General features: G+C 45.7%; 4 protein-coding genes across 7 annotated transcripts; 3 read left to right on the top strand and 1 right to left on the bottom strand.

The window, feature by feature from the left end:
- Positions 1 to 12144: 12144 nt before the first annotated feature.
- Positions 12145 to 117467, top strand: LOC310834974 (intercellular adhesion molecule 2-like). 2 transcript variants are annotated; one of them, XM_083719595.1, is made up of 7 exons: positions 12145 to 12460; positions 13578 to 13643; positions 17321 to 17578; positions 20390 to 20707; positions 23423 to 23743; positions 26230 to 26371; positions 117248 to 117467. In XM_083719595.1, exons 2-6 carry the CDS (start codon positions 13580 to 13582, stop codon positions 26337 to 26339), a joined length of 1071 nt encoding a protein of 356 aa, XP_083575721.1. In that variant the 5' UTR covers positions 12145 to 12460; positions 13578 to 13579; the 3' UTR covers positions 26340 to 26371; positions 117248 to 117467. The 2 variants fall into 2 exon arrangements, with proteins under 2 accessions (XP_083575721.1, XP_083575720.1); XM_083719594.1 differs by lacking the exon at positions 117248 to 117467 and having other exon boundaries at positions 12146 to 12460; positions 26230 to 26482.
- ICAM5 (intercellular adhesion molecule 5) lies at positions 40297 to 67082 on the top strand. The gene is made up of 13 exons (XM_083718733.1): positions 40297 to 40433; positions 40797 to 40892; positions 47500 to 47772; positions 49591 to 49908; positions 53999 to 54277; positions 55646 to 55888; positions 56870 to 57112; positions 57854 to 58096; positions 59013 to 59252; positions 60060 to 60302; positions 61404 to 61667; positions 65261 to 66648; positions 66823 to 67082. The coding sequence occupies exons 2-12, from the start codon at positions 40799 to 40801 to the stop codon at positions 65476 to 65478; spliced, it is 2658 nt and encodes an 885-aa protein (XP_083574859.1). The 5' UTR covers positions 40297 to 40433; positions 40797 to 40798; the 3' UTR covers positions 65479 to 66648; positions 66823 to 67082.
- LOC310835012 (olfactory receptor 1B1-like) lies at positions 69434 to 89207 on the top strand. Of its 3 annotated transcripts, none has more exons than XM_083719658.1 (2): positions 69434 to 69594; positions 87691 to 89207. In XM_083719658.1, exon 2 carries the CDS (start codon positions 87696 to 87698, stop codon positions 88638 to 88640), a length of 945 nt encoding a protein of 314 aa, XP_083575784.1. In that variant the 5' UTR covers positions 69434 to 69594; positions 87691 to 87695; the 3' UTR covers positions 88641 to 89207. The 3 variants fall into 3 exon arrangements, with proteins under 3 accessions (XP_083575784.1, XP_083575785.1, XP_083575786.1); XM_083719659.1 differs by lacking the exon at positions 69434 to 69594 and adding an exon at positions 82523 to 82611; XM_083719660.1 differs by lacking the exon at positions 69434 to 69594 and adding an exon at positions 87308 to 87483.
- On the bottom strand, positions 93164 to 94102 carry LOC310834500 (olfactory receptor 1K1-like; the record flags this gene model as incomplete). Its single annotated transcript, XM_083717977.1, has 1 exon — positions 93164 to 94102. The coding sequence occupies one exon, from the start codon at positions 94100 to 94102 to the stop codon at positions 93164 to 93166; it is 939 nt and encodes a 312-aa protein (XP_083574103.1).
- Positions 117468 to 130211: the final 12744 nt, after the last annotated feature.

Below are 130211 nucleotides of genomic sequence, written 5' to 3'. Positions count from 1 at the left end.
TGAGCAAAAGCAAAATAAGGACACAATTGCATAAACAAGCTCTCTCCTTTATCAGTCACGGCACGGGATGACCCTGACTCTTTAGGGGAACAAAGAAAACACATCAATACTTTATCTTATGTGCTCACCACAAAATACGTGGGGACCAAAAGCGTGTTCCCAGAGATCACAACCTCTTCCCAGATAAGAGTAGGAAGAGGAAGATCCTTTTATGGTCAGAAGTACAGGAAGGAAGATCCTTTTATGGTTGAGAGTACTGGAGCAGGAACATATGTGATGTCAACCTGCGTACATAGGCTGACGTGGTTCGGCTCCGAAGGGAGGAGGGAGAGGGTGCCTGGAGGATATATATACTGCATGAAACTTCTCATTTCTTTGTACTTGCTGTGGACTCACCATGCAAGTGCCTTCTGCTATCCGGAAAGCAGAATAAACTCTTTCTTTGAACCAACTCGGTGTCATTTGACTTCCTTCCTCCTGTCCCAGAGCAATGCAGACCCAATCGTTGAACTCCAGTAAGGCTACAGAAGGAAAACATTAAAATAAAAATTATGAATAACATTAAAAATAATCCTAATGAGAAGGCTGAACCTAGTGCACTGCTATCAATTTATTCATGTTTGGCTCTATTTCTGTCAGCAGCATTCTTAAATCACCACAATTAGCTATCCCCGAAGCCGGGGAAACCCCCTGCCTCCAGCACGACCTCCAGGTCCAGGGGAGGCATTGCTGCTGCCCTGCACCTGACCTGCCAGCCAGCGCCATTACACAACGCAAGCTTCCACCCATCCTGTGTAAGTGCAGACAGCCACTAAGAGATAATGGCATAAGCCACACCTGGGCAGTTCAGTGAAATCAATAACTAAGTCCTCCATGGGAGCTGTCCCTTGATGTTCAATTCCGGAAGGAGGTAAGAGTCCTGTTCTGGGATTGTTTTTCTGGCAGAGGACACGACATCTTGAGGCCTGAGAAGCTAACTGGTACACCTTCGATATATAGTAACAGCTCCCAAGATGTTTGGCCAGAGCATCGGGCCCCACGTGACAGGAGTCATGGTACCGACGCACAACTTGGGGGCCCAGGGACTCTGGCACCCATAGGCGGTTGTCAGGGGTAAGATACCATCCCTCATCAGTAGTTGCCAACTTCTCAGCTTCTGCCATTAATCGCTCCTGTGTTGTGTATGGTGGTTTAAGGCTAGTATCCACAATCTTCTCTGGTATCAGGGATCCCAGGAAGAAAGCAGGTGCCTGTTGTCTAGCTGCTTGTTTAGCTGTTTTATCAGCTAGGCGATTGCCCCTGGCCGTATCACTTAGTCCAGTTCGATGTCCATAACAATGTATCACAGCCACTTGGCTGGGAGCCCATACTGCAGCTAAAAGATCCATAAGGGCTTGGGGGTGCTGCACCTGGCTCCCCTTTGATGTGAGCATGCCACGTTCCTTCCAGAGTGCTCCGTGGGCATGCAGGGTAAGAAAAGCATATTTTGAGTCAGTATATATATTAATGTCTATGCCTTCAGCCAACGGGTTAGAGCAACAATTTCAGCAAGCTGAGCGGATGAAGAAGGGGGAAGTGGGGAGGCTTCAATGATTTCCCCTTCCAGGGCTACCACAGCGTACCCCGCTTTTCGCTGGCCTCCCTCCAGAAAGCTGCTACCATCCACAAACCAGGAAGGCCAGGCAGGATTTGGCACGTCCTTCAAATCAGGTCTACTAGAATAAACTTCATCCATCACCTGTAAACAATTGTGAGTTGGGGCCTTCCCTCACCCACAGGTAAAAGTGTAGCCGGGTTAAGTGCCTCAGTGACTCGAAACTGCAAACGTGGATGCATTAACAAAATTTGACATTTCATCATTTTGTCTGGCACAGCATGTGTGGTGACTCATACAGTGTTCTGGCCAAAAGTGAACTTGTCAGCCTTCGTAAGAATACAATCACCTCTTGGGCATCACCATCAGGGTCTATGGGGGTGTACTTGCGAAATGCCTATTTTAGTCTCTCCAAAAATGCTCCTGGAGGCTCATTGGACAGCTGAAAAATCTCAGATAATTTCGCCATATTTGTAGGCCTTTTTGCTGCCCGTCTGATGCCTTCTAAAACATTTTTGTGATAAGTCTCTAAGGCCGCCCTTCCCTCCGTAGTATTGTAATCCCAAGGGGGGGTCCGCCTGGGGTAAGAGACCTCAATTGCAGCGTCAGCATTATTTGCTGCCTTGAGCTGTTCCCTAGCACAGGCATTTTCCTTGCGGACCTCCTCAGTGGTCAGAATTGTGTCCAAAAGCTGACTTACATCATCATAAGTAGGCATATAGGTTTTGAACACACCTTCAAAAAGTCTAATTATTTTTGCAGGATTTTCCTCAAAAGAAGGATTTTGATTTTTCCAATTGCTAATATTGGAGCCTGTAAAAGGGACATGTTGAATGGTAAAGGTCCTTGGGGGTCTAACGCCCCGATCATTTGGCTGTTCCAAAGGATCATACACTTGCCGGAGAGGGGCCACTACAGTGGGTTTGGACAAAGCCTTAGATTTAAGTGTCTCTACATCTTTTGTTGCCCTGTCCCACGCTGTTCTCAAAACCTTTTGCTTTTTTCTCCAATTCTCATCCTGGCACTGGGCTGCTTCTAGAACCCAGGGGGCCACATCCAGTTCTGTTTTAAACGGTTCTACATACTGGAACACTCTGACGACTGCTTACTAGTCCATCTTATCTCTTTACCTAGACTTTTTCTGAAGTCTTCATCATCATCATCATGACCTTTCTCTTCACCTTCCTGGCTTGCATCACAAGGGGGTTGGGGAGGGGCAGAGGGGGGAATCTTCTCATTTGGGTCCTCAGTCTGGGCACTGGGCGGAGAAGCAGCCCTATTTGCTCCCAGATTTGGTTGCCTTGGCGCAGTTGCTGCATATGGCGGTGGGGGGGGGTAATTATCTCCTCTTCCAGGACTGGCAAAACTGGTGGCTTTTTAACTTGTAAATTGTACTGAACACAGTTTGACTTGGGCAGTCACAATTCTATTTTTCCGAAGCCATGAGGGATTTTGATCCACATTGGCTTTCCAGATAGAAATATAGGGAATCTGATCTGTGTGGGCCTTGAAAATTTTACTCCATAAAATGTTGACCAAGTTTGGATCAAAGGATCCTCCAGGAGGCCATTCTGGTAAATACGAAGGCCGGTCAACTTCACATAAATGTTGTAGTCTGCTTTTTTTGAGTTTACATCCCCACTCTTCTGCTTTCATGGCACTTTTCCAGTTTTCCAGAAAGCTCTGTAGTGGTGTCTCAAGAATTGTTTTACTGCTTTTATTTCCCATGACTCTGGGATCCTGGGGACACTGGGACACTCAGCCCTCCTAACGTTATTTTTTTCACTCAGTCACAGGCCAGACGTTGCTTTCAACGTCCCACACACTCAAAACATTCACTGGAGTGTCCCCACACACACATTCAGAAAAACCCATGCACCTCCCCCAATCCCCTTTTTTACCAAAAAACCAAAACCACAACTGGCAGTGCTTCACAACTTCGACTGGGGCCCAAGAGCACCTTTTTTACTGCTTCTTCTGGGCACAAAACAACCAACCAACCATAACCGGCAGCGCTTAGACTTCGACCGGGACCCAGCAGACCCTTTACTGCTTTTTCTGGGCGACACCAAAACCAGTGGCACTTCTTCTACCCTGCTGGCGGAGCTGATCAAACTCACCTTTTGCTCGCACCTATCCCTGTGGAGCTTGCTCCCACCTATACCCTGTGGAGCTTACCTTGTTCCTCGAGGTACCTTCTTTCTGTACGGCCGTTGCTCTTTCTCTCTGTCACTTTGTCGCGTGTCCACTCAGGAACGGGTGGCCAGTCCCTCCCACGAAGTTGGCAGGATGCGCGCTGGAACTGTTGACCCAGGATCCCGAGCTGCTCGCCTTGCAGTGACGCCCTGGACCTTTTTGTCCCTCGATCTCGGGGAACGTGCTTATTCCCGGGCAACGCACCAGAAATATGTAGCCTTTTTAATCCATGGGTAGGAATAATTGTTGCACCCGAGCAGAGACAAAAGGAGCCAAACAACACCAAGGGGTTAATCCAGAGAAAGAGCATTTTATTCTGCCATCCGGGGGGGCAGAGGCACCTGTGTGATTCAGTTCACAAAAAACAGGCCGCACCGAAAACATTTTACAAGCAGGTTTTATCCTTTTTTCAAACCTCTTTTTTCCTCTCCCCCTTCACGGATTCTTTGTGCTGGTCCCGGGGGTAAGGTACTGTGGGCGTAAGCAGAGTCCACACGAAGAAGGGCGAGGTCCGAGGCGGAGAGCCGGGGAACAGGAATGCTGGAACGGGAGACCGAGCAGGGAACAGGAGCACCGGATGGTCAGGAACAGGAGGCCGAGCAGGGATCAGGAACACAGGAAGGTCCGAAGCCAACAACGACGTTGCTCCCGCAACCTGGGACCGGGCTGACTAGGCTTTTATCCTCTTCTAAGGCCAGGGGTGGTCCCGGCCCCCAGGAGCCCCGCCTCCTCTGGCCTTAAGGCGAGCACTCCTCCTGGGAGCAACCAGTTCCCTTCACCTCTCTGCCCTAAGCCTCTGCAGATCAGGAGAGGCCGAAGGGTTACTGGGCCCTGGAGGAGGCTCACCTGACACCACTGAGTCCTCAAGCACCTCTGGGGCCAGAAGGGTTTCACCTGAGGCCAGCTCCTGGTGCTCTGCCACAGGTGCAGGCTCTTCAGCATCTAGGCCTTGCCCCAGTTCAGCCGGCCCTGGAGGTGGGGACTCCTGTGCAGGCTGGGATTCCTCTGGTTCATCCTCTGAATCGGAATCCCAGGCCATCACATTCTTACATAGAAATGTTGCTTTTCGTTCTCTGGCTCTGTTCCCAGAAGTATGTTGCAAATCAATGTACCAGGACAAGGTTATCTTGGATCTGGGAAGCGAAAAGCTTTACTGTTCTCAGCTATAATAATAATAATAATAATTTATTATTTATACCCCGCCCATCTGGCTGGGCCTCCCCAGCCACTCTGGGCGGCTTCCATAAAAACCAAAAATACAGTAAAATATCACATGTTAAAAACTTCCCTGAACAGGGCTGCCTTAAGATGTCTTCTGAATGTCAGGTAGTTGTTTATCGCTTTGACATCTGCTGGAAGGGCGTTCCACAGGGTGGGTGCCACTACCGAGAAGGCCCTCTGCCTGGTTCCCTGTAGCTTTGCTTCTCGCAATGAGGGAACCGCCAGAAGGCCCTCGGCGCTGAAGCTCAGCGTCCGGGTAGAATGATGGGGGTGGAGATGCTCCTTCAGGACCGAGGCCGTTTAGGGCTTTAAAGGTCAGCACCAACACTTTGAATTGTGCTCGGAAACGTACTGGGAGCCAATGTAGGTCTTTCAAGACCTGTGTTATATGGTCTCGGCGGCCGCTCCCAGTCACCAGTCTAGCTGCCGCATTCTGGATTAGTTGTAGTTTCCAAGTCACTTTCAAAGGTAGCCCCACGTAGAGTGCATTGCAGTAGTCCAAGCAGGAGATAACCAGAGCATGCACCACTCTGGCGAGACAGTCCGCAGGCAGATAGGGTCTCAGCCTGCGTACCAGATGGAGCTGGTAGACAGCTGCCCTGGACACAGATTTGACATGTGCTTCCATGGACAGCTGTGAGTCCAAAATGACTCCCAGGCTGCACACCTGGTCCTTCAGGGGCACAGTTACCCCATTCAGGACCAGGGAATCCTCCACACCTGCCCGCCTCCTGTCCCCCAAAAACAGTACTTCTGTCTTGTCAGGATTCAACCTCAATCTGTTAGCCGCCATCCATCCTCCAACCGCCTCCAGACACTCACACAGGACCTTCACCGCCCTCACTGGTTCTGATTTAAAAGAGAGGTAGAGCTGGGTATCATCCGCATACTGATGAACACCCAGCCCAAACCTCCTGATGATCTCTCCCAGCGGCTGCATGTAAATGTTGAAAAGCATGGGGGAGAGGACAGAACCCTGAGGCAGCCCACAAGTGAGAGCCCAGGGGTCTGAACACTCATCCCCCACCCCCACTTTCTGAACACGGCCCAGGAGGAAGGAGCGGAATCACTGTATGACAGTGCCCCCAGCTCCCAGCCCCTTAAGACGGTCCAGAAGGATGTTATGGTCGATGGTATCAAACGCCGCTGAGAGATCCAGCAGAACTAGGAAACAGCTCTCACCTTTGTCCCTAGCCTGCCGGAGATCATCAACCAGTGCGACCAAGGCAGTTTCAGTCCCATGATGAGGCCTGAATCCTGACTGGAAGGGATCCAAATAGTCCGCTTCTTCCAGGCGTGCCTGGAGTTGTTCAGCAACCGCTCGCTCAATCACCTTGCCCAAGAATGGAAGATTTGAGACTGGGCGATAGTTGGCCATCGTGGCCGCATCTAAAGATAGTTTTTTAAGAAGCGGTTTAATAACCGCCTCTTTCAGCGGGTCTGGGAAGGCTCTCTCACGGAGGGAAGCATTCACCACCCCACGAAGCCCATCGCCCAGTCCTTCCCGGCTAGCTTTTATAAGCCAGGATGGGCAAGGATCCAGGAGACAGGTGGTTGGCTTCACTCGTCCAAGCAGCCTGTCCATATCCTCGGAGGTAACAGATTGGAATTGATCCCACACAACTTGACTAGACAGGACTCTAGCACTCTCCCGCCCCGGCCCTGCTCCCACGGTGGAGTCTACTTCTTCCCGAATCTGAGCGATTTTATCTGCAAAAAACTTTGCAAAATCATTGCAGGAGAACATGTGGCCCGTACCGGGCCCTGATGTTGCAGGTGGTTCCGCTAAATTGTGAACCACCTGAAAAAGTCTCCTGCTGCTGTTTTCTGCAGATGCAATAGAGGCGGTGAAGAAATTCTTCTTCGCCATCGCTATCGCCACTTGGTAGGCTCGACGTTGAGCTCTAACCTGTGTCCGGTCAGATTCGGAATGAGTTATCCGCCACCGGCGCTCTAGCCGTCTCAACGATTGTTTCATTGCCCTCAGATGCGTGGAAAACCACGGGGCTCTCCAGGCTCCATGCAATCGGAGAGGGCGCTTCGGAGCCAAACAGTTAATAGCCCTGGTTAACTCCACATTCCAGCGGGCCACCAGAGAATCAGCTGAAAGGCCATCAACATGGGATAAAGCATCCCCTACCACTCTCTGGAAACCATTTGGATCCATTAAGTGGCGGGGGCGGACCATCCGAATTGGTCCCACCTCCCTGCAGAGGGGATGGGTCGCAATGAAGTCCAGTTGCACCAGGAAGTGATCTGACCATGGCACTTCTTTCGTTTCGCTTTTACTTAGTGTCAGATCACCAACATCCATAGAGGTAAACACCAGGTCCAAGGCATGTCCGCGGCTATGGGTTGGGCCAGACTTATTCAGGGCAGCCCCATGGAGGCCATGCTTTCCACGAAGTCCCGAGCGGTCCCTTGTAAGGTCGTGTCGGCATGGATGTTAAAATCCCCCAGGACAACCAAGCTAGGTGTCTCCAGGAGAACATCCGCCACAACCTGAAGCAGCTCGGGCAGGGAATCCTTGGTGCAGCGGGGAGGTCAGTACACCGAAAGGAATCCTGTACTGCCCCTATTGCCCAACTTCCAGAACATGCACTCAGAGAACTGGGTCTTCCCAATAGGACGCCTGGTGCACACTAATGACTTCCTAAAAATCACTGCAACTCCCCCTCCCCGCCCACATGACCTGGGTTGCTGTGCGTAAGAGAAACCTGGTAGACAAGCAGCGGCAAGGACAGGCCCATCAGCTTCATCCAACTAAGTCTCTGTTACACATGCCAGGTCAAGTCCTCCATCCATGATCAAGTCATGGATGGCAGTGGTCTTATGAATCATTGACCTGGCATTGCACAGCAGCACCTTCAGGTCATGTGGGTATCCCTTGCTGATTCTAGTATCCATCCGGTCAGGACCAGACCCGGAGGCAGGGATAGTCCTCAGACAACGACTAAACCTGCCCCCTCTGTAATGACATGGTCTAGTCTTAGCGTAACTCCTCCTCCTACTCGTGATCACTGAGGTCGGTTGTCCCAGTGCATTCCCCCCTGTGGAACATGCCCCAGCCATTTTGTTGGCTGGGACCTACTCCCCAGCAGCCCTGAACCCTCCCCCTAAGAACAAAATAACAACTTATACAAACAAACAAAACCAATAAAACAATACAAACAAAAAAATTAAAAATTACAAAAACATCAAAATAAAAAAATAATTCCCCGAGCCCAACCAAACATCCATCCCACCCCCCACATACAAAAAATCAAAAAGAAAAACATTTTAAAAATACTCTGTGCCCCTCCGGCAGTAACAACTGTCCTAGTGAGGCCTGTCAGGCCCCGTCCTGGGCCAGGTGGTAAGTGGCAAGAGCAGGGCCCTCAGGCACTCACTCAGGGGAGTCCTCCTGGGCAGCAGGCAGCAAGCAGCATGCAGTCCTTGTGAGGCTTCAGGCCAGATGGTAAGTGGGTTTGTTACAGCGTTTTTGTTACAGAGAGGACTGCTTAGCTCGTGCTTTTTGTCTTAGAGGAGTTTTTTAAAATGTGTACGCCGAGGCCTGGCTGGGGGGGGGGGGGAATTCACAAACAGTTTTTTAGGGCTTTCTGGGGTAACCCTAACTGTACCCCTTCACTCTGAATGGGTTTTTCAAAAATTTCTTCTCTTCTTCCATTATGCTTCCACTGCCCGTCCCCAGTTGCACCCCAGGCTACTCCTGCCCCCCCCCCCCCGGGAAACTCCTGGAAGCCAGTGCAAGGCCTCCCCCTGCTCCCCCTGGGAAGCTGATGGCACCCCCAGAATGGTGTGTAGCCCCAGCTGACAGAGGGGCTCCAGGGTCCCTCCAGAGAGCCCCCTCCCCTCCTTGAGGTCCCAAATCACAGTCACAAGGTTTGTGCCTTTCAGGTGTGCAGTAAAATCCTTGTCTGCCCCCCAGTAGTGGGCATGGCCGCCCCATTTATCTCCCCACACTACTTTTTTCTGCTCTTTCCCCTGCAAAGGATGTCACAATCTCGTTAAGAAGAGGCCGCATTCAGTCACAGTCAAGCCCTTGGGAGGCCCAAACTTCAAGCAGGGGCAGCTGGATCTCCTCTCCTTTGAAAACCGCCATCCTTCAGTCTGAGGATCTGTGAATGGGCGCCACCCGCTGGCGAGTGGCAAAGGGCGCCTCCCAAAGTGCATTCAGTGTCTTCTGCAGAGGCATTTTTAAGGCAATGCCTCTCGGCAGAACTGTCACCCACTGCCCCCCCCCCCCCGTGTCGCAAGGCGTCCTGAAGGGCCCTTTGCCCTGTGTGGAAACTGGAGGCCTCCTCTGGGAATCTCCTCTGACAGCCTTAGGATGTGGGGGGGCTGCACTCACGTAGCCACTGCCCCCCAGTCCTGTGGGGATTCACCTGGAAGATACCTGAGCCATTTGGTGTTCTGGATAACCTCAGGGATAATAAAGTTGTTTAAAAAATACACAATTTCTCCCAAGTATATCATGTATACAGATATTTCAATCTTTGGAGAGTTTTACAAATGTTTTGCTCTTTAAAAGGTGGGGCAGAAACAGCCTCGGGGAAGACACCACCCACTCTTTCTCCTTTGTATTCAAACACAATTGGAAATAAGCTGGCTTCCACCAGACCATTATTATTATTATCAGGGCTTTTTTCCAGCTGGAGCTCAGCTCTGGCCCCTCTCAGGCAGGCACCGTTGCCATTCTAAGAGAACAAGGGAGAGGTTCATAGAGAGCGCCAGCACTTCTTTTTCTTGGAAAAAAATGATTATTATTATTTACAATATTCCCCCCATTTATTGAAATCTTGACACGTTGATCTACCTAACAATGCAAACACTATTGTAGCAAAATAGAAACTTTTTCCACTGCCATATTTCCAACTGTTTATGCTGGCAAATTGACAGATGTGAGGCATGTCCATTTTGTGCATTGCCTTTTTTAAAAAAAGTAGGTGTATGTTGCTGTTTAAGAAACCACAATGGCTCCAGTGGAATTAATTTGCATAATGGGAGCAGATGTATAGGAAGTCCGAAGTGCAAATGAGGCTGGTGGTTGAGAGCCCTACCTTTGGTCTGCAGGATCTTCTGACTGCTTGTCAGGTTTTAAGGTGTGACATGAGTCTTCCTTGTGGTCCACTCCCCCCCTTGCCACTTTTAACATCTTACTGAACCTGCGAGACAATGTGCCCTACATTATGGTTACCAGACGTCCCTGTTTCCTGGAGACAGTCCCCGGATTTATAAATCTGTCCCCGGATTTCATTTAATGTCCCCAGATTTATATTTTAAGTGTTGTAAATTTATTAGTAGGGAATGATTGTTGCGTGATTGGTTCAACGGCACAAGACACATCATATGGGGACTTCCTTTGAGGCAAAATGGCGGGCGCTACGGCAGTGAGCAGCTCCTGAGACCAGCCAGAGCCAACTGCGCTACCAGGCTGGCTCTGGGCTGCTGAGACTGCTGCTGCCGCCGCCACTGCTGGGAGGGAACTAGGGACACCCAGCGCGTCAACTGGGGGAACCACTGACCCCCCTGCGACCCAAATCGAGCTGGGAGCAAGAGCACCAGCTGACTGCCCAGCGGCACTCTGGGGCCAAGAAAACCCTGGAGCTGACGCAGGGAGAAGGAGGAGAGGAGAAGGAGAAGGAAGAGAGAGAAAGAGGAAGGAGAAAAAAGAGGGGAGCCCCAACCTTGCCACGCTGCTGCCGCCACTGAGGAGGAGAGGTAGTAGAGCACTGGGAGGGCAAGGACACGTGGTCAAGCCCTGGCCCGACCCGAGCCTACTCCATGGCGGCTAGCACTCCAAGAGAGCAGGCTGGGGCCCAGAGGAAGGCCACGCGACAGAGGAGACCACAGAAGAGAAGATATTACTTCTTTTTTAAAAAATAATAACTTTTTAAAAATATTTTTTTTTCTCTTTTCAAAAAAAAAAGGATCCCCGGATTCTTTGAAAAAAATCTGGTAACCTTACCCTACATTGCAGGGGGTTGGCCAGTGCGACGGAGGGGTGAGAGTGTTGGCCTAGGACCTGGAAGGGACCAGCATTCCAGGATTCGAATCCCCATTCTCATGAAGCTCATTTGGTGTGACCTCAGCCCAGTCACTGCCTCTCAGCCTAACCTACCTCACAGGGTTATTGTGGGCATTCAGTGAGCAGTGTGAGAATCATGTACGCCACCTTGAGCTCATTGGAGGAAGAAAGGTGGGAAATAAATGCAATGAATGAATGACTATTGGGGCCCCTTCCAGTTCTACAATTCAGTGATTCTATACAAGGGGAGAAGGGGCAAGACAATCCTATGCCTGTTTATTCAGAAGTAAATCCCATTGTGCTCAACCAGAACTTCAGCACAGGCTGAACTCTTGTTAGGGATGGGGAGAAAAGTGATTTGATTTGGATTTTAATGCTAACCTAGCCAATTTACACTTTCTGGAAAAAGATGCGAACTGAAACATGGCTATCCTTAGAAAATTCACACTTCTCTGACTCTTGTGATGCAGTTCTAGCCAAATAATGTATGCAAATTGCATGTACTAGAGCAGAGGTTTTCAACTTTTATGAGTTAACAGTTCCCTTGACCAACTGCATTCTTTCTCCAGCTCCCCTGCAGGGAAACATGCTCCGAGTCTCAGGGGCTCAGTTATGTTGTTGTCCCTTGCCTGCTGAGCTGTCAGCCCCCGCCCCTCTTTTGGACACCCTCCCTTGTGGAGGGTTCCCTCAGCCTCCTCTCCTCGGAAACCCTCACTCGCATGCTTACATTCTCCAAGGCCAGGGCCGCTACAACAAACAGCTGCACAAATCTCTGGATTTGTGAGAGACATGAGAGGGCATCATAGGAGGGAGGGAGGGAAGGAGGGAGGAATGGAGGCCAGTGCTGCCCACTGCCCCCCTGACCAACATTCAAGGTGCCCCGGGTGCCACGGTGCACTGGTTGAAAAGCACTAGAGGAAAGTGAAAATATTAGTCAAATTTGCATACAAAAATGTATATATTACAAGAAATTTTCATTAAAATGCTCACAATTGTTAATAAGGAATCCTTTTTAAAAACATAATCACAAATGCAAAATGTGGATAACTGAACAGAAGGCCGGGAAAATGAGAAACTGAGATAAAGCAAAATTGATAGATTCAGCTCCTCCCCCAACTCTTTCTCTTACTAAAAGCAGTTGCTTTGGCTAGGCTGTGCCTAGCCTGCTCCTCCAGAATGTTCTTTCTAGGCACTCTTGAGTTTTGCTGACTTATCTTCCTCTAGCAGAAAGGATACAGCACCCTCAGCCCACCACCAGCAGAAGCCTTCTTATCTTTCCTGCATGTTGCTTGCTCTCCTTATATTCATATAGCTCATCCTGCAGTCTCACAGCAAGGAGAGAACACCAGCCTCACCGCCTGCCATTTGTCTTGCTTGGGTGCTCTTTACTCTTCCAGCCCCCTTTGTCACTATCCCGGCAGGTAAGTGAGCCAGCCCCCTCTGTGTCACTTCTTGGGGACTGGGAAAAGGGCACCAACCCTGGGATTTCCTCTTCTAGCTAGCCAGAGGTGGGGGGTGGATAATGGAAGCCAAACTGCTGCCTTTGACAGAAGCTGCTTGGGTGGTCTTGTTTGGCCCATCACTTGTTTGGCTGAAGCCTGGCCAACCTGACACGGCAGTTGTTGAGAATAAAATTTAATAACCTCATGTATATCTTTGAGTTTCATAGAGCAAGGGGAGGAGAGGACACGGTGAAGGAAAAGAAGTAAATCTATGGGATTTGTGTTGCTACTTAATAGAAAAGCAAAGTCAATTCAATTGTTTATCTGCTATGTATATATCCCTTACCTCATTGAAAAAGATTACAAAACTGATTAAACTGGTTAAACTGATTAAAACTGATTAAAAATTAAAATCAATTAAAAAGACAGCAAGAAGTCAAAATGAAACGAAAGAATTAAGTTAGAATAAGTATGGCTGCAATCACACAAGGGACTTACTTCTATGATTGAAGATGCCCACGCTTGCATTGCAAGTAAGTAAGTAATTAATGCCCTACTCTGCTACTCAAAGGGTATTCAGGGTAGCTTCACACCATGAAAATGCAGAGGGAAAAATAGGTGTCAAAGAGGCAAAATATCATATTTAAACTGCAGTAATCTAAAGGGAAACAGAAAGCAGCAGCAACAAAACTTTAAACATTACAAGACTGCTGCAAAAGAAAAAGAAATCAACTTGGAGTGTAAAAAAACCTAGATTGGGATCCTGACAGATCTCCACTGAGAGGATGTTTGAAAAGAGAATTGACAGTACTGGACACAATGGACCCAAAGCGGCTTCATATGCCCCGATGAGAAAATTGCTGAGAATTAAAAATTGCAAGAAATATATTTATATTTCTTGACATTATCTCATGTACATTCCTAAGCATTTGGGTTGGTGTTGATGACAACTTTACAAACTCATCAATGGGTCGTTGGGCAATGCTTCTAAACCAGAAGAAGTAAGCCAAGGGGAAAACCTTGGATTCCTTTTAAAGGTTGGTTGGAGAGAATTCTTTTGGAAGCTAAAACTCTGCTTTTCTCTCTTTCTTAATAGTAATGAGATCCTGGAAGCTCTGCATTGACTTTCTGTGGTGTGCTGTGACCCTCACGGCATTTCCAGGTCGGTGCTCTAAAACTGTACACTCAGCTCAATCCCATTTCAAAGGGCTCCTCCAGAGGAGCTATTTATTCAGCATTTGCAATGATTTGCTTGCACAAAGCTTCTTTAGCGGTTATTGATATTCATTCTGATTTGCTGGGAAGTCAAGTTGTACTGCAATGAGCATTTATTCTGATATGCCTGTGGGTTGTTTATAGGGGCCTGTCCACTTTGGGGCATCGTTAAGAGGCTGACCCCCCCCCCTCCGAGTCCACAGCCACACATACAGCGTATGAGGAGCAGCTTAGGTCTTTCCCATCCATAGCAGTAGGCATTCGCTTTTGTGTTTGTCCCTGCCTTCTAATTTGTTGGTTCTGCTATACTGTGAAATACAGATGGGGCAGACACACAGATGGCTGCATGGGCACCATGGTGGGTTAAAAAAACACACACAAAATTCCACACAGAAATACACAAAAGTGTACAGTCAGGTAATTTCTGGCACTCCATTTTTCATGTACTGTATTTTTCCATGTATAACACCCCCCCATGTATAACATGACCCCTATTTTGGGGGACTCCAGATAAAGAAATCCCCCATATGCACTATCCGTGTATAAACAACCCCCAATTTTAAACTTGAAAAAATATATACACGAAAAAATACAGTAATTTGTGCAAATAGCTGGTTTTGTGCAAATCTGAGGCGTCAAGAGGGAGAAAGCTTATAAGGCTATGCTCCATTCAGGAGCACACCAGAAATATTTATGAGCATGGCTGAAAATGAAAGCAATATGAAAGCAGCAGGCACTGAAAGGGGAGTAGCAGAAAGTGAAAATTGATTCACCCAAAACACCAAAACAAATCGTCTGTGACTCTCTGGTTTGGAGCCTCATTTCTGACGCGCAGCGTAAATTAACAATGCAGAGTTTTTAAGTGAAAGAATAAGAGCTTTATTGAGTTAAAATAAACTTCTACATAAACAACATGGTTCCAAACAGTTTGACTGAGCTTACATACAGTGGTGCCTTGCAAGACGAAATTAATCCGCTCCGTGAGGCTCTTCGTCTAGCGGTTTTTTCGTCTTGCGAAGCAAGCCCATTGACAGCTTAGCGGATTAGCGCTATTAGCGGTCTAGCGGCTTTTAGCGATCAGCTGATAAGCGGCTTAGCGGCTTAGGAAAAGGGGGGGAGGGAAAAAACCCGAAGGAACTTGCAAGACTTTTTCGTCTTGCGAAGCAAGCCCATAGGGAAATTCGTTTTGCGAAGCGCCTCCAAAACGGAAAACCCTTTCGTCTAGCGGGTTTTCCGTCTTGCGAGGCGTTCGTCTTGCGGGGCACCACAGTACTGACTCTGCTCACAACTGACTGCCTGAAATCTTACTGAGAACACAGAGAGAAAATGGCTGCTACTTATAAGGAGAATGTCCCATGTCAGAGTGACTCCCCAATTAGCAGTTAGGCCTGAATAACCTGACTAGGCCCAAATGACTGTGCCTGCTTGGCTGCTGCTGCTCTCAGGTGTCTTTGCAACGTGACAATTTCCCCTGATTTATAGGAAAGACCTGTATCTGGTGAACATGCACTTCCCAGGAAAAGGCATCGAGATGGTGTTGTCTGAGGGGAACATCGTGTGAACTCTGAAGACTGGATAGGAACACAAACTGCTTATATGTGTCTGTGTGTGAAGAGACAGTAGATTTGTTGTGCTAGAGCCACAGAGTGTTTTAATCCATATTAATTGCACAAACCTAGTTTCCAGTACAGTGGTACCTCAGCCTATGAACAGTCCTGTTAATGAACTATTCGGGCAATGAACTCCACAAAACCGGAAGTAGGTGTTCCGGCTAGCGAACTTTGCCTCGGAAGCCGAACAGAAGCCGAGCAGTGGAAGGGCACCAGCGGCGGGAGGCCTCAGTAGGAAAAGTGCGCCTTGGTTTAAGAACAATTCGGTTTAAGAATGGACTTCTGGAACAAATTAAGTTTGTAAACTGAGGTACCTCTGTATACACTTGATTTAGTGACCATCTGGAAGTATTTAAAGTGCTGCTGTTAATTTTTCTATATGGTTTGGGACCTTGATACTTATTGTAATTTATTTATAAATATATTTATATAGCAGTACATAATAAAAATATATCACAGTGGTTTACATATCAGGGGGCTGGACCTTGGGGTCCCTTCCAACTATACAATTCAATTAATCTATGAACAATATAAAAGCACAAAACCAAGCAATAAAATCACAAAAAGTTAAAAACAAATTAAACGTGAAAAGCAGTTAACAATAAGTTGGAAGCAAAAAGCAAATAAAAAGAAACATTAATAGACTATAGTGGGAGACGTACTCTTAGTTGCCTGGTGGAACAGAATTGCCACCGCAATTTAAGGGGCTGGTGCCACATGCCATGCACGAGTGATGTCAGCACATCATGCGCATGCCACAGGGTGTGTGAGAGTGGTGTGAGCACGCCAGCAGGCTGCACAATTAAAATCAGCATGTGCAGCGTGTGCACACAGCTGCTGAGGATCCCCCCATGTCTGGTACAGAGTTCCACAGGAGTGGGTGGATAAGATTAAAGGCTTGGTTTCTCATTGTTGTCATATGAGCCTCACCAGCGCAGGGAATGACTAGAGACACTCCTGCAGATGGTCCTGAGGTATCCTGAGCCCAAGTCGTTCAGGGCTTTGTAATCAATACAAGAACCTTGAACATGGCTTGGTATCAGATAGGCAGCCAGTGGCAGCAGTTTCAACAACGGTGTCACATGTTCTCAACCAGAAGCTCCCAACAGCCTTCTGGCCACGGTGTTCAGCACCAGCTGGAGCTTCTGAACTAGATCCAGGGCAACCCCACACAGAGTGCATGTCAGCAATCTAGCCTCAAGGTTACAAACATGTACTATAGTGAACAGACTTTCCCTGTCTAGGAATGGCTGTCCTTGGTGAACCAGGCAGCTGGTAAAAGGCACTCCTACCACAAAGGACAGTTGGGCCTCTAGTGTTCTCCTGGCCTGCTACACTCTCCCCAAGTTCGCCCATCCCTGGCAGACCTTTTTCTGTCTTTTGTCTGTTCCTCTCTTATGGGTTACAGTTTTCTGCTTGACCCATGCTTTCCAGGCACGGGTCTGAGCAGTTTTCCCTTTGCCCTGCTCCTTTCCCAGGGAAAACCTGTCCTTTCGTACTAAATTGGAACAAACGCCAATCTGGAGAAAACTTGAGTTGCCATTTGCTCTGACTGAGTGCTAAAGAGTGGTTTTCCCCAGGGGAAAGCAGTGGAGCAAGAGGAACTGTGGACAAGCCCTTACTACCTCCCACGTGCACTGCCTTGCCCCCGCAATTAAGGAGGCCCAGGGCCACGCAACGTCAGCACACCGTACGCACATTCCCTGTGGCAGGTATTCATGATGTCAGCACCCGCTGCAGCATGCTCGCAGCGTGCTGACATCATTCACCCACGCTATGGGTGTGCTGATGTCCTGCGGTTTGCGCATGTGATGCAAGCATGCCCCGTGGCATGCATGCACAGCTGCAAAGAACTTTGGGGTGTCCTGGCCCTTTAATCAGAAATATGGGGGCCTGGCCCCCCACTGCCCCCTACTCAGTGCCCCTGCTTCCCCCCAAAATTTCCTCAACATTTATATACCCTCCCTGCTATATTATTGCATTTTCATACAAGTTGTATCTGTTGTGTTTTCAGGGGCTCAGCAGGAGCAGGAGTTTCTGAGGATTTGGCCCATAAAGCCTGTGGTGGAATTTGGAGGCTCCATTGTATTAAACTGCAGTGCCAGTTGCAAGAACATTGCCCTGGAGACCAGCTTAAACAATGTTCCAGCAGGGGAGGGTCCTACTTGGAGAGCCTTCAGCCTCACTAACGTCAGCAGCTGGGAAACAAAACCACAGTGTTATGCTACATGTCAAAGTAATACATTTCAGGAAGCAGCCATCACCGTTTACCGTAAGTCATATTTTAGACTGCCTTGGAATAATCATTCAGCTCACCTTGAAGGAAAGTGGAGCTTACTCAGTGGAACACAGGGAGGGGTTTCCTCTGCTTAGAGCCACAGATTCAAATTCAGCAGGAGTCCAGACAAGAAAGTGGTTGAATGTGCACCCCACTGACAGGGAAGTCTTTCTTTTTCCAACAGCCCTTTGAGAACTGACTGCTTTTATTGAAAGGGCTGGTGCTGTGATGCTTTTATGGTAACTATTGGTATGTTTTAAACAGATTTCATATAGTTATATCATTTTAATTCTACCAATATTCAGTTGTATTTTAATAATGGACTTTTTAATGGTTCATGTTCTTATCTGTAAGCTGTCATGAGTCTTGTCAAGGAAAATAAGAAATACAGAGTCAGACCTTGGGCCCATCCAGCCCAGCACTGTAACTGAGAGCAGATTCCCCAAGATGCCTGGCAGACCTATTAACTGTGCACAAAAGCGTTTGGTTAAAATGAAATGAACACAGGACACAGGAAACTGCCTCATGCCAAGTCAGACCATTGGCCCACCTAGCTCCTAGACTGTATTGTCTGCACTCTCTGGGGTTTCAGGCAGGGGACATTCCCAGCTCCAGCTCCCCCAGCCCAGTTTAGCCCTAAAACAACGTTGTGAACTCCCCTGAGATTGGCAGATGAAGGGTGGTATACCAAACAAACAGATGATGGTGATAATCCTAAAACAGAAATAGCTTTTAGGAGATGCACGGATTCTGACTTTGTTGAAGGAAAGAATTCCACATTGAAGGACAACCAGTAGGAAAACCTCCCCCTGTAAAGCCCATCAAGGAAGTCTGGCTTCAGGGACTTGAAGTGATAACATTTGTGATGGAAGCAAGCAAAGCAAATTTCCATTTCCCCGTTATTTGTGCATGTCAGGCTGCTGTTTTGCATAATTCAGCTGATTCTTTTGCAGAATGTACATACAGGAGCTCTGTCTCTTGTGTGCATCCTGAAGGAGTTGGACACTAAATGCCCCATGATCCCTGGATGGCGGGGTAGCGGTGAAGTATGACTAAACATGACAAGACCAGCAGGCCCTTGATCCATCTTTGCGCTCCTTTCCTCAGGTAGCACAGGTCCAAAAGCCCACAAAAGATCAAAACAAGAGCAAGTCCTCTTCAGTGACTTCTTGCTCGCCTTGCGTTCTGCTGAGGTTCTCTCACGACAGCAAGCACAGGGCCCCAGAGTTCGTTCTGGTCCCAGCAGACTTAGTGGATTGGTGACAGCCTCTTTCCAGCTCCTGAGCCCCTTGGTGCCAGAGCAGCCTTTCCCCAGGCCATGGGACTCCAGGAGGGACAGGTCCAGTGGACCCCCTTGAGTGGTGCTTCTTGTGCCGGGGCCACAGTAGCCTCTCCGCGGGTGGTGGGGGCAGGAGACGCCTCTTGACAGAGCCCCTTGTCCCTTGCTGCTGGCCGGGGAACGGACTTTCCTCAGCCAGCCAGCCAGCCAGCCAGCCAGCCTCTGTCTCTCTCAACCTCTCCATTTGTCCGGACGGAAGCAGCTCTTTGGCCAGGCTGCTGCGCTGGGAGTCTCCCCTTCTTGCTGGAAGGAGACCCAAGGAGACGGTGTCCTCACGGCTTCTCCTTCTCCTGGCTCAGCCTTAGCCCTCCGGTTAGCTCCTGTCTGAATGCTCTCCCAAGACACTCCACACTGTCTTCCAGGCTAAGCCAAAAGACTCATTTCTCTCGCTGTAGATAATTTCCTCAGAGTGGATGTTACACACATTGAGCAGAATCAACCCAACAACTCTCCCTCCCAAAACTGTCCCTGAAAATTCTATCTCTAGCTTTATCTCTATGCATAGGCCTAGCCAAGGGAGGGCAAGAGGAAATCAAGGACAAGAGAAAATTAACTAACTGACCAAAACCCAGGTCTCTATCTCTAGCTCAACACTCCCTCAGAAATTGCTCTTTTTATTCTCCCTCCCTCCCCTCTGGCTGGCTATCTTGGTAGCCAATCAGAGAGAGGCTCTCGCCCTCTGGTGGAATTCTGAGGGACTGCATGCCCAGACTGCTCTGGCTCTGCTGTCCGTCCCAAGAGGCCTGGTGGGAGGGCTGGGGTGCAGGTATACCAGAGAAGGATGTCACCAGAGTGATCAGTTCCAGAGCTTTGTAAGGAAAGGTATAGACTTACTGCAAATCAGCCTGCCAGTTTCCCAAGTCTTTTGCAGATATGGGACAGACACCACAGCAGAGAGATGGCTTGTCTGTGCCCAAGCAAAGGTGCATAACATTCTTCATACACAAAGCAGCATTTGCCACTTTGCCTAAGGCTTCCCGTTGCTTCACCTGCCCAGATGAGGGCATAGGTGGCAAATACCCAAGTCTGACACATAGTTCCCCTTCCTGGGCTCAGAGCCCAGTATCCCAAGCCCACAGGTAAGGACAGCATCACAGCAAAGCCATTTAGCCTATATCAAAGCAAGTGAATATAAGCATAAATCAGCTCACTGCTACAACAACCACCAGTTGATTGTGGGGTTATCTTGACTACCAAGTAGGTGTTAGCAAAGCTTCTGGAACAGTTCACCTTTGGTTCAACACACTTTGCAAAGGAGGAAGCTGGAAGTGGGCTGAGAGGGGCTGCCTCATGACCTCATGGGCCTCATCCTTAAGGCCTGGGCACACCACCCTCTATCCTGGGGGCATGCAGGAAGAATTATTTCCAGAGGAGACACAGAGAGGCAGAACATTCACCCTTATGTTCTTCTGCCCCTCTAAAATAGATAAACAAATGAAGAGTTGTCACTTTTTATTCCGTTCCAGGAGCTCCGGAGCGCGTAGTGTTGGATCCGCTGCCAGAGGTGGAGGTGGGTAAGAAGTATAATATGACTTGTCGAGTTTTCAATGTTGCCCCCATCCGGAACCTCACCGTGACCTTGTATAAAGGGGAGAAGAAGCTGTATGTGGAGACCTTTGAGGACCACAGGAATCCTGAAGCCGGCAATGTTGTGGTGACAAGCAACAGCATCACCGCTCAGCAGAATGACCATGGAGAGGAAGTCACCTGCCGCGCAGCTCTGGACCTGAGGCCGGAAGGGCCCTTCTTGGAAAAGGCATCAAATAATCAAAGTAGAGTGGCATGTAAGTGGCTGTACCAGGGACAGTTTGGGGCATGGTGGCTATGGCAGCACAAGTGTCTGGTTTTGAGGAGTTAAGGGCTTATCCACACTTTCCTCTTGTCCTGCTGCTTTTCCCCAGGGAAACCACTCTTTAGTGCTCAATTGGAGCAAACGGCAATTCAGGTTTTTCCCAGATTTCCATTTGTTCCAATTTATTGCTAAAGAGTGGGTTATCCCTGGGAATGGAACGGGGCAAGAGGAAAACCTTTTGGGCCCGTAATTTCTAGATGTGGGACAAGCAGAAGTCTGTACAAGCACAGGTTTTTGTGAAGCTTACTGGGCCTCTACAACCTACCTAGCCTCGTCTCAATGTTGTATCTGAGGACTAATCCACACTTCCGCTTGTCCTGCTGCTTTTCCCTGGAGAAAACTGTTCTTTCACATTCACTTGGAGCAAATGGCAATTTGGGATTTCTCTGGATTGATGTTTGCTCTGATTTAGAGCTGAAGAGCAAATTTTCCTTAGGAAGGGTGTGGAGAAAGTGACAAGTCTCCTAGAGATCCATGCTCTCTAGGAACAGAACAAGCAGAAGTGTGGGTGAGCCTGAGAGTACCTTTTCTCCCCCTCTGGGAGCCAGTGTGGTGTAGTGGTTAAGAGCGATAGACTCACAATCTGGGGAACCGGGTTCGAGTCTCCACTCCTCCACATGCAGCTGCTGGATGACCTTGGGCCAGTCACACTTCTGTGAAGTCTCTCAGCCCCACTCACCTCACATAGTGTTTGTTGTGGGGGAGGAAGGGAAAGGAGATTGTTAGCTGCTTTGAGACTCCTTCAGGTAGTGATAAAGCGGGATATCAAATCCAAACTCCTCCTCCTCCTCCTCCTCCTCCTCCTCCTCCTCCTCCTCCTCCTCCTCCTCTTCTTCTTCTTCTTCTTCTTCTTCTTCTTCTTCTTCTTCTTCTTCTCTCACCACCCAGTCAGGAGCTGCACCGGGGGGGGGGGGGGTTGAGAGCCACCCATTATTATTTTTTTAAAAAGTGTCCCTCTGCACTCTCATACATGGGACTTGATATAGATATTGTTACAGAGGCCATCGCAATCCCTTCCGAACGATAGCAAGATCCCAGAGGTCCTGGCACTTAACCAGGGTTGCATTTCTGTTGAGAAATTAAGGCACAGCGGAGATAAGTGTCTTTACGATATATGGTTCATTGTACACATATTCGCAACCTGAGTCTTGATGGAGGGAGAGTTCACAGGATTCTCCTTCCCAACAGCACAGCAGCAGTGGATTCAGAGGAATCCTAAGCACCATCCCCTCATCCCTCTGCCACAGCCTGCTTCTGCCAGCCAGCCTGCCAGGCTGGCTGCTGCCCTTCCGTCCCTGCATGGAGCTCTGCCCATTCCCTCCCCTTCTTCCCAGAAACCCTTCCTCCCAAAATCTCTGTTGGAAAAGGACACCCTCTGCCCCCGTTTACCCTGGCAACCTTCACCTCTCAATTCTTCTGCTTCTGCCCGCTTCTCATCTGCATGGTCCGTTGATCTTAATGGCCTGCCACTTAGTTCTCCTTGTGCCTATTTTAATGGCATCTCTTTTTGCAATCTCCTGAACAGGAGAACTGATTTAGCCTTTATTTTCACTGGCCTGGCATCTTCCCTTCATACTCCAAAAATCAGCTAAATTTACTACATTTAGGATTATGAGGAATCTGCCCCCTGCCACAAAAGCATAACATTTTAAAGCTATAGGCAGGGGTGGGGGTACCTCAGGTCTGGAGACTAATGCCCCCCACCCCAACCTCACTTTTCTGACCCTCAGGGTGACCCCATCCATGCCATGCCCCTCTCAGACTCCTCCCTGCATCCTCCTGGAGGAATCTGTCCTTGAACTATGACAATGTCTGTCGCTTGCCTGGAGGGTGGATGAAGAGGTGTGCTTGCGGTTTGTATGTGTGTGGAAACCTCTGGCGTTTGCAGGCTTCAGATGTAGCCACCTCTGCAAGGGTAAGAGTCACAGTCGTTGCTCAGCTCACTCTTGCCTCTGGCTCACCACCGCCATGTGGCCCTTGGAAGATTAGGCAGTGCTCTCCTTGGGCCACACGCCTGCTGTTGGCAAATATTTATAATAAAATGGACAAATCAGTCTATTTCTGCCCCATGTCAGTTTTGTACATGCCTACTCACAAACCTGTTCTGTCCCATTTTCATATTAATCTATAATTTTAAACAAAACAATCAGTATGAAAATTAGCATTTAAATACAGGTTTTTTCTCCCCCAAAATGGCAATTCTAAATGTATTTTCTGCCCTACAATACTAGTTTTAACATTTATTTTCGTAATGTTTTTGAACTAAGAATTGCACCAGCACATTTGGAAGGTGGCAATCTGCACAAAGCATATTCTGGGAGGTGCAGATTAGGTCAATTTGTACAGTGATTCAAATTTGTTTGCTAAAAACCATTGGCCATCACAAACCTGCAAACCATCAGGCGAGAGATCCTTTAAAAAATAAAAAGCATAGATGATCTTCAGCACATGCACATTGTCCCCCATGGGTCTGATGAGGATGGTGTAGTCAACACTAACAAGTTCAGTGTGAATCAAGGATGGCACTGCCAAGAGGCATTTGACGCATTCAGATCTTGGCAGCGCAGTGGACAGAGAAGAGGAACATGGAAGCCCAGTGGGCTGCCTGGCAATCTTAATGTTTCCCTTGCTTTATGTGTTATTTCAGACCCTCCAGAGCAGGTGATCATGGAGCTCCAGAAGTCTTCCACAGGCCAAAGCTGGCACTATAACCTGAAATGCCACATTGTAAGAGTGGCCCCCCTCAGCAAGCTCACAGTGACCTTCTTCAAAGGGGCAGAGAGGCTACATTCTCAGAAACTCTGGAACTATACCAGACCTGAGCGTGCCAACGTTACAGTCACCCACCCCATCACCCTGGGACCGTGGGACCATGGGAAGGCGGCTACCTGTCACGTGATGCTGGATTTCAGCCCCCACAAAAAGCCCTTCACTGCTGCATCCCGCAAGGTGGCACTCAGGACAGCTGGTGAGTTTGTAGGCATAACGTGCTCCGAGTCACCTTTTTAACAAACCAACCAGCCACTGTTTTATATGAATCAATGCTTCAGCTTAGGGCTTGCAACATTTAAGTGAGTTTCTCCACTTTGGGATTGTGCAGCTTCAGTCTCACCATAATGTATAAGAACCATTGTCCTCAAGTAGCATAAGTGCATAGCTACCACAGATAATTTAAACGCACAAACAAATACAAATACATTGATGAGAGAACAGATTCCTTCCTAACCAACCAGCCTTCTCCAGCTTTGCAAGTGTTTTGGACTACATCAGCCCCCCCCCCCAGTTGAGGCTGATGGGAACTGTAGTCCAAAATAGCTAGAGAGTGCCAGGTTGAGGGAGGCTGCTCATCTACTGTCTTCTCCCTTCTCTTGAGTGACAAGGGCAAGTGAGTGGGCACAGTTCAGGTAAAGAGTTGCAGCGTAAGGTTTCACTCATGTGTCTAAAGTGCCTTATATGTCCAGCATGCTCTGTAATTACTATTCAGACTGGCAGCCACTCTCCAGCATCTTACCCACCCTTACCTGCCCTCCACACTTTCCAAGGCACAGCTCCATGTCCAAGCACTCTTTGTGTGTGTGTGTTTTGCTCCAGAGCTTTCCTCTCCTCCGAGGGCCTTCTGACAGTTCCCTCACTGTGAGAAGCGAAGTTACAGGGAACCAGGCAAAGGGGCTTCTCGGTGGTGGCACCTGCCCTGTGGAATGCCCTCCCTTCAGATGCCTAGGAAATGAAGAACTACATAAATTTTAGAAGACATCTGAAGGCAGCCCTGTATCGGGAAGTTTTTAATGTTTGATGCTTTATTATGTTTTATATATTCTGTAAGCCGCCCAGATGGGCGGGGTATAAATACCGTAATAAAATTTGTATTAGTATTCCCTGTGAAAACCCACTTTTAAAAGCTAAATCAGAGTAAATGGCAATCTGGGGGGAATCTGAATTGCCCTTTGTTGTGCTTCAACTTTAAAGAGCAGATTTTTGCAGGGCAACCTCTAAAGTACAATATACTGTATAACACGCACCTGACCATAACATGCACGTAGTTTTTAGAGGAGGAAAACAAGAAAAAAAATATTCTAAACGAAACAGTGGATGTATGATTTTTGTGGTTCATGCTGTGGCCACAGACATGTGATCTGACAGTGAGTTTGGGGTAGCCCAATGCAAAAATCCTGAGGATCCATGTAGATCCATGCTTTGTAACCACGTTTTTGCACCACTGCGGCCCCAGGCAACAGTGGGTGTGTGATTTTTTTGGTGCAAGATGTAGCCATGGACATGCTATGTGATCTGATGGTGAATTTGGAATGACCCAGTGCAAAAATCCTGAGGATCCATGTGGATCCATGCTTTGTAACCACGTTTTAAGTGGGGAGGGAAGGAAAAGCACTCAAGGGACAAGGAGCATGCGTGGGGTGGGTGGAGAAGGATGCTGCTAATAATGAAGAACAGGGGTTTAAGGGGAGAAGAAGCATGTGTGGGGTGGGTGGAGAAGGTGCAGAGGAGGGGTATAAGGGGAGAAGGCTCCTCTCCTCTCCCACTTTGCTCCTTTAAAGCAAGCAGGCTCTGCTTTTCTTCCTCCTCCCCGCTCATCCCCGGCTTAGCGAGCTGAAAAACCTTGCTGCTATTTAGCGAGCTGAGTGGGGAGGAGAGAGGGACAGAACCTGCTTGCTTTAAAGGAACCAACCGGACAACCAACCAACCCGCTTTGCTCCTTTAAAGAAGCAGGCTCTGTCCCTCTCTCCTCCCCACTCAGCGGCTCTTCTCACGCTTTGCTGTTTCAAAGCGAGCCACGGAGGAGGGAAGGAAGGGGAACCATGGATCCTCTGCTCACGACTGCAGCAGATCTCCCCCCCCCCCCGCCACCCATAGGCATTCCCTCCATAACACGCACAGATATTTCCCCTTACTTTGTAGGAGGAAAAAAGTGAGTGTTATGGTGCAAAAAATACGGTAACTTTTCAGGTACTGAAAGTTGATGCTGACATATAATCAGATATGCCCATTCAGCAATAACGTTCTCTAAATTTACTGCATGTTCAGAGCTAATTTTGTGGGACATAAAGTGACATTGAATTTACTGTTTGAGAACTGTGATCCCAAATTTGTTGAACACAGTGAAATTGAAGCATTCAATTTGCTCATTAATGTTCCGGAGAACCTTGACCTAAGTTGGGCAATATGATGAATGTTTGTGCTTTTTCTCTCCCTTGGATCTAGATCAGAGGTGGGGAACCTTTGGCCCTCCAGATGTTGTTGGACTACAACTCCCATCAACCTTCTCTCTTGGTCATGCTGGCTGGGGTTGATGGGAGATGCATTTCAGCAACATCTGCAGGGCCACAGCCCCCCACTGCTGATTTAGTTTGCCTGTTACCTTTCTTTGCTGATGTTTAGGGACATTGCCTGCCCCGCCTCCCTGCTTTCCTCTTCTCTTACATTTCTTCTCACTTTCAGAATCCTGCACAGCTATAGTTGTAGCTGCTTCTTCTATAGCCATGCTATCTCTCCTGCTGGTGGGCATTCTCCTCTACTATCTGGTCTGGATGCCTGCAGCTTCTAAATAGAACCCAGGAGGGCAGAACAAATGTCAAGCTAAGTAAGTCAAAAAAGCTTTGTCACAGAGATAAAGACAACTGCACAACTTGTGTTTTATGAACATCCAATACAGAAGCAATGAGCTATGAGTCATAAAGCAACTATGAAGCATTTTGTACATGGAAAAGTACTGTGAACCTTTTTTAAAAAAAAGTAACACAAGCCGGAATCACAATCAGACTTGGTCTTGAGCCTGACACCCAGGGGAGGTGGGGAGAGGCATGTTGTCAGGCCAATAGCCTTATTTCCCTCCACTGCTCTCTTCCTTCTCCTGGAGGTGCACCAATCAGATGTCCAAGTGACAGTAGCTGTCTGGATGATGTGCCACCCATTCATTGTTTTTAAGGACCTCTCATATTTCAGAAGCTTTGTCTACAACCAGCTGCACGAATATAAGACGGGGAATGCCTGGCTTGCCGATAGAATTGTAGAGTTGGAAGGGACCCCCAGGGTCATCTAGTCCAAACCCCTGCAATGCAGAAATCTCAACTAAAGCACCCATGACAGATGGCCATCCAGCCTCTGCTTAAAAACTTCCAAGGACGGAGAGTCCATTGCTTCCCGAGGGAGTCCCTTCCATGGTTGAACAGCTCTTACTGTCAGAAACTTTTTCCTGATGTTTAGTCAGAATCTCATTACTTACAACTTGAAGCCATTGTTTCAAGTCCTGCCCTCCAGAGCAGGAGAAAACAAGCTTGTTCCATGCAACAGACCTCGAGATGTTGGACGATGGCTATCATATCTCCTCTCAATCTCCTCTTTTCCAGGCTAAACATATCCAGCTCCTCCAACTGTTCCTCATCAGACTTGGTTTCCAGACCCTTGATCATCTTGGTTGCCCTCCTCTGCACACCTTCCAGCTGGTCAACATCCTCCTTAAACTCTGGTGCACAGTTGTCACCAACTGACACTGAGTCACTTTGATAGGGAAAGTTTGAGCTCAAATGCATACCAATGAAAGAAAAACAAAAAGGGCATTTTTTTCCTAGAGGGGGGAAAGGTTCTCCTTTAGAGGAATCTTTGTGCATTGCATCCAAGTGAAGAAACAAGAAAAGTGCAGTGAAGCTTTTTCTGTCCTATTTGTCTTGCCCCACTGCTACAGTGCATGACTGCGACTCAGTCGTGTTAAAGGGGAACAAGTCTATATGTGTGGTTTTCCTTCATTTGTTTTATTGCCGCCCTTCACCATAAGGTCCCTGGACAGCAATTTAGCAGGTCAGACTAGGATACAGCTGCTATCACCAGAACCTCCTTTACACTCAGGCAGACCTGTGCAGAGCTTGCCTGAGACCTGGGGCAGGAGATGTCACCACTTAATCATGTAGCACCCTGCTTGTGGTTAACGCTTAGCTGGAATGAAATATTCAACGCAGCAATAGAGAAATTAAAATAATAATTTATTTGTCAGACAAATAAATGATAGGCACAGTGGTATATGGTTACCAAAGCTCTGCCCCCTCCAGCCCTGATGGTCAGCACTTATATTTCCTCAGCCCAGCCCCCTTGCTCCTCCTTTGGCTGCCTCTGTCCAATCAGCCTGGATGAAATTCCTATTGGCTGTTTGCTAGAACCAATCATAAAAGATACACCCATTTCCTGTTACCTTTTATGGGAGACAAAGAGCTATATTTCCTTCTATCCATAAATGGCAGACAAGTAGCCATATATCTTACATTTGCCTCGACAAGGCACCTTAATTACCAGATCACCTTTTGCCCTTGTTGCCCCTCCATTCCAAAATAGATGGCTAAAACAGATGGCTCATGGTCTTACATTCTGTCTTAAACAGAGATCTTGGGTTCACATTCTCACACACCATCAATGAAATAAGAATCTAACATAAGAACCTAACATGTCTTACTTTCTAAATCCTTTGCATAATTACATTTAAGCCAACAAATCTCATACATTAACATAGATAGCTTTGTAGAAGAAAAGGCCTTTGCAAACTAAAACTCTTCAGTTTATTTTTTTATTATTTCCCCCCCAAAATAATATTTATTACTTTTAAAAGTTACAAAAAAGGAGAAGAAAAAGAAAAGAAGACAAAAAAGAAAAAACAAGAGAGAAGAAAAAGAAAAACAATACAGTACAATATATAAACAATACAAAACACAACCTAAACCCATTAAACTAAACATAAATAAAGCAAAACAAAAACAATTTAAAAACATCCCTCCTTTTCCATACTCTATCCTTCCTTCCCTTGTTTCCTCGACCTCCTCTCACCTCCCTTTTTGTATCCCACTTCTACTAATTGTTTCAGCAAATCCTTTCCATCTTTCTCTATTTTCTGTCATAATATAAATAACATATTTTTTAACCTTATCTCCCATTAAAACTAAAATGCTTATATATACTTAACTTCTTATAACATTTCTGCTAAATCCATAAAATATCATTCCACCATTTTTCTAGCAGTCATTACTTTTACAATATTTCTAAATATAAACTTTAAATTTTCCAGTATTCTTCCACCACTCCTCTCCCTGGTTTAGGATTCTGCCAGTCCTTTCCGTCAGTTCCATATAGTCCATCAACCTGGAGATCTTATGTCCGAGGCTCTTAACTCCTTTCCAAGTCCCTTCTGCAGATCTTCTTCATATTCTTTAATGCTAAGGAGCAAATCTCGGGAAAACTCCAACCTAATAGTACTTTTATTCCTTCTGGACAGTTCAGCCAAATTTCCATAGTTAAAGCTAAGGTCCATAAAGTGTTTTACGACGTATTTCAGGATTCCTCCAGATCCAAAGGCCCCCAAAACTTCAATCTCCTCCAAACCCAAGCCCATGTCCCAAAAGTCAATTGATCCCTGGATAGAGGGATCTTTCCAACTTTCTTTCTTCAGTCCAAGCCGGGATCCAATCCTCAAAGTCTGACTTTTGCTAGATTCAATCATAAAAGGCCTCAATTTATAGTCCTCAATTTGCTTCTGTAAGACTAAGGATTCCGCTTGTACTACTTTAGGTTTCACAACAACAGCTTTCTCCTTTTCCTCCACCATTTGTCCTGCCAAGGTATATTCCTGTGCCGAGTCCTGAATTATTTCTGTATTGGTGCTCGCTTTTTGACTCAAATTCGTCACTTTCTGTTCCAAGTTATCAATTTTAAAAATCCTGTCTTCTGTCTTTTTATGAAGCTGTTCCAGCGAGTAGCTTATCTTACATAAGACAGTCACAATGGCTTCTCCTGTCAACATTTTGAATGGTCCAAGGTCAATCTCTGGTTCTCAGAATCCTTATCTTGCAGCTGGAGATCTCCCTGTTACACTCCTGTAACAGTTTCACATGCTCCCTCTAGAGGGAAACAGTCTCCACTTGTATCAATTCTTTCGAGCACAACTCCAGCAATAAAAATAGTTTCGATTTTCAGTTACTTTTTCCTCCTTTTTAAACGCAGAAGAGGACAATGGAAACAGTATCTTATTCTTATTTTAGCTAGCTGTCAAATCCGTTCTGTCAATGAACTTTCCCCAAACGTCATCTGGCAGCCCGTTCCCAGGTTCAGAGCAGTGGTAATTTGATTTTTCACTCTCTCCTGCAGGCTCACTAGGTCCAAAATTTCCCCCCTCTTGTAAAACTCTTCAGTTTACACCCCCCTTTCCCGGCCAGCTGCTTTTCCCATTAGCTCTTGCCCTTTAACCTTAGGAAAATGTGGCTAGTCTCTAACGGGAGGCACATGGTATTATTTTCTGTTAAACAATAAATCCTACTATTTACTAACTCTTAATTAGTATTTTTGCAGCTTGATTGTATTCTGTAATACAATCAGTGTAACCTTTGCTCCCAGCCTATAATTCCCTTTTACAACTTTGAGAATTTTGGCTCCTGCTATAAATCAGGGAGGCCCTGGTCCAGGAGGATAAACATCTGCCAAAGTCCTTAGCCAGCTGGTTTTCTGCCTGGCATGAAACATTTGCAAATCTTTAAGCTCATTTTAAAATACAGGCCTTGATCAGATGCCTCAATCTGATCTAGGTACACAGTAACACTATCGAAGCCTTGCAGTGCATTTTGCCCATTAAGTCCGTGGTCAGCTGGGGTGTTCTGGCATGGGGCGTTCTTGCCATGACAGCGTAAGTTTGGCAGGGCTCCTCAGCCGCCTTCGTCCTCCAAGGCCTGGGCAAGCGAAGCTGGCTCTCTGCACAAGCCTAAACTCGGGATACCAGGTGGTTTGCTAGCTTCTTAAAAGTCTGGACAAGTGTGCTCCACACAAGGGCAGGCCGAATCATGATGTGGCGGAAGGACTTGCCTCCAAACACCAGATCTGAGATGCAGTTTGCTCTTCCACCTCATGCTGCAGCACGTCTTGCTCCAGGCTCATGCAAGCAAGCCAAGGCACATGCCACATTCTTTCTGAAAAATGTCAACTTCCAACTCTCAAAGGTGTGTCACTGCTTCACCCCTCTCCATGCAAGTACAAGACGAAGGTGACAGAGCCAAGGTTATGCAGTACCTTTATTGGAAGATTTTGGTCAGTGTCCACAGGTCAGTGAGACCACCATTTTAAAATTTTATTTTATTGTTACATTTATATCTCACCTTTGCTCCAAGGAGTCTAGATGTCATACATGGTCCTTCCCTTCCCCATTTTATCCTTGCATTTTATCCCTGTAAGTTAGATTAAGCTAAAAAAAAGTGACTGCCCCAAGGTCACCCAGGGAGTTTCAAGGCTGAGTGAGGATCTGAACCCTGGTCTCTCAGTTCCTGGTCGAACACTCTAACCACTACACCACACCTGAGAATTGTGGCACCCCACCATCCACTGGAGCTATGTATGACAAATACATTTGATCTTAAACAGCTTTTTCTCAGCTGGAACTCATCGAAACTCAGTTCTGGCACCTTTCAGGTAGGCGCCATCGCCCTGGTAAGAGAACAAGGGAGGTGTTCATGTGAGTTCTGGCACCTCTTTTTCTAGAAACAGCACTGATAGCATATGCTCTGCTGTGGCAGATTTGTGCTTAAAGAGAAAATTCTCTCTCTCACCCACCCACACCAATTTAAGTCCTTTTTGTCTGGAGTGAACAGAAAGGAAAGCAAGGTGGGATTGGCAGGGAAGATATCACAAAGTCATGAGGCTGGAGGTGGTTGCACTCAGCCCTTAATCTCTTCCTCACTTGCTTTCTTTGGAGTCCCCACGCGTGTGAGTCATGCTCCTGCTGCCTCAAATAGGTCAAGGGCCACCTCCAGCAGGCACAAAAGTGGCTCAGTGTGACACACAGCCTGGAGGAAGTTGCTGGAGCTCTCCAGTGCCTCGTGGGGAAGGGAGTCACCAAAGAAAAGCGACCTGGGGGACTGGGATGCCAGGCATGAAAAAGAGAAGAGAGCAGAGCTGTGCAGTGGCAGTTATGTACCCTACATGCACCCTACACTTGTCTACCAGGATCAACCACCTCCCTTCCAACTTCCAGTGTTTATTTCTCTGCTTTCTTCATTCTCCTGAGTCCTTCATTTCGCCACTCATCCCTCCTGCAATTGAACTGAGATACCGCTCCATATACGGCCTTTGCCAGCCGGGTGGGTACCTTCTAGGCTGGGCTGATGGAAAGTTGTTATTCAAAACATCTGGAGGGTAGCAGGCTGGCAAAAGCTGCAGTTGTGATTATGTCATTGCAAAGCTGCACTGGCTGAAATTCCCCATCTGTTAAATATTGTTACAAAAGCTGGGCGCTAGCCCTACGCTCTGTCAAGCAATAGCAGAAGTCTGTGGGGTTCCAGGCACTGACACAGGGCCTGTTTTCTTTGGAGAATTGAGACACGGCAAATGGGGATTGTTCAAATGGGGCTTGTTCACCACAGCAGTGCAGCCCTGGAGTCAAAGCCATCTTTCCAGTCTTCAGCCAACCTACCAAAGATCGATCCTAGTCTTTTATCTCGCCCTTCTTCCCAGCACATATTGCTCAAAAGACTCTCTTTTTGTGTCGCCTCAAACACACACCCCATCACCATGGCAACCTCTGTCTGCCCAGGCCCAAGATTCCTCTCAGGTGGGCCATCAACACCTTTTGTCATGTTAATGCCTCTATCCCAGGTTAGTCCCTGACTTGGAAGGAAAAATTAGCCTGTACCTTTCCACCGACCTCCTGTTGTCCCTACAATACCTGGGGTATTCAGTGGTCTGTGTTTGCCTGAGCTTGAGTCTGGACTAAGGATTCTGAGCTCCTGTGTTCTGATTCAATACATGTTCTCCAATCACAGAACATTTCAGGATTTGGACCTCTGCCATTGGCCCTTGAACTCTGAGTCGTGATTCGCAGTTTAGACAGCCAATCACATTGGGAGTGGGAGTGGCCCAGGCTTTCAGAAATGTATATAAGCAGTTGCTTTGCCACTGTTTCCCAATTATGTAGTTCCATAAAGGTTCTTGCAGTTCACTGTGTCTTGCCTCATGGGAACCCACCTACACTTCACTTCAAATAATTAAAATCCTATCATTTAGCCCCCCCACCCGCACAAATCTATAGCAGTATAAAGCCACCCTATACTTCTTCACATGTGTGGTGTCTCCTTATGTGTGGTGATTACTATAAGCAGAAATACTATGCATCTCACAGTAACAGGGAGACTGTCACCAGGTGCTCAGTCTGCTGCCCAGAACAACTGATTGTTGATGGGCACCTGCAACTCCCCCCCCCCCCGTCACTGATTGTAGCTTTGTTTAAAAAATGTTTGTGTGCCCTTTTAAATTAGGGTCCGTGATAATTCCCCAAGTGCTTGGTAGAAAAGGGGTTGAAAATGGATCTCTGCCTGGATGTAACTCATAACACCTAACTAGCACAAATGAGGGAGACACCAAGGCTTCGCCCATAGTTTCACTTGACCTGTCTTTTGATCGCATTGTGTGCCATCAAATTTCCCCAGGTCTTATTGTCGTTCGTAGTTGTGCCTTGCAAAAATCCAATCTTACCTGCTGAATTGGATCTTATCAGGTGCGTGGGAAATCCGAAGAGATATTTCACTAAACAGAGCTTCAGTTCAGCAGGTGTGCTCAGATTTTCACAAGGCCCAGCAATGGAGCAGCAAGAAAAAGTCTCAGGTCCAGGGGAATTAATCTTTTGTGATCAAAAGATGGGTCAAGCAAAAAGGTGGATGAGCCCTAAATTAAACCAATTTAATTTTCCCCTGAGGAGTCTTGCCCAAACATCTTTACAGTTCAGTGAAGGGAACAGCCCCAAATTTGTGTCAAAATAACTATACAGTTCAATAAGAGTACATACTTGGCCAAATTCCTATCTGTTCATAATGGATATTCCCACAATATAACAGGGTTCTCTCCATAGGAATACCAAGGATTTATGGGGGGGGGGGGGAGGCTTTATGTTAGGGGGACAGAACCAAGCTATCTGTGGCAGGATTGGTCAGTTAGGTATTTTTATTTACTCACTTGATTTGGGGGGGGGGGCGCTGCCCCTTGGCTACACCCATGCCCCCCCTGAGTGGGTTTTTTAGGAGGGGGTGCAGTTCATGTCCACGTGATTCAAGAGTGCTTTTGGGTTGGAATTTGAAATAGCAACCCTGCAGGCCTCCCAAAAAGGCTTTTTGCAACCACCTGGCACCTTCAAGTGCAGGCTGAAACTGCCCCCATATGCCCAGACTGTTATTCCTATCACTGAGATGCAGGCTGCTGCTAGGAATAACTCTTGCAGATGCTTGTTCCCAATCAGACTATAAGAGCATAATCTTGTGCATGCTTACTCATAAGTAACTCATTGAGCTGAATGGAGCTTTCTGCAAGTGTGTTAAGGATTATAGAATAAGCCACCTGAGAAGCACCTGCCACACAAAAAGGCAATTGCGAGCCTATCAAGCCAGCACACGGAGGGGCCAGCAGCAGACATTCATCCAGTTGTTCAATATTGTTTTATCCTGCCTTTCAGCACTACGTTTCCAAGGTGGCATAAAACCTATTTTTAAACCAATTTACAACAGAACAATTAAGACAAATAGCAGAATGCTCTGGGCTTGTTTAAAAAATAACCACTGAAAACTTATTCAAAAGCCATTAAAAACCCAATTTTGTTGTTGTTGTTGGCATTCATCTGTCTTGAGGGACAATGGAGTGAGTCTCCAGGGGTGAAGAGGAGACTCACCGTGCCTGCTGTGGCTGCCGAGACTGGTAGCCCGTAACTGCTGCCTCCTACACTGTATTTGCTGTGTTAGCTGCACTGAAGTGACCTCCATGGGTCACAAGCATGGGTCCATGCAGTGTGCATGGAGGTCCTGGGCTGCCCAGAGAAGATCAGCTTAACTGATGTGGCCCAAAGGAAAGCAGAGCAATGCACTTGGCACCAGCTTGGCTCCAGGAGTTGGCACAAAACTCAGGAAAAAATAACAATTTTTTCCAGACAGATAAAAACCACCCCACTTTATGCCCGGTAAGGAAATAAGTGAGGGGAGCATCATAAGCACCAGTGTGCCAAAACCACAAAAGGCCTGTCTCAGGCTATTATTATTCTTAATAATTAAATTTATATACCATCCTATACCTGAGGTCTCAGGGCAGTTTACAAGATAAAATTACTATGTAAAAACACAAACAGAAACAGCCAAATAACCTCCCCCACAACACACAAAACAGTTAAAAACAATTGAAAACTATAAAAATAAAAAACACATGTCTGTGCACCATCTGAATAATCCAAATGACGCATCACAATCAACCCACCTTTAAAATGTGCTTAAACTGGCTACTTTTATTTTGAAGAAAAAGTGGCCACAAGGCTTCCTGGATCTGGATTCCATGCCAATTCCTGCCTGAAAAAATCCCTGTTTTAGCTGCAATTTGTTCTGAATGCAGCTGTTTGCTAATTTCAGGGCAAATAGCAGCTGAGAAGGGGAATGTTTTTTAAAAGCAGAAAGCTGATGCAGAAACCCAGCCAGAACATCTTCTCAATTTAAACACTTTTAAAAGGATACATAAACTGATCAAACTGATCAAAACCATAGAAAGTTATTTTTAAAAATGGGTTTACTAGAACATGTCATTTGGCTCTGCTCCGGAGCTGGATTTTTCATGCTACACCTTGCATCTTTCCTTCCAGTTTCTGAGCTAAAGCATCTAATCACATAGCCAAGCTGAAGATGTACCTTGCACCTTTGGGAACAAGAGATATCCGTGGGGCAGGTGGATTTGCCCTTAAACGTCATTGCCATCCATGCATTGTGAATCTCAAGGCTGGAGACCTATGAACTTATCAGTGCTGCAGGGTCTTTCCTTGGTCCTAGCAAGCTTCCTCCTGCTTGGGCACAAGGGATTACTTCCCAAATGTAGATTCATAACCAGCATTTGCTACTGCGGAGGCATTGGCTACACCAGGTGTGAGGTAGTTTTGGCCCTCCAGATGTTGCTGAACTACAACTCCCATGTAGTTCAGCAACATCTGGAGGACCAAAGGTTCCTCACACCTGGGCTACAGGTGGATGGCGATGCTTTCATAGAACCTGTTAGGACTGGTGGTCCAGGGGAAGAGGCTCCGTAGCCAAATTAGCCACTGAGCGGGCAGGCTGAATGAGGAAGCCAGCAAATCTGAGGGTATACCGGTGAGCTGGTAGTCTCACAATAGTTTAGGATTGGCATCAGAGCTGGCACCAGGGGTTGACATTGTTGGGCACCTGCTTAGGCCCCCCATCCGAGCAAGAGACCCACTGCACTGACCCCAAAGCCCTGGGGCTGTGCCTCTCCACTTGCTGCTGACCACCTTCCCACTCTCAGCAGTGAGAAGAGCAACCTTCACCTTCACCTGCCCTGCCTTTTCCTCTTGGACAAGGCAGGAGATATGGCAAGGAGCACCTCTCTCACTGAGGGCACGTTCTCTAAGGACGGCCTTCCCTGCAAAATAAAAGTAAAAAATGAAGTGGGCACATTGGGCCACAGGAGAGAGGTACACGCACAGGCATTTCACCACTACTCCTGCTGATTCCTGCTGAAGGTGTCCAGGGTCCAATATGGCCTCTTGCTTTCCTTCCTAAATAGGGGATGAGCCATCTGTCACTACAGTTATGTCATCTGCCCACCTTCTGGTTTGGTACTGCTCATCTCAGCCCATTAGAAGCCTAAGTCTATGTGTTTCTCCTTTCCCACTAAAGTGCATCTAGAGGGACATCAGCCTTTTTCGAACAATGGAAAAGGCATGGTTCTCTAGCTCTCTACCATTTTATCCTTAGGAGTTTGCTGATGCAGTTTTCTGGTACGTAAAAACAACAAGGTGTATTGATTAATCCTAACAACTAATACAATAACAACTAATATTATGTATTATTATGAATTAATCTGCTTCATCAGATGCACAAAGTATTATCCGGGATTTGTGTGTGTGTGTCTGTCTGTGTGTCTGTGTGCATGTGAAATTTCATGTTGCAGTCTCCCTTTGAAGTTTGTTCTAGGAAGGACACTCAAAGAAAAGAAACTTCAAAGACAAGCTAAAGTGTGGAATTGCAGAATTATTACAATTTATCAAGAGGTTCAGTGCAATTACTTGTGGACTTGATGGAAACATTTTTTTAAAAGTGCATTATATTTGTAATTGGCTTGCCAATGCCACAATGTCTGTGTCATGAAGACCTGTTTTGTGAATGACTACCAGGTGGCGCTGTGGGTTAAAGCCTCAGCGCCTAGGACTTGCCGATCGAAACGTCGGCGGTTTGAATCCCTGCGGCGGGGTGCGCTCCCGCTGCTCGGTCCCAGCGCCTGCCAACCTAGCAGTTCGAAAGCACCTCCGGGTGCAAGTAGATAAATAGGGACCGCTTACCAGCGGGAAGGTAAACGGCGTTTCCGTGTGCGGCTCTGGCTCGCCAGAGCAGCGATGTCACGCTGGCCACGTGACCCGGAAGTGTCTCCGGACAGCGCTGGCCCCTGGCCTCTTGAGTGAGATGGGCGCACAACCCCAGAGTCTGTCAAGACTGGCCCGTACGGGCAGGGGTACCTTTACCTTTACCTTACCATTAAGTACTTAGTCATCACTCACTATTAATTTTCACATTTCATTTCCCTTTAGACCTTCCTTTTTTGTAAGTCCACTACCCCTAAAATTATTTGTGTGTATTACAGTGGTACCTGAGGTTAAGTACTTAATTCGTTCCAGAGGTCCGTTCTTAACCTGAAACTGTTCTTAACCTGAAGCACCACTTTAGCTAATGGGGCCTCCTGCTGCCGCCGCACCGCCGGAGCACGATTTCTGTTCTCATCCTGAAGCAAAGTTCTTAACCTGAAGCACTATTTCTGGGTTAGCGGAGTCTAACCTGAAGCGTATGTAACCTGAAGCGTATGTAACCCAAGGTACCAGTGTATATACTAATATCAAAGCAGAGTGCACAAAAACAGTGTATTTGCTGACAGTTCATTTCTGGGCTCAGTTGAAGGGGTTCACAGCAATGTTCATAGCCCAAAGCAGGGCCAGCAGGAGACATTCTGGTACCTGAGGCAAAGCATCCCCGCTGCCACCCACCCTTCTTGTGCTGCCGCTGTGCACTTGCCTCTCCCTCCCAGCAGCAAGTCTCTTTCTTTCTTTTTAATTACCAGCCTCACATAACCATCATGTCTAAGTTTGATAAATGCATGAAGGGGTTAATGCCATAGAGTAAGTGGTCCTGCCAGGCTTAGCTGGGTCATTCTTTGAGAAAAAGCCCTTGTAGGGCATCATCATCAGGAAGTAGGGTAGGATTCCTCCAGGAAAAGCCATTGCAGAGCCTAGCTAGGGGAGGGGCAGTGGCATCCCACCCAGGTGTTTGTCTTTTGTGTTCTCCTTTGCTGTCCAGGTGTGGTGACTTACTGTTGGTGGCAAGAAAAAAGAATAGGTATAAAAGGAGAATTCCTGGATGCCAAGATCCACATTTGGGGCAAGTACTCTTTGGTGAAAGAACCACAGCAGAAATTAAAAACCACAAAACATCCAGCAAATTAAAGCATGGAAATCTAGGCTGCTAGACCTTTAAAATATGCCCAATTCTTTCCAAAATAGTCCCCTTTTCTCCTAGCTTAAGGAAAGACCACACATTTGATAAATTAAAAAATGGTTTACTTACAAGCTCTCCAAAGGTCGGGTTCATGTGCTTTTCTATACAGCATTCATAAAACACAGGCAGTAGAACTTTGCTTAGTTACAGTGGTGAAAGTGCCTAAATTATCGGTATATGAAGACATTAAAGGCTTGTAAGAGTCATGTGTTTTAAGCTTAGAGCAACCAGCTCAGACCTCTTCACACCCTTAGCTTCTCAGGTAGACTGGGAGGGAACAATAGGTTTTATTCCCTTCCTCCCATGGTGAAGGGGAATGAACTAGCTAAGCCTGGCAGAGCAGCTTACTCTATAACATTAACCCCTTCATGCATTAATTAGACTTAGGCATGTTGGTTATATGATGTTGATTATCCCACACTTAAGCATTGTTTCAGTTGTGGTAAGGACACAGTGAGTCACTTGTTTCACAGTAAATTGTGAGTATTTTGAAAAAATTATAAAAAGAAACAAATATCTTGAGAGATCCTCTGTGTCCTTACCACAACTTAAACAATACTTAAGTACATGTAACTGCATTTGTTTGTCTCATTACCCTTGCGTCTCCTTTGATAGACAATGTTAAAGTTTAGATTGCAAAATCTGACTTATTCATCCATCCATCCAGTTAATACCCTCCCCTCCTCCTGAAGGAGGAATGTTATTCTGTCAAGTCTTGTATGCACCATATTGATGAACTTACCATCATCCTCACCACCTTCATCATCATTATCATATTCTTTTTGTGCAAACCACACCTGGCAAGTAATAAGCAGGAAAAGGGTGTCTTCCCAAGGAGTTCCCCATTTTGATGACAGCTGTCACCATGCAGGAAGAAGGGCCTGGAGGGAGTGGGCCTTTTAGTATGGGCAGTGCCAGAAGAGAAGCAAGGGAGAACATGCCCCCCCAAAGGAGATTTCCCCTCACTTGCCCCCTGCCCCAATAGCTGGACCCCTGGCCTTAAGATATACTGCTATTTTTCTTCAGAGGTGTGTGACACAGCCAGTGGCAGACCTTCAGGGGTCCTGAAGCTTGACCTGTAATGGAGGTCCCTTTGCAACCAGAAACAAGGTCTGGGTAACCACTGTTCTCTTCTACAATGGGTCGTTCTTTTAAAAAACAACTATTGCATCTCAAATTTTGAATAAAATTACTGTATTATCTCACATGTCAAAGTGTGAATAAAAAATCCTTATGCCTTATAGTTTTCGTGCCTATGCCTTATATTTTCAGGTTATGGGGCAGGGGATGAAAATTAGAGAACTGTTACATTCATGCATGATGCATCATAGAAAGATGTGAGTTGTGCCACTCAAATTGGTTCTCCTGGACAATGTGGACTAAAGTCTCTTCTGGAGCCTCCAGGATTAGGGGGCCTGAAGCCCCTGCGCACAGCTCACCCACCCAGAACTATACTTTGCTTCTCCTGTGCCCTCCCCCAAATTATCTTCCTGTTGCAGTGGCAGAGTGTTCCCCACTGGGCAGGCAAGTGTGTGCCAGGGCACTCACAGTGCGCCATGGGGGCAGGGCACACCTTGGGGATGGGGGCACACCGCCGGACCGATCCCCACCCTCTGGCCAGCTGGCTTTGAGGGGTGCATGCATGGCACCCTGTGAGGCCAGCAGCACTTCGTGAGACTCAAAAGAAAGGGGTTGGGCTGGCAGGGTGCAGTGAGCTGTTTGTGTCCTTCTCAAGCACCCTCCAGCCGGAAGGGGGCTGAAAAGGACACAACAGCTCACAACTGCCTTGTGCATCTGCAAAACTGTGCCCGGGGTGACGCCCCCCCCCAGCGCCCCCCTACACCTCTGCTCTGTTGCTGCCATGGCTTTTTAAGAGGGAGGTGCTGACCCAAGAAGGCTCAAGACCTTCCATGTGCGACCTGCAGTCAGGCAGCTCCCCCTGCTGGAAGAGCAAGAGGTTTGTGCAAACAACTTCTCTGACTCCTCCAACAAGATCTCAAGCACCTCATCTCCTTCTCCCTCTCCTGCTCTTTCTCTTCCTCTGTGCCCTTCACAACCCGCACCTGGAAGACTACTAAGCTGCAGGGGGGCTTCTGCCCATTTTTTCAGGTGACCCATTTGTGCTTGTGGCAATCCGAGCGGGGGTCCTGCATTTCCCCGCCCCACCTCCATCTGTGGCATCCATCACGCTGCCCACAATGGGAAATGGGATGCAGGAATGGGTGGACCATTCTGCTGATGCTATGGGGCCGGGTCTCTTCCTGAGGAGTTGAGGCGGGTGGGAAGAGAAACACGCAGCCTCTGGCCCCCGAGAACAGCAGGTCTCCAGCTTCTGCTGCTTTCTGTGCCGCCTCTGCTGCTTCCTCTTCCTTAGATACCAAGTTAGCAACGCTAAACCAATCCAGAGCCCCCCCGCCTTCTCCCCCCTCCGCTCTCTAGGCTTCTCTCTCCAGCTCAGCTTTGCTTTCTCAGCCATGAAGACCCAGAAACTGGGACATCTCTTGCTCGGCTCCTGCTTCCTCCACCTCCTCCTGCTGCTGCTGCTGCTGCTTCTTCTGGGGCTGGCAGGTAAGGGTCTCAGCCGATGCGCTCCTTTCCTTCAGTCGATGGCGATGGGCTTCTCGGGGAGCTGGTAACAAAGCAAGGGGGCTGGGAGGGGAGGCTCGCCTTTCCTCGCCACTAACGGAATCTGCTGAGATGGATGCAGCTGGATGAATTCGCCGGGGCTGTGCGAGGCTAGAAACAAGGAGGTCATTCTCCAACCCTGTCTGTGTGTGTGTGTGTGTGTGTGTGTGTGTGTGTGTGGGCGCGCGCGCGCGCAATTGCTGGGGACTTTACAGGCATCTCTCTCTAGATATCTTACAGGGACTCGGCACGTGCCTGTGACCAGACAGCTTGCGGGTCGTCCCCCCCCCCCCCCAATTTGTAAACCATCCTCTAATGCTGCATCCTGCATCCCCCCCCCCCCCCGGCCTTCATTGGGAAAGGATAAAACTCGTTCTTCTTGGCTTATAGTATAAAGTGAACCAGTGAGGAAAGCTTTTGTTTCAAGCTCTTTCAACTGATGGTTTAAGCACTGCATTTAACAAAATTTATATACTGCTTGATTGTAAGAAAACCTCCCGCTGGTTAAGAAAATTGTGTTCGTGCGTTCCCAGAGGTGCTTTGGGTTCTCTTCCAGGGGATGTCTGGGTAAAGGGTCCACTGGGATAATAGTCTGCCCTGAGGTTTTATCTCTGGCTTTTAGAATGGAGTTCTGAAGTTTAATTCTCACTCCACGGAGGATGGTTGTGGTACTCAGCAATGCGCGAGAGATACTCTGCATATGCTCAGGGCCAAAAAATTAATAATTCTTATTTCCCACACCACAGCATCAGAAACCAAGAAGTCTCAATTCAAGCGTCGGCAGAGTTGAAAGACAGGGTTCTAAAAGGGAGGGGCTGGAAGTCATGATTGTGGAGTTCTAGCTCCCTTGCCGTATCCTGTAGACTCAGGGACCCTTGCAACAATTTACTTCCCTCTTGTTGCATTCCCACAGCTAGAAGCAAAGGAGAACAGCAGGACTCCTCTCCCTTTGGCAGAACATGTTGACAGATGGCAGCTTTCCCACTATTAAAGGTGTAGAAACCCTCTCCTTCTGCACACAGGTGCTGCTTGTGGGCGTCCCCCTGGGGCACCTGGTTGGCCTCTGGAGAACAGGATGCTTTGGCTTGATTCAGCCCAAGGGCTCTTCTTATGCACCTGGTCATTGTATACACACACATACATCACACACCGCTGTGCATCTCTTTGACACAACTATACGTAACTGAACGGAATGCATATGCCTCCCCTGTAGTCTTCCTCCCTGCTCTCTGCTGCCATGCTTGTGGCAAAGGTTAGCTTGAAAGCACCCCTGGACAGAGATGGATCTAAATTATTGCTCTGTGTCTGTTACTGTTGTTGCTATTTTTTACCTGCCCTTCACCCTAAGGTCCCTGGGCATGTTACATCAATTTAAAATATGGTTTAAAACTCTTTTAAAATTTACAATTAAAAATTAGAATCACCCAAAATAAGATGGACCCTGAAAGCATCAAAGGCATTCACTGAAAACTGTAGACTCCACTGACTACTAGTCTGTTTCCGGGCGCATTTCAAACTGTCCTGGTTATGACCTAAAAAGCCTTATATGGCTGAGGTCCAAGCTATCTGAAAGACCCTCTTCCCTCATACGAACCTGCCTGGGCCCTGAGCTCTTTGTGGGAAGCCCTTCTCCTGGGCCCGCTCCCCTCACAGGCACGCTTGGTGGGGGGGGGGGGAAGAGCCTTCTCAGTGCTGGCTGCTCCTGGGCAATTTTGGAACTCCTTGGCTAGGGAGGCCAGAATGGTTTTCTCCTTCTTGTCCTTCTGGCAGGAGGTGAAGACGTTTTGGTAACTGACTGCTTTTAATGGAAGGGCTGGTGCTATGCTGTTTTTATTGTAATTATTTGTATGGTTTGAATAGTGTGTGTGCGTTCTATCAGTGTTTAACTGTTCTTTAATTGTTTTTTCTATGTTTTTAGCAGTTCTTATTTTTGTCCATGAGCCTTAAGTCCCATTAACGGAAAAGGCGGGGAATGGATGGATGGAATTCCTTCCTAACCACCCAGCATGTCTTCTTAGATACTTCTGCTCCTTTTGCTCCACCTGTGGAACCCCTCACTCCTCCACCAGAAAACCCCTTCCTTTCACTAACTCTCCCTGCCACTCCTCATCTTCTGCAGCTCTGGTGACCCTGAGTTAGATGTTGGAGGAGCAGCCTCTTGACCCTTCCCCAGATTCTCAGCAGCCACTTCATGTCACAGGGTGCAGAGTTGGGCCATTTAAAGCTGGTCCTAACAACATTCTTCCTTCCACACAATTATGAAGGCTGCAGATCTCCTTTGTATCTGCTCATCACTTTCCTTAACTCATGGACTCTCTAGTTCAGGGATGGAGAAACATTCTCCCCCCCCCCGTCCCTTCTGAAAGTGGGGGGCAATCTATTGGGGGCCACATAGCAATAAGTGTAGGGGGGATGGAGGAGAAGTGGGTGCTCTCTCTCTCCTGCTGCCACTTTCCACAGGATAATCTGATCTTTAATGCTGAATTGGAACAAACAGCAATTTGGTTTTTCAAGGAATTGTTTTCAGCAGTAAAGAGTGGGCTTCGCACCCAGACACCGGGCTTTAAAGCATGAACTTGTGCCTAGAAACATGCCACAAAAGGAAGTCTGGATGAGCCTTCAGTGATAAAGAGCGGGTTTTCCTGGGTGGAAGCAGTAGGAAAAGTGATGTGTCAATGAGTCCAGTGTTTACAAATATGCATGTATTGGGGGGAGAGTGCATTAAATTGAATCATAGTATTATAGAATATGTTGGTGAAAATATCATATAAAAATATTATAGTAGGAGGAATTGCTAGCAGCACTGTGTACATTAGTCAAAACTGCATAGAAAAATGTGTTTATTAGGAGACATTCACACTAAAATGCTGAAGAATTTTCATGAGGATTTTAAAACCATCACAAATTGCTGCAGAAATGTGGCAAACAAAATTTAAAATTGGAATACTGAGAGAACCCAAATCGGCAGATCTTTCCATTCCTGGATTTACTGTGAGCCTGAGAAATATCTATGTGGGACAAGAAGCTACAGTTAGAACTGAATACGGAACAACTGATTGGTTCAAAATTGAGAAAGGAGTACGACAAGGCGGTATATTGTCTCCCTGCTTATTTAACTTATATGCAGAATTCATTATGCGAAAGGCTGGGCTGGATGAATCCCTAGCCAGAATTAAGATTGCCGGAAGAAATATCAACAACCTCAGATATGCAGATGACACAACCTTGATGGCAGAAAGTGAGGAGGAATTAAAGAACCTTTTAATGAGGGTGAAAGAGGAGAGCGCAAAATATGGTCTGAAGCTCAAAATTAAAAAAAGGAAGATCATGGCCACTGGTCCCATCACCTCCTGACAAATAGAAGGGGAAGAAATGGAGGCAGTGAGAGATTTTACTTTCTTGGGCTCCATGATCACTGCAGATGGTGACAGCAGCCACAAAATTAAAAGACGCCTGCTTCTTCGGAGAAAAGCAATGACAAACCTAGACAGCATCTTAAAAAGCAGAGACATCACCTTACCAACAAAGGTCTATATAGTAGGGATGTATGGAAGTGAGAGCTGGACCATAAAGAAGGCTGATCACCGGAGAATGGGTGCTTTTGAATTATGGTGCTGGATGAGACTCTTGAGAGTCCCATGGACTGCAAGAAGATCAAACCTCTCCATTCTGAAGGAAATCAGCCCTGAGTGCTCACTGGAAGGACAGATTCTGAAGCTGAGACTCCAATATTTTGGCCACCTCATGAGAAGAGAAGACTCCCTGGAAAAGACCCTGATGTTGGGAAAGATGGAGGGCACAAGGAGAAGGGGACGACAGAGGACAAGATGGTTGGACAGTGTTCTCGAAGGTACCAGCATGAGTTTGACCAAAGAAGAAGAAGAAGAGTTTGGATTTGATATCCCGCCTTTCACTCCCTTTAAGGAGTCTCAAAGCGGCTAACATTCTCCTTTCCCTTCCTCCCCCACAACAAACACTCTGTGAGGTGAGTGGGGCTGAGAGACTTCACAGAGGTGTGACTGGCCCAAGGTCACCCAGCAGCTGCAGGTGGAGGAGCGGAGACACGAACCCGGTTCCCCAGATTATGTTACTGCCACTCTTAACCACTACACCACACTGGCTCCAGTGGAAGCAGTGGAAGACAGGAGTTCCTGGCATGTTCTGGTCCATGGAGTCATGAAGAGTCAGACATGACTAAACAACAACAACAACAAAGGGATGGAGAATTCAATTACCGTATATTTTGCTCTATAAGACTCACTTTTTCCCTCCTAAAAAGGGGAAATGTGTGTGCGTCTTATGGAGCGAATGCAGGCTGCGCAGCTATCCCAGAAGCCAGAACAGCAAGAGGGATTGCTGCTTTCGCTGCACAGCGATCCCTCTTGCTGTTCTGGCTTCTGAGATTCAGGATATATTTTTTCTTGTTTTCCTCCTCCAAAAACTAGGTGCGTCTTGTGGTCTGGTGCATCTTATAGAGCAAAAAATACGGTAAGTTTGCATTTAAAGGTGAATCTGCATAATTTTCACTTTCTAAAACAATGCACAAACTGAAACACAGCCATCCTTCAAAATCCACACCTCTCAGAATTTTGCAGTGCTGTTCTCTAGCTGAGTAATCTATACTAGGGCAAACACTAGGGCAAAGTGTGCATAAAGATGTATATATTAGTGGAAATAATGTATGAAAATGCATTTTAATTGGAACAATTGCTTTGCAAAACTGTGTTTATGAGATAAAATTACATACAAAGCTGTGTATATTAAGAGAAGCTAATTGATGAATTTTCTTGGGGACTTTAAACAAAATACTTTGCAAGCTGATGTGGAATGAGGAGAACTGAATTTAGGACTGGAAAGATGAGACACCTACAACAACCAATTAAACTGAGTGTGAAGCACAAGACCAGGGGTCAGAAAAGGGATTATTATTATTAATAATACTTGACCCATCTGGCTAGGTTGTCCCAGCCACTCTGGGTAGCTTCCAACTCATATAAAAACATAATAAAGCATCAAACATTAAAAACTTCCCGATACAGTGCTGCCTTCAAATGTCTTCTAAAAGTCAGATAGTTCCCCCCCCCCCTGACATCAGACGGGAGGGCTTTCCACAGAGCGGACACCACTACCAAGAAAGCCCTCTGCCTGGTTCTCACAGGGAGGGAACCGCCAGAAGATCCTTGGAGCTGGACCTTAGTGTCAGGGCTGATTGATGGGGGGTGGAGACGCTCCTTCAGGTATATAGGACCAAGGCCATGTAGGGTTTACAGGCTGGCACCAACATTTTGAATTGTGATCAGAAACATACTGGGAACCAGTGTACTTTAGGACCGGTGTTATATGGTCCTGGCAGCCGCTCCCAGTCAGTGGATTCCAGTGGAACACAGCAAATTCTGCAGTGTTCAATAGTTATACATAGTACAGTGGTACCTCGAGTTAAGAACTTAATTTGTTCTGGAGATCCGTTCTTAACTTGAAACTGTTCTTAACCTGAGGTACTACTTTAGCTAATGGGGCCTCCTGCTGCCACCACTGCACGATTTCTGTTCTCATCCTGAAGCAAAGTTCTTAACCCGAGGTACTATTTCTGGCTTAGCAGAGTCTGTAACCTGAAGCGTCTGTAACCTGAAGCATCTGTAACCCGAGGTACCACTGTACAAGCAAAATTTAGTATGAGCAAAGGAAAGCTTCCTAAGAGTTTCAACTTTCACTTAAGAATTACAAACGTCCAGTCAAGTGCTGGGGAACTTTCTGTCCATAGTCTACTTTTAAGACCACATTCTGCCTTAGGTAACATGCTGAAGAGCAGGCCCATGCAGAGCAGGGGCAGGCCAGGTACACTGGCACCCTCCAACTTTTCTCTGATTAAAATAGGGACACCCTATTCCATAACAACAACAACTACAACTTTATTATTTATATCCCATCTATCTTACTGGGTTTCCCCAGCCACTCTGGACAGCTTCCAACATATATAAACACATAATAAAACATTAAACATTAAAAAAACCTTCCCCATACAGGACTGCATTCAGATGTATAGTTACTTATCACCTTGGCTTGGGGATTGCATAACTCCACACCCTTGGATGAAAATAGGGAAGTCCTAAGGAAAAGCAGGAGATTTTGGGATCAAATCAGAAACCGGGATGATTTCTGTAAATCTGGGACTGTCACTTGAAAATAGGGGCACTTGGTGGGTCTGTACACTTACTCAGGCCTCAGAGGAGCATGAGGGGCCTTCCAGACTTACACTGTCATGCCAAAAATGCCCTGCACCTCCCAGTTGACTTGGGACTCAGACAGGCTCTGCATGGGCCTGCTGGGGAGTACAAGTTAGGTAGGGTTGCCACATCTTGGAGAGCAAAACAGAGCACAGTCCGAGCCCTGGCTCAGGTGGACAATGGCTGTGGCATGTAGAGCAGCCCAAGCCCCAAATGCAAGGAATATTAGATCCTCTCTGTTTTAGGACCCTGTCAATCTCTGTGTGACCTTCTTCTTTTTTGCCAACTCCCTGACAAAACACTTATGAGCATGTGCACTATTTCAGGAGCTGAACAGCACACTTTTGATGTGACCATTTGGCCGAAAAGCCCTGTGGTGGTGCATGGTGGGTCTCTCTGGCTGAACTGCAGTGCCAGCTGTCAGGAAACAGATGCCAGGGGAAGCTTGGAGACATCTCTGATCAAGGAGAAGAGAGACAATGGGACTGGCTGGGCAGCCTTCCAGCTTGTGAACATCACGGAGTGGGCACCCACTGCAGAGTGCTCCTTCAGCTGTTACGGAAAGCACAGATCTGTGCATGCAAGCATCACGGTTTATCGTAAGTAGCTATGAAGCAAAGGCTATTTTAAAAACAAAACAAAATGTGGTGTTTGCACCTTTTTCCTTTTCTCTAGGGAACTTGTAGTGGCTTGCTCCTATGCAGTCTCTGATCTAGGCAAATAAAAAATCCAAGCCAGTTTGGCCCCAGAGACTGAACAAGATGAACGGCGTCAGGCCATGCTAGTTTCCTTCCCAAGGGAGGATGGCATTGCAGTGGATGCCCCACAGCTTAAGATCCCTTCCTTTCTCAAATCCCAGCATGAGCAGCACCATTTGAAAGTTCTGAGGTGTATCGCCTCTTAGGAGCAAGGAGAGGTGCTCAAATGCACATTTCTTAATAGGCGTGAATATGCTTGCCTTTGACTCCAAAGGAGTTTTCTTGGGATCTGTTGGATGATCTCCTGATCGCTGTGGTGGCCCTTTGTTGTATGCATCATAAAAAACAGGACAAAGAGGGACAGAGATTTGCATAAAATTTGCATAAATGCATACATTTAAAAAGAATGACTGGAGCTTAAATAGAAATGTAATGCAGCTCACATCATGGAGAGTCTGTGGATAGTGGGCCAGTTCAGTGTCCTGTCTGTTGAGAGGCAACTTCAAGGTGCCTTCTGCTCTCCCTCCTTGGGCTTCTTCATCTTTAAGCTGGCCTTGGACTAGGCAGCCAGGCAAGCAGAGGACCTTCCCAATAATATTTGTAAGTCTTAATTAAAGGACTGTCCCCTGTAAAGTAGGGTGTTTGACCACCCTAGACTCTCCACCCTGACTGCCTGAATGGGCCTCATGCAGAGGGTCAACAGGGATGGATCCTGGTGACATAGTAGTGGAAGGTTAAGGATGGCATGTCAGGTGGCAGAACCTGGCTATGTCTAGTGGTTAAGGAGGAGCCTGAGTGTCATGGGAATGGCAAATAGCAAATATCATCAAGTAAAGCAGAAAACAGCCTAGCTCTGCTTTGTTTCTGTCCCTTCACCTTGAGTTCTTACTCTTCCTGGAGATTCTGCTGTTTATGGAGCAGTCATCCTGATTTGTTGCACAAAGATATTGGCTATTTATTGAGCACTCATTTTGATTTATTTATGGGTAGGTTATGAACAATTGTGCATTGAACAATTACCCCCTTTTTCTCATGCATTTCCCTATTGTGCCAAAAGCTCTGCAGCCCCCCACTGTGGTTAATTAACAATCAATTGCTCTGCCCAGGGAACTCTGGGAATTGTACCTCTTGGAGGGGGAGAGGGGTCTTCTAATAACTCTCAACAACCTTAACAAAGTACAATTCCCAGAATTCTTGGGGGGGGGGGTTAAAGTATTCATGAGTGTTTAAAGTAGCATCATAATGCTTTAAACGTATTGTGTGGATGTGGCCTACTTGCCAGATTTCAACAGCAGCAGCTGCCATTCATGTGTAATCCCTGTTGGGGAGGTGGAGGGTGATTAGCAAAACCAGTCCTCCTGGCAAACTGGGAATATCCCCTCACTCACCCAAGTTTAGGACATTCCACGCCTTCCCTAAAGAAAGTTTCTTTTTCTTTGAGAGAAATAAGTGGCTCATGTAAATGTAAACAAGCTTTAATAATAAACTGAGAGAAAACAAAACAACTTAATGAGAGAAACTAAATGCAACATGAGGCAAGTCTGAGGCAAGAAGCAAGGGGAGGCCAAGGGTCCCTCTGAAGGGAGCCCCCCTGGAAGGGAGGGGCGCATCCCGGAGCACAAGCCCCGCCCACCAGAAACCAAGCCTTCCACTGCTCAAATGAGGCAACAGTGTTTTTCTTACCATCCCATCCCAATGTGCTTCCACATATCATTCCAGAGATTCCAGAGCAGGTAGTGTTGGATCCATTGCCACTGATGGAGGTGGGTAAGGAATATAACTTGACATGCCGGGTTTTCAGCGTTGCCCCCGTCCAGAACCTCACTGTGACCTTGCATAAAGGGAAGGAGGAGCTGTATGTCAAGACCTTTGAGAACCACAGTGACAATGAAGCCAGTGATGTTGTGGTGACTCACACCATAGCTGCTCGGCAGGACGACCATGGGGAGGAAGTCACCTGCCATGCAGCCCTGGACCTGAGGCCAGAAGGGCCCTTCTTGGAGAAGGCGGCCTTCATCAAGGTCCTAAAGGTCTTTGGTGAGTTGCAAGCTTTTTATCGTTTGTATACTATTTCTTCTCCTCTTAAGAATGAAAATTAATTTTGGAATTTTCACTGAAAATTAATGACTTGAATCACTGTAAAAAGAGAAAGAAAATAGCTCAGAATCTGAAGAATGAACTGGCAGGAGCTGTGTGTTTTTTACAAGAGACTGTCACACATTAAGCACACATACACTTCTATATAAGTGGAATGAAAACTGGAAAAGTGTATTTAAAATTTGTGTGTCCAGCATCATGAGGACATGAGAATATAAGAATATAAGAAGTTGCCTTAGGCAGAGTCCAGTCATTGGTCCATCTGCCTCAGTACTGTTGTCTTCCCTTTAGCCTGGTATGCACATGAACAGTCAGCCAGCGCCCAACCTAGCTTACTGGGAATGAGCCAGTGTGCTGCTGGTGCAGAGTGTTCAAACTATGCCTGCCCTCCTCCCTCTTTGCTGCACTGAGAGGACGCACACCAGAGCATTGGCTTAGCATAACATGGGAACCAGCTTTCCTTGGTTTCTCTCCCTCTGAAAAGGCCATGTGAATAAACGATGCAAGACCAAATCAGAGGTCAGAGAGGCACAGTGAGGTCGCAGCAGAACTGGGGAAAAGAAAGTAGGGGGGAAAGAGAAACAGGCAGAGGAAGGTGCAAACACGTTGCCAGTGCAATGGGGGTTTCCCTCCATGCCTCTGTCGCCTGCTCTGTCACCAGGGCAACTGGCTGGTTGTACGTAAGCTTGCTGACTTGCACTCCTTGTTGGGCTGGAAAGCGTGTCTTCAGCTGGCTGAGTGGTGGCAAGCAGCTGGTCCCAACACAGAACCACCCTTCTTCGTTAAGCATTTGGGATTCCTTTTGCTTTCACTTATTAGTACTGTTATAGATTTGAGGGAGCCCCCCCCAAACCCTAGAAATTAATAATCATAGGATTTTGATAGCGTATTGAAGGGAAGATTGGAGGCCAGAGGAAAAACAGGCTAAGCTTCCTTTCCAAGTTAGGGTCTCACCTGGGATAGAGGCATTAACATGACAAAAGGTGTTGATGGCCCACCTGAGAGGAATCTTGGGCCTGGGCAGATAGAGGTTGCCATGGTGACAGGGTGTGTGTTTGAGGTGGCAGAGGAATAGATAGTCTTTTGAGCAAGGTGTGGTGGGAAGAAGAAAGGGAGAACAAAGGGGGAGATCCATCTTGGGCAGGCTAGCTGAAGGCAGGCTGGGAGAGATGCCTTGCACTCCAGTCCTGCTCTGCTGAGTCTAGCAGCCCCTCTTAAGATGACCATGCTGTAAGAACTGGACTCCCTCCACACAGACTGAAGGTGTAAATATGTGAATGAATAATATTTCTTAAAGCTACAACAGTCTCTTCCGCATCTTCAGTTCTCCAAAGGAGCACAAGCCCAGGGGGAGCACCTGGAGCCCACCTGGAGTCTTGCTACTGCTCAGCAGAGAGTCGGGGAGGTGCCCAACTTCTGAAACAGTACCTTGAAATGAAACAGAAGGAATCAATAGCCCCCATCCAGAGGCTCTTTCCCCCATTTTTGTTTCCCAGCCTTTCATGAACCTCTTTGATCATATTAGCAAATAAATATTTCAGGAAACTTCAGGGCACTTAATGCAGTCCAACCAGTTTACATAAAGCTATTTTCTGATGCTGAAAGTGGCCACAAGAAGCTAGACCACTTCAGAATGCCTGCTCCCTTCCTTGGGTCCTACAGCTTTTCAGTCACTTCCTCTGCGCGAATACAATTAGCTACAGGATGCTGGATTTGAGAGGCTCTTGATGTGAGCCAGTTTAGCAAGGACCTCATTCTCAGAACAAAAAACATAGCTTGCATTTTTTCCCCCCTGAGTAACTACCAATTTCCAGTTCTGTTTTCAGGAAAGGCATTCTACTGCCGGTGGGCATGCAGGAAATATGCAATTATTATAATCCTGTTAGTGGAAGTCTATTAATAACTCTGTGACAAAGACACTGCCTGTTCCCCTCAATCTTTCTTTCTTTTTTGGTCTCTGAGCTTGGTGCTTTAATGAAGCTGCGAGGGATGTTTGACTCACAGCCTTTGTTCAAGTACCCTGAGACAAGCTGCCCCCAACCTCACCTGAGCAAATGGAACATACTGCAAATGCATTAGGAGAGTTCAGTGATGAAAGGGGAAAATGCAGGCAGCTTTTCTTGAGTGTGTTGTAAATAAAAATTGCCCTTTTCCCTTATGGGTTATCCAAGAGCCCGTATAGAGTCCTTACATAGGTTCCCTATTGATAGGAGAAAATAACAGAGGCCAACCAGAGAATACTAAGAAGCAAAGCAGCTAGTAAGCTTGATCTTTATTGATCTGTTGCAACAGGGTGCTCCCCTCACACGCAGGAAAGGAGGAGGACCCAGAAAAATGGTGTGCAAGGCCTTATAAAGACTATTAAAATTGCCACCCTGTAGATCAAGACCACCTCCAGAAACATCATACATACATCACAGAAGGGGTGTAACCTAAGACCACCCCTCAGATACATCACACCTACATCACAGAAAAGGCGGTCCAAAATAGAAATTTTAATATTGTTATTCTCCTGTTTTTGTTTATCTCCTGTCTGGCAGGTTACTTGAATGGATTTCCTGGGTAGCCTGGCCAGTCTTTTGTAATGATAAATACTTAGTTCCTGGGCCAGGTCACAGGCTCACACCCTATTCAGATCTTAAATGTGTCCTTAAGACAGGATTTGTGAGGAAAGAGACAGTGGGGAGGCTTTTTCCAGTTTGACCTTGCAGAGAAAACATTTGCTCAGTTTAGGAATCAAAATGGGTCCAGGTTGGTCTTCCTGTGCTGATCTATGTATGTGTGGTTATGAACATTACCATATATCTAAGACCTCAAAATTCCTATCACAAGTGGTTAGCAGTTCACAAACACATAGAAGACATGGTAAATTGGTAAACATCATTTATTTGCTGGGTTTATTTTTCACTTTTTTAAAGAGCTCAAGGCAATTTTAAGAAATAAATATGCCATGTAATTAAAAACACACCAGATTCTTACAAAAATATCATTTGGGAAGAACAGCTAAAGCAGCAGTAAGATCAAACTATGACTGCATTATTTTCTTAATTTTAAAGCATCCACAAGCTGCTCCAATTCTAGATGCACATAGTTATGCATGATGGGTTGCACCAGAACACATTCTATCCCAGACAGACCTATTCTTCATACTTACTTATTTTCAACTGGCAGATGATTTTGCAGTTCCCACGGTTCCCATTACCATTCAAGTTTTCCTAGTTATTCATTTCTCATTTAGAGGAGGCAGCAAAAAAGACTTTCTGGATCTGGACCCTTGAGGTCTAAACAAACCAGGCGTCATGATAAATATGTGGTTGGCTGTTCCCAAAAGGAGCTGTCCAGGCCTCTCTGCCTGGCTTTCAGACCCCGCCCCAGGCCACACCCTTTAGCACCTCTACATCGAACCCTCCTCGTGCCTCTTGGTCTTGCTGGAACTTGCACTGTGATGACATCTTTTGCTTGCCTCACAGGAGGATGGAAAGATGTGGGTGTAGAAGCCTTGGAGTTCTGTGTGGCTGGAAATGCAGCCTCTTGCATTGTCCCATGCATTGGTCCGCCCACTTTTGCCTCTGGCTTCGCCCACTGCTGGCATGATGTGTGCCCGGGAACATAAGGAAATATGTCCCATGGGATAAAAAGGCTTCCTTGCTCCTGATTTAGAAAAATGGACCTTGTTTTTTGTTTGGCAGCCAATGATATGAAATGAAGCTGGGAAACGTGGAAGGTTCATGGCATTGTAAATTGGAGGAGGTGAAGGCACGTGAAAGCTGGTTTTGGTGGACACCACACATTTAACCACCCCGTCTAGTTTCCCCCTAAGGGCATCTTCATTTTAGAGCAGCTTTATGCCCACAGACTTCTCAGATAATGGCTGGCATTTGACATTTTGACGTACCGGTAGCTTCCAGTTGGCACTAGACAGCCAGAGAGCTCAAAACAAACACTCCCGCTCACCAGCATCTAGCTGGAAACCAGAGGGAGCATTTTTGAGTAGTTATACAAATAACAATCTTCTTCATGGTAACTGCAGGTTTCCCTGAGCCTTCCTTGAAGATCCTTCCATCTCAGACTCTTGTGAATGATTCTGTGACCATTATATGCAATTCTTCTGATACTCAGCCACCCGGCATTTCTCTTCAAATCAAAATTGCTTCTGGAAGGACCCTGGTGTCTGGCAACCAGCTCTCTCTGCAGTCCACCCTTATAGCTGAGAAGGAAGATAATGAGAGGGAATTTATATGTGAAGCAGAATGGGGGATTGGTGGTGAGACCATCCTGAAGCAGACGTCTGCCAATCTTACTGTCTTCTGTGAGTATAGAACTTCCCTTCCAATAATGTTTGGTTTTGCTCTTTTTACGGTAAAAACATAATATATATACTGTATATGAGATGCAGCAGCAGATCCATACAGCTGTGTCTTTTAAGCAGCAATGCTCTGTTTTCAAACTGCAAGGTCAGAGGTCACATGTGTGAATGCCTGCCCCACATCTCCAGAAAACTTGAACAGGAGGCATAAGGGGTCTATGAGGTGGGAGACGTAGGGGTAGAGATCCACCTGGTGAGCTAGAGAAAAACGTGGTTGCACCTTTTTCCATATTTGCTGAATATGGAGGAAAGCAGGGCTTGACCAGCTTTCTACCTCCACAACCAGAAGAACCAGGCCTGTGTACTCCTTCCCAAACTTGCCTAGCCTGAGGCATTTTGCCACCTCTGGCACCTGCCCTGTGTCACCTGAAAGGTGAATCCCACAGCATCTTCTGAGATACCACAGGTGGTCTTATGACAGCCCTTTCCTATTGTTTTCTGCTTCACTGCTGCCACTTGAATGGCTTATGCAGCCAGACCTCAGAAACAGATTGGGGCGGTGTACACACCCACCCACAAAGAATCCGGGAACCACAGTTTACCCCTCACAGAGCTACAATTCCCAGCATTCTTCATAAACTCCAGTTCCTTTAGGAGGAGGGAGATATGCTTTAAATGAATGGGGTGTACACAGCCACAGTTTGCTGAGGCAATGTATGTGGTGCACTTAAGTGGGCACTTAAACATAGGTCTTTGGGGGGTGGAAAATGTGCTTTATAATTATGGTGTGTAATGTGTTGATCTCTTAAGAATTTCGACTTTTTAAATTCATTAATCTGCTCTGACTACTGTTTGATATTGATATCAAGTTCTTTCATCTTTTGGCAACTATCTGTAAACAAACTATAAAGACCAATAAAATGGCAAAAGTAGTTTCTTTCCAAAATAGGTTTTATCTTGAACCATTGCAAATGCAATAACAAAGAGTCCACTTGTGAGGCAGCTTGTGACAATAAAATTCTGAAACCAGAGTCAGCCCAGGATTTTTTGATACCTGAAGCCAGAAACATAACAGGCAAGGCCGGCTCAGACACAAGGCAGAGTGGGGCAACTACCTTGGGTTGCTCCCCCTTTTATGACAACCAGCTGCCTAAGGCAGTCACCTGATCTACCTCATGCAAGGCCCAGCTTTTCTTAAAACATTCTCACATACACTTGCCTGTACCAATGAGGCTTAAGTAACCACCTGCCCAACACCACCCAAATGTTCCAGACCAATATTCTCCAACATTAAACCTCCCCCCCCCTTTATTTCTTACCCAAAGAGAGAAGAGCATCAACCAATGTGTGTGTTCCCTCTGCACATTGCAGATGTGCCGGAAATGGATGAGTCCACTTGTCCCAGCAACCATACGTGGGTAGAGGGGACACACCAAACCCTCCACTGCCTGGCTGAGGGGAACCCCAAGCCAACTGTGGCTTGCTCCAAAGAAGGTGTGGCTCACAACATGGAAAAAGAGGAACGGGTTAACCGGACCCAAACCGGCGTCTATAACTGCACTGCCACTAATGAGCTCGGCTCCATCACCAGAACAGTCACCATCAACGTGGAATGTAAGTGAAATTTCTGTGTTGTGATCTATGTGAGGCAAGCAAGAATGGGGTCCAAGCTAGCCACCCTGGGACAATGGCTCTGAATTTAGCATCACGTATGTCAGGTGGATCAGCCTACTGGATCTTGATCTCAAGCAGGAGCTCACAGTGTGGCAGCACCTTGGAGAGACCTCAGTGAGCAACCTGCTCAAACGAAAGCTCAAGCTTGGCAGAAGCCTTGTGCACACCCTGCTTCCTTGGCTCCAGCCCCTCCTGCCCAAGGAGCCTGGCTTCTGAAGTGGCAGCTTGCTTGCCTGCCAGTGAGTGCTTCTCTGCTTCTTGCCTTGCCTGTTCCTTTGACCACTGGGCAGGAGCTATGGAGTGGGAGGTAGTTGGCTGCTCAGGCTTCGGACGGACGGACGGACGGACCATCTACTACTGGGGGGGGGGGCTTTTCAGCCCTAGGGTTACATCCCATTCTAGGCAAGCCAGTGCTGGATGAGACCAGAAGCAAAAGTGTACTGAATGGTGAACACCATTTTTACCTTTGTCTAGTATGCCGGTTTCCACGCACATTCTCATGCCCCTCTCAGTCCTCCACCCAAGCAAGCAAGAAGCATGAGCAGGGCTCAAGTATATTCTGGGTTGGGGGGGGGAGTATACATTTTGGCCAGGCTAAACACTCCAGGAAGTTGACCTGGGGAGAAGAGAAAGAGAGCTGGGTGGAGAGGCCTGCAGGGCTGCATTTGGCCCCTGGCCCTGGTCTCTTAAAGTCCTGGTCCAGGATCTGCAGGTCCAAAGCTGCCAGGCTCAGGTTCCTCAGCTGGCAGTGTGGTAGACACAGACTTGATCAACTCATCCTCCTCCTTGGCCTTGGCTGTCACCTGAGGCCACATCCTTAATTATAAGACAATGGGTTCATTTGGGCTGCTTTTTGGTGTAAGACAAGTTATTCCTGCCCAGCTTTCAGTAGATGTACTGTCCATCTTCTCTCTGTTGCAGACGGGCCTCAGCTGAGTGAGTCTGACTGCCCAAGTAACCAAACTTGGGTTGAAGGCAGCCAACTGGATTTCATTTGCCAAGCTCATGGGGTCCCAGTTCCAGATGTTTCCTGCATGAAAGATGGTAAAGTGTACAATTCCAACAAATTGCAGAACATCACACAAAGCCATGCTGGTGTTTATCACTGCAACGCTACCAATGCACATGGATCAAGCAGCAAGATGGTTACAAGCAGAGTTGAGTGTAAGTGCAACTTGCAACTTGCATGCATGATGTGTGCAGCTGATGCTGAAGAATCCAAGCAGAAGCAGCAACTAGGCATGTGCAGATGATCCATACTTTAATCCCACAGGTTTTAACAGAATGTAAGAATAGACAACTGACCATAAAATTTGTCTAGCTTTATAGTGGCAAAAGGTGATCAAGTTCCTACCAGAAATGTAAGAAGTATAAGGTAAAGGTAAAGGTACCCCTGCCCGTACGGGCCAGTCTTGACAGACTCTGGGGTTGTGCGCCCATCTCACTCAAGAGGCCAGGGGCCAGCGCTGTCCGGAGACACTTCCAGGTCACGTGGCCAGCGTGACAAAGCTGCATCTGGCGAGCCAGAGCCGCACACGGAAACGCTGTTTACCTTCCCGCTGGTAAGCGGTCCCTATTTATCTACTTGCACCCGGAGGTGCTTTTGAACTGCTAGGTTGGCAGGGGCTGGGACCGAGCAGCGGGAGCGCACCCCGCCGCAGGGATTCGAACTGCCGACCTTTCGATCGGCAAGTCCTAGGCGCTGAGGCTTTAACCCACAGCGCCACCTGCGTCCCACCTGTATAGAAGGGTATATTTTTTGCTCTGTTGAGGCCCATATGTCTTCAGCGGGAATTGTCAAGCAGTTCCTCTGGCTGCCGCAACTGTGAGCCACTAGCAGGGTTGTGTTATCCTACCGTAATTACCACTGTAAAATCAGATTCTATTTTTCTCCCTGTCTTCTAGATGGGCCTGAGATGAATGATTTGAGTTGCCCCCATAGCTGGATCTGGACATCAGGGACAGAGCAAATGTTCATCTGCTCTGCTGGGGGAGACCCAGAGCCAACCATTGAGTGCATTAAGGATGGTGTGACGTACAGCCCTGGGCATCTCCAGAGTGTCACCAGAGACTATGCCGGCACCTACCTCTGCACAGCCACAAATGTGCATGGCTCCAGCACCAGAGCTGTCAGCATTCAAGTGGAGTGTAAGTGAGCCCTGACCTTCTGTCAAATGGGGGGGGGGGGCATGCTGGTAGGTTTTTGAGTGGCTGCTTTCAGGACCCAGCCAAACAAAGTTGCATCGTTCTGTGTTTTTTCCCCCATGAGTGCTTCTTGCTTTAGCTGATTTCTGGCTCTTGGTGCAAGCAGCTTCTGACTGCTGTTTAAATACCTTTGTCCTTCCTCCATTTGGCTTCTTTTTGCCCTCACAGTCCTCGCTGACCCACAGACTGGCTTAGTCCTGCTGTTAATGGCATACCTGACATGATGAGATTGTGGGCTCTTTGGAACAAAGTTCTACTAAATGACAGTGTGGCAAAAGGCTGACTAGCAGTAGGAAAAAACACAAATGCTTAGAAATAGGAGAATTTGGGTGTGAGTGGGTGTGTAATTTATTTCATTGCTTTGAATATAATTTCTTTAAAGTGAATATTGAAACTGAAGCCTGTTCATCAGAACAGCCCTAAATCTTTTTTCAGCTGGCTTATGATTAGTTTCTACCATTGTCCCTCTTTAAAGCCTAAAACTGTGGAGTAGCAATAGGCAGGAAGTTTGTGGCCTCCTGGGGCAAAGGGTTGAGGCACACTGGCAAGGCAGAGGCCTGTTTTGGTTTCAGCTCCATGGCATGGAGGGGAGATCCTCAGGCCTGGGTGCTAAAGGCAGCCCACTCTATGTGGCTCTTGGGAAATCTCCCCTGACCACACCTCCAGCAGCTTGGCTTCACCATCTGTTCTGAATTTGCCTCCTTAATGGGTGGGTGTTTCTTATGCAACATGTTTATAGCTTTTGCCCACCTGGTGGTTTTTCAAGTTCACTAACTCCAGAAAGAACTGCTTCCACAGCTGCCACAAAAATCTGTCTAGGAATTATTGCAAAATGTCACTGTCTCTCTTAACATTTCAGATAAACCAGAAATGGATGAATCTAGCTGTCCAAGTAACTGGATCTTGGTGGAGGGGGCGCTGCCCTCCTTTATCTGTAAAGCTGAGGGGATTCCGCCTCCAGAGGTTACATGCACCAAAGATGGCATGACATACTACCTTAGCCAAGGACAAGGGATCCCACTCTACAATGGAACCTTCTGGTGCAATGCCACAAACCGGCTTGGAACAGTGGCTAAGGCAGTTGTGGTTACAGTGGAAAGTGAGTGTTGGTTGTGGTCTCTGGAGAAGCAACACATCAAGCCAGTCACCCCCTCACCCTCACCTGGCCCTAGTCCTTGGTTAAGCTGGGTGGCATCCTGTTCCACTAGGAGTCTATACTTCCCTCCTGCCACCTACTTCAGGTGGGTTGATCTTCCCTTTTTGCAAGGTGAGGAGGAAGAAGAAGAATACTGTAGTCTGGGAGGTTTCCCAGGTTTTGAGCCACTTTGAGGGGAATTTGTTTGCTTGCATATGTATTATACAGTATATTTCAACCTTCTGCATCCAAATCTCTCTGTTCCTAAGCGATACACTTTAGCTTTGACCCTAAGCCAAGCGTCCAAGAGTGGCATCCAAAATGTCTGGTGCAGAAATCCTTACCAGAAAAAACTTGTCCTTGTAGCCATTGGCGTGCTCTGGTCCAGGGGGTCACAAAGAGTCGGACACGACTAAACAACTAAACACCAACATGGTAGCCAATGTGGTGCCCTCCAGTTTTTAACTACAACTCCCATCTTCCTTCAAGATTGGCCGTGGTTTCAGGGGCTGATGGGATCTGTAATCCATGATATCTGGAGGGCACCATCTGAAATGTCAAGGATGAGCTAATATTAGCTAATAATTTATCACAAAATTTTTGGAAACCTAAACTGAAAGATTACAAAATAGCCAACTGAAATGGCAACAATGCAAAATCTGTTTTGAAACCAAGCCGCCTCATTGCAGAGCATTAATTTAGGCATAGTTTGGTGGATAATGTACCCTGCTTATGTCAAGAGGAGTTTCTTGTTATATCAATGTGTTTCAGCCAAACCTAAAATGGATGAGTCCAGCTGCCCAAGCAACCAGACCTGGCTTGAGGGGACTTTGCATTCGCTGGCCTGTGAAGCCAATGGGACTCCCACCCCGCTGGTCATTTGTGCCAAGGAGGGAGGCATTGAGGAGTTCTACAGAGAACGGAATGTCAGCAGGAATGACTCTGGCATCTACCAATGCAAGGCCACCAATGGCCATGGAACTGAGAGATGGTTGGTGAATGTGCAAGTGGAATGTGAGTAGGTGAAGGAATTTGTTTCACTAATTTTTTTTAATGTGAACATACCTAATTCACACTTTCTGCAACAGTACACAAAGTGAAACCCAGCTATCCTACAAAAGACACATGTATCCAAATTTTGTGATGCAGTTCTCCAATCAATTCTCCAATTATACAAAGATGTGGAAACTATGCATAAAAATGCATATATTAATGAAGATAACATATGAATGCATTTATTAGAGAACACTGCATATGTGCAGAATATGTGCATATGAAGCCAAGTAGCATACAGTCATGTGTACGAGGATAAAATTGCACTAAATTGCTGAAGAATTTTCATGAGGACTTAAAAAATGCAAATTGACACAGAAATGTGGAGCTCAGCTTAAGATAAGACTGGAAAAAGTAGAAACTGAGAGAAGCAAAAATTGAAAGGTGAGTCATCAGTCTAAACCAAGGCTGGACCAAAGTCCTGGCCCAGTTTCCCAAAAATATTACAGTGGTACCTCAGGATGCGAACAGGATTCATTCCGGAGCCCCGTTCGCATCCAGAAGCAAACATAACTAGCAACGGCACATCTGCGCATGCGCACGTTGTTTTTCACCACTTCTGCGCATATGCGTGACGTCATTTTGAGCGTCTGCACATGCACGAGCGGCAAAACCCGGAAGTAACATGCTCCGTTACTTCCGGGTTGCTGTGAAGCGCAACTCGAATCCGCTCAACATGAAGCATATTCAACCCAAGGTATGACTGTATTCAATTTTCCAAGTGTCCAATTTTCTGTTGCTTTCTTTGGTGGGTGGTATTTCTCCAAAATTTTCAGAAGGCATTGCTGCTGGAACACCACACTGCAATGCAACATTGCATTCCAGGTGGACTAAACCACAAGTTATTCATTTCCCCTCCCTCTGAGTTTTCCACTGATACCTCTCCAGGCTGGGAAAGTGCTTCAGATGGAAAAGTTAGGGTGATCAATTGAGTTACACCTGGTAACTCTTCAACTGAGCTTGCTAGCAGCACCCAAATATCACAGTGATGAAGAGCAAAGAAAGGTAGCCTCTTCTTGGGTTTGCTGGCTGACCTGAAGCCTCCTTCTCTTCTGTTTCCAGACAGGCCTGTTATCTCCATTCTGGCTGTCAGTGGTACCTTACCCATCAGAAGGGGAGAAAACTTTACCATCACCTGCCAGGCGGATGGGTATCCAGCTGCCAGCTACTCCTGGAAGGTGCCTCAGGCCTCCAACCTCAACTACGGTGGCAACAACAGCACAGTGACTGTTGCCAGCGCAGATGGACAGAACAGTGGTGTGTATGAGTGCACAGCTAGCAACAAGCATGGGCAGCAGCACAGCCAGCTGGAGATCAAGGTGGAAGGTGAGGCCACATAGCAGAAAGGATTTGGAATACCATGTGCCCTTTTGGTTGCATCTTGAGTGCTAGAAGTCAGAGCTAGACAACCCACCCCACCTGAGTGCTGGCAAAGGAGCAGTCAGTCAAGACCATGTGAGCAGCAGGTGCAAGCGCTTCACAGGTGTGTGTCCTGGAAGCTGAAATCTATGCCGGGGAAGAAAACGAGGCTGTCAGTATTTTACAGCAGGCATAGAAATGCATACTGGAAATTTAGGATTGCACTATTAAAGTGGATTAAAGCACAACAAATTCACTTTTTAAAAGTGATGGATGGCAGCTAACAGATTGAAGATAGATCCCAACAAGACAGAGGGTGGGCAGGTGTGGGGGACTCCCTGGTCCTGAATGGAGTAACTGTGCCTCTAAAGGAGCAGGTGCGCAGCCTGGGAGTCATTCTGGACTCAGCTGTCCATGGACGCGCAGGTTAATTCTGTGTCCAGGGCAGCTCCATCTGGTATGCAGGATGAGACCCTACCTGCCTGTGCACTGTCTCACCAGAGGGTACATGCCCTGGTTATCTCCCACTTGGACTACTGCAATGTGGTCTACGTGGAGCTATCTTTGAAACTACAACTAATCCAGAATGCGGCAGCTAGACTAGTAACTGGGAGCAGCCACTGGGACCATATCACACTGAAAGACCTACACTGGTTCCCAGTACATTTATGAGCACAATTCAAAGTGTTGGTCCTGACCTTTAAAGCCCTAAATGGCCGTGTATACCTGAAGGAGCGTTTCCACCACCATCGTTAAGCCCAGGCACTGGGATGCAGCACTTCCGGCAGTTCCCTCACAGAGGTAAAACTACAGGGAACCAGGCAGAAGGCCTTCTTGGTAGTGACACCCACCCTGTGGAACACCCTCCCATCAGATGTCAAGGAGATGGATAACTATATAACCTTTAGAAGATATCTGAAGGCAGCCCTGTATAGGGAAGCTTTTTAAGGTTTCATGTTTTATTATGTTTTTATATATGTTGGAAGCTGCCCAGAGTGGCCGGGGCAGCACAGTCCGATAAGCGGGGTACAAACAATAAATTATTATTATTATTAAAGCAAGCAAACAAACAAACAAACAAACTCTTTGTAGTTAGAAAAGTGATGGGAAAATGCACTGAAAAGTGTGGGGAGAGCAAGTGATGGATGAGTATACACACCATGCAAGCAAATCTGGATGGATGTTCATTGTTATATAACCTCCCCAGAAACAAATCAGAATGAATGCTCAGCAAAGACCAGACATCACCTAACCTCTGTGTAAGCTTTGTGCAGAGCAAATCAGAATGAATGCTCAATAGGTTGTATGGAGAAGCCTACAATGTTACATTGGGGGTACAATCTCCTGCCTCGCTTCTTAGAAAAATGAACTGCAGCCACCAGAAGCTGAAAATATGTGGGAGTGTAGTACCCTGCTTGTGGTTAACGCTTAGCTGGAATGAAATATTCAACGCAGCAAGAGAGAAATTAAAATAATAATTTATTTGTCAGACAAATAAATGAGAGACACAGTGGTATATGATTACCAAAGCTCTGCCCACTCCAGCCCTGATGGTCAGCACTTATATTTCCTCAGCCCAGCCCCCTTGCTCCTCCTTTGGCTGCCTCTGTCCAATCAGCCTGGTTGAAATTCCTATTGGCTGTTTGCTAGAACCAATCATAAAAGATACACCCATTTCCTATTACCTTTTATGGGAGACAAAGAGCTATATTTCCTTCTATCCATAAATGGCAGACAAGTACAGTGGTGCCTCGCTAGACGAAAAGAATTCGTTCCGCGATTCTCTTCGTCTAGCGGTTTTTTCGTCTTGCGAAGCAAGCCCATTGACAGCTTAGTGGATTAGCGCTACAGCTGTCAAGCGGCTTCCAGCGATCAGCTGTTAAGTGGCTTATCAGCGGAACAGCTGATAAGCAGCTTAGCGGCTTAAGAAAAGGGCGGAAAAAGCGGAAAAAAACCTGCGGGGGGATGCAAGAATTTTTTCGTCTTGCGAAGCAACCCCATAGGGAAATTCGTTTTGCGAAGCGCCTCCAAAACGGAAAATCCTTTCATCTAGCGGGTTTTTTGTCTTGCGAGGCGTTCGTCTTGCGGGGCACCACTGTAGCCATATATCTTACATTTGCCTCAACAAGGCACCTTAATTATCAGATCATCTTTGCCCTATTGCCCTATTCACTCCAAAACAGATGGCTAAAACAGATGGCTCATGGTTTTAAACAGATCTTGGGTTCACATTCTCACACACCATCAATGAAATAAGAATCTAACATAAGAATCTAACATTTCTTATTTTCTAAATCCTTTGCATAATTACATTTAAGCCAATATATTTCATACATAACATATATAGATTTTTAGAAGCAAAGGCCTTTTCAAAGTAAAAAGGAACTTAGTAAAAACACTTTCCAAAAGCAATCCCTTAAATTTACACCCCCTTTCAAGCCAGCTGCTGTTTCTATTAGCTCTTGCCCTTTAATCTTAGGAAAATGTGGCTAAAGCCTAATGGGAGGCACATGGTATTATTTTCTGTTAAACAATAAATCCTACTATTTACCAACTCTTAATTAGTGCTTTTGCAGCTTGATTGTATTCTGTAATATATGGGGTCAGTGTAACCTTTTTGCTCCCAGCCTATAATTCCCTTTTACAACTTTGAAAATTTTGGCTCCTGCTATAAATCAGGGGGGCCCTTGCCCAGGAGAATAAACATCTGCCAAAGTCATTAGCCAGCTGGTCTTCTGCCTGGGATAAAAACACACAAGCATCTGAAAAAATATTTTTAAAGCTTATTTTAAATACAGGCCTTGATCAGATGCCTCAGGAGAGGAATGGCAGGATGGTGAAGAATGGGAGTTCATTTTATCCTTTTTCTTTCTGTTTTTCTGTTCAAAATCACATGCACCCCCAGCTGTTTTTCCATTTGCAGGAGAACAGATACAGAGAGCCATTCTTCCCACCCTGCCTTCAAGTTGAAAAACAGCAGGAGGAAAGGCTGAGTCAATGGGGAAACACCTGGAGGAGAAAATGTTCCTTTTGTTTGTTTTTTAAATTAATATTTATTAAAGTTTCAAAAGAATTACAAAAAGAAAAAAAAGAAAAACAGAAAATACAAAATACAGAAAAAATAAAAACAAATAAAAAGAAATCCATCTTTCCATGTCTTGTCTTTCATTTACTTGTTTCCTTGACCTCCTCACACCTCCCTTTTTTGTATTCTAGTTCAATTGATTATTTCAGCAAATCCTTTCCATTCTTGTTTTTATCTTACTAATTTATCTTAATATATTGTAACTTTACATTCTAACCTGTTAACAATCCATTCTTCCTTAACCCTATATATCATTACTGCAAAAGCCACATTATATCATTCCAACATCCTTTTAGCATTCCTTAATTTTACAGTGTTTCTGTAGATAGTCTTTAAATTTCTTCCAATCTTCTTCTACTGACTCTTCTCCCTAGTCTCGGATTCTGCCAGTCATTTCCGCCGAAAACGTTCCTTTTGTAAGGCAACGCACTGTTAGGAATATCCTGTTAAGAATACTCTGCTTCCTCCTTTGCAGATCATTGGCTTTACATTATTGCTGTCATAGCAATTGCTGCTGCCACCATGTTGGTCCTGGGAGGAATGGCTGGGGTCATTTACTACCTCAAATCCACAGCCTGTAAAAAAGGAGAGTACAATGTCCGTGATGCAGAGAATTCCACTGAAGCTACTTGCCTAAACCGTGAGAGGACCTGTGATGGTGACATCTATGGTATACAGCTCACCAGAACCTGAACAAGTCTCTGGACAGATACCTCAGGCCTTGCCTGCTGAGACACAGCCAGAGAGGGATCGGTAGAAGACCCCTTTCCTGTACAACCACCAGACGTCTGTCACCATCTCTGTCTCTGAAGGAAAGGGATTATACAGCGCTGAACAGCCCATTGAGAGAGACACCATTGAGGGTTGTCAGGGTGGAGAGCCAGTTTTTGTGCCCCATGGTTAGGGTGCCAGCCAGACATTTTGCATGGCACTCTCCTACATGGGTTTATCCATCTTCCTCCTCCCAGATTCTCTGTTGCTCCTGCTGCTGGAAGTATGGAACTGCATTGTCTCTTCAAAATGGTCAATGGTCACTGCCATTCTGATTTGTAGTCTGTTTATACATACTTCAAATGATTTAAGCATTATTCTGCTTCACTCTGGGAGGTTGCAGTTGACTGGGCCTTGCTAAATGGGAAATGGCAGCTTTGGATCACACATTCTTGCATGCGGAGCAGGACTTCATCGTTTCTACGACAAGATGAAGAGCGCCATTTTTTAAAAAAAGAAAGAAAGAAACATACAGTGGTACCTCGGGTTAAGTACTTCGTTCTGGAGGTCTGTTCTTAAGCTGAAACTGTTCTTAACCTGAAGCACCACTTAAACTAATGGGGGCCTCCTGCTGCTGCCGCGCCGCCGGAGCACGATTTCTGTTCTCATCCTGAAGCAAAGTTCTTAACCCGAGGTACTATTTCTGGGTTAGTGGAGTCTGTAACCTGAAGCGTATGTAACCTGAAGCATATGTAACCTGAGGTACCACAATACTCTGAAGGTGAGGAACCTGAAAGGACATTGAACAAATGCACTTATAAATCATTGGTTACCCAGAGACTGAGTCAAACTAGATTAAAATACCATGAAAATGTGCTTAATCTGGATTAACATTGTTCCATTGTATCGTAACCATCATGCTATTTTAATTATACTAAAGTAAAATCCATTATTTTCTGAAAAACAATATGAGGAAATCCAGCCGAATCAAATGATTCCCATTTAAATCCATGCCTTTCATTAAGATAGTTTAATTGATCGGCATATGTAGATTCAAAAGCTGAACCTTTCCCCACCAACTGGACCTAAGTATGATGAAATATAATAAAATCATAGCATTGTAGAGTTGGATGGGACCCTGGGGGTCATCTGGTCCACCCCCTGCAGTGCAGGATTCTCAGCTAAAGCCTCCATGACGGATGGCCATCCCACCGCTGCTTAGAAACCTCCAAGGAAGGAGAGTCTCCCACCTTGAGGGAGCCACATGGCACTGCTGAAATTTGAAAGACCCCCAAGGAAGCCCACTTTGAGCTCCCCAGAAGAAAGGTAAGAGATGCTTATAGCTGAGTTTCTGTTGAGAATTCTGCCTAGAAGTTTGAAAAGGAGACCTTCCTCAGGGTGCTTCCATTTAAAGATCAAACTATGCATGATGGCAGGTGCCATGGCTATAGGGGTGTTCTTGTTTATATTTGGATTATGTATTTTGTGCTTTTATATTGTGATTTTATTCTGTGAACCGCCCTGAGACCTCCGGGGATAGGGCAGTATACAAATTTAATAAATAAATCAATGCTTTTTTAGTCACACATCTGCTATACTTACTGCCTCCCTGCTTGCTCAGTCAGGTGCCTTTCCCAATGGTAACATACATACATACATACATTTTACTCCGCCCATTTGGCTGGGTTTTCCCAGCTGCTCTGGGTGGCTTTCAACAAAACATTTAATACTTCAAACATTAAAAACTTCCCTAAAGATGTCTTCTAAAAGTCGGATAGTTGTTTATTTCCTTCCACAGGGTGGGCACCACTACCAAGAAAGCCCTCTGCCTGGTTCCCTGTAACCTCACTTCTCACAGTGAGGGAACCGAAAGAAGGCCCTCAGTGCTGGACCTCAGTGTCTGGGTTGAACGATGGGGGTGGAGATGCTCCTTCAGGTATACTGGACCAAGGCCATTTAGGACTTTAAAGGTCAGCACCAACACTTTGATTTGTGCTCCGAAATGTACTGGGAGCCAATGTAGGTCTTTCAGGACTGGTGTTATATGGTCTTGGCAGCCGCTCCCAGTCACCAGTCTGGCTGCCTCATTCTGCATTAGTTGCAGTTTCTGGGTCACTTTCAAAGGTAGCCCCCCATAGAGCTCATTGCAGTAGTCCAAGCAGGAGATAACTAGAGCCTGTACCACTCTGCCGAGACAGTCTGTGGGCAGGTAGGGTCTCAGCCTGTGTACCAGATGGAGCTGGTAGACAGCTGCCCTGGACACAGAAATGACTCCCAGGCTGCGCACCTGGACCTTCAGGGACACAGTTACCCCATTCAGACCAGGGAGTCCCCCACACCCACCTGCACCCTGTCCCCCCAAAACAGTACTTCTGTCTTGTCAGGATTCAACCTCAATCTGTTAGCCACCATCCATCCTCCAACCGCCTCCAGACACTCACAAAGGACCTTCACCGCCTTGACTGGTTCTGATTTAAAAGAGAGGTAGAGCTGGGTATCATCTGCATATTGATGAACACCCAGCCCAAACCCCCTCATGATCTCTCCCAGCGGCTTCATATAGATTATTAAAAAGCATGGGGGAGAGGACGGAACCCTGAGGCACCCCACAAGTCAGAGCCCAGGGGTCTGAACACTCATCCCCCAACACAACTTTCTGTATAACAGTGCCCCCAGCTCCCACTCCTCTAGACGGTCCAGAATGATGTTAAGGCCGCTGAGAGATCCAGCAGAACTAGGAAACAGCTCTCACCTTTGTCTCTAACACGTCGGAGATTATCGACCAGCACGACCAAGGTGGTTTCAGTCCCATGATGAGGCCTGAATCCCAATTGGAAGGGATCCAAATGGTCCACATCCTCCAGGTGTGCGTGGAGTTGTTCAGCGACCACCCACTCAGTCACCTTGCCCAAGACTGGGCGATAGTTGGCCATATTGGCCAGGCCCAAATATGTTTTTTAAAGAAGCGGTTTAATGATTGCCTCTTTCAGCAGGGCTGGGAAGACTCCCTCACAGAGGGAAGCATTCACCACTATGCAGAGCCCAGTCCTTCCCGGCTTACTTTTATGAGCCAGGATGGGCAAGGATCAAGGAGACAGGTGGTTGGTTTCACTTGTCCAAGCAGCCTGTTCATATCCTCGATGGTAACAGATTGGAATTGATCCCACACAACTAGACAAGACAAGACTCTTGCACTCTCCTGCCCTGGCCCTGCTCCCACGGTGGAGTCTACCTCTTTCCAAATCTGAGCAACTTTATCTGCAAAAAACTTTGCAAAATCATTGCAGGAGATCTGGGGGGCCTTATAAGGCCCCGATGGCACAGGTGGTTCTGTTAAATTGCAAACCACCTAATTATAATTTGGCCATCCTTGAATATTCTGCTATGTATGTTGGCTTGCCTCAAGCAGCAAAATATATTGGGCTCAGGGCCACCCCATCATCTGGCAGAGGGAGGCACCTGCCTCAGGTGGCAGATATTTTGCGGCATGGAAGTGGCAGCAGCCAAGGACTTTCTGCCCTCTGTTGGTGGACAGAGCTACGCATTCCTTGCAACCTGGCCTGCATCCCCTAAACTAGCCTGCTGCCCTCAGGTGTCATGGAGGATGTCCTGTCACTAGTCTTCCCCCCCCCCCTCAAAGAATTCTGGAATTATAGTTTACAGAGTTACAATTCCCCACCTCTCTTAACAAACCACAGTACCCGAAATTCTTTCAGGGGGGAAGGTGCTTCAGATGTGCAATTTAAGTCATAGTGTGAGCAGACTCAGTCTGTGCACCATGGAGTGGAAAAATGAGAAACTACGGAAATGAAGGGACTTGTTTTGCACACCGATACTGGCTACATCTGGCTCTAAAACTAATGAACCTGTCATATTCCGGATCCAGGTGCTTTCATAACCAATATCATTTCCCTCATTTATTTTTTTACTAGAAAAATATTACAAACAGTAGCAACAATACAGTGAGCGTGAATGGTGTTTGATCCTGTTCAACCAATGCAAGATTATTATTACTGAGCACTTGAAAGCTGCCAACATTTCTTCCTGAATGGCCCATGATGGCGCATTAGGAGGGGCACAATATCAGATGAGTAAAAGGTAAGGGTAAAGGACCCCTGACAGTTAAGTCCAGTCGCGAACCACTCTGGGGTTGCAGCGCTCATCTTCCTTTACTGGCTGAGGCAGCAGACGTTTGTCCACAAACGGTTTTTCCGGGTCATGTGGCCAGCATGACTAAGCCACTTCCCATGAAACCAGAGCAGTGCACGGAAATGCTGTTTACCTTCCCGCCAGAGTGGTACCTATTTATCTACTTGCACTTTGACGTGATTTCGAACTGCTAGGTTGGCAGGAGCTGGGACTGAACAATGGGAGCTCACCCTGTTGCAGGGATTCGAACCGCCAACCCTCCGATTGGCAAGCCCAAGGCTCAGTGGTTTAAACCACAGCACCACCCGCATCCCCCTAGCAGATGAGTAGACCATAATAAATCCAGCTGCTGATAAAATGGCACTGAGAGACTTAAATAAAACAGCTCATTTTGATGGCAAAAACAGAAAGCATCTGATTATGAAGCTCCACTGGGAGGGTGAATTTTAAATGTGTATTTATTTAAATGTTTTCCTGAAACTGGAGTGAGGTTTCGCTGAGCTCATAGATGTGTTTCACGGAATGTGAATGGCTTTCAAGCTAGTGCTGGGCCACAATCTGTCCTCCAATTTCTTTTTTTTAAAAAAAATAATATTTATTCAAAATTTTAAAGGTTACAATAAAAAAGGGAAAACAGAAATATTTTTTTAAAAAAACATAGAAAACATACAATCATTAAAAAAGGAAGAAAAAAGAAAAAGGAAAAAAGAAACAAATCAAACCTTTACATAACTTTCTTCCTTTACTTATTTCCTTGAACCTCCTCGCACCTCTCATTTTTGTATTCTAATTTAAATTGTTGTTTCAGCAAATCCTTCTAACCTAATTTTTATTTTAATAATTTATTTTAACATACTGTATCTTTACATTCTCTCTTTCATCAATTCATTTTTACTTAATCCTTTAATGTCTTTTTACCAAAGCCACATTAATTCCTTTCTCAAACATCTTATCAACAAAATCCTTGATTTTACCATATTTTTATTTTTTTTTAAAAAAACATTTTTATTGCATTTTCAGTTTACAGAAGAAAAAAGAAGAAAAAAGAATAATACTCCAACTTCTAAAATACATTTTTAAATTGTTAGCTGGACTTCCCCACACCTCCCTCCCCCTGAGTTCTTTACAATAAAACATATCAGCAAATTATTACCTTGTTTCGTATCTTATTTATATCTTTCAAAATATTTTACTTCTGAATTTAAAGTACCTTTTATCCAGTGTTTATGCCTTAAAATAAAAAATATAATAACCTTAAATTTCGACTTTTTCTTAATTATAACTTGTCTTCCTATTTTCCCAATCTAGTTGCAGGAGCTAAATTCCAAAACATGCAGATTCTTAACATTCATACAACTTATATTGTTTTTGCAAATAGTCCTTAAATTTTTTCCAATCTTCTTCCGTTGTCTCTTCACCCAAATCTCTGATTCTGCCAGTCATTTCAGCCAGTTCCATATAGTCCATCAACTGCGTCTGCCACTCTTCCAGCGTGGGAAGATCTTGTGTCTTCCAATATTTTGCTATAAGTATTCTTGCTGCTGTAGATGCATACATAAAAAATGTTTTATCCTTCTTTATCACCCTTTGGTCCACAATGCCCAGGAGGAAGGCCTCTGGTTTCTTGGGAAAGGTGTACCTGAACACCTTTTTTAATTCATTATAGATCATTTCCCAGAAGGCCTTCACTTTTGGACAAGTCCACCAAAGGTGAAAAAATGTCCCTTCAGCCTCCTTACATTTCCAACATTTATTATCAGACCGATGCTAAATTTTTGCAAGTTTGACTGGGGTCATGTACCACCTATATATCATTTTCATAATATTCTCTTTCAAGGCATTACATGCCATAAATCTCATTCCAGTGGTCCATAACCTTTCCCAGTCTTCGAACATAATGTTGTACCCAATATCCTGAGCCCATTTTATCATGGCTGATTTAGCAGCAAGTTATACATTCTCGAAAGTACCTTGGTCTTAGATTCTAACAGTTCTGTCTCTAGTTTCGATTTTTCCACCTGGAATCCTATTTTTTTGTCCGACTTAAAAACTTCTTGAATTTGAGCATAGTGAAACCAATCTTGCACCCTATTCTTTAATTTTTCAAAGCTCTGCAATCTCCAATTGTCTCCAGTTTTTTCTATCATTTCCCAATATTTTGGCCATCCGACCTCCATATTGAGTCTTTTTCTGGCCTTGGCCCCCGCTGGTGATAACCACCTCGGGGTCTTACCTTCTAGTAAGTCTTTGTATTTTGTCCAGACCATAAATATAGCTTTCCTGACAATATGGTTTTTGAACATTTTATGAACCTTTACCTTGTCATACCACAAATATGCATGCCATCCAAAAGCATTGTCATGCCCTTCCAGATCTAGGACATCAGTGTTCTCAAGAAGTAACCAATCTTTCATCCAGCAGAAAGCCGCAGCTTCATAATATAACCTTAAGTCTGGCAGGGCAAATCCCCCTCTCTCTTTGGCATCAGTTAGTATTTTAAATTTTATTCGGGGCTTTTTGCCCTGCCAGACAAACCTAGAAATATCTTTCTGCCACTTCCCAAAACACTCGACTCTGTCCACGATCTGTAGGGTCTGAAACAAAAATAACATCTTCGGCAATACATTCATCTTTATAGCTGCAATTCGGCCCATCAAGGAAAGTTTCAATCTTGACCAAATCTCTAAATCTTTCTTAATTTCTGACCAACATTTTTCATAATTATCTTTAAACAGATTCAAATTTTTGGCAGACAAATTTACCCCTAGGTATTTTACCTTTTTAACAACATTTAATTCTGTCTCTTTCTGAAACCCATCTATTTCCAAAGGTGTCAAGTTTTTCTCCAAAACCTTAGTTTTTTGCTTGTTCAATTTAAACCCCGCTACCCGACCAAATTCATGAATTAGTTCCAACACTCTCTTCGTACTAGATTCTGGCTCCTGTAATGTTAAAACCAAATCATCTGCAAAAGCTTTCAGTTTAAATTGTTTCACTCCGACCTGAATTCCTTGTACCAACCGGTCTTCCCTGATCATTTTCAAAAGCACCTCCAGAACAGAAATAAATAACAGAGGGGATAGGGGGCACCCTTGTCGTGTCCCTTTTTCAATTTTAAATTCTTCTTTCACCACATTGTTTACAATCAATTTCGCTTTCTGCTCTGAATAAATTGCTTCTATTCCATTTTCAAACCCCCGTCCCACTCCCATCCCTTCCAAATTTTTCTTCATAAAACTCCAAGAAATGTTGTCAAAGGCCTTCTCCACATCAACAAAGATTAACACTGATTTTGTATTGATGTTGGTTTGCAAAAGTTCCAAAATGTCAATAATATTCCTAGTATTGTCAGACAAATGTTTTCCTGGGAGAAAGCCTGCCTGGTCTTTATGGATTACTTCATTTAATACTTTTTTAAGTCTACTCGCCAAAATGTCTGCAAAGATTTTATAATCCACATTTAGGAGTGAGATGGGACGGTAGTTCTTTAGTTGAGTCTTTTCAGTTTCCACTTTAGGGATCAATGTGATGAAAGCTTCTTTCCACGATTCCGGTGCCCTCTTCCCCTCCAAAATCTGGTTGCATACCTCCATTAGTGGTTGTATCAAATAGTCTTTCAATGTCTTATAATACTTGGAGGTAAGCCCATCCGGACCTGGAGATTTGCCTAGTTGCATATTCTGAAAGGCACTCTCTATTTCTTGTTGTGTTATTTTATGATTCAGGATTGTTCTCTTTTCCTGAGCAAGTTTTGGTAGACCATTTGTTTTCAAAAATTGGTCTATCTCCTTCTCCTCTTGTGGCCCTTGAGTGTAAAGCTTTTTAAAGTATCTCTGGAAACACTTCCTAATTTCTTCTGGTTTCTGGATATTTCTCCCTTCAGTCTCTAGATTGGTGACTGTGTTCAATTTTTGTCTCTTTTTCAGTTGCCATGCTAAAAGTTTCCCACACTTATTAGCTGATTCGAATGATCTTTGTTTCATTTGTTTAATTTTCCACTCAACTTCTTGATTTATCAATTTCGCATACTGTGCTTGATAAAATTTAATTTCTCTCAAGATCTCCTTCGATTTTGGTTTAGATCTCAACTTTTTCTCTCCATCTCTTATCTTCTCTAAGATCTTGTCTTTTTTCCCATTCCAGAGCCTTTTCTTTATCGTATTCTGTTGTATCAGAAACCCTCTCATAACTGCTTTACTTGTGTCCCAGATTGTTCTTTTTTCCACCATGGTACTCAAATTAATTTCAAAATAGTCTTTCAAAGTTTTTTGGGCCTTCTTCACAATCTCCTGATCTCTTAATAGGGTGTCATTCATTTTCCATCTGAAGGAACCGGTTGGAGTAAGTCTTAATTCCATTTTCATAGCATTATGGTTGGAGCAAGTTTTGGGGCAGATTTCCACTTTTCTAGTCATCGGTGCCAGCCTCCTAGTTATCCATATTTGGTCTATTCTTGTCCATGACAGATGGGCCTCAGAAAAGAAGGTTCCTTCTTTACCTAGGGGGTTTTTTGTCCTCCAGATATCAATTAAGTCCATATTGTCGGTTAGTTCAAAAAAAGTTTTGGGTAGTCTGCCGTCTTTTGATAAGCTTTGATCTTGTGACTTGTCCATATTTGTGGAGACCACTCCGTTCATATCTCCCATCAAAATGATGTTAGTATAGTCTAAATAGTCCAGGATTGTCTCATGCAGTTTCTTGTAAAATTCTGATTTCCCCTCATTCGGTGCATAGATTCCTAATAACAAAAAATTTTCTCCTTGAGTCTGTATTTCAATAGCCAAAATTCTTCCTTGCTCATCTTTAAATAAAAATTTTGGTGACAGGCTCTCCTTTGCATAGATCACCACTCCTCTTTTCTTAACTTTGTCCGATGAAATAAATTCTTGGCCTAATCTTTTATTAATCAAAACTTTTCTATGGAGCCTGGTCACGTGTGTTTCCTGCAAGCAAATAATATCCAATTGTTCTTTTTTCAATATATGAAAAATTCTTCTTCTTTTCTCTGGGGAATTTCCGCCATTTATGTTCCAACTAAGCAACTGCAGAGACATCCTGGATCAAACTATTTGTCCTGTGGTGGCGTCCCTTTCTTTTGGTCCTCTGGTCCCGAGGGTATAGGTGCTGGTACAGGTGTAGGTAATGGTGGTGGCCAGGCTCCTGTTGTCCCTTTCTGTAGGTCCTCTTCGTAATCGTTCAGAAACTTTTGTTGGTCTTCTGCTGATCTGATTTTAACTTTCTTTCCTTTAAAATTAAAAGATAGTCCTTGAGGGAACTCCCACCTGTAAGGAATTGAGTTGCCTCTCAGTAATTTTACAAGTTCCTTATAAGTCCCTCTAAGATCCAAAAGCTGTTTAGGTATGTCTCTATAAATTTCAGCTCTGTTGCCCTGAATGACAAGCGATTTTCCAAAGTGGAGGCCTAATATTTTATCTCTCTCTTGCTTAGATCTTAAAACAATCAAACAGTCTCTAGGTTTATCCTTCCTCGTCACTCTTCCCAATCTGAAAGCAGTCACAATTTTAAAATCTTTATCCTCTTCAATACCCCAGAACTTTGAAATTTCTGATGTCAAGTAGCCGATCAAGTCCTCCTGTTCTAGTTCTGGAATAGCTCTAAGTCTCAGATTGCTTTCCCTATTTCTCAATTCAGTCATCGACCAGTAGGCCTGCTGGTCATTTATCTGTTTGTGTAACGGCTTCACCTCCACCTTTAATGCCTCAACTTTCAAGTTGGCTTCCTCTGCTTTTTGTTTGGCTTCCTCAGCCAGTTTGTGGTTCTCTACTGTTGCTTCTTGAAGGTTCCCAATTGCTTGTGTATGTTGTGCCACCTGGTCAGACAATTTATTTATTGAGGATGTGGCTTGATCAATTTTAGTCGAATGTTCATCCGCCTTTTTATTTAGAATTGCCAGTTGTTCTAGAATCTGATTCAAAACTTTTTCAGACCCTCCTGAAGCCATATCCCCTGTAGGTGTCAGCTCATCCACCTCTTTTGGTGTTTCTAGAACAGTTGGGACCGATGATCTGCGTGGTTGGGAAGTCAAAGTTGTTTGTACCAATTGTTTTGCCTTTGTTTTAGCCAACCTTGTTTTCGCTGCCTCGCTCATTCCAATCCCTTCTGTATATCAAGGTCAAACTGTAAGTGTTCCCATGAGAGAGACAGTTCCAAAATGTAAACAACCAGGCAACAGAGAGTCAAAACAAAATGTAGTTCCCAAGGAATTATAAATCCGAAATCCTCTAGGGGGAGTAATAAAGTTCAACCAAAGGAAAGAATTTTTTCCTTCTTTGCAGACCCAACAATCCACAAAGGAACAACAATCCAAAGTGAAACAACTGAGGTTCCAAGCAGTCTTTTGGTTTCTTTTTAGCATTGAGCTTTTCCCAACTTAAAACAATGTCTCAGAAGTGGTGCAAGAAACAGTTTCTCTATATCTTCAATATTGTAGCCTTAATATGTAACACTTTCAACATTAAGAATAGTATCCACAATTTAGCAGTTTGACAGTTCTTCTTTACACTGGCAGACCTCAGATTGGCTTCTTCTATTACTTATAAATCCCAAAGGAAGAAGCAAAGTCCAGTCAGAAAATCAGCATAAAAACTCCACAATTAACTCCTTTAGTCCCAACCGATAGTTCTAACATCTGCACGAAATCCAAACTTTACAGTTCTTTCACAGCGCTTCCCGCTTTTTGAAACTTTACTTTGATCTCTTAAGCACGGTGGGGAGACGGACTTCCTGGTTACATCTCCCGTTTTCAGCCAAATTAAAGTATTTTAGTCCCGCTAATTTTAGGTCCCCTTACTCACGGGTTGTGGTTGCAGATCTAATTTTCCAAGAAGAAAGGTCGGCGCTCATCAGCAGCAGCCGCGCGGCTTTGCTTCCCGCAGAAAGAGCGATGAACTCACAGCGCCACTCCCCCTTTCACGTTCCGGAGCCCCTTACGAGGTCCCTTCTTTGTTTCTGGGGGGGCTTCTGGTGCCCGCCGAGTCCCACGGCCACGAGCTCGCTCTGCTCGTGGTTTTTCTGGATGGGTCGCTGCTATGCCGCAGCGAACGACCCTTTCCTGTGGAGCCCCTCTTCAGAGCGCGAAGAGGACCGCCATTGCTGTTTCGCGCCGCCTCCGGAATCCGATTTTACCATATTTTTAGAAACCACTTTTACTTTTACTTTATCCAAACTTAACTCTCATCCAAACCTATATAGCAATACTTGTTCTTAAGACATTTCCCTAAGGTCGAAAGAAAATTCCCTTCCACGAATTTCCCAATTCTCCTAAAAGTAAAACAAAAAGGTAAAACCAAAAAAGCAACTTATATTATATACACTTTAAATTCCCATTTTTCATTCCACCCATACCCCCTTCCCGGTTTCAGTCCCCAACAAATCTCAAAAAAAGAGGGGGGGGAGACCATCAACCCGGAGATATTATATCCGAGGCTCTTAAATCTTTCTCATAGCTCCTCTGCCAGTCTTTTTGATAGTCTTTGATATTAAAGACCAAATCTTGGGGAGACTCCCGCCCCACAGCATCCACATTTCTTCCAGCCAGGCCTACGTACTTAAAGATAAGGCCTATGGAGTATTCCATGTCTTGTTTCATTCTACTTTCAGTTCCAAATGTCCCCATAGCTCCAACTTCCAGCTGAATCAAATTTATAATCCAAGGGTCATGTGATCTCCACATAAGGAGGTCTCTCCATTTTTCATTTTCCAATTCAGGCCAGGCTTCCATCTTCAGAGATTTGTTTCTCCTTGTTACCATCATGTCAGGCCTCAAGTTGCGGCTCGCCTTTTGCATCTGCAGGGTTACGGCTCCCCCTTTTTTCTCTTCAAAGGCAACATTATTCTCCTCAACTTTCTCTGTTTGTTCAGTTAAGTAGAATTCCTGTACCAAGTTCTTATCAAGTTCATTGCTGGTACTAACTCTTGTGCCCGAAGTTGTAACATTTGTAGTCAAAACACCTATTTGACCTTGCAGCTTTCCCAAGAGAAAGAAAGTCCTGTTCAGTTCAGACTGGATTTCCTTACCAACTGCCATTCTTAAGCATATCAAGGTCAAAAAACAATTTCTCAGCTGGTTCTTAATGCAATGTCCCAAGGCTCCCTCTAGGGGGATTTAAGTTTCTTTTTACTCCTTTCAGCACAAAACCAAAAGTTCCATACGTTAAATTGTAACAGTCCTTCCTTCTTTTAAAACATAAACTTGTAACAAATATAGACAGTAGAGACAAAGTCCTCTTTTTGTATCTTGACAGCTGTCAAATTGTTCAATTGCTCATCAACCGGCTCTCACGGACCACTCCCGGGTCCTGGGGGGGGGGGTGTGGCACATCAATTTTTAAATTTAGTTCTTCTCCCGCAGGTTCCCCTGCTTCCAAATAAATTTTCTTGTAATCTCAATCAGTAGCATTAAAATCTTTTACAAAAAATAAGGCTCTCCACGACCTTAGTTGGAGGTTCTTTGCTTTAGATTATTTACAGAAAGGGGAGGCAGACTTCCTGTTTGGACCTTCCCCGATCAGTGCCGAATTTAAAAGTATTTTAAAAATCCAATTTCCGTACTACTCACGGGTTGTTGTTTTAGAGTCCAAATTGTCCCAGGAAAGAGGCAGCGCTCTCCGGCAACAGCTATGCGGCTTCGCTCCACGGAAATAGCCGATGACTCTCAGCACCGCGCCACTTCCCCCTCTTCACTTCGGAGCCCGTTAGTGGGTTCCTTAGAGGGTTGGGGGGCACTAAAGGTGCCCGCCAAGTCCCATGGTCACAGGCTTCATCCGCCTTTGATTGTTGAAAGGGTCCCCGCTTCGCCATAGCGGAGAAGACCCGTTTCCTGCAGAGCTATTCCCTCAGTTCAGAGGGAATCCACCATTGCCGGTGGCGCCACCCCGGAAGTCCTCCCAATTTCTGGAAATGTTATTCCTCTGTGAAAGAGCCTCCCATTTTTCTGTGCCATTCTCAGAGTACTTCAGAATTTTGGTGAGTGCAGTGCTTTGAGCACATCTTACCATTGGCCCATGTTTCTTTCCATTAACTGTGAACCACATTGAGATCATGTGATGAAGGGTGGTATATAAAGTTTAATGATGATTATGGCGATGTTTCTCCAGCGCTGCACAGGCTCCCTTGGCTGCCTGAACTTCGTGATGTGCAAAGTCCCATGGAAGGAAACTCAGAAGGCTTGTAGAGTGCGCTGGTGAAGTGATTTGTAGAATGAAAGCATTGTAATAATAGAGTGCACACACATAAGTGCATAAACCACATATCCGCCCCCTTCTCCCCCAACAGGAAAACCCCCACCTCCTCTTCCTGTACTTTTCGCGTTTCTCGGCTAATCTCGTGAGTCTATGCAATCGGGGTGATTCCCCTCTCTCTATTTCTGTGTCTGTGTCACTATCTGAGCCTTGGGGCTGAATTCCTGCTCTCTGTGACTCTCCGTCTCTCTCTGTGCGTACAAAGGTTGAATTCCTTTGAGTAACTGCTTCTCCCCCCTCCTGTGGGAATCCTTCTCCTCCTTCCTCTGGAGGGGCACCAGGCATGCTTTCTCAAGGAGATGCATTTGTGGGTGCAACGCTGTTCCTCCCTCCCTCCCATGCCACAATATTCACACATGCATCCCCCTCTGCCCCGGTTTCCTGCAGAAGGGTCTTCCAGATTCTCCGAGTGGTCAGGCTCCCTGGGCCCACCTGCGATCCTGCTTACATGTGGCCCACCCTTCGCAACAGCGTGGGCATCTGCAGAATGAAGAATGAAGCCCACTGCAGAATGAAGCCCACTCCCCACCCCATGGCCCAGCTCTTCCTCCTGTTTGGTCCCATCTGGAGACCCTGCTCATGGGGACGTTTCCTACCTTGCTCCCTAGGGAAGGTTCCCCACTGGGTTGGGCAGGAGGATGGATAGATGAGTCCAAAAATGAAGGCCTTTACTTCTCCTCCTGCTCCTCTAGGGATGACCAATCTGCTTCTGCTCAGCTCGGTTTTGCTGCTTGTCAGAAGGTCCAGTTCTCTGACATCCAGGGCCTGAAGAGCTGCATCCAAGGGTTCTAAAGGAGCTTGCGGATGTAATCTCAGAGCCCTTGTCTATGATCTTCGAGAATTCTTGGAGAACAGGTGAGGTCCCTGTAGACCGGAGAAAGGTAAATGTCCCCATCTCAAAAGGGGAGGGGGAGAGGACTGACGTAACTACCGACCAATGAGCTTGACATTGATACCAGGAAAGGTCCTAGAACAGATCACTGGTCAACAACAAATTTGTTGTCTGCATTTTTTCAGTTGATTTAGGACGAATCTGATGCGCTGAATCCAAAAATCACATTGGTTTTGCTCAATCAGGTCACGTTTTTGAGCTATGGCCACATGTCGTTTTTTACGTTTTTGTTCACATGTATGCTTATGTGGAGCATTTTAGAAGAAGTTGGTGGGGGTAAAATGCCATGTCGAATAATTGTTTTGATTGGAAATGATTATTTTAATGACAAGACGTATTCAGGTTTGATAGTTCTGGGTGATTATGTCAAAAAGGGATCAGTCTGAAGTCATAAAACCTCAAAATCTTCCATAAATTGGTGCGGCAAAGCATAAAGTTATTTTGGTATTAAACTTGGTAACCAGGATAAAGCTTGGGCGCCACACATGATGTGCAAGGCATGCACCAAGACTCTACGTGGGTGGATCAATGGCAAGAGGAGTCTGAACTTTGGAATTCCCATGGTTTGGAGGGAGCCGACAAACCATGTCACTGACTGCTACTTCTGCACTGTTTATGTGACTGGGATCAACAGAAAGAACCGGAGCAGCCTCAAGTATCCTGATCTTCAATCAGCATGTTGTCCTGTAGCTCATTGTGATGGAATTCCAGTGCCTATCTTCGGAGAACTTCCTGACATTAGTGACGAAGATGCCTCCAGTGTTGAAGGACATGAAGAAGAATAAGTGGCTTTTGAAGATGATGCTCCACATCCATTTTCCCAAAAGGAGTTGAATGATCTAGTTCGCGACCTCAGCTTGTCAAAGGACTCTGCCGAACTGTTGGCATCCAGATTGAAGGAAAAAAACCTCCTCTCTGGCAGTGCTCGCATCAGCTTCTTCCGCAACAGGCATCAAGAGTACCTCCGTTTTTTCTCAGGAGAGAAGGACTTGGTGTACTGTGCAGATATTGCGCAGCTTCTGCTCAAGCTTGGAGTGCCACAATACGAACCCAAAGATTGGAGACTGTTCATTGACAGCAGCAAGCGATCACTGAAATGTGTTCTGCTACACAACGGCAACCAGTTTGCCTCTATACCCCTGGCTCACTTGACTACACTGAAGGAGAACATCTATGAAGCGGTGAAGTATGTGCTGGAGAAAATTGCTTATGATCAGCATAAGTGGTTTATTTGTGTTGACCTGAAGATGGTGAACTTTTTGTTGGGACAACAGTCTGGCTTCACCAAGTACCCATGTTTTCTGTGCATGTGGGATAGTAGGGACCATCCTCAGCATTACACGAAGAAGGACTGGCCTGTGCGGGAGGAATTGGTGCCTTGCAAAGAAAGGAACGTCATCAACGACCCTCTGGTAGACAGAGACAGAATACTCTTCCCACCGCTGCACATCAAGCTCGGCTTAATCAAGCAGTTCACCAAGGCTCTGGACAATGATGGTGACTGCTTCACTTACTTGTGCCAGGCTTTTCCAGGATTGACCATGGAGAAGTTGAAAGCTGGCATCTTTGACGGTCCTCAGATCCGTCAGCTCATCAGAGATCCAGAGTTCGGAAACTCAATGAATGAAGTGGAACTGGAAGCATGGAAGGCACTTGTTCTGGTAGTGAAGAACTTTCTGGGCAACAATATGGCCAGAAACTACGCAGAACTTGTCTACAACATGCTGACTGCTTTCAGAAACCTGGGCTGCAACATGAGCGCCAAGATGCACTACCTATTTTCACATATGGACCGGTTTCCTGAGAACCTGGGTTCAATGAGTGATGAGCAGGGGGAGAGATTCCATCAGGACATGAAAGAGATGGAGACCAGGTATCAGGGTTACTGGGACGCAGTCATGATGGCTGATTACTGCTGGACTCTGAAGAGAGACCTCCCTGCAGCTGAGCATTCCAGGAGTTCCAAGAAACAGAAGTTCAAGCCCTGAAGTTTGAAAAATGGTGAAGCAACATGCAATTTACATGTACTTACCTTTATCAATGTGCACCATTCAGTTTACGGTAATCAATGTTTCTATCAGGTAATCAATATATGTTGTTGGAAAAACATTTTTTTCTCTTAAAAACATATTTAGGATTATATGTGTTGACGATATGTGTTGATGATATGATATGTGTTGATGACATGTCAGCTGATAATGCCACAAAAATGTAATCGATTTTGTCACAAGATCTGATTTTTTTCAAATCAACATAACACAAAAACCTGACCTGATAGAGAGAAACGGATGCCATTTCCTGATTCAGCAGTGCAAAAATACCCTAAATCAGTTGTGGAAATCTAGACAACATTAAAAAAGTAAAAAATTGTTACCCAGTGATTCAACAGTCAGTCTGTGAGTACTTAGAAAAGGATGCTGTGGTTACTAAGACCCATTTTCACATCCCAGTTCTAATTAAACCCAAGCATCCAGCACCCACAGATCTCTAACAAGATTATAAAGAGTGGAACTTGGATGACCTGCATTAAAACTATTTACTACAGTGGCAGGAGACTGCCTATGTGACGGACCCTTTAATTTTGAGCTTGTTCTGGAGTTAGATAGCAGCATCCCAAGAGCTATTCATACGTCATGTGAAACATCCCCAGGGACCTTCAGTGCTGATTTTTAAATGGATGCCTCCTGGCTTCTTGTTGGCTCTTCCAAACAGATCAGCTGTGTCTGACTTTGACATTGTTCCATTGTGCTTGGTGCTTTGATTTTGTGCCAGAAGATTGATTTTTGGTGTGAAGTTACGAGCATCAGGATACAGGTAAGCAGGGAGTGCCAAGATGTTTCTGTGGTGCCTCCTTTACTGCTATTTAACATTCACACAGTAGCAACAACAAGCTCTGGAAAGCATTGTCTGTCCAGGTGGATGCGAGGTAAGAAGTTGAACTTCTTAGCCCAGGTCCAAAAGAAGCATGGAAATCCTCTGATGCTGGGGGGGCAGAAATGCTATTGTGTACCCGTGAGCAATGTATGTGTGCAGGTCAGTGGGAAAGGAAGGTCAGAATATATCAGTTAAGTTTCGCACTTCTAAATTAGTTGCCTCATTCCCCACTTTAAAACTGATTCTACTTTTGGGGATGCACCAATTCCACCAACAACCATTTGTTTGGCAAGTTAAGCATGTGGGGTTTCTCAGATGCACAGTGTTGTGTATCACAGTGTTGTGCATGAAAATCACTGGATCAAACAGCTAAGTTGTAAAGATCTGACACACACACATGCAGGTGAGAGGATCTGACAGCTGAGCTTTACTCTCTCTTGTCTCCTCAGGCTGCATCTCCCTGAGCATATTTTTCACCAGCCAGGCTCACTGTCACTATGAAAGTGAGACTGGAAGAAAACCGCTTGGGAGTTGGGAGCACAGATGGTGGGGTCCAGGGCAGGTCAGCGTTACCTCATCCACACAGCTTGTTAGTGTCTCCTTCCACACTTTATATGAGAACACAACCAGTAGGAGTACAAAAAGGCTATATGACTAGGGGGAATAAATATTTTTATATTGTTTTTAACAGCAGTTGGCAGTAGACCACGGGGGAAGGGCCACAGATCAGTGGGTTCCAGGTTCAATCCCAGGATACCTCAGGTGCCAAAATAACTTGACATCGCCTTGGAAGCTGTGCACTCTGACAGAGAGAAGAGAGATTTGCTCTTCTACCTTGGACAGCCTTGTTCCCCGTGCCTTCCTCCCCCCTCTCTGCTTCCTCCCCCCCTCCCTTCCCAGGGTTTCTCCATCTTTTACACAGCTTTCTTAGATCCCAACCTCTAGCCTTTCTTTTCTTTTGAACTCAACATTTTCTTCTCCACAGTCCCTGCCTCCGCATCTTCCAGTGTATTCATCTTCCTTCTGCAGAGCCATGTTGAATGAATGAATGAATTGATTTCTTTCGGTCACTGATCAGAGTGCAACATGTACAACAACAGAGAGCATACAAAAATAAATAGATTAAAATTAAGCTCTATGAGTGAATACACAATAAAGAATTCAGATATAAAACAGCTAAAACATATGTTAAAACCTTAATTACTAATTTAAAATATATTAAGACATTGGGCCTTTAGATTCATTCAAAGCTTGTCTCCTTAATTTTATAGCAGCAGCACAGAATTTAGCCACTTTTAAGGTAATCTCTGGTTCATTGTCCTCTATTAAGTATTTTAAGTAATAATAATCAGTTCTGCTTGGGGTTTACAGAGAGCCATGTTAGAAACTGAGATTTGAAAGCTAGAAGCGAAACAGCACCTTAAACCTTGGTTATGGCCCAACAATGGAATGTCTAGGCACACTTTTTTATAACAAGAATACAAAGCTGAAAATGAATCAACTGAAGCTAAAATACTATGTTCATTTTTCATATGGTTTAGTCCTTCCCCTGCCCACCCCCCTAATATTCTTAAGAGGGTCTCTTCTCCAGTCTTCAGAGAGTAGCTGGAAGGGGGGGAGGCAGAAAAGGGTCCTCCTTTCCTTCCACTCTGCAGTTTTAATCTGTAATCTTAGGCGCAGTACTGCACCCAGAGCTCAGAAACTGCTTGTGCTAATGAAATTCCCTGTCGCAAAATGTGCCCAGAACAATGGGAATTTCAAACACTGCTGTTAAAAGTTACAGATAGGTAGCCGTGTTGGTCTGCCATAGTCAAAACAAAAAATTTCCTTCCAGTAGCACCTTAAAGACCAACTGAAGAAGTGTGCATGCACACGAAAGCTCATACCAAGAACTAACTTAGTTGGTCTTTAAGGTGCTACTGGAAGGAATTTTTTTGTTTTGACTGCTGTTAAAATGCAGAGATTAGAGATTAGAATCTTGGACTAGGACTGGGGAGATCAAGGTTCAAATTTCAATTTAGCCATGAGGCTTAGTGAATGATCTTGAACTCATCTCTCAGTCTAACCTACCTCAAAGGGTTGGTGTGAAGGTCAAATGGAGGCTGAGGGGTTGAAAATCATGTACACTATCTTGAGGTCCTTGGAGGGAAGCTGAGATATAATTGTTGATGATGATGATAATAATAATAATAATAATTAATAATAATAATAATAATAATAATAATAATAATAATATCCACAGATACCTCTTTCCCTTCTTATTCATGTAACAACCTTCCCTGGAAGCAGGAACTATTCTCAGCCAAGTACAAAATCCCAGAACCTAAATCCATGTTAGAAACATGAGCTCTGGAATATATGAAGTATAATATGCAGAATGGCTTCTGTTAGAACTGCACAGAGTGGCTGGGCAGGGTATGAATAATAAAATCATTATTATTACAGCCACACTGCTACTATTCTGCCTAGTGCATTGTTTCATATTTAATATGGTTTTAAATTGTTGTTACAGTATATGTTTTAAGCTACTGAGAGAAGATAGTAGCATATAACAGCAGCATATACATTCATTATATATATAAATCTATAGAAATTGTTTTACTATACTTTTCCGTCTATAAGTCTAGGTTTTTTATTTAAAAATTAGGTTAAAAATTGGGGCTCGTCTTATACACTGGGCAATCTCCCCCCATTTTCTTAATTTGGAGTTGCCCAAAATAGGGGGCGTCTTATAGATGGGGGCGTGTTATACATGAAAAAATACAGCATTTGATGCTTGGCTGTTCATATTTGACAGTTGATAAGTAACAATACTTAGTATCTGGGATTATTTGACTGTTGCCATGCAAAATAATAAGAATACAGTGGTACCTCAGGTTACATACGCTTCAGGTTACATACGCTTCAGGTTACATACTCCGCTAACCCAGAATAGTGCTTCAAGTTAAGAACTTTGCTTCAGGATGAGAACTGAAATCGTGCTCCGGTGGCACGGCAGCAGCGGGAGGCCCCATTAGCTAAAGTGGTGCTTCAGGTTAAGAACAGTTTCAGGTTAAGTACAGACCACCGGAACGAATTAAGTACTTCACCCGAGGTACCACTGTATAATAAATGCACTTACAGTTTATTGCATTTGAAATGACTAATATCCAAATCCCAATATTTGGGGATATTAATAGTAGATGTTCAGCTAAGCAATTGTTCTCCAGCCTCCACTGCAGATTTAGAGGGGATGCTGGCAATGCACAGAGGAGAAAGAGGAAGGGGCAGTTCCATTTCTGCAAAAGGAAGCAGGGGCGCCGACTTATAAAAAATATGGGGGGGGCGGGGGCCCATACCGACTTATAAAAAATATTGGGGGGGCCCAAGACCTCCAAACCGCTGCTGCTGGGGGAACGAAAGGGGCGAGCCCCGGGCTGCCCCACCTTAAGTGAACCTGTGAGGGCCCGCCCTTTGCGGCAGCCGATTGGCTGCCGCCGTGGGCGGTGAATATTAATGAGCTAGGGGGAATCCCCGCTTCTCGGGGCTGACGCCAGCCCCGCAAGATTGTTGATGGGTCGAGAGCCCGCAACCCCACCCCCTCTCTAGATCGGGAGTGGCTTTGTTTTAACTCATTACTGAATGTATTTTAAAAGGTAACTATCGTCAAACAAGGAAAATAAAAAATACCAACATAATTTTGTGATTTTACAAAGCATAATATAACTAATAATTTTCTTAAATTATTGGGGGGGCAGAGCCCCCCCAAACGAATTTTTGAGGGGGCTCGGGCCCCCTCAGGCCCCATGGAGTCGGCACCTATGAAAGGAAGTCATGTATGGATATCACTCTAAAGCCTTTCATAGAATCATAGAGTTGGAAGAGACCACAAGGGCCATCAAGTCCAACCCCCTGCCAAGCAGGAAACACCATCAGAGCACTCCTGACATATGGTTGTCAAGCCTCTGCTTAAAGACCTCCAAAGAAGGAGACTCCACCACACTCCTTGGCAGCAAATTCCACTGTCGAACAGCTCTTACTGTCAGGAAGTTCTTCCTAATGTTTAGGTGGAATCTTCTTTCTTGTAGTTTGGATCCATTGCTCCGTGTCCGCTTCTCTGGAGCAGCAGAAAACAACCTTTCTCCCTCCTCTATGTGACATCCTTTTATATATTTGAACATGGCTATCATATCACCCCTTAACCTCCTCTTCTCCAGGCTAAACATGCCCAGCTCCCTTAGCCGTTCCTCATAAGGCATCGTTTCCAGGGCTTTGACCATTTTGGTTGCCCCCCTCTGGACACGTTCCAGTTTGTCAGTGTCCTTCTTGAACTGTGGTGCCCAGAACTGGACACAGTACTCCAGGTGAGGTCTGACCAGAGCAGAATACAGTGGCACTATTACTTCCCTTGATCTAGATGCTATACTCCTATCATTGTCCTCCTGCACTGATAATTGTTACACAACAGTAATCAGTGATGTACTATGTTTTCACAGCTACTATGTTTTCACAGCTAGCTCAGTGGTACCTAGTATCTGACAGCATTTGTGAGCTGATAGTTTTTAAGATCAAACAACACTACAGCACTTTAGAAAGCATTAAAATTTCAGCTGTTGTGATCAGCTTTCAAATTCAAAATCCAAACCTTGAAATTTTCTATGTCAACTAATTCAGCATTTTCTTCCACCTCTAGATGGCTTAGCCATAGGTTATGTTATGATGAGAAGTGGAATCTGGCCCATTAGGGCAAATAAGTCACTGCCCTGCAAGCCTCAGCCTACTCCCAGACAACCCCCATTTCCACCTACAACCAGTCCAGGGGTGGCCCTGATGGTCAGCTTCCTTCTTCTCAATCTCAGTTTTGCCCTTGAAAAACATCGCAGGGAGGAAGGTGGGGACAAAAGCTGGATTCATTGGCTCTTGATCCACCTGTTGGCCTCCCTGCTTTCCTCTCTCTTCATCAGTCCCAAAGGGTATCAGCCACCACTGGTTTTGAGATCTTCTTGTTCATTCTGACTTGATGATTGGTTCTCTCTGCAGATCCCATGGACTGTGAGAATGGCACAGATGTTGCTGAGTTTGTCCTTCTGGGTTTTTCCTCCCAGCCTGAAGAGCAGCCCTTCTACTTCCTACTCTTTCTGCTGATGTATGGGGCAGGGCTTCTGGGCAACGTCATGATGATCATTCTCATCTCTCTGGATGCCCGACTCCAGACTCCCATGTACTTCCTGCTGCGCAGCCTCTCCATGGTGGACATGGGCTTCATCTCAGTCACAGTGCCCCAGATGCTGGCTCACATCATCTCCACGTCCAAGACTATCCCTTTCTACTCCTGTATGGCTCAGTTCTTCTTCTTCTATGTTTTTGGTGTAACTGACCTTCTAATGGTGAGTGTCATGGCTCTGGATCGCTATGTTGCAATTTGCAATCCACTGCACTACACTACGGTAATGAACCAGAAGGTCTGTGGATACTTGGTAGCTGGCTGCTGGATCATTTCTACCCTCCACTCCATGCTCCATGCTGGCCTCCTCCTGCGTCTCAGTTACCGTGGAGACAACCACTTGGCCCACTTCTTCTGTGACCACGACCCTTTGCTGCAGCTGTCCTGCTCAGACACCAGCATCAATGAAACAGCCATCTTCTTTGAAGGTGGACTTATCATCCTTGGACCCTTTGTCTTCATTATCCTCACTTATGTCCGCATTGTGGTGGCTGTCATGAGGCTGTCTTCCTCGGGGAGGCGCAAAGCTTTCTCCACCTGTGGCTCCCATCTCACTATGGTGGTGCTCCTCTATGGGGCCATCATTGGTGTCTACTTCCAACCTGCCTCCAGTTACTCAGCTCAAAGAGGAGCAGTCTTTGCTATCATGTACACTGTAATCACCCCAATGTCCAACCCTTACGTCTACAGCCTAAGGAATAAAGATGTGAAAGGGGCCCTTAGACACCTCCTGGGAAAGAGAGTCTTTTCTCAACAGCAACCGTGAGAGTTAACATGTTCCTTCCATTCCCACTGTGTCCACTACTATGGAGGTGGGAAAGTGGATCCCCCCACCCCCTACAGATTATGCAGTCATATGACATTCTGTCACCACCAGTCTGCAGGCCCTTTTGAAGGTGCACTGTCCCTATCACAGCTGATCCTAGTGGAACTCACTGTCAAGACCAGTCTACTGATGGGTGCTGACAGGGAGCCCCACTTGCAAATGAACAGGTGGGAGCTCACTTTATGACCCCATTTTTCCTTTGGAGCTGCATCCTTACCTGCCCCATCATGTATGACATCATACATGACTTCAGCTGTGGTACAGGTGGGCATGGTTTGAGGGGAAATGGCTTTGTGTGCTGTGTTGGAACCTGTCCTCAGCCTAAGTGCACTATGAATAGGGATGCTGGAAAACTCCAACAAAAACAGAAACAGGAGCAGAAATTCCTGGTGTTTCCCTATTCTTCTCCTGTCTGAAATGGAAATCAGTGCAGCAAATTCAGGAGGTATTTGCTATTGTTGTTGCTTTCAGTCCTCAGATAATAGATAACTGGTGATGTTGTGTGTCCCCCCCCCCCCATTTGCATTTCATTTCATTCGCATTTAAATGAATGGAATGGTATGTGATGACAACAATACATACACATTTTACATAATGAATTGTGCAAATTATGTAAGCTTCATAATTTGGCTCACTGTCCAGCAGACAGCGGGAGAAATGCTGAGAGGGTGGAATGGAAAATGTCGCCTTCCTTAACAATAAGATACTGCATCTGATTCCGAAGTAGATAGCTTAAAGAAGTAAGCTATTGCCTTTCCCCTTGGGTTAGATAACCTTGAAATAGTTCAATGGAGTACTGTATTTACTTCAGAGGAAGCGGAATTTACTAACCTCTGGATTCCTCTGGCATTTTGCCCAAGCTGGAAACCCTCAGTTTCACCCCAAACTGTTGTCTTAGATGAAAGAGCAGCTCTTTGCTTCCCAGATGAAAAGGATGGTGATGGTAAAATTACTCCTCATTACTTGGCGCACTGGCTCTCCATGGTGTTGTGGTAATTTGCCACAGGGGTCATCTGTATTCAACTCACCATGAAAATGAAGGCAGCTGTGTATCCTGGCACATCAACACCACCCCTTTCAATCACATAAGTCAATGGTTTTCAACAAGCCATGCAATGAACTTCCACTAGATCAGTGGTTTTCAGCCAGTGTGCTGTGGCACCCTGGGGTGCCTTGAATGATGGTCAGGGGTGCCATGGGAAACACTGGCCTCTGTCCCTCTTTCTTTCCCTCCCTCCTCTGATGCCCTCTCTTGTCTCTGCCTCCCAAAAGCCTGCACAGCTGTTTGTTGCAGCAGCCCTGGCTACAAGCAAATGGTGCCTCTCAGGCTGGCCTCAAAGTAAGTAAGCAAGCAGGCAGGCAGGCAGGCAGGCAGGCAGGTGAGGTTAGGCCAGCCAGCCAGCCAGTCTGCCAGCCCTTGCTATTGGGAATAGACAGACAAGTCCCAAGCCCCTGTGGGGCAGTGTGAGGAGACATCTCTCTTTGGGGCAGGATGGGCAGCTCAGAGACCATAGGCAGCAGCTGCAGCTGCCCAGAGGACTCTCAAGGAGAGGCAGCTGAGGGAACACTCCACATGGGAGGGTGTTCAAAAAGTGTTGAGGGGCTGCTGCATCTGTAGGCAAGGGCTGACATAACTGGGCTCCTGAGCCCCACAGGGGTGCCACAGAAAGAGTGTAGTTGGTCAAGGGAGCCATGGGCTCAAAAAGGTCGAAAACCTCTGACATAGGTGATTGAAGTACCAACTGGTAATATGATGCTTTTTCTCTCTTTGAAAATCATTTCACCTCTATCTGTCTTTCTTTACTGTTTCCCCAATAACCCGCTCTAGTCAGATTCCATATTGTGGCCCTTCAGGTGTGGTTGGGATGGAGCGAACTAAAGTCCAGCAGCATCTGGAGGGCCACAGGGCGTCCAGCCCTAAGTGAAGCCAATGATTTCTCTTCCACTTGGCCATTATTTCTTGCTTCCCCTTTCGGAAAAGGGGCCCCAAGACTCCTGGTGAAGACTCATGGGTGGAAGGATCTGTCAGTTGGGGTTCTCTCCATTTCTCATTTTTCCAGTCTTGAATTCAGTTCTCCACAACAATGTGTGACATTTTAAAAAGAGTCTTAATGAAGATTTGTCAGCATTTTTGTGTGTTCTTTTTTTAAGAAAGCACATTTTCACATGCAGTTTTGAACAAGTCATACATTTTTGCAAACCACTTCTCCTAATATAATACTTTAATGTTATTTCTTTAAATATCTTTTTTTAAATACTTTCCACTAATATATGCATTTTTGTAAATGCTGTTTTGTTGGAGAATTACATTGCAAAAGTCAGATAAGTAGAAATTTCAAAAGATGGCCATGTATTGGTTCTCATATTGTTTCAGAAATTTTGTATTTGAAGTCCCTGAATTTCTCTCTCATCCCTAATGGTGACAAATGGTACAACTAGATGGTAGGAGTTCAGTGAATAAGATCTCTCACAGTTGTTGTTGTTTTTTAAAAAAATGGATAGCAGATGTGGGATGAGGGGGGCCTCCAAATTGGAACAGGATCATCTCTCTCTATACCATTGGAGATCTACCGGTATATATAGATCTCTCTCTATACCATTTTCCAGGGAAAGAATCCTTTTTCTCTGAGGAATTTCCCTGAGAACAAACACTGAGAGTCTTCCACTGTTGCATCCAGCTTGGTTCTGGGGCCAGATATCCAAATGCATGATCTCATAAGTATAATATAAAAAGCTACATAATAGTCAATTTGCTACTGTCTACTATGGTAGTCTCTGAATCTGCTTGAAACTCTTTGCTCTCCCTATCCCCTCTTGACAACTCCTTTTTCATCTGGCAAATATATCTACATCTGTATTGTTCGTAATATATCTAGCGTTTTTCTTTAAGCTTTCTTTTCACATTACTTGTTCCTTTTGTGACTTGGTTATGATCCCAGAGGTGTTTGTATGGTGCCTAAGGCAACATCAGGTGCCTTGGAGATAAATAAATGTATAGGATAATAAATATCAACATGAATTGTTTCCCCCTTTTATAGGGCCCTTCCAGATGTTTTTTGAATTGAGCATTCTGGATGATTTGTGATCATGATGGTAACTGGTTGCACTTGCAGATGTTCAGGGACAGACAAGCTACTGTGTTTTCAGTTGGTGCAGGTCCTTAACTTCCTGCTGAAACTCTTTTTTGTTTATGCATACATATCCAATGGTGTAATATTGAGAGATCTCAAATATTTATTGTAAATGTTGTCATGTATGAAAAGGATGGCTGTAAATCAATTGAAAAACCAATAAATATTCAAAAACAAAACAAAACAGCTGGAGTTTGCCCAACAAATGATTTCCAGAGAATGCATTGTGTTTGCTAAGTGGGACCTGCATATCCTATTGTGTCAATGGCATTCTGCAGACTATGCCCACTAAAAGCCACCAGTATGAAGGACCCCAAATCTCATTATGGATCACCTGTTTGTTTGTGTCTCTTATGCTTATTTAAAATATGGGACCTCACACATAAACAACCCCTTCATTAAGGACCACCTGTAGCTCCAAATGTGAAATTGATGCTTTTTGAAGATGGACTAGATCTGCTCCTTCACCCCCTTGTTTTGGTATGTCTTTGATGTGCCCGTCTAGCCCAGGGCAAAAGAAAATAGGAAAACCTAGGCAATGTCGAGGTAACATTTTCATTTTATTGTGGCTCCTACATATATTTCCCACCTCAGACAGGCAGGTAACAATATTCAGTGCAGGGAGGGGCAGCTTCCAATAAAGGTCTAGAAGACTATATATTTCCACACTTTGCTTTGCTGCATGTTTTGTGATTTTAGATCTCTGCTGGGGCTCTCTCACCAAAGAGTACTTGCCCTAAACCTGGATCTTGACATCCAGGGAATTCTCCTTTTTATTATACAATATTTTATACTTTAATAAAATACCATATATTTCCCTCCCAGCTCCCTGCTTTTTATGCTCCAGCCAGCTCCTCCGCCCCCAGGTCTTTAGCTTGCTCTCAACCACTTGTGCCGGGTTCCCCCCACTTTGGGGGCTAGGCGGCGTGTGTGAAATATTGAGGGGTGCCTGGGCCCCCTTGAATTTTTGAGGGTGTTCGGCCCCCTGGCCCCCAGGTGGTGCCCTTGCTCTGAACCACCCAAGCATACTCCCATATCCAACTTTTTTCCTGGTCACTCAAACCACAGTCAAAAAGGAATGATTGGAAAGTGACCCTGTGGTAGACTCCATGACAACATGGCTACCTTTGGCACACTGACAAGCATTTATCTAACAATTTTCCTCTGTAAAATGGCTATTGGAATCCAGAGGGAAATTCACCTTTTAACATCATGTAAATGTGGCTGTAAACCGTGGAGACTGTTCCATGAATCCCAGAAAACTCAGTTACAATGGATGGTGTGGTTTCAAACATTGGTGTTGTTCAGCAAGGTGTCTTGGAAGAAAGGCACTCAGTGTGTTCCCACCTTCCTGCATAGAGTTTTGCGAAATGCTCCTTTGACATCGTCATTCCTCAGGCTGTATATAAAAGGGTTGAGCATAGGTATGACAATGGTATACATGATGGTGGCAACCCTTCCCTTTTCTGCTGAGTAGCGAGCAGTGGGCTGGAAATAGACCCCAATTACTGTGCCGTAAAAGAGGGTGACCACCAGCAGGTGAGCCCCACAGGTAGAGAATGCCTTGCGCCACCCAGAACCCGCAGGCAGCCTCAGGACTGTGACCAGGATAAGGGCATAGGAGACCACAATGAAGCCAAAGGGGCTCAGCACCACTAAGGCCCCCTCAGTGAAGATCAACATCTCAATTAAGCTGGTATCAGTGCAGGAGAGAGCCAGCACAGGCTGGTGATCACAGAAGAAGTGGGGAATCTCATGGGAAGCGCAGAACGAGAGGCGGGACATCAGGATTATGTGCAACAAAGAATGGAGGTGGGAGACAATCCAGGAGCCGGCCACAAACCCCACACACAGGCTTTGACTCATCATGATGGTGTACTGCAGGGGATTACGGATGGCCACATAGCGATCATAAGCCATGGAGGCCAGAAGAAAGCTGTCAGTGACCCCAAAGGCAAAGAAGAAATACATTTGAGTCAGGCAGGCAGCATAAGAGATGCTCTTGGCTTCTGACACCAGGTTGACTAACATCTTGGGCACGGTGACGGAGGTGAAACAGGCATCCACCAGGGAAAGGTGCCCCACAAAGAAGTACATGGGGGTGTGCAGATGAGCATCACAAAGGATCAACAGGATGATCAGGAGGTTCCCTAGGAGGCCCACTATATACATCAGCAGGAAGATGGCAAAGAGGAACTTCTGCTGTCCTGGTTGGGAGGACAGACCGATGAGAATGAAGTCAGAGTGAGTGGAATGGTTTGCACTGGCCATGTCTCTGAGGAGCCTGAAAGGGAACTAGATTAAAATTCATGAAGTCTCTGCAAGCAGTTCACCCAGCGCATTTGATGTATTTAAAGCCTTATTAGGCACATTCTCTACAAAAAGGGTTTCCTATGCCTTGCATACTTTTGAAAGCATGAAAAACAAATCTGCCCTCTCCCTGCACAGCTCAATCCGTGCAACTATCCAGGGTGTAAAGCACAAGGGAAGCAAAGGAGGCTACTCCATCTCATCACTCTGCTCACAGCCTGCAGGATCAGAGAGGACAGGTGAGCAGGCAGTTGCACCATGGAGAAAAAGCAGTGGGGTCAAGGGGCTCAGAAGATCGACAGCAGGCCGTCTGCTGTGATGTGGGCCTTGACAGGTACCCCAGAATGCCAACTGCTGGTGCCAACCCTGTCTGTGAATATCCCTGCTTCCCTAAATGTAAATCACAGCTGTGATTCCATCACATTGGTTATGAGCAACAGGAAGCAGGAGCAGGCTCATTATTTCATAAAATTATTGCAGATTGTGGCATGTAAATTTTGCCTCCTATATCTGCATTATATAGGGGTAGAACCTTGCTTTTTAAAAGTATGTTGCAATATCTATGATTTCACATACTTCAATTGTCACTTTCCCTAGGACCATAATTACAGGGGGCGGGGGGGGGGACACTTTGTTCCATCTCCATTGGCCAAAGAAGTGAAAACCATCAATTACTATTCAAGCAACAACCTCAGTAAGCAGGGGTGCCAACTTGAATAAAATATGGGAGGTGGGACTTAAGCACCAACCAGCTTAATCAATCACACACCATTTGAATGACACAATGCCCATCAATGGCGGGCGGGCAGGCTTGGACCCCTCAAATATTTTATGGAGGGGGAAGGACCTTGGCCTCTGGGAGTTGGCTCCTATGCCAGTAAGGGAAGTTCAGCCTGGCCTCAGCTGGACATAGGTAAAGGTAAAGGGAGCCCTGACCGTTAGGTCCAGTTGTGGACGACTCTGGGGTTGCGGCGCTCACCTCGCTTTATTGGCTGAGGGAGCCGGCATACAGCCTCCGGGTCATGTGGCCAGCATGACTAAGCCGCTTCTGGTGAACCAGAGCAGTGCACGGAAACATCGTTTACCTTCCCGCCAGAGCGGTACCTATTTATCTACTTGCACTTGACGTGCTTTTGAACTGCTAGGTTGTCAGGAGCAGGGACTGAGCAACGGGAGCTCACTCCGTCGCAGGGATTCGAACTGCCAACCTTCTGATCGGCAAGTCCTAGGCTCTGTGGTTTAACCCACAGCGCCACCCTGGACATACAAGCTTGTTTATAGCTTCATGCTTCATTCTGGCCTTAAAGAACAGATCCCCTCCTCTGTCTTTTCCCTCCACTTCACCTGGTCTTTTTATTTCCTAAGTTTGGTGACAGGGCCACTTGGAGTGTGACATACTCTGGCTCAATACTATTCAATGGAGGGAGAGGTGACATTTGGAGATGTTAACATAGATCAGGACCCACCAGCCACTAAGACTTACTCTGACACCTTCCCTCTCTTTCTCCCTTCCAATCTTCTTAAATCTCTCCTGTTTCAGGGAAGGTGTTGGTGTAACCCTCAAGAGCAGTGTTTCCAAAACTTGGGCCTCCAGCTGTTTTTGAACTACAATTCCCATCTTCTCTGACCACTGGTCCTGCTAGCTAGGAATGATGGGAGTTGCAGTCCAAAAACAGCTGGAGACCCAAGTTTGGGGAACACCATTAAAGCAGAGCAGTGGTGGCTAGCCCTCAGTTTGGGAGCCTAATCTGGCCACCCAAGCAAATATTTCTGCTCACCCCATCAAGTTTGGTGGCAGCAGCAAAGGAAAAAAAGATCATTTGAGGACTGGACAGGGAATGATCACGCCTCCTCCTTATGCCTCTGTCCAGCTCACCTGGAGGAGCTGGGCTCTGTGTGTGCCTGTGTGTGACCTGCATGCTGGTGCATGGAAGGGGGTGTGTGTGAGGGTGTGGGGTGGGCAACCCACCACTGGCATACAATCCCTGGAAAGATTTGCCACACCTGCTCTACAGGAACTAAACTCAGCAGTGTAGGGTGGAGAAGGTGCCAAGCTGAGGAGGCACAAAACAGCAGCAGCAGCAACCAGAAGAAGAACTGCACCAAAAGGAATGATTGTGAAAATAAGAAATGGGGGGGGGGGGACTCCAAATGTGTTCTTTGCTCAGGGTGCCATATTACCCAGATCTACCCCTGAACCCAGATACATGTAACCATCACCTATGTTCTTCCTCTTCCACATTTGCATCTATGTTAACCTCCCTCTTTTCCTTGGAACAGGCATCTGTTGTTGTTTTCCTTGCTCTTTTACCTATTATTCCTTAAAGCCCCAAGTACACCAATGGTGCTTATTTATCTGTGTTTCCCCCCTTCTCCCTGGACCCTAAAGGCAGGGCTTAGCCACACTTAGCTGTTGCCCTGCTCTTCCCAGGCACAGACCTGCACTTTAAAACTCTTGTGTCCAAGCATCCTGCTTTTTTTGCTCCAGCGTTTTCCCATTGAAAACTCACTTTTTAGTGCTCAATCAGAGCAAACCTTAATTCAGGCTTTCTGGAGCAAAACAAAGGGGCTCAGATGAGGAGCTTTAAAGCACAGACTGTGCCGGAAAGAGCCAAAGAAAGGTAAGGGTGGATAAGCCTGCAGACAGGTTGATCAGTAGACGACAGAGTAGGAAGGGAGAAAAATGAAAGAAATCCCTCCATCCTCTCTCCAACCCTTCCTGGCTGTCTGAATCATAATTTTCCTGCTGCATGCCAGCTCAAAGCAAGGCTAGCTTCATAGGAGTTGTGGAAGTTTATTTCATTGTAAATTGAGAAGGATCTCATGCTGGCCAAGGGAAAAAGAATGGCGCTGCTGCCATCCTTCAGCCTGTTTCCAAAGATCCCCTTTCTCACACACAAAGGTACAGCAGGAATTCTAAGTATAGTAACTCCAAAGCTGGATATTTAAACCCCTGACCATGTTCCATGGAGGTTACTTGCCCAGTTACTTGTCCAAAGATGGCTTCATCATAGAGGGAGTTGGGAGCAGCAGAAAGCAAGAAAGACCTGGATAAAAAGCCAAATAACAAAGTTGTGTTCTAATATGCAGCAATGAGAAGCACAAATTAAGGGGGGGGGTATATTTATAGCTACCATAAAGCTCACTCAGGCAGCATCCCCATGAGCTATGATTCTGTAGCAGACAGAGACACGGATCACTTGGGGGCCAACACATGGGGGAGAAAGAGAACAAACATTTATTTAGTCTTCTTTAAAAACTTGGAAGTTCCCTGAGGTGACACCAAGCAGAGACCCAGCTCAATACTTCAGAAAAGACTCTCTTGCCTGATGTGTGAGCCTCACCATCAAGGAGCACCCCAGTGCAGGGGCGTGGGAAGGTCCACCCCGGGTGTCGTCCTTGAGGGGGGTGACAAAATGGCACACTGCGGGGGTCGGCACTTACCGTGGGGCCTGGCCTGCAGTGCGCCTGAGCCACGCATCTCTCCTGGGTGTGACACGGTGGCTCTGGGCCCCGCGCTGCCTGAAACAGCAGCATGGGGCTTGCGTCCACCAGGCGGACTCCATGGGCAGTTCGCCACACTGCCCCCCTGGGCGGATCGCCACAGCACCCCCATGCGGTGCCCCCATGTGCAGATTGCCACAACGCCCCCATGGATGGATCACCCTGCCCCCACCACTCCAATGCCGGAGCAGCTAGCTATGCCCCTGCCCCAGTGCAGCCATCCAAGAAGCAGCCAGAGGGAAGCTACTGCAGTGGTATTCCCATCTGCACTGGCAGTGGGAAATGGGCCAACACAGGGCGGGCTAGATCCTGAGTCAGCCCTCCTGCCATCCATCCAAGACAGTAGCAGGACCAATCTGGGTCTCTTTGCTGCTGCAGCCCAGCAAAGGGCCATGCTGTCCTCTGCCTGCCCCTTTCTGCCTTGTCTGGCGTGAGCTGTGGGTGTGGTGGCAGCTACACCATCCCATTCAACCCTGTGCTGCCAGCTAGGGATTTGGACTGCCACCTTAAACTGCTAGATGATACTATGTGGAGAGGGGAAGTTGGTAGACTGGGGGAATTTGCTGCAGCTGGGCCAGCTAGTGGGAGTTCTCCATCCCCTCTCTCCAGGCACAAACACCTCTCCTTGCTTGCCTGACGTGTGGGCCTGAGGGTAAGAGCCACAGAGTAAGGTGATCATATTTAAAGCACATTATGTCCCCTGAAGACTCATGGGAACTGTAGTTTACCCCTCACACAGCTACAATTTCCAGCACCCTTAACAAACTACAGACCGCAGACTTTTTGGGTGTAGCCAAGTGTATGGAGTGGATCTGCCCAAAGCAGTGTTTTTACTGCTGCATTTAGATAACTTAACAGTGCAAATGCCCCACTGAGTTCAAGGGGACTTCAGGTAAACATGTTATAGGATTGGAGCTTAATTGCTAAGGCAATGCTATGTTCTGTGTTTATTCTTCCAATGTTATTCATACATTTACATTTTCTCCTGGAGATAATTTCAAAAGTTGCCATTCTAAACAGATGCAAGGGCTATTGCTCCAAAGTTTTTGACGAAGTCTGATTTATGCTAGGTGAGAATTTGGCCAAGTTGCTTTGGTGCAGTAAGGCCAGCCAATTAGCCATCCCCTTTGATCCAAAGGTACAATAGCTGCAAATCCAGTTCATTTTGCTCAATGCAGATTTACACCAGTTGGCAAATCTGGACCTGATGGCTCCAGTAGAACCAGACTAGATAACCCTGTCTAGCAAATTGCACCCAAGATACCCAGATAATTCCCTCCCTTCTATGCTGGGTTCATCTGCGTCCCCAGATGCTTCGAGGCTCAGCTCTCCAAGGATTTCTACTGTCTTTAAGAAAAACCCCGTGTGGTTAATCATAGAAGAGAATGGAGCTCATTAGACGTTTGTTCAGGAACCAAGTTAGTTAGTGAATATTGCAGCTTATATCTGTCTATCATGCCTCCATTTGTGCTCTCCTATTATTATTATTATTATTCTTACTGAGAATTTCCACCAAATAAAGTGATTTTTTTAAAATGATGGAAGTTGTAGTCTAGCAACATCTGGAGGGCCGCATATTCTTACCCCTGATTGCCTATTAATTGACAGTTCTTTCTGTGTGCCAAATCCAAAGTGATAGCAGCTTGAGCAAAGAAACTCTGCTTGCAAATTTACTATAACAATTTGCTGGAACATACAAATAAAATCCTTATCTGCTTTCTTATTATCCCAAAATCCCAGCTTTCAGAAAAGAAAGTTAAGACCTTTCCAGATGTTTTCTAGTCAGGTATTGTATCTTAAAGGAGAGCTAAAGTTATCGTGATTTGCTTTTAGTATAATTACCCCTAGACCCTAGGTTATCTTGAACATTTGTTAATGGAGAATCTCTTTGGTTTCTGGAAAATAGATTGCTAACAGGGTAGGAGTCTGGGGCCTCTACCCTGGGCATATTTCTTCTAATATCTGCATTAGGGCCAATATAATGAATCTTCCCTTCTTGCCTGCTGGAGCATTTCCAAATATTATTAAGACAGGTGACAGAGGCCGGAGCAGTGCTGTTTTTGAGGCGGCCTGTGCTGGTATGCCATACTGCCACCTCTTTTTCTCCCCACCACCATCCCAGAGGACCTTTTAACAATCGCCAAAGCACCTTCCAGGAAAGTGCCCAACTATCATAAAAAGGTCACACCAGATGTAGCGTTCCCAAAGCAAGGAAGGATTGGACTCTGATTAATAGAATACACATGAGGCTTGACCAGCAAGACTCTGGGAGGGGTGCCAATAATAATAATTCCTGTCCACCCCTCGGGCCAGGTCGTTTTATTCACAAAAGAACTTTTTACACAGTGTTTGTAAGAACCAATCAGATTTCCTCTGAGCATTTCAAAACCCCCACATGGGACAAAGTCAGATTAGATCAGAAGAAATTTTGTTAACTACAAAGACTACTCTGAGCATGCATACATATCTGGGAGTAAACAGGACTAGAAAGGAGGAATGCATCCAGCAAACCCGGAGGTCAGAAACAAGCAGTAAAGGAAGGAAGGATGGGTAATATTTACCATCTCTTTGTGAGCTCTCTTCCTGGCCCAAAGATCTATCTAAAGATTAAACTACATCAAAGTAACCTACTCTCTTTATGTACTGAGGATGCCTGATGAACAACTGGTCTGTGTTCTGGAATGCTGATATGTGCCTGTCAGGCAGAGAAATAGGACAGTAGAGAAAATGGCCAGAGATGCAGAGCCTTGTGGGATTTGATCAGAAATTATTGTCAATGAATCAAACCCAGTCAACGCAATGCTTTCATTGTGGACACAATGGCTTGATGCATATTTTATAATTCCTCATAGTAATCCCATCTAATCACTACACCAGAGCAGCTGGTTAGAGTTGGCTGATAATGCCAAGGTTAAACGTTTGATCCTCATCTGGGACAGCTGCATATTCCTGCATTGCAAGGGTTGGACTAGATGATCCTGAGGGTGCCTTTCAACTCCACAACTCCATAATTCCATAATTCTGCAGCTTCTGGTCCTGCCTCCTCTGCTTCGATGTCTGAGTCTGAACTGCTCCCTGCAAGAGGCATTCCTTGCTCACTAAAGCCTGTTGCCTCTTCAGCATCCAACCATCCCACCCCCCATTCTCCCTCTGATCTCTCCTCAGTGTCCCACCACCAATCCCTGGGCTCTGAGCCTTCTTCCTCTGAAGCATCTCACCCCTCATCGTCATCCACCTAGTCCCGGACAATGTGGAACTGATATAGGTATGGATATTAATGAAGCTAACTGGGAAAACGCATGATCCATTTTTGTCTAAATTGTGTGAAGAAAGCACACAGCATTTTAACTTAGCAGTTTGAGCCTAGCTGCCCATTTTGTTGCTGTGCATCTCAAAGCTTCTGCTTTACAGATGTATTCCAGTATTTGCAAACATGTAATATCATGCTGGTTTCTGCTTCTCCCTCAACAGAAAAATGTCACAATGGACAATCAAACAGTCTTTTCTGAATTTATCCTTTCAGGTTTCTCTGTCAGTGCAGAATACCGAGGCATCTTCCCGTTTTCCTAACCATGTATCTGCTGACTGTACTGGGAAATGTGCTTATTGTCCTGCTCATCTGCTCTGATCCTCCTCTCCTTTCTGCTCCCATGTACTTCTTCTGGTGGATGTCACTGTTCCCAAGATGCTGGAGACCTTTGGAGACTCTGGAAGTGTAGACATCTCCTACTGGGGCTGCCTTACCCAGATGCATTTCTTCATTGCCTTTGGCAATATTGACAGCTTCCTCCTGGTTTCCATGGCAGATGACCAGTATGTGGCCATCTGCCATCCATTGCACTATGCCACTGTAGTGAGTCATAAACACTGGCTCTTGTTAGTCCCAGGCTCCTGGGGTCTCCCCAATGTTTACTGCTTGTTCCACACTCTTTTGACCGACCAGCTCTCCTTCTGTGGTCCCTGGGAGGTTTCCCACTTCTGTGACACTTATCCTCTATGCATCTCTCCTGCTCTGACACTCATTCTACCCAAACGTTGGTCTACGCATTTGGCAGCATGCTGGTGATGACTCCATTTTTCTGCATCCTGCTGTCCTACATCGGGATTGTAGGTGCCGTGCTTAAGGTACCTTCAGCAGCTGGAAAGAAGAAGACTTTTTCCATGTCACTGTCATGACCCTCTTCTATGGCAGCATCATTGGAGTCTGCTTCCAGCCATCCTCCACCTCCTCAGGTGAGAGGAGGCAAGTAGCCACTGTTGCATACACGTGGTCACCCCCATGCTGAACCCTATGATCTACAACTTGAGATGAAGACAGCCATGAAAAGGCTCTTTGGTAAGTTTGGACTGGTGACCACAGGCACTTCAGCTGAACAGTGGGTTGCTAAATGAGAATTCATTGAAATAGGGGGTCTTTCACTCATTGATTTGCACAATGGTCACACTAGACCATGTTGGCTGCATAGATGGAGAATGGCAAAATAGATAAGATGCTGCCTCAAGGAGAGTTGTTCAGAGTATGCAAATTCAACTGCACAGACAGCTGTTTATCAGACAGACATCTTCAAAGATACCATAAGAACAACTGTTTTTAAATCCTTCCTATATATGTCTGTCTATTCCGAAGTAAGCCCCAGGGAGTATATTGGGACTCCCAGGTAAGTATGCATAGGCGTACACCCTGTCAATATTGCTGGAAGTACAATTTCCAACATGCTTGGATGCAGGCTGGATTTGGAATTCAATAGCATCTAGACCAGGGTACCACATTGTTTGCCCTTTGTGTATAGAATTGTGTATAGAATTGCAGCCTAATACTTACAACAGGGATGGGGAACCTGAGGTCCTCCAGACTTTGGTGACTCCAGCTCCCATCATCCCTGATCATTGGAGCTGGAGTGTGACAAGATCTGGAAGGCCACCTGTTGGGTACGCAGTGGTCACGCCCCTACAGAACCCTTTCATCTACCCCCTGAGAAACAAAGAGATTAAGGTTTCTCAGCTAGCTTAATAAAAAATCTGAATGTTTAAAAAAAAAATTAATGAAGCCAGAAGACAGAAAATCAGAAGTTTTCTTTTTTGTATCTTTCTCTAGTTTTTGTTTTAAATCTTAGCTTCTTTCTTTCTTTCTTTCTTTCTTTCTTTCTTTCTTTCTTTCTTTCTTTCAACCCTTTTTCTGTTTCTCTTCTTTCTCTTTTCTTTCTTTGAAGTCCTTTGGGGCTTTTATTAAGGTCCAGAGATTGTATACTGATGGGGGTGGTAAATGGTTGATGGAGGGCCCTGGATGGGATACAGAGAAATGTTGGTCTCCCTGGGTAATAGGCTGGGAGGAGAAAGGAAAGATCCCAGGTGAGACCCAGGAGGAGCTACTGTCCTCTGTGGGTGGAAAGAGCTAAGCCATGGGTAGGCAACCTTCGGCCGGGGGCCGGATCCAGCCCAATCGCCTTCTCAATCTGGCCCACAGACGGTCTGGGAATCAGCGTGTTTTTACATGAGTAGAATGTGTGCTTTTATTTAAAATGCATCTCTGGGTTATTTGTGGGGCACAGGAATTTGTTCATTATTTTTTTTTCAAAATATGGTTTGGCCCCCCACAAGGTCTGAGGGACAGTGGACTGGCCCACTGCTGAAAAAGCTTACTGACCCCTGGGCTAAGCCTTACTTTTAAGAGAGGACTCCATATTCAGCTTATTCAAGTTGTAATTTTTGTAGCTACTACTGTATCATGGAATTTTAAAAAATAAATTAAAAAAAACTATTTTAAAAATATGAATAATAAAACTCATTAAAGAGCTCACCTACTGGAATTAACCTACCCGCTAACTCCTGGATTAACACTGGCAACACACATCTTGAATATGCACAGGTCTTGCTATTTCTTAGTTCTAACATCCCAACCTTAATTAAATACTAACACTAACTTAATCCAGAATTCAGGATGTCTTGCACCCACAGATTCATAACAATATTTTTATCCAATGTGAAGAAGAGTGGAAAAGGGAAAAAAGGGATCTGTTGAGTTTTTGAAATGCATAAAAGCATATTACAAAGCAGATAAGGAAAATATTTGATGCAGGAAAACAAAGACAGTGTCAACATTAGAAAAAAAGAAACTGCCAATGGACTGTCCTGGTGGTTAAAGGAAGAATGTTTGCAAGGCAAAGTTTGGGCACAAGTCAATAAGCTTTGATATTGATAAAGATTGGCAGAGATTTACATTTCCAGCAGGAAAAATAAAGATACATTGTTAATTGTATTAAACCTTCTGGGAGTTATATACAACAAGAATATAATTAAGTTATGGTTTTACTCCGTAGGCACCATCTCCATAGAGAGACTGTCCACCCCACCCAGAAATTTACAGAAAGCTTTAACTTGCCTGTGTGTATAGTTGTTATAACAAACTAATATTGCCACCGCTCAGGAATTTTGGAGCTAAAACATGCTGCTGTTTCCAGCTTCCATGTAAGACCCTCAGTTGAGGAAAAACACCTTCATTCCATAAGGTAAGTCACTTGTGGCTAAGGATGGAGGAATCAGTCAATTTTGGGTTCCTATTTATCCCAGTCCTGAATTCAGTTTGAGATTCAATTTCTTTCACTTCCTCATTATCCCAAAATAGATGAGATACTTCTCTTGGTTATTTGATTATAGAAGGATAGAATTTTAGAGTTGGAAGGGACCCCAAGGGCCACCCCATCCAACCCTCCGCAATGTAGGAATCTCAACTCCAGCATCCGTGAAAGGTGGCTCTCCAACTTCTGCTTTAAAGCCTCCCATAGAAGGACTCCGTTCTACTGTACAATAGTTCTTACTGTCATAAAGTTCTTCCTGATGTTTAGTAGGTATCTCTTTTCTTGTGACTTGAATCTATTGGTTTGGGTCCTCCCCTCTAAAGCAGGAGAAAAAAAGCTTGCTCCATCCTCCATGTGAGAGCCCTTTAGATATTAGAAGAGGCTATCAATTCTCCTCTCAGTTGCCTCTTTACCAGGCTAAATATACCCAATTCCCTCAACTGTTCTGCAGTAGACTTGGTTTCCAGACCCTTGATCATCTTGGTTGCCCTCCCCTGCACATGTTCCAGCTTGTTAATATATTTCTTAAATTACCATGCCCAGAACTGGACACAAGAACTTCTCCAATCTATTAAGGTCATTTTGAATTCTGGTTTGGTGTCTGCGGCATTAGCTCCCCCCCCCCCCCCCGTTTGGTGTCATCTGCAAATTTAATGAGCACCCCCTCAATAGCTTCATCCAAGTTGGGAATCCCTCATTCCTAATGATTCAAAGTTGGTGGATACTTCTCTGTTATTTCACTCAGAAGTAATCCAGTCTTAAATCCAGTTTCTTCCTCCATTGAGGGCAAACACCTTCATTTCATGAGGCAAGCCACCTGTGACTAGAGTTTGGTGAATCTGTCCATTTTGCTTTATCTTAGTTCCTGGTTATTCCAGTTCAAATTGCCCCATTCCCACATCACTCTGTGATTTATTTTTTAAGCTCTTATGAAAATTTACACACATATCTGTGCCCAATTTGAATATTATGCTCATTTGTGCTGGCAGTTTTCAGATACTGTATATAGGAGAACTGCACCTCAAAATTATGAGAAGTGGATATTTTGAAGGATATCTGCAATTTGTTTGCATATGAGGAATGGTTGAGGGACCTGAGTATGTTTAGCCTGGGAAAGAGGGTCCTGAGATGACTAACCATCAAGAAGAACTTTCAGACAGGAAGAGCTGTTTGGCGGTGGAACTGTCTCCTTCGGGAGGTTGTGGACCCTCCTTTATTGGAGATTTTTAAACAGAGGCTGGGTACTTGTCATGGATACTTTAGCTGAGTTTCCTGCATTGCAGGGGGTTGGACTAGATGACCCTTGGGGTCCCCTACAACTCTACAATTCTATGATTCTATTATTCTAATTCACATCAAAATGCACACCAATTTATCCCCCATTCTTACTTGTAGCCCTACTTAGAAAATAGCTGGGCAGCCTGTTATGTAGTGAAGTTTCACCCTGGGCCAGCAGGGGGATACTGTATATAGTTTTCGTTTTATAAAATTTTTATTAATTTTCCAATTTTAACAACGAAACAACACCAAACAATGCAAACAACAACAAACACAGACACTGTCAGAGTTGCCTCTAGGTCCCAGCTCACAGAGGACCAACGCTAGTCAGTAATAACGTATAAAAGTCTTTATTGAAGATTAGTTTCCATTTCCAAACCGCAGCGTGCAACTCTACGTCTTAGAACCTAGACCGGCGAAGCTCCATCTGAGTCTCCGCCTCCTAGACACCAGTTTAAGACTCTAGCCTTACTCCACCTCTTCCGTTGTTCTTTCCTCCTCTGGGTCCTTCTGCCCCCTGGGGTTTCCTCCTTTCTGGACTCTTCTGACGCTGACCCCCCTGAGTCTTGCCCCTCCTTCCGGCGGGCTTTAGGACCTGGCTCCCTATCCGGGCTACCTGCTGTGCCGCTCGCCTGTACATTTGAACTTGGCGCGCGCGCCCAGCCGGTAACCTTCCTCCTGACCGTTTCCCCGCTCTCCGATGGAGGCGTGGCCAATCCTGACTCATCTCCTCTCGCTGGTGGTGAAAACACTGGTCCCGATGCCTGGGACTCCTCCCCCCCACTGCGCTCTGGTGGGGAAGCTGGTCCTGATTTCCAACTGCTGCTCTGGGAGTCCCCGCTGGCCCCTTCCTTCTGGGGTTTCCCCCTTGGCACCCCCCTTGCCCTGGCCATCGGCGCTCCCTTCTGTGAATCTTCCGATTCGCTGGAGAGGCTCATGGAATCCCTCTGACCACTGTCACCGCCTACGCTCCCCTCGGATTCCTCCCCCTCGCTCTCCATTTCCTCCCTCTCCTGTGCCTCTGCTCCTGACCCCTGACAGACACATACATACATTTTGCTTTCTTAACCTCATTTTCATAAGCCTCTTTTCTCGGACTTCCCCGTACCTTCCCCTTTTTGCATCCTAGTTTCAAAATTTTTCAGCAACCCTTTTAGCCAATTATAGTTTAACTTATTCTCCTTTCAATTACCCTTTAAATCAAAAGATATATATAGCTGTAATTATACATCTTCCTTTCCCTTAACACTTTAACACTCCTCAATTTTATAGCAATTTTTAAGATATGCTTTAAACTTCTTCCAATCTTCCTCCACAGTCTCTTTCTCTTGGTCACGGATTCTGCCGGTCATTTCTGCCAATCCCATAAAGTCAATCACTTTCGCCTGCCACTCTTCCAGCGTGGGTAGCTCTTGTGTCTTCCAATACTTTGCTAGAAGAATCCTTGCTGCCGTTGTGGCGTACATAAAAAAGATCTTATCCCTCCTTGACACCAATTGGCCGACCATACCCAAAAGAAATGCCTCTGGTTTCTTATGAAAAGTACATTTAAGTACTTTCTTAATTTCATTATAAATCAGTTCCCAGAAGGCCTTGATCTTTGGGCAGGTCCACCAAAGGTGGAAAAAGGTACCTTCGGTCTCATTACATTTCCAGCATTTATTATTGGGCAAATGGTAAATCTTCGCGAGCTTGGCTGGGGTCATGTACCACCTGTAAATCATTTTCATAATGTTTTCTCTTAAGGCATTACAAGCCGTAAATTTAATACCTGTGGTCCACAACTGTTCCCAGTCAGCAAACATAATATCATGACCTAAGTCCTGTGCCCATCTAATCATGGCTGATTTTACTGTCTCATCAATTGTATTCCACTTCAACAGCAAGTTATACATCCTTGATAAATTCTTCGTATTGGGTTCTAGCAATTCAGTTTCTAATTTCGATTTTTCCACCTGGAATCCAATTTTCCTGTCTTGTTTAAAGGCCTCCATTATTTGAAAATAATGGAGCCAATCTCGTACCTTGGACTTTATCTTCTCAAAGCTCTGTAATTTAAATTCACCACTTTCTAGTTCTAAGATCTCAAAATATTTTGGCCAATTAGTTCTCATATTAAGTTTCTTCACCTCTTTAGCCTCCATTGGTGATAGCCACCTGGGCGTTTTGTTTTCCAACAAATCCTTATACCGAATCCAAACATTATATAGTGCTTTCCTGACAATATGGTTTTTAAAACCCTTGTGCACTTTAACCTTGTCATACCAAATATATGCATGCCAACCAAACATATTGTTAAAACCTTCCAAATCCAGAATGTCTGCATTTTCAAGTGGTAGCCAATCTTTCAACCAGCAGAAAGCTGCCGCTTCATAATACAGTCTTAAGTCCGGCAGGGCAAAACCCCCTCTTTCTTTTGCGTCGGTAAGTATCTTAAACTTTATTCTGGGCTTTTTGCCCTGCCAGACAAATTTAGATATATCTTTCTGCCACTTCTTGAAACAATTTAATTTATCCACAATTTGTAGTGCCTGAAACAAAAATAACATTCTAGGCAACACATTCATTTTAACCACTGCAATTCGGCCTAACAAGGAAAGCTTCAGGTTCGACCATATTTCTAAGTCTTTCTTTATCTCTGTCCAGCACTTATCATAATTGTCTTTAAATAAATTCACATTTTTAGATGTCATATTAATTCCCAGATATTTCACTCTTTTTGCCATAGTTAATCCAGTTTCCTCTTGGAACCTCTCTCTTTCCACATTTGTTAATTTTTTCCCCCAAACCTTAGTTTTTTGCTTATTCAATTTAAATCCTGCAACCTGACCAAAAACTCGAATTAATTCTAAAACTCTTTTTGTACTAGTGTCTGGCTCTTGTAAAGTCAAAACTAAGTCATCTGCAAAAGCCTTCAATTTGTACTCTCTGGCTCCGACCTGGACCCCTTTCACCAGCTGGTCCCCCCTTATCATATTCAACAAAACCTCCAGGACTGATATAAAAAGTAACGGGGAAATTGGGCATCCCTGCCGTGTCCCTTTTTCTATGGAAAGTTCGTCAGTAACCACATTATTTACAATTAGTTTTGCCTTTTGTTCCGAATATATTGCACCTATACCATTTTCAAACCTCTGGCCTACCCCCATCCCATGGAGATTCTTCTTCATAAAATTCCAAGAGATATTGTCAAAGGCTTTCTCCGCATCCACAAAAATCAAAACTGCCTTTGTATTAGTATTAACTGTCAGCATTTCTATAATGTCAATTATATTCCTTACATTATCTGATAAATGTCTACCCGGGAGAAAGCCTGCTTGGTCCTTTTGAATCTCCTCCACCAACACCTTCTTTAATCTTTTTGCCAAAATGTCTGCAAATATTTTGTAATCCACATTAAGTAATGATATAGGGCGATAGTTCTTGATCTGTTTCTTATCAGCTTCAGTCTTTGGTATAAGTGTAATGAAAGCTTCTGTCCACGATTCAGGTGCCTTTCTCCCCTCTAATATTTCATTGCAAACCTCCTTAAACGGCTGTATTAACCATTCCTTTAGTGCTTTGTAATATCTGGAGGTTAGTCCATCTGGTCCTGGAGATTTCCCTAATTGCATATTTTGAATGGCCCCCTCTATTTCTTGCTCAGTTATCTTCTCATTTAAAACCATCTTGCTCTGTTGCGAAATTTTTTGTAATCCATAGTTCTTAAGAAAATCTTCCATTTCTCCTTCATTTTCCGGCCCTTGTGCATACAGTCTTCTGAAATAACTCTGAAAGCAGTTACTAATCTCATTTGGCTTAGAGATATTCTTTCCATCCACTTCCAAGCTCGTGACCGTATTCAATTTCTGTCTCTTCTTCAATTGCCATGATAGAAGTTTCCCACATTTGTCTGCTGATTCAAATGTCCTTTGTCTCATTTGCTTGATTTTCCATTCTATCTCCTGATTCATCAATTCCATATACTGCATCTGGTAAAACTTAATTTCTCTCAAAATCTCATGAGACTTTGGTTTTGACCTCAGTTTCTTTTCACTTTCTTTAATTTTATCCAGAATCCTGTCTTTCTTCTCATTTTGTTTTCTCCTTTTTAAGGAATTCTGCTGTATTAGGCAACCTCGCATCACGGCCTTGCTTGCGTCCCAAATCACTCTTTTCTCCACTTCTGTCCTCAAATTTATCTCAAAATAGTCCCTCAAAGTTTTTTGAGCCTTTTTGTAAACTTCTGGATCTCTAAAAAGGGTGTCATTCATTCTCCATCTAAAGGAGCCAGCTGTTGTTACCTTCATTTCCATCTTTACCGCGTTATGGTCGGAGCATGTCTTTGGGCAGATTTCCACTTTTTTTATCTTTGGAGCCATTCCACTAGTAATCCATATTTGATCTATTCTTGTCCATGTCATCTGTGACTCTGAAAAGAATGTCCCCTCTCTCTCGAGAGGGTTTCTTGTTCTCCAAATATCAATCAGGTCCATGTTTTCAGTCATTTCAAAAAAGGTCTTAGGTAATCTCCCATCCTTAGAAATCACCTGTCTTTGTGCTTTGTCCATATTTGTAGAAACGACAACGTTCATATCTCCTAAAAGAATCACCTTATAATCCAAAAAGTCCATCAATGTCTCATGCAATTTCTTATAAAATTCTGCCTTCCCTTCATTTGGTGCATATATGCCAACTGTCAAAAACTTTTCTCCTTGGATCTGTATTTCAATTGCCAAAATTCTTCCATGTTCATCTTTAAAGATCGGTTTTGGGTCCAATTTCTCTTTTACATAAATCACCACACCTCTTTTCTTGACTTTATCTGATGAAATAAACTCTTGTCCTAATCTTTTGTTTATAAGTAGTCTTCTATGTGCCCTTGTCACATGGGTTTCTTGTAGACAGATCACATCCAATTGTTCTCTTTTCAAAATATGAAAAACTTCACATCTTTTTCTGGGAAGATTCAATCCGTTACAATTCCAGGTTAGGAATCGCAGAGACATTGCTGGTTAGTTTCCTCCAGCCGCACCCTGTGGCTGTTCTTCTTCCGTTGGTGACTTAAGCCCAAATGTCAAGTTTCCCAAGTCTGTGTCAGATGTCGAGTTCAGCACTCCTTTCACCAAGTCCTCCTCGTATCTGTCCAGGAATTGTTCTTTATCTTGTACTGTTCTTATCTTGACTTTCTTTCCTTTGAAATTAAAAGACAGACCTTGTGGATATTCCCACCTAAAAGGTATGTTGTTCTTTTTCAGCAGGTCAACCAAGTTCTTAAAGTAGGTTCTCACCTCTAGAATATATTTTGGGATGTCCCTGTAGATTTGCACAGTAGCGTTTTCGATCTGAAGAGTTTTCTGGTAATGCAAGTTTAATATTTTATCGCTTTCCTCTTTAGATCTCAAAGTTATCAGGCAATCCCTTGGGATCTGCCCAATGTGAAGGCGGTTGTTATCTCAAATTCTTCTTCCTCTAGGTTCACCTGCCAAAATTCCGAAAGTTCTTTTGTGAGAAAGTCCACTAGACTGTCCCCTTCACTCTCTGGAACAAGTCTAAGTCTCAAATTCTTCTCCTTACGCTGCATTTCCCACAAAGACAAGGTCGCCTCATGTTGGTCAAGCTTCTTACAAACCGGTACTAAGTTTCCCTGTGTGGATTCTGCAGTAAATTTAGCTTCTTCCGCAATTTTCCTGATAGTAGCGTTTTCTTGCACCAATTTATTTATGGTCTCTGTATTAGATGTGATGCTTTTGGTGTTTAAATCTAATTTTGCTGTAAGTTCTGTCAATTGTTTAGTATTTTCCGTACTCTGCTTAGTCAGATTTTCTAAAGATTCATTTATTTTAAGCAGTGCCTGTGTCACTGAATCCATGAATGCAGATATTCCTTTTTCCTGTCCAGCTGCGCCTGTTGGCAATAGTCCTGATAGAGAGCCCCTTTTCTTTTGTGCAGCTTTAGCTTTGGATCTTGTTGCTATCTCATCTACAGGGCCGCTCATGTCCCAAGGTCGTTGACTACAAGTGCACGATCAACAAGGCACTTCAGCAGCACGCTTATCCGGTTCCTGTTGTCCAACATCTGCTGCATTCCCTGGGTGAGGGTAAGGTCTTCGCTAAGCTGGACCTTGCCCAAGCCTATCAACAACTGCCAGTCGATGATGCCACTGCTGAAGCCCAGACGATCGTCACCCACCGGGGGGCATTCCGTTGCCGCCGGTTGCAGTTCGGGGTGAGTGTGGCTCCTGGCATCTTCCAAAGCCTTATGGAGCGTCTCCTGCAAGGGCTTCCGGGCGTGGTACCATATTTTGATGACGTCTTGGTGTCTGCAGACTCACACCAGCAGCTGTTCGAGCGCCTCCGTGCCGTGCTGACCAAGTTCCAAGAGGCCGGGCTCAAGGTAAAGAGGGAGAAGTGCCAGATCGCCGTTCCACAGGTAGAGTTCCTGGGCTATCTTATCGATGCCTCCGGCCTTCACCCGACCACATCCAAGATCCACGCTATCCAGCAGGCCCCCACCCCAAAGAAGAAGACGGAGTTGCAGGCGTTCCTGGGGCTGCTGAACTTTTATAACATGTTCCTGCCCCACAAAGCCACAGTGGCTGAGCCTCTTCACCGACTCCTTAGCACTAAGACGCCTTGGGCCTGGGGTCATCGGGAGACGGCGGCCTTCAACGCGGTCAAGGCTCTCCTTTCATCAGACAGTGTGCTGGTACAGTACAGTGAATCCAGGCCGCTGGTCCTTGCCTGCGACGCCTCACCTTTTGGCATCGGTGCTGTCCTTAGTCACCGTTTTCCAGACGGAAGAGAAGCACCGCTCGCCTACTTTTCCAGGACGCTATCTCCGACGGAACGGAATTACAGCCAGCTCGACAAGGAGGCACTGGCACTTGTGGCTGGAGTGAAGAGGTTCCATGAATACCTCTATGGCAGGACGTTTGACCTCATCACTGACCACAAGCCACTCCTGGGCCTCCTCGCCGGTGATCGTCCAACTCCACCGGTCCTCTCGCCACGCATGCTGCGATGGACTGTTTTCCTGGCTGCCTACCACTACCGGCTCATCCATCGCCCGGGGAAATCGATGGGCCATGCCGACGCCCTCAGCCGTTGCCCTCTTCCAGCATTTGTGGAAGACCCGGCTCCAGCTTCATCGCTCCTTCTGATTGAAGATCTTCCGGCAGCGCCTGTATCGGCTGCCACTGTGGCCTCCGCGTCTGCCCAGGATCGCACCATCAGCCGGGTGCTCAACTGGGTGTGGAGGGGGTGGCCACAAGGGCCTTTTGCATCAGAGTTCCAGCCTTTCGCAACCAGACAACATGAACTCTCAGCTCATCGCGGCTGTCTGCTGTGGGGAGACCGCGTCGTGATTCCCCAGGGACTCCGTCAGCGCGTCCTGAAGGCTCTGCATGTTGGCCACCCGGGAATTGTCAAAATGAAGGCGTTGGCTCGGTGTTGCGTCTGGTGGCCTAATATGGACGATGCCATCACTGCCTGGGTGTCCGCCTGTCAAGCGTGCCAAGAGTCGAGGCCTGCACCACCGGCAGCTAAGGGACACACCTGGGAGACACCAAAGACACCCTGGTCGAGGGTGCACATCGATCTGGCTGGCCCCTTTCTCGGCCGGACCTTTATGGTAGTGGTGGACGCCTATTCCAAATGGCTGGAGGTCGCCCTGATGCCCTCCACCACTACCGAAGCTGTCATCCGGGTGCTGCGAGGCCTGTTTGCAACACATGGGTGTCCTGATGTCCTTGTCTCTGACAACGGACCGCAGTTCACATCAGGCACATCTTTTGGGACTGGGCATCCGCCATGCCCTAACGGCACCCTTTCATCCATCCAGCAACGGGCAAGCGGAAAGAATGGTGCGCTCGGCAAAAGAGGCACTGGCGCGCCTGGACCGGGGAGACTGGCATGAGTGGGTCGCCGAATACTTGTTCGTGCAACACATCACCCCTCATGCGGCCACAGGGCGGAGTCCTGCTGAACTGCTTATGGGCCGCCGCCTCAGGTCACCGCTCGACCGGCTACACCCGGACTTTGCCGTGGCTGAACCCCCAGGCTGTGCCAACACGCCACGGTCATTTGTCCCAGGAAACCAGGTCTTTGCCCGGAACTATGTGGGGGACATTCCTTGGGTGCCAGCCACAGTAGTGGGAGTCACTGGACCTCGCTCGTACCAGGTGGCACTCGAAGACGGACGCTTGTGGCGACGGCACATAGACCAGCTTAGGCGCAGGGTTGGGGACTTGGACACTACCGAGATGCCCCCAACTGCGCTTGCGGCTCCAGAAGAGACACGTACAGATGGCGAGGCCCCACCTATACCTCCCTCACAAACTGCCAGCGTGGAGCCGAACCGAGCCGCTTCAGAGGGTCTGCCAGAGTTACCACAGACTCAGACCACTCCACTTGCGGAGGCTCCACCCACAGCAGCGGATCCAGGGGAGTAGGTTCCAACGCCACCTAGGGTCGCACCACAGCCTCAGCAAGAACTGTGTGGCCCTCCGGATTTGGCTACCAGTCCCTGGCGGTCTGGCAGAGTTCCCAAGCACCCAACTTATTTAAAGGACTATGTTGTTGGACATGTATCACTGTTGGTCTAAGTATGGGAAATGTAACCGATATGCTTTTGTGCCTAATTGAACCATTATGCGTAGTGCTGTATATAAGGAAACCATTACGATTGTAACTAACGCCTTATCTCGGTGGGGAGGGGTGTTATGTAGTGAAGTTTCACCCTGGGCCAGCAGGGGGATACTGTATATAGTTTTCACTCAGGTCTGTAGATAGTTTTCCCTCAGGTCCGCGTCAGTTATTTTAGGCGGGAACTCTGGGCTGTTGTTGCTACAATGTTGACAGCCGGCTGCCTATAAAAGCAGGCCGGCTGAGCTGTTTGCAGTCAGTTCTATTCCAGCTTACGAAATAAAGAGCTATTTGGAGAAATCGCTGGTCGTCGGCTATGTCAACCCACAACTTAACACAGCCTGTGACCCTGCAGATGTTGCTGGACTCCAGCTCCTATCAGCCTCTGCCAGCACGGCCAAGAAATTGACCAGAGCTTCACTCGGTTTGCCTCCTCTTATTCTTGCCAACTTAACCATACAAGTCATTTCCCACACCTTAGAATGTCAGGCTTCTATAGATGGTGGTACAAAAATTTCCCCATTTTGACTAACAATCAAAGTAATAATACTAATATGGTATACCACTCAGAGTGGCCTGGAGGGAAGGAGTCATGTGTTGTTAATAATGCATTCATTTAATAATAATAATAATAATAATAATAATAATAATAATAAACATTCCCATTGTGTGGTTCAATATCATCTGGCAATCACCCTACCCTGCATCACTGTCACTCATATTCAGACAAATGGACTGTTTTATTGTTGCTTACCAAAAGCGGAACCCTAAAGCATGGAAAGATATTCCTCAGGGGTCAGAAATGGAGGACGCGGCACCTCTCACTACTGGAGTGCAGCTGGGTCAGCCCTGAGTCGAAGCAGCCTTGAGAACCAGCTGCAGCAGATGCCATGACAGGCATGGAGGCAGCGGCCATAATGGGCGACAGCTGGAGGGGCTCAGGGCGGCAGCGGCAGTGAGCTGTGGCGGAGGAGCCTGGATCTGGTCCCTAGGGGACCGCCTCACCAGGCCTCATGAGCAGGCCGGCCGTGAGTCAGCGGCGTTGCTTGTGGGTGACACATGGCTCTTTCCTCATCAGTTAGCATTGTGGAAGCAAAGAAGAGCCTTACGTTATTTTAAAGACTACCAGTTTTATTACAGCATAAACATTTGTGGACTGGAGCAATGGTTTCCAAACTTTTTCCCACCACAAACAATAGAATATAATGTAAGAAACAAACGCAATAAAAATTTAAAATCAATTTGAGCATTTAACATGAAGGGTGTGTGCTGTCTGCCATCTTCAATTACAAATCTAGAGACATGTTGCAGATCACCTGAATGAAGCTCACAGACCACTGGAGTCCACTTTATCTGATGAAGTGGACTTTTATCATGAAAGTCTATGCAATTCTTTTTTTGTCTTTAAGGCATCACAAAACTTTTGTTGCCCCCCTTTTTTTCTGAAACAGGTAAACATAGTTACCCCTGGAAGCTGTTGCCCTGAGAAGCACCTTTTGAATGCTACTTGTGCCTCTCAGGGTCGTTTTTAAATCCAAGAAACACTTTAGTCAGTGGAGGCTGTACCTTTGTGTTTTAAACTAAAGCAATGCAAGAGGCATTTGTAGGACAACGTGAAAACACACTCCTCCTTCTCTGTCTTGCAGGCCATGCACAGCCGCAATGAAGGCCTTGGAGGTTCTAGGTGCATGGAGGGTAAGACTCATAAAAACTAGGATCACAGACAAGATCAGGGAGGGGCTGGGTGGGTGTGGGGCCATGGGCTCTGATCTCCATCCCTTTGGGAACAACTCTCTCAAGTCCTTGCTACACAAACTGAAAAAAAGGACAGAAGGTGCAGCTCTGTTACCCTGCTGCATCACACAAATCTCATCTTCCCCTTTTGGAACAAGGCTCACACCCACATAATACAGGTAAAGCATTCCTATACCACTTTAAGAGTCATGTCATCCTGCAAGGAATTCTGAGAACTCTGGTTTGTTAACACTATGATATAGAGTTGGCAGAACCTCCAGAACAGATTTAGGGGAGTGCAGGGAAGGAGAAAGCGAAAGTTCCATTACCCAAGGAGAAATCCTTGTGTTGATGAATGTTCTCCGTAGTTTATCACGGAGCCTCCAAGTGTCCCTATTTTCCAGGGACGTCCCTAAATTAGAGAAGCCATCCCGGTTTCTGATTTGATCCCGGTTTCTGATTTGATTCCTTAGGACATCCCTATTTGCATTGGATAAATGTTGGAGGGTATGGAGTTATCCAACCCCTGACCCATCTGAAGACAATCCTGTATAGGGAAGCTTTTTGTATTGTTTAATGTTGTATTATGGTTTTATATATGTTAGAAGCTGCCCAGAGTGATGGGGGTAGCCTAGTAAGATGTGTGGGGTATAAATAGTAAAATTATTGTTATGAAATGGGATGTCTCTATTTTAGTCGGAGAAATGTTGGATGGTATGCATCATTGAATGCAGCCTTTGGTTTGGTGCATGTATCCCAGGGGTAGGAATCCTAAGGCCCATGGGCCACAAGCGGCCTACGGGGGTCGTTTAACCAGTCCACAAGCACCCCCGAACTGAGCCTCCCGCTCGGTGAGCGCCCGCGTGCTGTGCTAAACCGGCGCAGCACGGCACAGGGACTCACTTCCGCGGCACCGGAAATCGTGTCTGCGCAGACGCCGGAAATCGTGGGCACGGGCACACAATCCGGCCCCAAATTCTTCAGGTCGGGCATTGTTTTCAGCAGAGGAAACACAGCCCAGAATAACTAAGGAGATAGTACAAGAATACTTGGCTAGTTTAGATGTATTCAAGTCTCCAGGGCCAGATGAACTGCATCCAAGAGTATTAAAAGAACTGGCAGATGTGATCTCAGAACCACTGGCAGTCATCTTTGAGAATTCCTGGAGAACAGGCGAAGTCCCGGCAGGCTGGAGGAGGGCAAATGTTGTCCCTATTTTCAAAAAGGGGAAAAGAGAGGACCCAAATAATTACCGCCCAGTCAGTCTGACATCAATACCAGGGAAGATTCTGGAGCAGATCATTAAGCAAACAGTCTGTGAGCACCAATAGTCAGCATGGATATCTGAAAAATAAGTCATGTCAGACTAACCTGATCTCGTTTTTTGACAGAATTACAAGCCTGGTAGATGAAGGGAACGCAGTGGATGTAGCCTACCTTGATTTCAGCAAGGCATTTGACAAGGTGCCCCATGATATTCTTGTAAAGAAGCTGGTAAAATGCGGTCTTGACTATGCTACCACTCAGTGGATTTGTAACTGGCTGACTGACCGAACCCAAAGGGTGCTCATCAATAGTTCCTCTTCATCCTGGAGAAGAGTGACAAGTGGGGTGCCACAGGGTTCTGTCTTGGGCCGGCCCGGTCTTATTCAACATCTTTATCAACAACTTGGATGATGGACTCAAGGGCATCCTGATCAAATTTGCAGATGTCACCAAACTGGGAGGGGTGGCTAACACCCCAGAGGACAGGATCACACTTCAAAACGACCTTGACAGATTAGAGAACTGGGCCAAAACAAACAAGATGAATTTTAACAGGGAGAAATGTAAAGTATTGCACTTGGGCAAAAAAAATGAGAGGCACAAATACAAGATGGGTGACACCTGGCTTGAGAGCAGTACATGTGAAAAGGATCTAGGAGTCTTGGTTGACCACAAACTTGACATGAGCCAACAGTGTGACGCGGCAGCTAAAAAAGCCAATGCAATTCTGGGCTGCATCGATAGGAGTATAGCATCTAGATCAAGGGAAGTAATAGTGCCACTGTATTCTGCTCTGGTCAGACCTCACCTGGAGTACTGTGTCCAGTTCTGGGCACCACAGTTCAAGAAGGACACTGACAAACTGGAACGTGTCCAGAGGGGGGCAACCAAAATGGTCAAAGGCCTGGAAACGATGACTTATGAGGAACGGCTAAGGGAGCTGGGCATGTTTAGCCTGGAAAAGAGGAGGTTAAAGGGTGATATGATAGCCATGTTCAAATATATAAAAGGATGTCTCATAGAGGAGGGAGAAAGGTTGTTTTCTGCTGCTCCAGAGAAGCGGACATGGAGCAATGGATCCAAACTACAAGAAAGAAGATTCCACCTAAACATTAGGAAGAACTTCCTGACAGTAAGAGCTGTTCGACAGTGGAATTTGCTGCCAAGGAGTGTGGTGGAGTCTCCTTCTTTGGAGGTCTTTAAGTAGAGGCTTGACAACCATATGTCAGGAGTGCTCTGATGGTGTTTCCTGCTTGGCAGGGGGTAGGACTCGATGACCCTTGTGGTCTCTTCCAACTCTATGATTCTAGGGATCTCCGCTGGAGTGAACCAGCCTGGGCGGGGTAAACCTTGCCAACCTCTGATATATTCATTCACCAGGCACTAAAAGGAGTTTTTACTTGTGCAAGAATCAACAAATAGGGAGTTGACCCTGCATAGAACTACAGTTCACCCCAGGTAGTGGGGTTGTTGACCTTGAGCCAGACATCCTGGAGAGTGAAGTCAAATAAGCCTTAGAGAGGACTTCTGGGTTGGCGCCATCGCTGAATGGCGGACTCCGTCCGAGCTCCGGAGGGAGCCTGCTCGGCAGGGGCTGGGTCCTACTGCGCCGGCGACGCGGGGACCCTCAAAAACCATGGGCGCTGAAACCCATGGACACGGTGACTCGGTTGGCACCTTTTGCGCCCCCCCGACCCGCGAAGGAGCCTTTTTAAAGGCTGCGGAACGGGTGACGGGGGGGGTGGTGCTTTGAGTCCTCCGCTTCCCCTGCCGAGCGAAGCCGCATGCCATTCGACGGAGAGCGCTGACTTCTTCTATTGAAAGAAGAATAACCCGTGAGTAATTGGAACCTGGACTAAAAAGGGGGATAATTTTTTTAAAAAAATTCGGAGCGAGCGGGGGAGGTGCAAAAAGGAAGTCAGCCCCCCCCCCCCAGTTGTAGAGGAGTTAAAGTAATGGATTTGACAACTAAGATCGAGCGCAACCCTATTTTGACAAAATTATTAACTTCGCGATGGAAAATTATAAGACTGAGCTGGAGGAGAAAAGTGGAATTGAATTAAAAAACACACACACACCCCCGGAATCCTGGGAGCGATTTGTGAGAGCGCCGGGAGAAGAGAAAGAGAGGTTTTGACAGCTGTCAAAGAGCTGTCAAAGTGGAAGAACAAAAATGAGAACTTTGTTACGAGGACTTTGCCGGTTACATTTGTTATAAATTGGATACAAATTGTTTAAAACAAGGAATAACAAGTTATTTTGACTGGTGGGTATGATCTGGAAGGGAACTGGGTTATTGCAATCCACCTAGAGGAGCTGAGGGATATTACAAGTATTGTTGGCTTGGAATCTGAATAGAACTTTTTATCTCCTGGGAAACTGCAGAAATGGAACACTATTTTGTCTACAGAGGTCTACACACTAAAGGAGACAATAGATTTATCTATTGAAGAATGGAAGGGACTTGGCATAATGTTTTGTTCCTGAATAACAGAGCCTCTGCAGAGGAATTAGAAGCTTTTGGAATTAGAACATTTGTGCAGGAGAGCAGGAAAAAAAAAGAGGAGGAGAGAGATCAACAAGAGCAACAAGAACAACAAGAATTGGATAAAGTTGGAAGTGGGAACATTTGGGACATCCAGATTTGAAAGGTCTAAAGAAATAAAATTGGAGTTTTTACTCCTAAATATAAAAATCTGGATGGAAGAAATGGGCCTTTTTGAGATAGACTCCTTCCAAGATTGGACATTCGAAATTAAAGATGACTGGTAAAGGACTATGGCCTAGATAGATGTGGGAGCTCCAGGAAGACATCAGACGTTGATGAACATTGGGAACGCAACCGGGAAAGGGGGGAGGGAAATTTGGAATCCAAAGGGCGTAAAATTATATTTGATTATTTTAATTATATTTTATAATTTTATCTTAATTAATTATATTTGATTATTTTAATCTGTATTGTATATTAAAGGGGGGAACGCGTGGAAGGGAACAGGTCGATTTTAGGGGATGGGAAAATATTTTTAAAATTGGGCTAATGATAATAAGTTCAAAATCTGGGATAAGAACTTGCTGAATTTATTTGTAAGAATTGGAATACAAGAGGGGGAGGGGAGGGGAAGTCCTGGAAATATGTTATTGAAAATAAGATTTTAAATTGGGATGTTTTGTTTTTTTTATTTTGTTGTAATTGGAAATTTCTAATAAATATTATTTTTAAAAAAACAAAAACAAATAAGCCTTAGAAAGCATTGCTAATAACAAGGCCAGTGGAAGTGATGATATTCCAGCTGAACTATTTAAAATTTTAAAAGATGATGCTGTTAAGGTGCTACACTCAATATGCCAGCAAGTTTGGAAAACTCAGCAGTGGCCAGAGGATTGGAGAAGATCAGTCTACATCCCAATCCCAAAGAAGGGCAGTGCCAAAGAATGCTCCAACTACCGCACAATTGCACTTATTTCACACGCTAGCAAGGTTATGCTTAAAATTCTACAAGGAAGGCTCAAGCAGTATGTGGACCGAGAACTCCCAGAAGTGCAAGCTGGATTTCGAAGGGGCTGAGGAACCAGAGACCAAATTGCAAACATGCACTGGATTATGGAGAAAGCTAGAGAGTTCCAGAAAGACATCTACTTCTGTTTCATTGACTATGCAAAAGCCTTTGACTGTGTTGACCACAGCAAACTATGGCAAGTTCTTAAAGAAATGGGAGTGCCTGATCACCAAATCTGTCTCCTGAGAAATCTCTATGTGGGACAAGAAGCTACAGTTAGAACTGGATATGGAACAACTGATTGGTTCAAAATTGGGAAAGGAGTACGGCAAGGCTGTATATTGTCTCCCTGCTTGTTCGCAGAATTCATCATGCGAAAGGCTGGGCTGGATGAATCCCAAGCAGGAATTAAGATCACCGGAAGAAATAACAACCTCAGATATGCAGATGACACAACCTTGATGGCAGAAAGTGAGGAGGAATTAAAGAACCTTTTAATGAGGGTGAGAGAGGAGAGCGCAAAATATGGTCTGAAGCTCAACATCAAAAAAAGGAAGATCATGGCCACTGGTCCCATCACCTCCTGGCAAATACAAGGAGAAGAAATGGAGGCAGTGAGAGATTTTACTTTCTTGGGCTCCATGATCACTGCAAATGGTGACAGCAGCCACGAAATTACGAGACGCCTGCTTCTTGGGAGAAAAGCAATGACAAACCTAGACAGCGTCTTAAAAAGTAGAGACATCACCTTGCCAACAAAGGTCCGTATAGTAAAAGCTATGGTTTTCCCAGTAGTGATGTATGGAAGTGAGAGCTGGACCATAAGGAAGGCTGATCGCCGAAGAATTGATGCTTTTGAATTATGGTGCTGGAGGAGACTCTTGAGAGTCCCATGGACTGCAAGAAGATCAAACCTCTCCATTCTTAAGGAAATCAGCCCTGAGTGCTCACTGGAAGGACAGATCGTGAAGCTGAGGCTCCAAGACTTTGGCCACCTCATGAGAAGAGAAGACTCCCTGGAAAAGACCCTGATGTTGGGAAAGATGGAGGCCACAAGGAGAAGGGGACGAGAAAAGACGAGATGGCTGGATAGTGTCTTTGAAGCTACAAACATGAGTCTGACCAAACTGCGGGAGGCAGTGGAAGACAGAAGTGCCTGAGGTGCTCTGGTCCATGGGGTCACGAAGAGTCGGACACAACAAAACGACTAAACAACAACAGAACTACAGTTAACAGCGAGTACTTCTGGCACTGAAGACTAAACTGCTCAATAGCCAGGGGCTGGACAACAATTATCTCCCAAGCTCTCCTCTTCCTACAGTTCCAGGTCCTTGGACCAGACACAATGGGTGGTGAAATTCCAAGGGGTTGTGTCCTTGCGGGAGCTGTGTCTCTTCCAACACTACCATCAAAAAGAATTGGCAATAGCTTTTGGCAAGACCTCACAGAACTCTCAGAAGATCTCACCGCTGTCTTTGCTGCTCCTTACTTCTCCTCTGGTGGGTGGTTCCCCACCTTCCCTCACCACCAGAGAAGCAAGGAGAAGTGCTTGTGGCTTCTGGGTTCTGGTAAGATCTCATGGACCTCTTGCGAGAGCTCATTAAACCCAGAAGCCGCAGTTGCGAGGCTGTTTAAGGGGCAGCAGCTGGGGGGCAGGGCGCACACCTTAACATTTCGTCTTAGGCAATGAAACAGGGTGCCTTGGATGGTGCCATGTCATTAACCACAAATCTCCTCACCAATTTTTACAGCTAAAGATGTGCAGGAGAACCAAACAAGGCCATCTGAATTACTGCTGATTGGCCTGTCCGACTTGCTGCAGCTGTGCTTTATCGCACTGGCTGTCTTCCTCTTCTGCTACCTCCTCACCTTGTCTGGCAATGTCCTGCTGGGCTTGGCTGTATGGAAGGATACCCACCTTCAGACACCGATGTGCATCTTCCTCTGCTCCCTGGCCCTCTCAGAGACCTTTATAAACATAGCTTTGGTGCCAAAGCATTAACAGGTTTGGCATCATCTGATGGCGTTTCTTCCATCTCCTTCCCTGGCTGTGTGGCACAAATGTTCTTTGCCTCTTCGTTGGCATCTACTAACTGCTTCCTCTTGGCAGCCATGGGGTACAACCGCTCAGTGGCAGTTCGTGACCCACTGCACTATGTGACACGAATGGGAGGACAGATGTGTACCAAGCTGATCTCACTCTGCACTTTCATTGGTTTCTGTGTTGGTGCTAGCATGACCACCAGTCTCACTCTCTTCCATCTTCCCTTCTGCCCAGGCCATAACCGCCTCCAGCATTTCTTCTGCGGTATTCCACGTCTCCTGGACCTGGCCTGTGCAGATACACATTTTAGCGAGGTAGCCTTGCTTCTCCTTGGTCTGTTTGTTCTGGGCCTTCCCTTGTTTCTGATTCTTCTCTCATACACATTTATCATGAGAGCTGTGTTGAGAGTTTCTGCCCCTGGGGCCCGCCAGAGAGCCTTCTCCACTTGTGGGGCTCATCTTACTGTGGTGGTCATCCACTTTGGCTGTGCTTCCTTCATATACCTCAGACCCAAATCCAGCTTTCAGCCAGACAGGGACCGACTTGTCTCTGTGAGCTACTGTGTGGTCACTCCACTTCTCAACCCAATGGTCTACAGTCTCCGAAACCGGGAGGTTTAGGCTGCCCTCAAAAAGACTCTTGGTCTCAAGGTTGCAGCAACACACACTCCCTCTTCTCATATATATTGCTGACAGTGGGACATCTATTTTTGTTCTGTGTCTCCCCACCCCATGACAGGATGATTGGTGGGTGCTAGAAGAGATAACAGCCCGGGACTCCAGCCAGCTTTACAAGATTTATTAAGTCCATTATACTATTTACAATCCGGAGCTCGTAAAAGCATGTCCTTCTTCGTCGGTGTCAGTTGCCGAGACTGGCCCCTCCAATCGTCCTCTCCAGCATAACCACTTCCTTCCTCCCTTACGTAAAGAGCGAAGCCCCGCAAGTTGCTTCTCCCTCCCTGATTCATTGCTTCCTGACAGCCCCTCTCTGACGAGGTGCAGCTGCTCATTATCAGAGGCTGCTCTCTATATTTCCCCAGCGTTTCCTCCTTCTCAGGCCCCAGTTCCCTGACAGCCCAGCTCAAACTCAATTGTGTGGGATATCCCACACTGACAATCTCTAAAGAATTTTTTGTTGTTTTCATATAGAACTTGGAACTGATCTGTCAGTTTTATAACTAAATATTGAACTCATCTTTTGCATGGACAGGCGGAGTCCCCCCAACCCCAAGCAACCCCTGAGTGGAATAATGACTCAAGACAACGTGCTATGGGATTAAAATTGGCCTCAGCTTTATTAAGTTTCGGATGTAGGGAGACCTTGGCTCAGGCATTGGGCGTTTATCCTTCCCAGTCCCCAGCCGGGGATCTGGGAGACATCAGGGTTATCCAGAATGTGTGGGGATTGGGCTGGCTCTGGAGAACATATGTTCAAGCAGAGAGCCCACCCCCCATTTCACCGTCGTAGCAGGGGAGAGCAATGACAACCTCTTGGCATATGGCCAATGCCACCCTTCAAGACCCCTTTAACGGGGGGGGGGCATGGGTCACCACTTCACACACCCATTTAGGAAGATAGACTAAAGGATTCCGCCCAAGGCCTGAAACCGCCAAAGTTGTGAAATTTTGCTACGGGAAAGGCATAACCTGCCAATGCAGGAAAATTCCTTCCCGGCCCTTTAACAGCGGCCCTGATGTAGCAGCGCCTGCGTACCTGTGGAGAAGAGGTTAACCTGCAAAAAAAGACTTAACTGAGGGAGGGGAGGGTGGGAGCTGTGGGGTTTGTGATTTCAGCTCTCTTGACATAATAGGCTGGAGACAGTTCTCTAGTAACACTTCTTTATTAAGGCAAACAAGACTGAGACCTGAGGAGGGGAGAGCTACATTTATAGGGACAGGGAACTAGCTAGAAAGGATACATTTTGGAGCGAACAATATCAGGCAATCACAGTCCTGCCTTTTGGAGGAAACCAATAAGACAGAGGATCCAAATACAGCAGCTTAAATAATAATAATAATAATAATAATAATAATAATAATAATAATAATAATAATAATATCTTTATTGTCATTGCCCCCTCTCAGGGACAACGAAATGAACCAATAGTAGCTGTACCCTCTGGAACCAAAAGACAGTTACTTTACCCTAATGCAAATACAGACAATAATAATACAGATATAAAATCCTTTGACTCAATACACAACAAAATTCACCTTCTGTTGTGTGGACAGGATGGTCCCTCCCCTTACCTGGCTAATCCTGGCAACGCCACCCCAGGCAGGATTGGGTGATTGTTTTGGTTTTTTTAATCATTTTTATTACGTTTCCCATTTTAACAATCCAATCAAATCACATTGAATGTTTCAAATTATACAAGTACATTTCAAATAGTCCAAATATTCTGCCTAAATTATATTTTTTTTGTTGGGACTTCCCATGCTTCAAGTTTGGGGGGGCTCTGATCATCTCATATCTCTGCTGCCTTGAATAGTCTTTCCAATAGTTCCTTTAAATCTTCCTGTTGTTAACCTTCCTTCATTCATGGCCTCTGAGTTCTTTCCATAAGCAAGTTGAAATGGATTTTATGTGTATGACTCTCCGCTGTTGTTGCAGTATCTCCTCACACGCTGGTGTTTATGCTCAATCAATCCAAAAGTCATTTTGCTGCTGGCAGAAGCCATCTTCTCTCAATTCCGATGAAATCAAATCTAGGTGTTTGCTCATTAATTTTCCCAGACCAGTTGCATCAAATATTAGCCGTTCCAGAGGAGATTTACCAACTGGACTTGAAATACAGATATAATGATATATCAAGAGCTCACCTCCCCCTATGACTATTTATAACTCTGCAGATCGGTCTTATTCAATAATGGTGAATTTCCCGATTAAAAAGTGTGTCACATCTCAACATTCTAAGAACCCGTCCAAAGTTTTTTGAAGTCTCTCCAGCGGCTAACAGGATACTGCTTCTTTCTAAAATCAGCATTTGGAAGATCTTTTATCTTCTTCCAGGCAATTCAAAAAATCAGGAGCTTTAAATATATAATATTGTTATTTCCACACAGTTTATATTTTCCAATCTCGCTTACTATAAATAATGTAAACAGTTCTTCTGGGTTTGTTTGGTTTTTTTGCCAAGTATTATAATAAATCAGAGTACAATATTAAAAAAGGCTTTACCCCCCCCCCTTTTCCATTCCGTTCCAACATACCAACTTAGATGTTATCCTTCTTCCACTCCGTATCTTTTGGCACCTCAGTGGCTGGCTTAATTGGCAAATTAATGTCCCCCTCCTCACTCGAAGCATGTCCAAAACTTAAATCCAATTTTTCATCTTAAGTAACGGAACTTGGTGCGCTCGCAGGGACAGCGTCCGGGAGATCCGAACTCCCTCGGGGGCTTTCCATCCAGTGCCCCCACCCCCTTCTTTTTTACGAACTTGGGGGTGGTTTATTGGGCATCCACGGATGAGACTGCATCTTCCCATTCCCCAGGAAGAATTTGGGAGAGTGATTACTCCCATCTCAGCCTTTAATTACCCCTTGGGAGCTGGAGCAATGGTATTTTCAGCCATTTCCCAGGGTGCCTCAAGCGGAAGTCCCGGGATTGAGTGATTGGCTGAGGTAGGCAGAGACCTCCAGGTATCCAGCCTGGGGAGGATGAAGCCAGCCCAAACTACCAGGAGTCGCACTGGCATCTGGGGGGCTGCGCACAAGCATTTGATGATGGGAGGAGTGGTCATTGCGTGGACAGGCAGAGTCCCCCCAACCCCAGGCGACCCCTGAGTGGAATAATGACTCAAGACAACGTGCTATGGGATTAAAATTGGCCACAACTTTATTAAGTTTCAGGTGTAGGGAGACCTTGGCTCAGGCACTGGGCGTTTATCCTTCCTAGTCCCCAGCCGGGGATCTGGGAGACTTCAGTGTTATCCAGAATGTGTGGGGATTGGGCTGGCTCTGGAGAACATATGTTCAAGCAGAGAGCCCCCCCTCCCCGTTTTGCTGCTGTTGGAGGGGAGAGCAATGACAACCTCTCAGCGTATGGCCAATGCTTCCCCTCAAGACCCCTTTAACGGGGAACCCTGGTATCACCAGCACAAGGAGGGCATGGATCACCACTTCACGCTCCCCCCCCCCCCATTTAAGAAGATAGACTAGAAGATTCTGCCCAAGGCCGCAAAATCACAGTCTCGCCGCCAAGACTACCTACACCTGAACAGACCCTTCACCATCCACCATCCGTTCCAAAAGGCCATGCCTAATGTCGCTCAGCCAATAATCATTACTGATGGCTGATAGGTGTACACCATCGGGCCTGAAGAGTTCCTTCCTGTAGATTTTGATGCTGGGATGCTTCACAACGAGACCCCCAATGCGCAAGGTTGCTAAGCGCAATGCCCTATTTACCGTATTCATTTTTTGGTGTGGTTAAGTATGTTAGTTTTGGTTTTGTTTTTTAAATAATTTTTATTAACCGACCAATCAAATCAAATCAAATCACATCACATAGATTCCGAATTACAAAGCCGAATTTTAAATTTTTGTTGAGGGGACCCATATTTCAAGTTCCGAAGGGGGATTCCGATCATCTTCTTACTACTGCGTTAATATCCAAATCAGCCCAAATAAAGTTCATAATTCTATCCGGTCTTATCTTGCTGTTTCCACATCTCATCTTGTTCGTATATTTTTTTATTTTTTTATTTATGATCTCTTCTGATAATCTCCTTAAGCAGATAAACACCAATTATATCCTGTGGGAATTTTTCCGTTCATCCAATCCTCATATCGAGATGGTTTCTATATATCATCACTTTCATAAATAACATCGCTCTTTCCATCATTAATCTCAGGATCTGTAATTCTTAAGTCCCTCTGAGGAGTCTCACCCACAATATAAAAACAGTTATTTTCCTCCTCCCAGACTCAAGTCCTCCGACAGAGCTTGCCAACATGGCGACGGTATTTTTAACTGCGTCATTCCAAAGCTCTTAAACTTTCCACGCTCTTCTTAAAACATGCTTTCGTTAGAAAATTTATCTCCACACAGTCATAAATCCACAGCTTAAGTCATTAAAACGACATTTCTGACTTGTGAGGGGGGGGGATTCTTGTTTAATCACATAGAGGAAAGAAAGGAAAGTTTTTTCCCCTCCCCCATCCAGTCCCTTTGCCATACCGAGTCTTGGCATATCTTCTCATGATTGACTCTTGTACCTCCGACTCGTCTTGTTTATCAGAGATCTCTTCAGTTAGCAGTCTTTACTCCCCCTCCTTCCTTGAAATATGTGCATTTGCTTCTTCCTAATTGTTTCTTTTGAAGTTCTTGCAGCTAGAGGCGCGGATCAGAGACAGCGTCCAGGAGCACCGAGATCCACAGGAGGGCATTCTGCCTAGTGCCCCCACCCCCCACAAATTCGGGGGTGGTATAAGGCACAGCAGGCAAGGGCAGCCCCCCCACAACCTTGGGGGGGTAAGGAGGCTATTTACTCCCATCACAGCCTCCTAATTACCTCGTGTGGGTCAGAGAGATGTTATTGTCAGCCATCTTCCGATGCGCCCCTAGTGGCCCCTCTTAAGTATGTTAGTTTTGAGGTTGCCACACCATTGTAAGCATGGGAGAAGTTCTGACCAGAATATAGTTATGTTAGGGTGCTTGGTATGTAAGCTTTCCAGGTCTGTGATTGCTGTTTTCATCAGCGCTATGCTCTTACGAACAATCAGGTCATTTTCACCAAGGTGGAACACAACTGCATCCGGCGGGGGACGGAACATAAGCTCTTGACGCAACCAAGGCAGCAGCGCATCCCAGCACATTCCGCGATGACCGAATCATGAAATGTTGACCTTTGGCTGAAGGCCCAGATGTTCACCAGATGAACCTGTGGTGGCTTGGACAGCTGCCCAATGCACTATGCTGTGGCTGAAGGAACATGTTTGGGAGCCAAGTCTGAAAGAAAGGATTATACGGTATTGGTCAACAGTTATATTTTTTGTATTCAATATGAATGAAATGTGGGTGATTAGTAGTTATGAGTGGTATTTAATGTTAGTCCTACTGAGAGTAGATTCATTGAAGCTAATGAGTCTACTCAAAGTAGGACTTAGTTGAATATCACCTTAAAGGTAAAGGGACCCCTGACCATTAGGTCCAGTTGCGGACGACTCTGGGATTGCGGTGCTCATCTCGCTTTATTGGCCGAGGGAGCCGGCGTACAGCTTCCGGGTCATGTGGCCAGCATGACTAAGCCACTTCTGGCAAACCAGAGCAGCGTACAGAAACGCCGTTTACCTTCCTGCCGGAGCGCTACCTATTGATCTACTTGCGCTTTGACATGCTTTACCTAAAACTAGCCTCAGGAAACTCTGACTTTGATCAGAGTAGCAGCACTGGCAGGGTCATCCTCCTCCCCCTCCCCAATACCATTTCTAGGTGTGACTTGTTCATTTCCTCAATGCTGATGCTATTATAGGGATGGGGTTTTTTGAAAGTCTAAACATTCAGCTTACTTGTATGGATTTTTTTTTCTAATTCCCTTCTCAATCTTGATGAGAAATGAGGTCCCTCAAATCTGTTTCATGAAATATAATGAATGATTATTGCATATTAAATCCATTATAATGTTTGCTATTATATGCATATATACTCCATTAGGACACCAACCAGCATATAAACAGATAAATGCAACAATGCATATATGAATATAAATATATGTATGTATTCCCGTACTTATTATATTATGCTGCAGAAGTAAAGTTCAGCAGGGGACTTGACTTTTCTCTATGTAATGTGTACCAGAGGCTGCACACATGCTCACTCCACCATTCCCCTCACATTAACCCTCTAGAACTTTCCCTTCCCATCCCATGCAACTACTAAGCTTGCTTCCCACCTTTCCAACACCATTCGGAGGCCACTTCTCTCTTCTCTTCTGCAGCCCCATTTTGCACCCCTGTATTCACCTTCACCCTCCCTCCCTTTGTGAACCCCCACCCCAGCACACAAACCACCCCCATGGGAACCTCCTGCATCTTTCTGCTCCCACAACAATTACAAATGTCATAGCTTATAACTACATTGCTAACTTATTAAGCAAGTGGATAAAATAAATGCGCCTGAAAGAGAAGCAACACTCATCATGCCCAGGTCCCCTTGAGCCATAAGAACACTTCCAGGGTCTTGGGCTTTAGGTTTACAAAAACAAACAGAGGAAGATTCCTGGGCCTCTGCATAAAGTTTCAGCCAAATTATGAGCTGAAGCAAATGTTGACTTTCCTTTTTCAATTTCCGTACTGTGGCAAAGCTAACTTGCAAAATAGCCGATGTATAGTCAGATTTTCCTATATAGCTTGATCATAGTGCAAATTCATTGAATTTGAACTATTTGAACTATACTTCTTCAAACATCTATGTATTGAAATTGAAATTGTTTGTATATCTGATTTTATTCTTGAGGGTTCCCCCCCCCCCCATTAAATCAGTTTGGGATCTTCCATGGAAAGTGATTCGTAAATGAAATGAATTGAAATACAAATATATTT

This window comes from Podarcis gaigeae (genome assembly GCF_964106915.1).
Source record: "Podarcis gaigeae genome assembly, chromosome: 17".
NCBI classification, from domain to species: domain Eukaryota; kingdom Metazoa; phylum Chordata; class Lepidosauria; order Squamata; family Lacertidae; genus Podarcis; species Podarcis gaigeae.
The sequence above is the reverse complement of the archived record's forward strand: the minus strand, read 5'-3'. Positions and strand labels throughout refer to the sequence as shown.

What these genes read in the sequence shown, in the direction of transcription:
- LOC310835012 (XM_083719658.1), top strand. Translation starts at nt 87,696, where the DNA reads ATGGACTGTGAGAATGGCACAGATGTTGCTGAGTTTGTCCTTCTGGGT.
- LOC310834974 (XM_083719595.1), top strand. Translation starts at nt 13,580, where the DNA reads ATGAGATCCTGGAAGCTCTGCATTGACTTTCTGTGGTGTGCTGTGACC. An exon ending in AGCAGCCATCACCGTTTACC is followed by an intron (nt 17,579 to 20,389) that starts GTAAGTCATATT and finishes ATTCCGTTCCAG; the next exon opens with GAGCTCCGGAGCGCGTAGTG. An exon ending in TAATCAAAGTAGAGTGGCAT is followed by an intron (nt 20,708 to 23,422) that starts GTAAGTGGCTGT and finishes GTGTTATTTCAG; the next exon opens with ACCCTCCAGAGCAGGTGATC.
- ICAM5 (XM_083718733.1), top strand. Translation starts at nt 40,799, where the DNA reads ATGAAGACCCAGAAACTGGGACATCTCTTGCTCGGCTCCTGCTTCCTC. An exon ending in TGCAAGCATCACGGTTTATC is followed by an intron (nt 47,773 to 49,590) that starts GTAAGTAGCTAT and finishes ATATCATTCCAG; the next exon opens with AGATTCCAGAGCAGGTAGTG. An exon ending in AGTCACCATCAACGTGGAAT is followed by an intron (nt 55,889 to 56,869) that starts GTAAGTGAAATT and finishes TCTCTGTTGCAG; the next exon opens with ACGGGCCTCAGCTGAGTGAG.